A 124,478-nucleotide genomic window follows, 5' to 3' on the forward strand; every position below is an offset into this window, starting at 1 on the left:
AGAATAGACCTTTAACTCAAAGGCTCAGTCATCACTTCTCCATGAGGCTGTCAATGCGACTTTCACCCATTAAAGAACTCTATGATCGGGAGATAATCAGTGTCCACATTTCTGTGGTCATATTGTTATGGCTGATTTGTACAGGACAGAGATGCTACAAAAAGAGAGGGCCACAAAAAATGTGATTGCCTGATTTAGGGTCCATGTTGTCAAAATGTATGCCAGCATTTAGAATACTGACCAATCTGAGCATTAATACAGAAAACAATTACGTAATTGTTTTGAGTGGTTGTTTCGTATATTTTCTGTGTTTTTGTGAGGATTCATAAAGGGAGGTGGACCCAAAAGCGAGACGGGGACGGACGAGTGAGTTTGACAGAATGACCGGTTTATTGTTGGTGAGTAGAGATCCAGGGTGAAGCAGATAATCCTGAGGAAGCTAAGAGTGTAGGTGCAGTTGCTGGCAGTGTAGCGCAGGAGTTTGACAAGGAAAGCACTAGAAGAGAAGAGAAAGAAATTCTGGTGTGGTGGAGGCACGAACACGCACTGATCAAAATGCTTGAGAGCTCGAGAGAGATGGCCGAAATAACACTCAAACACTCAGGAAGACAAATGATATAACGCTGATGCCGAACCCCAGCAGGGCTTAAACCCTGTTGCAGGTCATCAGCATTGATCTGAGGCAGATGCATTGGTCCTTAAAAATCAGAGGGCCGGAGGGCAAAAGTCATCCGGAGGAGACAGGCCCATACTCAAGCACCTGGAAGCTAGGAAACACTGAAGAGCTTGCCTGAAAGCTAGAAAAAAAATGGAGAGTTAGCCAAGGAACCATTGAAGCTCCCGGCGTTTGCCTGGTGGTGGCCAGTCTGAAGCGGCTCATATCTCAACTGGATCTGGTTGGAGCTCTCCCTTGGTGCACTAATAGGGGCAGTGGAGGGGCAAGGTGGGCCAGATCTTTGCGGATTTCTGCCACAAGGTTTTGGTACTCCTTTGGAAGCCTGGAAAAGTTGGGTGGCGAAGGCCGCGACTCCTGGGACTGAGCTGCCGACTGCAAACAGAGTTAGTGACAGGTTACACTCCAGCTAAAGATGGAGGGGGTCTCCCAATCCAGATGAGGATCACCACATTTTAACCAAGGAAACCCCAGAACCACTGGAGACATAGAGGAGGGAATAACAAAGAGCTGGATGACCTCCCGATAATTACAGAAATGGTTAGCGATAGAGGAATGGTGCAATCAGGAACATGCCATCCAGCACATTTACAGTCTTCAGGGTCTCCAGCTGCTGCAGGGGAATCTGGGCCTGGGACACAAAGCACTAGTCAATGGAATTGTCATCAGCACCAGATCAATAAAAACACACAGAGGCAGGGTTTGAAAGTTCCACCTGAGTTTTGCAGGTAGAGATGTACGCACAGGAGAAAGGGAGGAGGACGAGGTTTGGCTCACCAGGACACTCTCCTTCACTGGTGAGCCTGGTGCTGATGTTAACGGGCAACTGGAGGCGTAAAATTCTGCTTGACCACAATTCAAAGACAACCTCATCTCCATGCATCTTTGACGCTCAAACTGTGTCCTATTTGCATTGGCCCTTCTGAATCAACAAGGGGCTTAAAATAAGGTGGCTGGGATCAGGGCTTGAGACTCAGTGGGAGGGGTTATCCTACGGGCCCTGAGTTAACCATATACCTAATGGTTAAGGAGCGAGGAAGGCTCACCTCAAGTTGTGAGCTTGTCTTTAAGCTCCTCGGAAAGGTTCCGTGAAAACACTGATATTAAAGCTGGCTCATCCCATCCGCTCTCAGCTGCCAAAATTCTAAAATCAATAGAGAGCTGAGCTCCCGACTGTGTGCCCTGCTTTAAGAAAAATAACTGACGACCAGCCTCTTGTCCCTTAATGGGATGATCAAAAACCTGAAATAATTTGGCTGAAAAGGCAGCAAAACAATTCAAAACTTCAGACTGTCTGTCCCATAAAGCTTACTGCCCCACTCATCCCCGTAACAAATGAATAGCGTAAGCTATCTTAGCTTTATCAGAAGGAAAACTCGATTGTCATGCTTGGGTCCATGTTTGCCTAGTTTGTTCTGTCAGGATTCGTAAACACGGAGGTGGATCCAAAACCCAAACCGAGACGGAGGAGTGAGTTTGACAGTATTAACTGTATTTATTGAATGTGAGCTGAGGTGAAGATCAAGGGTGATCCTCAGGAAGCTGCACTGTAAACCGAATAAGTTACCAGAACTAAAAAAAACAAAGACAATCAATTGTCTTAATTTTTTAAAGTTGATTAACTTCAAAGTCAAACTTTTCTAGAACCAGGTTGGATGACTGGCTACTTCTACTTTTTGATAACAGTTAAATTAAATTGCTATATGAATTAAGTTTATTTTTCAAATAATCCCTATTTGAAACAATAGGATTTATCATTCTTAGCATGTGATTACTTAAATATATTCAGTTGTACTTAAGTTGTGTTTTTAAGTTATTCTTACTTATAAACAAATATAGTTATGTAACACCAACTTGACATATTTATTTATTTATTTAAGTTGAACTTTGAGTATGAACTACTTAATCTATGTAATTACTTTTGAACGTTCGGGTTTACAGTGTGCATGGGATCGGAGGCGGACCCTCACAGATCCAGATCCTCACAGTTTTGTGTATATTTGTTGTTGTTTTCTGGGAATAAATTATATTTTGGGTATTATTGGTGTCATTTTGTGTTTATGGAGTTAGTGACTGTATTATTGTGATTACCTTAAAGCTCAGGAGAAGTTACTTATGGCTGTATCTTAACCTTGTCTCGCTGCTAAGAAGCCACAATTAAACTTAAGACACATTTAAATTGCACGCTTGTTTAAATAATAGCTGTTCATGACTCCCAACCTGCACTGGAGCGCTAATTAGTCTCCTCCAGAGATAATGAAATATTTTGAGCTTTGGTAAGTTCATACATTGCTCACAGGACTCGGGGGAGGTTAATAATTACAGCAATCGACTAAAAGGCGGCAGCAAAGTGATTTATTCTGCCAAGTGTTTTCTGGGGATTATAATTTATATAATCGTTTGCAAATATCACCGTCCTCGTGCACTGGAGATACAAACAATGCAAATATAACATGCAGTGGCAGCTGTTTGCATTATGCATACAGATTGTGCTTCTTCTCATGCTGAAAACCGGCAACTTAAACATGTATTGTGCCTCAAAAATGTTTGTTATATAATAATATTTAGGTCTATGCTAAACGGTTAGTTTGAGCTCGTTGTGCTGGTTTTCTTGCTGCGTGGAACAGATGGCTCAGTTTCTACTCACTGTTCAGTACAGCCATCCACGTCCAATGCATTTCTAAGTGAACCTTTGTTGCTTCTTTTCCTTCTTGTTTCCTCCCTTGTTGGTTGTTTTGTGCATGCTATCTACATAATGTTATTATTCTCTGTGGCCTCAGCCCCGTGCCTGATTGTGTTTTATAGGTTATCGAAGAAAAGAGCCAATAAAGGCTCCAAATGGCCTGAAAGCTGCAGGCAAAGACAAAGACATTTGCTTTGTTTCTGTGCAGCTTTGATCCTGCTTTGTCCATTTCCAATGAAAGGGGAAAAAATACTTTTTTTTAGGGCCTTACATCAGTCAGAGAACAAATTTACCTTTGGATACTGAGTGAGGCTGAAACTAGCTTTTATCAGCAATGATCTTAATGCTTTTGACACTTTTAGCTTTTAAATTATTTAATCCGCGGTGAACTTTCACTCGTACTCTCCATCTCCTGAAAACTGTTTTAGTAAACATGATCTGAGTGAGTGAGGCAGGTTGGTTGTTTAAAGGTTACTAAAGGTACATCACAGCTAGAAAACTGAGATTGGATTCCTCCAAAAATGGATTTTACAAGTAGCACATTTTAACTCGTCCCAAATCCTGACGTGCTCTTCTTCTTCTTCTTCTTCTTCTTCTTCTTCTTCTTCTTCTTCTTCTTCTTCTTCTTCTTCTTCTTCTTCTTCTTCTTCTTCTTCTTCTTCTTCTTCCCCACCACTCTTTGGCTTTGTGCTTGTGAAATCGATGGCATCAGCCCAGACACTCAGCAGGCCTGCAGTTTCCCACAATGCCCTGCTGCGACCTGCTCTCTGTCCAGTCACAGTGAGGGCTGAGCTGTCCTTTGATGAGCAGGGAGACCGCAGAGCCCGTTGCTGTTAATTACTGCCTTGACATAATATTCTATGTCACTGTTGTACTCATTATCCTCATCATTACAGGTTAATTACAGTAAGTCATCGGAGACCTTGATTTCCCATGCTCGGATTTGTAAATAGAATTTAATTAAGTCTGACTTGATTAATCAAATCAATTCAAAACAACCAAACATTTCTAAGGTTATCAAATGAGAAATATGGTTATTTTTGAAAAACATTTGTTGGAAATTAATTGCACACACCCACCTACATGTGTACTAATCTTTTCATGAACAGCAGTGAAGCACTCCCACCAAATTCATATCCTAACCAAACATCTTTCACACACAAGTGATGTGAACATACTGGATAAATGTATCATAATTGAATTTGAGAAGACACTTTTTAGGATTTTTATTATAATTATTGGTATTGAGCTATTGTTGTCTCATTGCTACACATCACTGTTCTACCGGATTATCACAAACTGGTCTGACTCTCTAAAGCACATATTGGCAACTGGCAGCCCTCACTCTTTTTTATGCAAACCCCAAAATTAATACACAAAAAGGACAACAAAAAGACACAAAATCACTCCAGAAACACACAAGACATAAGTAATAATTATACATGATATACAGAAAATGGAGAGTAGACCTATCACTAGTCACTTTTATTAACAGGAGATTATATAATAATTTAAATCCCCTTTCAACATAACAGCATTTCAGAGTCATAGTTAAACACACGAGAAAGGATTTGGTGCCGCATATATATATATATATATATATATATATATATATATATATATATATATATATATATAAATAACTGTGGAGATTGTATATCAAAAAAGAAAGAATATTATTTTAAGTTAACAGAGCACCAGGATCTGATATCCATTTATTTAACGATTGGATGGAAAAATATATTCTACTAAAACCAAAAAGGATATTATTATATCTGAGGATTATAATATAGATCTATTCAATGTGAAGAAACATGAAACAACAGAAGGATTTATAGACTTTATGTTCAACTGTTAGTGCAATTGTAAGAAAATTGAAGAAATATAAAAAAACCATCAATCGCCTGCGTCTGGAGCTCCATGTAAGGTCTAGCCTCGTGGGGCTAAGGATGAGAAGGGTAGGGATCAGACCAGAACTACACGGGAGGAGTTTTATAATGATCTCAAGGCAGCTCGGACCACCGTCACCAATAAAGCCATTGGTAACACACTACAACGTAATGAAGTGAAATCCTGCACTGCCCGCATGGTCCCTCTTCTCAAGAAGGCACATCATAGCCAATGAAAAAGCTAAATGATTCAGAGAAGGCTTGGGAGAAGGAAATGTGGTCAGATGAGACCAAAATTAAACTATTTGGCATAAACTTGAGTCGCCATGTTGGAGGGAGAGAAATGTTGAACACCATCCCCACCATCAAGCATAGAGGAGGAAACATGTTTTGTGGCTGTTTCTCTGCAAAGGGGACAGGAAAACTTCAACGCATTGAAGGGTTGATGGATGGGGCCACGTGCACTGAGGATGGGTCGTTGATGGCCATCTCGGACGGGTCTTCACACATAGCAATGACCCGAAACACACAGTCAAAGCAACAAAGGAGTGGCTAAAGAAGACGCACATTGAGGTCATGAAGTTGTCTAGCCAGTCTCTGGAGCTTAATTTGTGGAAGGAACTGAAACTTTAGCAACTTCAGGATTAGGAGAGGATCTAAATTTTAAATCTTATGTCCCTGTTTGTTTAAATACAAGTACCATAAATATCATAATGCTCACTTCTTTATTTTCGGTCAAATTTAAGAAATCAGCAGGAAAACAAATAGTTATTTCCTCCAGTGTAGTAGGATTAAAAGAGAAGAAACAATACCTGCTTTAAGAAATGACATGGCTGCTCAGAACTGGGAACTAATTCATCAACAGTCTGATGTAAACGCAGCTTAAAACTTCTTTCTGGAATCATTCACCTCATTGTACGACAAGAATTGCCCAATGCAACGGTGCAACAACAAAGAGATTAGAAAAATTTCATGGCTAACAAAAGATCTATTGAATGCAAGCAAAAAGAAAAATAAGTAAGTACAAACAAAAGAGGCACAAAATAGGTATAAACTAGAGCACTAGGAAAGTGCAGACCTCCGCCAAGTACAGCATGAGTACCAGGCCAGACATACACACAATGCACTTCACTACCACTACTACATTAACCATAAGCCACCACGCTTAAAGGTGCAGGTTCAGGCTCAGGTACAGCTCCAATTTTCCTATATTTTGGTATTTTGTCATTTTTGGTAATCCAGAACATCACCAAAATGTAATCACCTGTTTCTTGTCCCATTACCAACATTTCCTGAAAATTTCATCCAAATCCGTTCATAACCTTTCAAGTTATCTTTCTAACAGACAAAGACAGACAGACAAACAGACAGACAAACGCAGGGTAAAACATAACCTTCCGTTCTGCGCTTAGCTCTTGGCGGAGGTAAAAATGTATAAATAAATCACAGTAACCAATATTATTAGTGTATTAAACCACGCTAACATTCAAGGAATTTGTATACTATTATTGGAGTCCATTTGAGCAGTTAAAGCTGCAGTATGTACGTTTTTTTCGTCTTTGAAAATATTGTTATCCAAAGTGTTCTGAGTTCTGAGCTCCTTCTAATGGCTCTGTAAATGAAGTTTTATTGTGACGCTGGATGTCAGCCAATCTGAGATCTTACTACAAACATGTGTGCTCCATGAGCTGTTTTGGGCATTACTATTGGCTGCTTGATTGAAGTCAGGCAAGCTCACGTACCCTGGGTAGGAAAAGTACATTGGCGGACTGGTGTCAGATGGAGAGTGAGAACAGACGGGATAAATCGTGTGTAAAAGAGAAGCTTATCCAAGGTGAAATCATTTTATCGTCTGGATGCAGAGTTTTGGTTGTCACTCTGCTCTGAGCATCAGGCAGGTGAGATCACAGCCGACTCTGTGAGCTGTGTGGGCGGGACGAGCTGACGACAGCGGCCGCGGCTCAGGACAGTAACTAAAGTGATACGTGAGCAGTCAGATTATCTAAAACACCAGAAAAAAATCTCCAATAACACAAAATAAAATCCATCCATTTGTCACTGGGAAAAAAGTCACTGAAAGCGTTCATAAGGACACCGGTAAGGAAGGCTAAGTTTCAGTTTCAAAACAGAGGATTCTACATAGTGCAGCTTTAAGGCCAGCATTACATTTACGTTTTCAATTACCCATTTTCAATTGCAATTCAATTATGATTACAAAAACCAGCATTTTTTCAATTAATATTAAAATACAGATATTTTTAATCCTCAGAAAGTCAATTATAATTACGCTCTCAATTACTACAATTCAATTACAATTATTCACAATTACTGAGCCTGAAATAAATAACCCTAAAAAGTTAACCTTCCTCTTGTGTTAGCTTTCTGTGAGCATCTCTAATGATAACGGGTCTTAAATAAGCTGTAAAATACAGTAAAAACTATTGATTACCTTTTGTTTGGCTTCTTAATCAATGAAAATATAGGTATTCATATTTTTGGTGTGGGCGTCTGAAACCTTTTTGTCACTATACCCCGTAATTATTTTTTTTTCAATGGTAAAATGTAAGAAAGCTTGATAATGAAACATATTTTAACAATTGTTAACTACATATGTGTAAATGGCGAGTTTATCCCTCTTGACCTTTGACCTAATGCGGAAAAACTGAATCAGTACGAGTGTGAAAAGACTGATTACGATTGCTACAGCAACACATTTTTAAAATTACAATTTCAATTACAATTACGGCATAATTGTAATTAATTATCAATTACGCAATTGTGGCAGTTTAATCAGTTCAGCAGCAGCAACACAAGAATGAATGAAACGCGCCAACACATAATAGAGTTAAGGGCGTAAAACCACACCTCTTACCCAGGAATGACAGGCTGTGATGACTCAGGACACAGTGCAGCACGCTGAACAACAATTCTCCGGAATTTTCTTCAAACAGGAAGAAGCACAGCTGCTATTCCAGTTTTTACCAAAACGCAAGTGTAAAAAAAAGAAAATAATGCAGGAAACCATATAAATACATTCACAGCATAAAATAAACTCTGGATGGCTCATAAGGATCTAGAACTAGTGTGTGTGTGTGTGTGTGTGTGTGTGTGTGTGTGTGTGTGTGTGTGTGTGTGTGTGTGTGTGTGTGTGTGTGTGTGTGTGTGTGTGTGTGTGTGTGTAGGAACCAGACAGGCAGCCCAAAGTTGTCGCTCCGCTGAATGACTCACAACGTGTCTGTCAGAAGACAATAGTCAACCTGTTGCCAAGACAACAGCAACTTGCTCACTAACAACTTGTTATCACGTTGTGGCGACCTCCGGCTCTGAGGCATTGTGGTTGGACACACCAACGCACAGTGTGTGTGTGTGTGTTGTCTTTCATTCCTATTTCTAGTTGTACAGTTTTCTGTATCCTGACGTGGGCAGAATCAAACTCTTTCAGCATGTTTTTCAAGCTCTAACAAAGCCTTTTTTCAAATGATTTATTATTATTATTATTATTATTATTATTATTATTATTATTATTATTAGTGCAGTGCCTGTAGGAAGTATGTATCACTATAGAAAAGTGGGAGGTTCAGTAGCTTTTTCATGGATGGTTAAATGAGGTTGAGTTTGAAGGTGGGACGTCAGGGACATTAAGGTTTGTTGTGAAATGTGTAGAGTGATATATAGTGTTTTCATATATTTTGGCTTTTAGCAAAGACACTGTAGGGAGTTGAACCCTATCTATTCAAATTCCAGTTCGTTGTCCTCGCAGATCCGGATCTCCTACGACCAGAACAGACTCGGTCCGGACTCGTTTAGTGTCATTAACCCACAACAGCCAGTTTGGATGCACACAGAATTTGTAAAGCATTTATGAGATTCCTTGTTTTAATAAAGATAATTTATTAACGTATAATACCGTCCAAACAAATCCAAAATCACACACCCGTGAAACCAAGCAGCAGCCATGCGCACGTTCTGAAAGCAACAGTCACTGTTAAGGTAGTACTGATGACATCATCCCTGTAGGTAGGACCAATGTTCTAATGTTCTAATATTCCAATGTTACAATGTTCCAAAATGGGTGGGGCATAGGGGTAGGCTCTCCAGTGATTGGCTCTGCCGCACACTGCAGTGATTGGCTAGGACCAATGTTCTAATGATCTAATGTTCTAACTGATGACATCATCACTGTAGAGCTAGGACTGATGACATCATCACTGAGTCTGTCGACTCTGGAGGTGGGGCGTGGGGGTGGGGCATCCAAACAAATCTGACATTGCACACCCTTGAACCAAGCAGCAGCCATGTTGAAACTCTCAGGTCTGATCCTGGACCACAGAGATATTTGAGGAGCACACACACAGACACAGACACATAGAGATTCCTTGCTTTACAGAGACATTATTATTATTTTGTCTAGGTATTTAAAAACATTTCTGATATTTATTTGGGGAACATTTAGGCACAACAGGAAACAGAGTAAAAGTGATTAGAACATGATGCCACAACATGAACATGACGCTATATTCTTATGCAGCCTGAGACCAAAAGTGGCCGATTGTTTCTTTAAAGTAAAAGCAGATGTCAGCTGTTAAAAGTAAAACCCACAACCTGCTGGTTTTAGACAGCTTTAAACTGCCTGATCCCCTTTGGAATCTTCTTGAAGGATGAGTGGGAGGAAGTGCCGAACTGGAGCCTGCTTGTGGCTCCTGTGTATATAAGGTATATTGACTTTGAAGAGTACCGGGTATTTAACCGAAAGGAATGCCCAGACATGGAAAAATGTACCATTTTCCACTGAATATCTATGCCCATATCAACCATAAGCCATGGTAGAAAACTGAGCTTGTAAACAGTTCTTAAAGAGATCCTCCACTGTTTTTACTAATGTGGCCTAAAACCATGAAATGTCCTTATTAGAAGATCTATGCCTAACAAAATGTTATTATTATTATAATTATTTGTTTTATTAACGTTAACGTTTTTTGGGACTCCTTTTCTGTTTTCGAGTCTGTGAGCCTCCATGTTGAAATGACGTCATTGATGAGTTCTATAGGAGGTGAAGCATCCAGGATCATTTAGCAGCTTTTTCAGTCAAAATGAAGACTTGTGCTGCTTTGGGTTGCTCTAAGAATCAGTAAAAGTAAAAAAAAAGTTAATGTAAACCTTTTGTTTGCCAAAATTGGATAAATAAAGTCAGTGAGCCGAAAAAATCTGTGACCGCAAGGGGCGACAGTTCCAACTCTGCTGTTTTGTAGGCGGCATGAAGAAGAGAAGACCAGCTCTGGTTGCATGTAAATACAGGAAACCACGCTTGTGGCATGTAGTGGCACGGGGTGGGGTCACATATTTTGGCCTGTTGGGTGGGGGCCCAGCCCCTCTGTAGATGGCTGGGACACCATGTTGAGTACAAATACATCAGGGTGGTGCGGTCGGGCGTGGCGGGGTGGTAGGCTTCTGGGGGGCATTGGGGGTGTTGTGGAGTCTCTCCGAGCAGTGTCGGCCTTGCGGGACATGGAAGTGCCTCTTCCCTTTGGGTACGGTTTGCCTTGGGGGCTATCCCATGTGGTGTGTGGGCAGGGGACGGCCTGTGTGGGGGTGGACGCGCTGGAGAGGTGCTGGCGTCCGAGCCGGGGTTGGGGTGGGGATAAATTGAAATAAATTCATTAAGATAAATTAAATCAAATTAAATTGGGCTTTAAGCCTTTTATTGGTCATGTATATGTTGTTACACATATATTGAAATTTTGTCCTCTGCATTTTAACCCATCCCTGAGGAGCAGTTGGCAGCCATTTTGCGGCGCCTGTGGAGCAGTTTGGGGTTAAGGGACTTGCTCAACATCCCACAGTGATGGCACGGTTTGAACCGGATAGGTGGGTCCAGGCGTCTTTGGCTGGAGGTTGCTATACCACTCCAGGTGTGCGCTGTTGGTGTGCCTCCTTTTCGCTCGTGGCGGCCGTTGGCTGGTGGCGCACTGGTGGTAGGCGTCACCTTGTGGCTTGCGCTGTCCAGTGGCAGGCTCTGTCCTTGCGCCGTCTGGGGCTGTGCGGTCCTGCTGGATGGTGGCTGGTTCGTGGGCTGGGGTGGGGGTGCTCTCCCTGGTGGGCTTCGCCCGGAGGCACACCCTCGGAGGTTCCCGGTCCCGGAGGGGTGCCCTGCGGCTCAGTAAAGCAGTTAACCCTTTCCCACCTGTTCCATTTCCTACCCTGACTCCCTCTTCTCTGTTCCCTTCACCCTCACCCATGAAGTATTTCATACCCTTCCTTAGGGAGGGCTAGTGATGGTCACAATAATGCAATTAAATAAATTCATTTATTTAATTGCAATAACAAAACATGCATTGCTGTCTTTAAAAAATTGCACTTCTTGTAGTGTTGACCTTCGACAGCATGTGCAGACAAAGTAGAAAAAAATTATAATAATACATTTTGGTAAACAAAAGAGGTTTACATCCACCTGATTCTTAGAGCAGCACAAGTTGTCATTTTGACTGAAAAAGCTGCTAAAAGATCCTGAATGCTTCACCTCCTATAGAACTCAATGGACTAAAAGGGGAGATTGGCGTCATCAATGACGTCATTTCAACATGGCGGCGCACATGGCAAAGTAGTCCCATTTTAAAAGTTAATAAAACAAATATGGGGCAAAATAATGGGTTTTGTTAGGCATTGATCTTTTAATAAGGACATTTCAAATGTTTTAGGCCACATTTGTAAAAATTGTGGAGGATTCCTTTAAGTTGGAGTTATTTCTAATAACAAATCCATCCGAGCAGGTAATGGTTGGAGACACAGCACAGGCTGTCTCTGGTGCTTTTTTACCCATTACTTCATGGTCCTGTCAGCTCAGCTCAGACCTGCCTTAGCTTACCCTGAATCTCTTACCCCCGGTCCTTTCTGCCTGCTAACACACTAACACACGTTACACCATCATACATTTTATTACCATTTAGGTCCACATTTGATGATTTTCAGGATATTGTCTTTCGATGGGAAATGCTTTAACACAAACAGTGGCTCACAAATGCTTCTCAAAGTACCATATATAGGTTTTGAGCATTGCATTGTGGGTTTGGAAATCTTTTAGAATGTTTAAAATTACATTTCTGATAATTCCAAAGTGTTTTTACTTCATTCTTAGCGTGATTTCTTGTGTTTCTTTACAAGAAAGAAGGCTCGTTGATGCCATTTTTGTTCTGGTTTGCTTGAGGAATGTCACTCACATGTATTTGTGTGTTTCTGTGAAAGCCACAATATCAAACATCTGCCATTGTTTTGGCACAATTTCCATTAAAACACCAGAAATGTGACTTTGTTATAGATTTCACACTGGCATCAGTAGTGCATGAGAGTAGGGGTGTAACAAAATAGTCAACTCACGATACGATATGAAACACGATATAGGGCTCACGATACAAACTACTCACGATACGACATAAAAAAATAGCAAAAAAATTCCCAAATGAAGAGTAACAAGTGTGTAACAAATCTTTGTTGATAAAAAACGATTTGACTGCAAGACAATCTAACTGTTTTTTTTTTTTTTCCACGCTATTATTCCTCACTTTTCAAACATAAAAGTTTTGAAAGCTTCTGTCTGGGCCTTTATAATTTGGACTTTCTATTCATTAGCTCCTCTTTCAGTACTGCACCAAAGTTTTGGCCTGTATGATTCAAACATCGCTCGCGTTTGGAGAAAGTAGCTTTTCATTTTTAAACCATCGTCTCAATGGTTTGGGCCATAACTGTCATGTAGCACATGATGGCCAGCCGTCTGTAATTATAGCTACTCTATCAGCCCTCTCTATGGGGTCTTTTTCTTTAGAGGAGCAAGTAGAATCTTGATGAAATGCAGAGGATCTCTGTTAAAATGTGTTGCTGTGTTGGGACCCGTGTGAGGACACAGGGGGCTCAACGTAACAGAAACGTAAATCACACCTGAGAGTGAACATCAATGTTTTCTTTCCATGCTCTGTCTCAACCTCTGCTTAGAACACAGTTTAGTGCTCAGATGTGTTCCAATATGGCCGCTCCAGGGACACCTTGGTCCATTTCCAAACAAACGCACTGACCGCAGTTTGCTCGCTCACTGTTTCTGCCGGATTGTTTTCACAACCAATGTGACTTATAAATCGACAGAGCCTCCGTTATCTCCACGCTGTCCTCCATCTTGTCAACACTGCAGTGTCTAAGCAGCAACGAGATGCAAGAGAGTCAAATATCGTTGCCTATCTCCACGTCTTGAAACTTTTTAAACTTCATTTATTTTTCCGTGCACCTTTGTATTTTTATACCGTTGGTTTTTTTTTTGTTACACAAATTCTAGTTTCAGTCCTGAATGAGAATTATCATTAGGGGTGGGGGGGAAACTATATTCACATGAGAATAGCAATTCTGATCATTCACAGTTCAAAATCAATTCATCAACTTAAAAAATAAATATATTTTTAAATTATTTTTTTATTGTAAGTCAAACAATACAAAAAACACAAGAGTATTCTCTACCGCTGGAGATATTGTGACAGCACAGCGAAGTAATCTCAGTCCAGAACACGTTGATCAGCTTCTTTTTCTGCAAAAGAACCAAGATGTTCCTGAGGGACAGTAATCCCACATGGACAATTCTGGACTGTGTAATCCTCAACACCAAGACCAACATGTGTCCACCCTTGTTGTGTGATTTGTTGAGAAATCACATAAAATACCAGTGAATGTTTGCAGTGTTATTTGTACAAATTTATTTTTGAAATATCAAAGAAAACACCAGGTTCATTGTTGTGTATTTTGAAATGAGCACCTTATGAGAGAGAAAAAACCAGCCAGCTTAAGCTTTTATTTAAGCAACTTTATTTATTAACAGAAGCTTTATTTTTTGTATGCTTTAACGTATTCTTATAGTCACTGAGAATTGAGACTTAGTAAAAAAAGGTTCTATTTTGGAAAATCACACAAAACACCAATTTGTGTTATTTGTGTACAGTTTATTATTTAACTTCTGGAAGAAAGAGGCAGCTGGCCTCAGCTTTTATTTATGCAAGTTATTTCTTGTACAGTAAGTAAGTTTCTATTTGTTTAGCATGAATAAATGTTGCCTTGTGTCTTAAGTTGGCCTTTGTGTGATCATTGGAGTCAGTTTATTTAAAATTATTTTATACAAACTGAATTATTTTGTTGCCATAATTTGCCATAACACACTATGCATTGTATCAATGTATGAATGGAGAATGGGTTAAAACAAGAATTGTGACCCTAAGAATCAAATCGAATCATGAGACACCCAAAGATTCACATTCTAATTATCATTTCCAGCAGTAATGTATTCATAAACTCAATTATGAACTTTGTTTTTAATAAGTTCAAACAAAACCTGATATCCATTCAAAGACCAGCATGGTGTGAGTACAGTGCTGGCTATTTTTATAAAGTGCTGGATGAGAAATGTGGTCTGAGTGCAGTGGTTAATAAAGCCTGTTACACTGTCTGGATGCTCTGCTGCAGGACCAGAGAACAAATTAGTGATGGCACATGAGTCCCACATGATGTTTCCCATTATGGCCTTTTTGATGCATTGGTACTTATGTCTACTGAAGCTGGCAATGGGTCACCAATGGCCCTCTTTGCAGCTATTACTCTCTGTAGGGTTTTCCTGCCTGTAGCAGAGCAGAAACTGAACTGCAGTGCAACAGTGGATCATGGTGCTTTCTATTATCTAGATTATGATAGATCTTTTTGGTTAAAAAGGGTTTATTTGAGGGCTTTGGGTTGAGCTCAGGCAGAAACAGTAAATCATGCCTTTTCATCTCACATCAGTGTCTGACTTTATCAATACACTTAAAGACTAATGTTCAATAATAATATCATAAAGTTACATTGTAGGAATTGAAACTAAAGCACTTTATAATTCATTTCTACACCTGCAGTTATACTGGTGGAGGCAAGCTACATCTTGAGTCAGAAGTTCAGCTGTGTTTCAGAGCAACACTTCTTGTTCTCCATTTTTTATAACAATGCCACTGCACCACCTCATGGCTTTTAACAAAATAAAAGACATGGGAAATGCAAATATATGGATGTAGTCTCTGTCATTTTTATCCACATGTTTGCTGGAGTGATAATGAGCCAACTTCCTGTGTTGTAGAAGAAGTAGCAGTTAGAGAGTATTCATTCATTCATATTCTGTACAGACGTCTTCCTACACTCAGGGTTCCTTGAGGAAGCCAGAATACCAGGATCGAACGATATTTACTGTATTCAACAAGCTTTAGTATATCAGTAAAGAAGTGATATAGAACTACATTGTTGGCAACAGTCATTAAACTTAAAAATATTTATTAAATGGACTTGGACTTGATTTTATATAGCGCTTTATCACCACTGAAACAGTCTCAAAGCACTTTACATATCAGCTCATTCACCCAATCACTCTCACATTCACACACCAGTGGGACAGGACTGCCATGCAAGGCGCTAGTCGACCACTGGGAGCAACTTAGGGTTCAGTGTCTTGCCCAAGGACACTTCGACACATAGTCAGGTACTGGGATCGAATCCCCAACCTCTCGATCAGAAGACGACCCACTACCACCTGAGCCACGGTCGCCCCTATTAAACATGCTACAAATATTAGATGCAGGAGGACTTTGTTATTATTTGAAATGTTTTACACATGGAACTAATCTTTTGAAAGTCCACCATCTCTGCAGCACTGTTTTTTTGTCCTATTTCAGGGTCACGGGGGTCTGCCGGTGCTTATCTCCAGCTCACACTGAGAGCTAGGCGAGGGTACACCCTGGACAGGGCGCCAGTCCATTGCAGGGCAACACAGACAAACAAACACTCACACTCACATTGACTCCTACAGGCAATGTAGACGCTAATCAACCTAAAAGTGATGTTTTTGGATTGTGGGAGTAAGCCGGAGTACCCGGAGCAAACTCATGCAGCACAGGGAGAACATGCAAACTCCCCACAGAAAGGACCCAAGTGTCCACTCCAGGGCTTGAACCCACAACCTTCTTGCAGTGAGGTGGACATGCTAACTGGTAGCTTAGTTGAGGCAACTAGACTTGTAGTCAGAACCAACATGACCCAGATGACTGAGAACCTTCATAGACAAATTTAATGATAATGTAAGACTGCAGGAAAATGTGGCCCAAATCCAGTTTTTTTTTGCATTTTTTTTGCCCATTTGCGACCTGTATTTAATCTGCTGAAGACAGCTTGAACAGCACAAAACTGACATTTTCAAATCCAACCCAGGCCACATTCTTATGAAGTCTTAAATATGATATGTATTAAATATTTTGCATTTTTTTAAACTTTACAATATTGAAATGCTATGAATATTAATTAAAAATGTACGTCAGAATTCTGTGTCCCAGGAGGAGCAGTGGGGGAACAATACATCCATGGTGGAGGATGGGGGGAATGTGGACATTGGATTTTGAGAAAGATGCTGCAAATTTGGTATTTGGATTTGTTTAAAAAAAAAAAAAAAAAAAAAGATATATTTTTTTAAAATATTACAAAATTGTTATATTGTAAAACAATTCACATGTTTTATCAAAAATTAAAAGTTGAAATGTAGTGAAAATAAAACAATTGCATAAATTGAGGAAAATAAAGTTTGCGAGTTGAAACTTAAACATTCAAGTTACTTAAAGTCTTCATTATCTTTCCCTCTAATTAAATACAAGTATTTAAGAAGTGTACGTCAAACTAGCCCTTTGGATTATTCAGTACCTTTGAAATAGCTCACAGTTTCAGAGAGATTGGTGACACCTGAACTAGACTGATAGAGTCGCATTTAACGTATAATATGAATGAGCACCAAAAAAAATATGATTTTTCAAAAAAAAAAGTAAAAAATTTTGCATTACGACCTGCTGTCTGAATGTAGCTGAAGTCCTCTATTGCACTGGCCTCCACTGTATATAATAATATAAGCTCTTTTCCAGGGTTGCTGTTGTAAAAGACTAAAAACTAAGACTTATTCATCATTCTTCAACAGTACTTAAAATATTACTGGCGCTCTGTGGAACCCTGACTCAGGGAACTGTTCCTGAAATTCCTCTCAGTTCACTGTTGGCGTGACAAACATTTTTTAAATCCAGAAAATATTATATAAATACACTGTTGACGAGAAAAAAAATCCTCTTTTTTGCGTACACGAAGGTTCTTAAATGTTCTTATCGTCTAAAAAGGGGTTATTTTCTATTTGTCGTCCCTCAGCTCGATTATTAACGTTGAATCTGTTGTACTGGTTTGCTGGTGCTGGTTTGCACTTCAGCCAATGCTCAGAAACGGTTCCCTGAGATTTTGGGTGCCTTTTTTTTTGCTTTTTCCACATGATGTAGAAAAAGCAAAAAACAAGGCACCCAAAACAGGAAGTTGCACCCATATTCAGGAAGTTTGTGGCCCAAGGAACGAGGTGAAATGTACACTGCAGCATATCTTCACCCGTGGGGAGATACTAAAACCTGGAAACATCTGGAAACATTTCGGAGATATAGGCTACTAGAGACAGAGTAAATTCTGCCAGGTACAGCATTCACAGGCTGTAATATCACCAAGTTTATCATTTTACCAGTTGTTAGAGCTACTACCTTTACCAGGGGGAACATATTTATTCCTGGTTATTGTTTTCTGGAGTTTAATATGGATTTATTAAACGGCGAGGAGTTCCTACTGCATATTTACAAGTTTATAAATATCATTTTATTATTGTGCATAGTTCCTCTTATGAACATATATGTAGGCGACACTTGAATATGGTAATACCTTTAAATATTAATAGAAAATAGGGATGTCCAGATACAACTTTTTCACTTCCGATACGATATCAATATTGCAACCTTGAGTATTGGCTGATACCAATATCAGCATGAATCATACATACTTTTATTAGTTATTTTGTAGTGTGGAATGTTAGAAAAGGTTTGATCAAGTGATGTCACGCAGACAACAATAGTCAACAATAGTAGGGATGAGAAAAACTGACCCATTTATTATTAACCTATTGGTTACATACATTTTAACTTTCAACATAATATCTACAGTATTCTACAGTTGAATAAATATAATGTACGTAGTGTCTATTGATATGGATCAATGGCTCCTGGGACTAAGGGTACGTTTTTGGTCGTTTCCAACATAGGCGTAATGTGCCTGTTTTTTTCACTGTGTCAGGATGGCTGAGTGGTCGAAGGCGCCTGACTCAATAATTCTTGCTTATGCTGCCGTAGATTCGAATCCCACTGTTGTCATTTATCTTTTTTCATTTTAACATATTTAACACGGCAAATTCCACCTTTAAAAATACATATACAATAGAAATAAAGATTTTAGGGTTGCGATTAGGGATAAGGTCAGGGTTAGGGCTGAAATAAAAGGGTAGCGGGGTAGCTAAAAATAAATATGAGCTAAAAAAAAAACTGATGGAACTTTAAGTCACGTGGTGCATCTATCACATGACCTAAACTGGCCAATGAGGGGTTCTGCGTATAAATAGACAGGCAGTCTATTCATATGTTTCCGTATCAATAGCCACGGCCTATAATATATATCGGAGATTTTAGATGCAGTCTGATAAAATCCGATATTCGTTTTCTGGCTGATATTCGATATCAATATTAGATCGGGACGCCCCTAAAATAAATTAATAATAAAAATACAACTGGTTTCCATGCGTTTTTGAGCAGAATGAACTCAACCCAAATAAACTATTGAAAACAATAACCAGGAATAAATATTTGCTCCCTGGTAAAGATAATAACTGGCACAATGATAAAGTTGGTGATAATACCGCATGTACATGTATTATGGGGCAGAATTGACTCTGTGTCCTTTAGTATCTGTGTTGTGTAGTAGTATTGTGTAGTTGATGAGCAGAAACAGGATTCCACTGCAGCACGTTGCTGTCTTTGTTCCTCGTGGGTGTAGCCGTGCCGGGTGGGCGTGTGCACGCACGGGGAGCGCTGCGTGCTGACGTCATTCGTCGGGTCCTCACTGTCAACGCCAAAATAAAACGAGTCCAAACTTTGTACTCGGTGCTAATGTGTACGTGGAAGGAGCGAGGCCGCGGGGCTGAGCCGTGGATGTAATGCTCGCTCGGACTCTGCGGCGTTGGTGCAGCAGCGGAGCCCGCTTGTCTTCATTGTTCCTTCCCGGGGGAGAGAGCCGAGCTTACCCGCCTACACAGACCTATGCGACGAATAGCAGGTAACAGCCTCCACCACAATGCCTGCTGCCTCCCTCTCGGCCAACTCGGGCTGTTTTTCGGTGTGGTCTGGGCTCTGGCTGCTGCTAAAGCCCCGGGGCGGTGGGACTCGTCTGTCCTGTATTATTCAAGGAGCGTTTCTTTGCTTCTCTGACGACGTCTCGGCTCCATTGTAGCTGTATGCAAATGCCTTTTCTCATGCCTCACACTGCAGCTTGGATTCACCAACAAAACAAACCAGTCCTTCTGTTCCCTTCCTTTACTGCTGCATTACCCCCAAAAAACACTGATCTGGGGTGTTTGCAGCCTTTTACCAGCTAATTTATCCACATCCATCAACCCTACAGCCTACTTTGAATAAATATAGAGGTCAGTCTCAACCACATCAATGAATTAAACAATTGTATGGCTGCATCATTTCTTTATTTTCCATTAATATTTGGTGCATGGAGCCTAATTCAGTTTGAGGCCTTTAATGATTGAGCAATTCCCTTCGAGTTTTTATGTTCATGTAGAACTGGGCGGTATGAACCGAAATTCATTTTTCAATATTTTTACTCAAAATGGTGATATACTATATAAATCTCTATATTTAACTCATTAAAGTCTTACCAGAATAGACATTCTAGGTTAAATTTGCTGATGAAAAATGCCACACAGGCACATTTATTAACAAACAGTTGCACGGTATGTGTAAGGGACAGCATGTATGAGTGAGTTCTGTTTAGGGGAAGGTCTGGGTTAGGATGCACTCAGTAATCCATCTAACTCTGCTTTTTGAGAAGTAGTTAAAGCAGCGACAACCAAAACAAGTATTTTAATACAAAATAAGCTGTAAAATAAAATAAAAAAATATTGATATAGGAGATATTGTAATTTTTTATATCGCCAAAATTGAAAACTTGATATATCGTGAATCTCGATATATTGTTCAGGTCTATGTTCATGTATACATTAGAGGTGTCCCGATCCGATATTGATATCGGATATTGTTCCGATATCAGCCAGAAAACCAATATCGGATTTTATCGGACTGCATCTAAAATGACTGATATAAGATCTCAGATAAAATGTTTCGCTCCATAACTGATAGCCATAGGTGGCTGTGGTTCATACTCCCAACAAAGTAACGTACTGTTCCTGACTATTATTCTGTTTGAGTAACATCACTTGATCAGACCTTTTCTAACATTCCACAATACAAAATAAGTAATAAAAGTATGTATGATTTGTGCTGATATCATATCGGATCAATATCGGTATCGGCCGATATGCAAGGCTGCAATATCGGTATCGTATCGGAAGTGACTAGAGACATCCCTAGTATACAGTAGGGGTGGGAACTTCTGGGTACCTCACGATACGATACGCAATACAAAGCTCACAATAACGATTATCTCACAATATGACGATACTGCGATTATCAATATATTGGTCAGAAATCAATCTACGATAATCTATGACATAACAAGAAAAAAAAAGATTAAGTGAAAAAATACAATTTTTATTTTATTTCTCTGAAAGACAATAAACTGAAAAAGTGTCCTATGAACAGTGACACAATTTTAGTGCAATATTTCTGTAAATAAGTGTCAACATATCAATGTAAACGAATAAGTATCTCTAATAGTGCTTTATGTAAACAAAACATAGTCTTTCTTACCAGTGACATCATTATAGTGTAATATTCCAGTAAACAATATATTGGTTCCTTCAACAAATGGTGATAACTTTTCTGTGAAGACGTTCCTGCACATTTTAGTGAAAAAGCAGAAAAGGTTTGGAAAAAAAAAAAAAATCGATACTTAGCTCGAGCATATTGATAATCGATCATGTGAAAAAATATCGCGATATATAGTCTTATCGAGATATTGTCACACGCCTAGCATACAGTATATAGACTTAGACTATAGAATAATACATTGTTTATCACAGTAAATATTAGATTCATACAATTAAAATTGCTGCTTCTTCCTACCCCTTTTTAAACTCTTAAGAAATTGTTACTTGTTACATTTCTTTTTTATTATGTTTGTCCGAAATAAATAAAATTGTAATGCAGAAGCCGAGTCTAATTAATTATTCCAAATTAAAGTATTCTGCTTTGTGTTTACATGGAAATAGTAATTCCAAATTGAGGTGTAAACGGAAAACATGTGTATTTGGCTTTATTCTATTCCACTTTAGGTCTGGGGGTTAGGAAGTCTTCTGATTGGACAGGGGGCCAATGTAATTTATCATGTTTATTGGGAAAAAACACAAAACAAACCTTTTCTTTTTGGCTACAACATAGAAGACAACATAATAAGAACTAATTTCACTTTTATTTTGATTGTAGTTTTGAAGAGGCGCTCAACGATAACATACGGTTTGACTTTGGTCGGCTGAGCAGGAGAAGGAGATAGACAACCGTTAGGGATGTAACGATTAATCGTAAGGCAGTTAAAAATCAATTCAGAAGTATCACGGTTCACATCAATACTCTGAAAATTGAATCGCAGTACTTTTTTAAACAGCAGAGGGCTCTATATATTATCCTTCTCTTGTTCAGAAGTGTTGGTGGCGGGCTTAATCTGCTACTACTTTCTTTCTGGCCGCCTTCTACTCTTGAACATGTTCATAAATAATTCCTTGCCCCATTATCTGTAAAAGTCACGTTTTTTCTATTAGCTCTGTCTGCTAGCGCATAGCATCTCTTCTTCACTGCAAGAATGTCTGCATGCCAACCGACCACTGGGTTACCAGCGCCCTCTGCTGGTCCAAAGAAATATCTGACGTAAATACAGTGCAGACTGTTTTTTTATTGTTAAGGCACAAAATAAATTTTTAGTTGCACTTTTTAAAAAGAACTATTATGCAGTTTTGCATTGTTTACTATAGAACCAGAATTTATATTAATAGGCTTCTTCTTCATTTGTATTATTCCTTTATTTATTTCATTCAAGATTTATTTTTAGTTAAATTGCATTGTTTTGAATAGTTTATCAAGGGATTCTTTTGACAATGAAAAATAAAAGGAAAATAGTACAGTGTTTACTAGTTTTTTCCCAAAAAAAATAGAGGAATATTTTCATCATTTGTCTACAGTCCCATTTTGTAAAGTAAATCATGTGAGAATCGTACCGTGAACCCAGTATCGTCAATCGAATTGTATCAGGAGTTGAGTGAATCGTTACATCCCTAACAACCGTATGTTGGCCAATCAAAGCCAGCGGTTAGTGCATTGGCTGCTTGACCTTCATCTACAGCAGGGGTGACCAATGCATCCATCGGGATCTACCGGTTGATCGCAGAGGCATTTTGTGTCGATCGCGCTCGTGGGTCTTTATAAACGAATGAGAACGACAGGGTCACGTTTACCAGAAATGAAACCTAACAATTCACCTTCTGAGGAGGCATTAGTGCACTACTTTATTCATTTACAACCTTTAATAATCAGTAGAAGAAGACCCTCCTCCAGCCCAAGGGCGGTCACAGTCAGGACTTGGGGTGGCAAGGATGTTGCAATACGATACGTATCGCAATACATGGGTCACGATACGATATTATCACGATATTCTACCCAGTTAATATCAAAATTAAACGTAGAGATGAAAAATCAAGTTGCTGTATATGTTCATCAGAAGATATTGATCATTCAGAGGACAAAGTGAGTCAAAACTATTTGCTTCAAAACATCCTATTTATTATTTATTATTAGTGTTTTTGCCCATTTTCACTGAAAAAAAGTGAAAAATTAAAGCACAAGTTTCTTTTCACTGAAACTACTGCGTCGAAGTCTCAAAGTAACCATGACAACATAATGACGGCATTGTAACAACTGTGAGAACATTAAGAATAAAGCACCATGAGTTACTGACAATGCACAAAAATAACAAAATGTTTTGATCCTATTGTATCAGTTTAAACACTGATCAGATTATACGAAAATAAAATATCTGTACATACATAAATATTGCAGGCATTACACACTGCCAAATACCCCCCCCCCCCCCCCCCCCAAAAAAAAAAAAAAGTAAAAAAATTGATTTAAAATCGGCATCCCAAAAATCGCGATATATCGTGAAATCGATTACCATCAGACAATCTGTGTGGAAACCATGGAAGTTCAAAAGAACAGTGAGCTATAAATACTGAAAAGCACTGTGTGCTACTGACTGGCACTACTAAATGTGCTTTTTATTGTGGTTTAATTCCCTGCACACTCACCTGCTCTATAACTGTAATAAGACATGTAGTCCCTCCCCATCATTGGTCTGTCTTCTTCCTGGATCGTTTGATTCCTCCGTGTTTTTCATTGTTTAATCAGGCTTTTTGTGAGTTTTCCTGACTTTACTTCTTCGTTGTATGAACATCAGCCTCTCAGAAAACCTACAAGATTTGAGTTAATGCAGACGAGGTATTTACATGTTCTGATTCAGTGCAAAGATTGGATTCCTTTAACCTGGGTCTTTATGAAGTGAGCAGCTGTGTTTGGAGCTCTTGTTGATTGATATAATGTGTATATAATTCTGCTATAACAGAACTGTGAGATGATCACAGAGTTTTGGTTCTGCTATGATTAAATGTAAAAGCTACATTTTTATATTTTACAAATTGTATTTTCTAAATATTTTTATGATTGATTGTATTTACATTTTAAAAATACATTTCAATATAATTAAGTGTTTAAATGTTACTGCTTTAATATTATTATTGTATTTTAATGTTATGTTACAAATATTTAATCATTATTTAATTGTAATTTGGGCTTGAGTCCCGCTTGCTTCGGGTGGCCATCTAGTATTATGTCGTCACCAGCGTGTCATCACGACGGGACGATTATGCGCAGAAAAAACTGAATTAATTTAAAGCGGAAATAAATGTTTACAAGATCAAGGAATTATTTTATTCAGAATTAAAATCTGAATAAACAAGCCACTTAATTTGGATTTAAGTTTAATTGGGAATGGTGTTAACAAGGTTAGTTTGGATAAGATTGAACTTTTACTGTGAATTAAAGGGGAATTAAAGCTCTCATGTAAACGTGGCCATTGTGTTTGTTTTTAATCAGGGGTTTCAATCATCTGTAAATAAAATAAATATGTGGGACATCACCTTTATATGAAAATAACTTTGTGATCAAAAGAACTGTACAGTAAGATATTTTTGGAAGCAATGTACTCGCAAACAACTATGTGGTATCAGACTGGAATGTGTGGGTCCCGTCATATCTGAAGTATGAAGTTGAAGGTCATTATCAATGTACCATTCATGCCCTTATCAAACCAACAAAGAATAAAGAAGACATATACGGACTAAATCCTGTCTGCCATCATACAGTTTCTGTAACGGGTCTTTCAACAGTCACTAATTTGCAGGATTATTGGCAGTTTATTATGGGCGGCACATGTGTCCAATCCCAATTCTGGTGGTAATTGATCGGTAAACTATGGCTATAGTTATAATAATGTTTTCTGTCCTATCTTTGAGTTTTCTGCCTAAAAACAGCAAAAAATAAAATAAAATAAATAAACGAAATAATGGGAAGAATCCTCTTCCGTCAGTTTGTTGATGACAACATAAAAACGTGTTACAGTATTGTGAAGGGAAAGTAATAATTATCAGTAGGGTAAACACATTCAATGAATTAGAAAAGGTGTAAACTCAAAACAGACATTTTTTTTCCTAACTGTTGATATGCACAACAGCTGGGACATGAAGTACACTCATTTGGAGCCACATGTTACATTGACTTAGAGCAGCATTGTCCTAGAGAGAAAAGTTGTTAAAGAAAGTGATAAATTAGATGTTTCTTTTTCAGCATTTCTGACAAATTACAGCCGGCTCCTTAGGAGGAAAATGAGTTTTAAAAGTAAACTCAATGCAAATGAATACGACAGCTCAGCTGTAACCTAGGCCTGGGTAATCGAGAGTCAAGATCTATGGCAATTTATGTCTTGGTGATACAGAGGATTACAATATCACCTTTATTACGTTACTTTATCTCACTTGACTGCCCAAGCCAGCCGTTCAAGTCCGGCTCATCTGACTATTCTCCAGGATGTTTGTGTAGAATGACGCTCCGTCCCCGTCCTCCTCTTCCCCACACCACCTGGAACTTTCTTTCTGAATCAGTCCTACCTGTGGGCGTGCACTGTAGCTGTTCCCTCTTAATGTTTTTGAGGCCAAAATACGGCGCTTGGGGCGCTGCCATCTTGCAAATTTGACGTCAGAGTCTGCACAGTTGCCCTGCCCATTTAGTGTACTGCCCTGATGACTTACATTATGCAGCTAAGCTACGCCAATAACATAAGTATCTTTCCACTGGAAATTCTACCAACATTTTGTTCAGATCGTAGAAGTTAGTACTAGTAGCTCAAAAAAGACCAAAAAACTGAACAGAAAAGTTTAATGCCGTCTCGGCTTTCCTTCACTAAGTCACTGCTTATGCTATTCACAAAGAGAGCTACGCAAGACCCGAGGCTGTCAATCATCTTCATATATGATGTAAAATCCCATTTTTCAACCTCAAATAACTTATTAAAATGGCGAGTATTTTAACTTTACAGTTTGACCCACATCCCATCCGTTATCATTGATAAGAGGAGGGGTTTATGACATACACTTCAGCCAGTCAGCAGGGGAAGCTCTAAAAATAAAAGCTTCACTTCCCCGTGTGTCGTCCATTCTTTTTACAGTCTGTGATTCTACCTAAGGTCATTTCATGTCATCTGCGACGGGCCGAACTGTACAGAATGAAGGCAGAAAACTCCATAAACAAGCACAGTTTGGGACCTGCCTTTTTCCCTTTTTTTACCTCATGTTTTTTCATTTCTCATCTAAAATACGGGGTGCTGTCTTCATGGCTTGCGACCCACAGTACTTCTGCTCCTGTTCTCCCATGTTATTTGTGATTTTTATGTTTCTTGGACAGGATGTAACTGAAACTAAGGATGCACCGATTGATAGGTGCAGATTTCCCTTATTTTGGGGGATCGGCGATCGTGCGATCCCTGCATATGAAACCAATCTTTTCTGCTGATCTTTTCTACCTCAGCAAAGGTCTGTCATAAAGTCAGCCACTGTCCTCTTCTGCTGTTAGTTGACTGAAAGACCTGCCCACCAGCTCATGCGTGCATGTGCGTGCTGCGCATGCCTCTGCTACAGCACGGTTAGCTTAGCATGTCGACAGTTTAACACAAAAAAAGAGAGCAAAGGATCGCAATTTGTAATTCCTGTAACACGGAAATAAGCCTGTAGAGCAGCAAACAAAACGCTACCTCATTCACCATTTAATAAACCACCACACCGCTCACTATGCAGCATTTGAAGCTAATAATCAAGCTAATGCTAAAGCTAGCGGTAAACAGATCCAGGGGACTGCTGAGAGCACTTATCAGTGAAAAGATCAAAGCTATTATGAGGAAAATGATGGCGTTCATGGCTTTGGATATGAATAAAAACCTTCTACTAATGTATAAGCGTGAGAACAACTAACCTGTGTCTGTCATTATCCTGTGACTTGTGAAAATGTTACACATGCTGCACTTTATTATTTCTGTAGAATGTTTGACTTTTAGCTTTTGTCCTGTCAGCTGTTGTAAGTTATTTTTAGAATAATATTTTTACATTTAAATATCCACAAAGCTGCTGCATTTGGACATTTTTTATTTTTGTACCACAAGGAAACTTAAAACTCAGGACACTTTATTTGTAGTTTAAGATGTTTTGTTAGTTTGTCCTGTAGATTATTTTATCGCCTACGCCAAACCCTGTGATTTTCTTCATTTGTAAAACTAAATACTGCTGTGCACTTTATTTTAGTCAAAGAGCTCCAAACAGGTCTGCAGTGGAACCTGTTGGACACGTTTATTTAGTTTTTAAAATGTGAAAAATGAAAGACTAAAAGAAGTGATGTAATTTAGTATTTTGGAGAGTAATGTTCGAAATTTTTAATTTATATTTCAGATAACTACCTCATGTGTAGTTAAAACAACACGTTTGTATTGCTTCACAGGTATTGTTCAATGTTTTACAAAAAAATAAGAAACATAAGAACATTCAAGGTGTATGATGTCAGTTATGAAAAAAAAATCTGGATTGCCCAAAATTGGTATCGGCCCGTCATGCTTTTAAAAAAAATTGTGCACCACTAATTAGGGATGGACTGAAATGAAAATTTGAGCCGAAGCCGAGTAAAATATAAACGCTTGGCCGAATACCGAATACCAAATATTTATATTTATTAAACATTAATAGTGCATAAATAACCTAGAATATATTTTTAGACATGTGTTAAAAGAAAAAAAATGTTTATCGAATAGTATGACATTTTTTAAATATTCCAGTAGCCTTTGCTTTACAAAAAAGCACAACAAAGTTTTTTATTTTTTTTTTTATTTATATTAGCACTTCAAATAAAACTAAACATGCATCAAAAAAAAAAAAAATTGCATGAAAGTGGCGGTATGATGAAAAAAATCGCTTTATAATGGTTTTGCTACAGTAATAAACATCCTTTAGCCTCATTCAGAGGGACAAAGTGTAAAAAGTCCACATTTTGTAAAAAGTCAGCTATCAACGGGACAGTTGGATTTTACCCACGTTGGCAGATGACATCACCTAACACGCCTCCTAGAATGTGAGCTCCTCCCTCTCCAACTATCTTACAGCTTAAACAACACTACTGTTTATTATAGAATATATATTATACTTTATTGCCATATATGTAAATACAAACTGCACTACTTTTTCTGCTGCTGATCGTGTTGGGAGTCACTGCTTGGAGCCACGAACCCATTGTTTACACACATCAGCTGTTAGCACTCCGTGCTAATGCTACACCAGCCTATGCAGCTTGTAAACTGAGGAGGAAACGATGGGGATGTTTACGGATTCGTGGCTCACAGCGCTAACAACAGACTCGGTTGTGGAATTTAACGGCTTCCAACTTTTACGCGTTTACGGACGATGGAGAGTGGTAAGCGGAAAGGAGAGAGTCTGGCTGTGTTTGTGTGTGGAAAGGAGGAGCTGCTGCTGGTTGTGCAGCAACGCGAACACAGTTTTCCGACTCAAAATTACTGCACGTTGTTTGATTGCGTCACACGCCACTATTCGGCCTTGCTTTTAACTCACCAAACCAAAGGCCGAATGTTGCTTTTTTTGCAATATTTGGTCGAATATATTCAGCCACCGAATATTCGGTGCATCCCTACCCATAATCGAAATCACATTTCCCCTCAGGGATGAATAAAGTGTTCTGAATCTGAATATGAATACATTTTGGTTTTATAGCTTGTTTTTTATTAAAACACCCATTTTAGGAGTCACTGCTTTCATTACATCTTAGAACAACATGAAAAGCACAGATAGAATTCTGAGAGCATCCTAACCTAGACCTTCCCCTAAACAAGCCACAATACAGAACTCACTCACACGTGCTGTCCCTTATTGGAGAAAAAGACAAAAGTGGCACATATTGTGCAGCAGTTTATGTTATTAAATGTACTTGTGGGGCATTTTGCATCAGCAACTTTAACCCAGAATTGTCTTTCTGGTAAGACTTTGAGTTAAAAATGTACATGACCATTTAGCAGAAAAAAAAATATTGAGATGAATTTTGTTCCATATCGCCCAGACTTAATGTAATCTTTGCTAGAGAGGTGATTTAGAAGCTGCATATGCAATTGAAAAGCACTTTAAATATACGCTCATGGAGGCCGACATGTTTGACAAACTGTGACGTAGTGATTACTCAAGCACTAACACATTTAGATTGCAATGATATTTCACCAGAGACTCTCTGTGGGAGCGGAAATACAAAGATTTAGCCTGATGGGATGACAACATGAAATGTAAATGCTGATTGACTGAAATCGCAAAAATAGCGATGCCCAAATGTGAAAGGCCTATCACATTTGTTTCAGGTTAAAAGTTAATATAAATGACTCCAAAGACTTTTCTGAAATGAATTGGTAACAAAGCTTTATTATTCAGCTTTAGACTGATGATTGAAAATGTCTTTTGTACTGTCACCTCTTCTATAACATCATTGACCATGTTTACACAATGTTTTTTAATTCAAAATTAGTTATTCCAAAATAAATCATTCGTAATTAAAGTGTTCTGCTTTGTGTTTACATGGAAATAGAGGGTAGGCGATTTTCTCCAGATACACTTTTTAAGTTTTTGGTTGAAATTGTCTTCATGTCCTGACTGAAATTAAGATGTTATGTGCTCTGAAAAAGGAATAAAGAAAATCTGTCAACTGTAGCAGCTGTAAACCTGTAATAACTTTGACCAATGAAAAAAAACCAACCGTTTTTTTTTTTAACCAATCACGTCTCCCTTTCTCCCTGCTCGTTCTCAATTTCGAGACGGAGCACAGAAGGGAGGGGTGTGAGGGGGGTAAAGGTGAAGCTATCAGGGAGGCTACATTCAAATATAGCTTTTGAAAATCGCCTACCCTTCCTATAAATGGAAAACCGGTTTAGTTAATTCTGCTTTAGGTCTGGGGGTTGGGAAGTATCTGATTGGACAGTGGGCGAACGTGACGTATCACGTCTATCGGGAAAACACAACAAACCTTTTATTATCAGATGTAACACAGACGAACACACATGAGAACTGTTTTCACCTTTATTTTGATTGTAGTTTTGAAGCAGCAGCTGGACAATAACACACGGTTTCAGTTTGGACCACGAAGCGGTAGGGAGAGAGATAGGAACTAATCACTGGTAAATAAAGCCCAGTAAGACTCTGCAAAACAATAACCAGGAATAAATACTTTCTGCCCTGGTAAAGATACAGTAGTAGTTCTAGCAACAGGTAAAATGATAAACTTGGTGATATTACAGCCTGTGCAGCAGTACGGGGACGCATTTACTCCGTCTCCGGGTCTTAGTATCACCCGTCCGATGAAGCCGTTCCGTTTGCTGATCTCCATGTGTGTCCCTGTGAATGTTTATGCCTCCGTCCATCCACTCTTCTGTTTCTGGTATATCTCCGAAATGTTTCCGGGTTTTGGTATCTCCATAAAAATTGTTTGCCATGAACAGGAATTAAGCTAAATAAAGGAGACAAAATCATGAACTTAACTCGTAAACTTGCTACTTTAAAAAAGGTAAAAATAAATAAATACATTTTTTTTTAAAATTTATTTTAAAATACTGTAAACCTTTTTAAAAATTGCAAAAGGCAAGTAGAAATTTAATGTATTATGTTTTAGTTAAAAAAAGAAAATCTAGAAAATTGTAATGGGTAAATAAAATAAATATTTTATTTTGTGTAGTTTTAGTTTTTTTTTTTTTTAAATAAAAAATTGTAATTGTGAATACTAATTTATTTTATTTTATTAATTAATTAAAAACTTTAAAATTGTGACAGTAAATACATATGTATTTAAGAAGATAATCATCTTTAAAAATGTGAGAGGTAAATATAGTTGCAAATAGGGGTGTCCCAATTCAAAACTGATATCGGACATCGGTCCAATATCAGCCAGAAAACAAATATCAGATTTTATCTGACTGCATATAAAATCTCAGATATATATTATATTATATTTATTCAATTGTAGAATACTGTAGATATTATGTTGAAGGCTAAAATGTATGTAACCAATTAATTAATAATAAATGGGTCAGTTTTTCTCATCCCTACTGTTGCTGACTATTGTTCTCTGTTTGAGTAACATCACTTGATCAAATCTTTTCTAATATTTCACACTACAAAGTAAGTCATAAAAGTATGTACGATTCGTGCTGATATTGTATCGGAAACGATATCGGCATCGGCCAATACTCAAGGCTCCAATATTGGTAATGCATCGGAAGTGAAAAAGTTGTATTGGGAAATCCCTAGTTGCAAAGATGACCAACGTTTTAGGTGTCTTATATTCCTCAAGAGTTTTTTTCCACATGACATTTGAAGTTTGAGTCAAAATACTTTACAGTGCTGCACATGTCAGAGGCGTCATTTGCTACAGAGGTTAGTTACACCACAACATTTTTTTTTCTCTATCGGGGAATGTTCTGGAAAGTAGTTTAATGAAATGTTAAAGCTGGATCAGCAGTGTTTGTGTGAATGAGTTGGCTATTACGTGTTTTAATCAGTATTATGTTGCACAGGGCAAAGTGCAGATGCATGTTGAAATAGCGGATGTTAGCACAGAGGAAATCATGTGAACGCACTCGAGTGGATGCTGCACACTATAGCTCCAAATGTAGTTTGGTCAAGAAGAAGCTAAACAAAGATTTAACATGTAGTTTTGTGAAAAACCAAACACTACAGCGGCAACACTAGGATGTCTTTGTACAAGGTAATCTTATCGTGGTCAGGATGCTCTCAGTGCATGGCAGATAATTAGTGCATAAGCCATGTAATATAAAGATGGGATAGTTTATCATGAAGGCAACTTTTGAACCTTCAATGCTTTGAAACAGCCTCGAATAATTGGTTTAACATTTGATCAATCAATAAAGCACATTGATTATATTGCTGTTATGAAAAGTTCAATGTTTCTCTAACACACAATGTCATTCATTTTTAGGGGAATAAATCAGCAAAGCAGTAATGTCACACAGGTGGAGTATAATGTAGTGTTTTGTAAGAACAAGATAGAATGTATTTTCTAAGGTTGCTAAGGAGCGGACAAAAATACGGTAAAATTACGGTAAATTGGGAATAATTCTAAACAACTCTGTCATACCCAAACAGAAATATTAGCATCCATTCAAAAAAATTCAACGAGGGTTGCAAGATGGAAACTTTCCATGGGAATTACCTGGACTTTAAGGGACATTTTCAAAATTGTAGTTTGGCCTTTAACAAGAATGTTAAATATCGTTGGAAAAATATATTTTAGCATCAGTTTTAAAAGTTAGTCCTATTATCCGCATCTGGTCTTTTGTGTGGTGTTTGCATGTCCGCCCATAGATTATGCAGTAATATTGTGACTAACCCACAGTTTGAATACATGCATGTTAGTTTTGCGAAAATGTGAAAATGCACTGTTGAAGTGAATCAGGACGGGAATCAGAATGTATACTCATGATGTTGACTCTTTGGGAGATGTTAACCACAGCTAAATATGTAATTCATAGTTTAGCTGTAGACTCCAGGTGTTTGGACTGTCAGCTCAATGGATAGGTGGGTTATTCATACAGGAGAGGGAGGAGAGCACACACTGCTCCTGTCAATAAAACTCTGCTCCTGTATCACAACACAACACAAAATGACGAAAGCCACAAGGAGAAACAACACAGAAGCAGTCCGGTAAAAATCCATTAAGAAGAGTGAGGAAAAGATCAGGACCATGAAAGGATTGGGCACTGAACCTTAACATCACTCTTCTTCTTGGATTTAAGAGTCTAAGCTCACTGCACATTACTCACTTGAAACAAACCAACATGACAACCGAACTCCACAGCTGCTGAATGATTGGCTGTTTGCCTGTTACTGGTGATGTCCGGATATATGATAGGCTGTTTCCGCACGCTGGGTCCGCCCTTCTGTTAGCTGATTGGCTGTTCGTGTTTACTACATCGGCAAGAACCAACTCCATGAAGACAGCTCCGCTTCGACAGAAACTCGCTTCAAAACAAACACCAAGCTAAAGTTCTGTCTCGTCGGGACGCGTTCACGGCTACAGTCACAAACACGACGTCATCAGTGGCATCACTAATTTTGCTCAAAAAACCAAACTCCAAAAGTCCCATTTGGAACTATTTTGTCTTTAAACGAGGCAGAGACGGTAAAGCAATAGATCTACTGTGCAGGCGCTGTCACCATCTATAGGGGTTGAAGGAGGGAACACCTTTTTTTGTTCTTTTTTTCCGCACTGACTCAGAGCGATCTTTTTTCTATTTTTTATTTTATTTTATTATTTACAGATATATTTACAATGTACAATCAATATTTACAAATTATATACATACAAAAGAGGGATCACATCCAATCTCATAAAACACCAGTGACATCATCCAGAAAATACATACAAATATAGTTTTCTCCGGGAATCAGTTCTGTTTATTGTATTTTATCCTCTATGGTTTATGTTGGACAAGAAGCATTATTGTCAAATAGTTTATTTTATTTTTTTTTAAGGCAGTGGATTTGTTATCCTAAGTTGATTATTTATATTAGTTAAACTTAAATTTAATGTGCAAAGGAATTATTACTTTTTTAATTTCAACCATAAATTCTAACTTCATTTATTAGTTTTTTTATTGCTTATATGTTTTTGTTGGTGTACTTTTATCATCCACCAAACAACACTATAAGTAATTAATAAGTATTTCTAACTTGTACAAATACATTGCAGTTCGTGAAAGTAATAATAATTACCCGGAACCGTGATACTCTGTTTGGTAGTATTGTGGTTACTTATTTTGGTATTGTGACAACTCTATATTTATATCATATGAATGTTTTAATTGTCTTTCATAATCAATGTGCTTTAAAAAAAAAAGTATATCGGCCATCAGCTGAATTTTTCTTTTAAAAATCGGTATCGGACTTTGAAAATCCCATATCGGTCGACCTCTAACTAAAGGACTTGAGATTTGTTTCTGTTTTTGCCGTCAGTGATCACTTCTGATTCACAAAATAACCGTTTTGGTTTGTTTACTTAAGTCAAATCAAACAGCTCTGCTTAGCATGTGTGCACACATTGTACAAGCGTGTGTTTGCATGGTGTCGGTGTGAGGTCTGATTTGTTGAGTGTTGCTTTGCACTGCTTCGTCTTCCTCTACAGGCCCAGTAACACTCATATGATTGGTTTAATAATGCAGGAATAATAACCAGCATTGTTGGGTTACACAGCCGTCTACTGAGCTGAACCTGTTGCTCCATCTTTGAAATCCTCTTTAGTCGCTCGCTCTGCCTGCCTTTGTTTACTTCTCAGGGATTTTTACTGTGTCATCAACAATTCACTGTAATCTAGTTGCAAATATGCATGAAGGGGTCCTTTTATTCCAGATTTAAATGCTCCGCTCCCACAGTGGATCATTTAGTTATTTCCCTCTGGTGACCTCAACTACTACCTCTGTCATGCCTTTCATACCCTCATCTTCTGCTTGTGTTAATTTCCCTCATCATTCACTTTGGACGGGCTGTGGCTCCTTCACCATATTATTTTTTTTCTTTCCCATGTGAACTGGATGAACCAAACAGCCTCTCTCCATGTCTCCTCTCACAATCAGTCATTGATTGAACGGGTCCACACGTATCACTCTTTCCTAGAGCCTTTCTGCTCTTGTTGTGTTTCAGGTGAGTGATGGAGACGAGAGAGTTGGCTGTGGTAGCTGGCAGCTTTGCAGGTTTCCAGCTCCTCTTCTCTTTGGCCAGCCCGCGGCTCTCCTCCGCCATCACACCTGGTTATGAGCGTCTGCCTCAAACTAAACACACGGAGTGGAACTCCAGGTATGGTAGGACAAGAACACTTTATGTTTGAGTATTTTAGCATCATTGATCATCGCTGATCTCCGCTAAACTGACGGCATGCAGTGAGTTGGGTTCTTTTAGTTTTTAGCGGTCTGAGCATCGAAAGCTTCAAACGGCTAATTTATTTGTATTCACAACATATTAACATTGTTATAACGGGGTTCTCAACAGGAGTTTTTCACAGCATGGGGGAACACGTGGTGTGTGAATTGGTGAAGGGTCGTGATGATGAATGTAGTTATATAGTTACTCATGCTAGATATAGGTCCTCCACTAATAAATACTCACACCGTATAGACAAATTGAATCAAAAATTTGATTAAAAAAAGAGTTAAAACAATTCGTGCACACCTGGAAATCCCTACTGTGTGCAACAATTATTACGACAGTACCGATTAGAAAAAGGAAAAAAAAACAGAAAATTGAACGTAGGGGGTGGCATTCACCGTAGGGGAGCAAATTACAATGTTGGGGGCCCCTACGCTCAACAGTGCTGGCGAGAACCCTGTATTACCCTGTCATTATCCCCGCCACAAAGTGTGAAGGGGGATATAGGTTTGAGCTCTGTCTGTCCGTCTGAGTTAAAGGGGACAGCTTTTCTCAGAAACTGTTTAAGATAAGATAACCAAATTCGGTGTGTTGCATAATTATTTTTTCCGGAGTTATTGCCCTTTTTCCATTTTTTTTTTCCTTTTGTCCAAGGTATCTTCAAAGGGGACAGCTTTAGAAGCTTAGAAAACATTTAAGATAGTTAGTAATTTTATATTCTGATGTGATCATATTTTCTTATGTATTTATCTAAGTTTTTAGATTTAGGACATTTAGAAAAAGTTGTGAGTTGTAATGACAACCAGTCTGGCAGGGGATGTTGATGATTGTGAATGACTGCTTTATAATGCTGCTTTGAACATTTAAAAACACGTATCCCTATAGTAGGGAGTGAACCGTGTGTGCGTGTCCGTGTCATCCCCTTGCTGGTGTAAAGTTTCATGTAGAAACCTCCAGGGGGAAGTTCAGAGGGCAATGTATCGGTTGCATAACATGTTTAGCAGTCACTTGTTGTATGTTTTCCTGTGTCCTAAAGAAGACGGAACAAATATAGTTCTCTTTGGTCAGTTGTCCACTCTTCCAAAAATGGAGTCGTCTGACTGAAGAGGCGAGAACAAGTTAAATACAAAGCTGATGGTTCCCTTTGAAGTGACCGACTGTTGCATAACAGCCAACTCTTAGTGTGTCACTGTTATTTATGTAACTACAATTGAAGTGCATTAGGAAAGTGCAGGAGATAGAAGCTTCAGTGAAGAGATGTCAATCTGAAAAAAAAGGAAGGAAAAAAATAGTCTTTTATTCTGGGCTCCTCGTGTCTTCAGGAAGACACAGTACATGTTTTGGGACAATATCACATATTCACAATTCACAATTCTTATCCTCCGTGAAATGGATGACTCAATGTGTAGTATGTGTAGCAAACAGATGGACAAGTGAAGTAGGGCTGGGCGGTATGACCAAAAATGTATATCATGGTATTTTTCAAAATTTTGACAATTTCACAGTATATGACAGTTTTTTTATCCATGAATAATCAGGTGTTCACAGTATTTTAATAATAATAATAATATAGACTTAATTTATCATGCACTTTTCATTCCAAGGAATTCTAAAAGTGCTACATTTAAAAACACAATACAATTATGCAAGATTTAACACTTAAAAGCTTTCCTAAATAAATATGTCTTTAGTTCAGCTTTAAATGTGTCCAGACTCCTCTGAGCTCCACTCCATTTTCTACTGGTTGAGAGGAATTACTGCAGTAGATTGACTTGCAACAGCAGCCCAATGGCTCTTTGCCACGCTAGCTTAGCTTTAGCATTAGCTTGATTTCTTATGGTGAATAAGGTAGCGTTTTGTTTGCACCTCCACCAGGACTTATTTCTGCGTTATAGGAATTATAAATTGCGATCCTTTGCTCTCTTTTTTTGTGTATTACTGCCGATATGCTATAACAAAAATATATACTGATATTCAGTATGAACTTGTATACCGCCCAGCCCTAAAGTGACGCATAGATAAATTAAATTATTACCTCAGCATGATTTTTGGGAAGTTTAGTATGCCAGTGATGACATCATAATCAAGGAAATTAAACAAAATTGGGGAAGATTTGAAGAGTAAAATCCGATGCCGTACTTTTGTTTTAAGGGGTTCTATTTGTGATTTTGTTTTCCTTAATATATATCTGTTGATTATTCTCCAGTGTCCATTTAATCAAGTAGCAGGAGTCTGTCTATTAAAGGAGCCAGTTTATGAGAGTTTTTTTTGTTTTGTTTTCTAAGTACAAGTTTTATGAACTGTGTGACTCGTGTATGTTCGGCCAACATCGTAAAATATCAGTCCGTTTTTAAACCTTCTAATTATAACTTATGACTCATTTATCTGTTTTAGAAGTATTAGTTACAGAAGCCTTCAATCCAAATGACTTAAAACTAAAGGGTTTATTTGATGCTCTCACCATTGCTACTTGTTGGCATGTGTTCATCTTTGAGAGGTGCACTGCTTACGATAAACTACAGAAACATAAAAAGAGGTCACAGATCAGAGTTTAGATATAATTAAATACACATAATCATCACGTACTTTTTAAAAGTGAGTTTGTTTAGGTTGCAGTTAATAAGTTTGAATGATGAATAGCAAAGTGTTGTCGTATTTATAGCACAATTATTAAGAAGAAAGGGAAAGAATATTCTAAGTAGTCAAACCTTCTCCTGGGGATTTATTACACTGGCGTGCACTTTTTTATTCCACTTTAAAGCTGAAAAATTAGGCCCTTGTTTCTATCCTAGTTATTCTGTAATTTCATTTTAAATGCTTTTTTAAAACAGGTTTGCTTAAATTATTTTCCACTTGATATAATGTCTCTCGAGGGCTTCATTTTTTTCAAGTAAACAATCTCAAGAACCAGCTGAAACAAAGAGCTACGCTGATTTCTTCTACTTTACGCCTCAAGTGCCCCGTTATTAGAGCAATAAATGACCCTTAGCTTCCAGCTTAGTTAGATTTTGGGCTGTGGACTGAGACTGAAGTCCACTAGAAACTGCACCGTACTGGCAGAGAGGAGATAAGAGCCACTGGACCTCTAGAGTGTATCTTCAGTGTTTAAGATAACCACTCCATAGGTCAGGGGTGATGCTGTCCCCAACCTGATAAAACCTCCACCTGTTGACAACGTGAACACTTTATCAAAACATGTGCCTACACCAAAAAACTAACTCCTGTCACAGTTTCATGTGTTTTATTAAATGTGGCATTCTTCATTTCATTGTATGAAGAATGTCATTTTTGTGCTTTTGGCTAGAATTTGAATCAGTCCCTTATTCATATTGCATGGTATGCAGTATGCACACAAGATGGGCAACTTTCATCACAGTGGGAACCTGATGTGAGGGCCACATTATCAACAAGAGGAAATTATTATTAAACTCTACAATGTAAAAATGTAATAAAACGAGCTGAAATAAAAAATTCCCTCCTCCTTATCTGCCTCACAATTGTTTGCACTAAGAGTGGGACAATGTGCTGAGTTTATGATACAGTACACGATAATGGGCTTACAATAATGTTAATATCCATATTTTTATTATCCCCGCCGCAAAGTGTGTGCCTTCAGGGTATCAATATTTTGATGGAGTTCGAAAATGAGAAGCACGCAATTATTTTTTCCGGAGTTATTGCCCTTGTTTTGTTTTGTTTTTTTACTCTCTTCGAGGTATCTTTAAAGGGGACAGCTTTTCTTAGAAATCGTTTCAGATTGTTAGTAATTTTATATTCTGATGTGATAATATTTTCTTATGTATACATCTATGTTCTTAGATTTAGGACATTTAGGAAAAGGTGAGTTATAATAAGAACCAATCTAGCGGGGGATGTTGATGACTGTCTTTTTGTTTGATTTTAACTCAGGGCATACTTACATTTACTTACTCTGGGTATCACCTTGTTAACTCAATAGGAATATTGAAAAATAGAATAAACCGTAACATAAAATATACCAATCTTCCTAAAGTGCAAAAAATGCCACTCTACAAATTGAGTGTACAGACTGAAAATTCATGCCAGTCTAGAATTAGAACCAAATCATGTCACATCATGACATTCTTCAAGAAAATACTCCAAGTTTTGTTCGTGTTAGTTTTCAGCAACATTAGCATGTCTACATTTTCTGGCTGCAATTGAGACCTTTGGACATTGACTAATTCTCCTGCAGTGTGAACGAGACGGATGTAGCAGAGATGGAAAGGTTTGCTTATTTTTATGCTTCAACACAAAACAAATAAGTGCGACGCAGGGCATACTCTCTATAAAAGCAAGGAACTTCTGTTTGTGTATGTGTGGCGCATATCTCCTTGACACAGTGTCTGTTCGACTTTAAACTGTTTTTAAAGCTGAGTGTGTGCATTCATTTTTTTGGACTTATTTGGTGACATTATTTTATTTTGAAATCAACCCGATCAATGCGGCCTCACGTACACAAAGCTGTTTAGAGAGACTGAAATAGTTCCCGGAAGTTATTGGTGAGTGACAAACAAGCTCTCAAATACTTTCTACAGTATACAGTATAAATGTAGGGTACATGTCCGAAAAGGAGTGGGAAGAAGTATAAACTTAAAACCTAATGCGCACCTTGGATGTACATTACATGTTTGTGTGTAATTAATTTTCCCACTGGGTTTTTGTAGTTTTTCCTTGCCGAAGGTGGGTCTAAGGACAGGGGATGACATTTTCTCAAACTCAAATTACCTGGGGCAGTAGGCAGAGTCTGGGTGAGGCTGGGCCGCATCAGGTATTCCACAAAAAAACTTTGGTAAAAAAAATCAAATCTTCATAAACGTCATTACTAACAGTTCTTTAAAGGTAGTGTAAGTGATTTTCGAAAGCTAGCATGATTTCGAATGTAGCCTCCCCGACATCTCCGCCTTTACCCCCCTCGCCCCTCCCCTCTGTGCGCCGTCTCACTCACATGCATGCGCACAGCTGCTGCAGAAGAGGAGCTCAGCTCATTGCTTGTATTGGGTAGAAACTACGTTGTCTCATGTCTCATTCAGCAGTAAGTAAACAAGAAACTTTACCATATATATGTTAAAAATGTGACCAAAACTCTGTTTTGACTCTGTCAGCGGTGACGCGCTTTCATTGTTGGCTTGTGCATGCAAGGGGTCGAGAACGAGTAGGGAGACAGGGAGACGTGATTGGTTAAAAAAAGAAACGGTTTGTTTTTTTTCCATTGGTTGAAGTTATTACAGATTTACAGCTGCTACAGATGACAGATTTTCTTCATTCCTTTTTCAGAGCACACAACATCTTAATTTCTGTCAGGACATGAAGACAATTTCAACCAAAAACTTAAAAAGTGTATCTGGAGACAATTCTTTAATTTCAATGTGTTCTTCTGAACATTAACTGCACTGAACATGAATGCAACGTTGACGAACATGAACATTTCTTCTGAACATAGCTTCTCTTGCGTACTTCCTGCTGCCAGAGACCTGGCAGCACTTCCTCACACATACTGTAGCTGAGCTACATTTGGCTCGAGGGAAGAAATAGTCTGTGCTCATCACCAACCTTTCTCTTCACTGCAGGCTTTGAAAATGACATGATGTCAGCTAATTGCTGTCGCTCTCCTAATATAGTTTTTTTTTCCCAAGTAATAAAGTTCATGTCACGTGTTTAGCCTACCAGACAAATGGAGAACGTCATTTCCGCTTTTTCTTCCGGCAACAACAAGTCTGATAATGAACCACTCTACAGCATTCGCCTTTCTTTTTGCGCTCAATGTTCATGTATTTTGTGATGACCTGAACATCATGACATTTGTAGACGGTAGAAAGTACCAAGATAGAGAGCGGAAAAAAGGCGATCGCCAGTGGAGCGTTTACTTAAGTGGATCCCCTATGAGCCCCCAGCCTCGGAAGCGGGACGGCGGGTGCGAGCTGGCTGGGTGGGTGACTCCATCGGAGGTGTGCTTCCCTTGGTGACATTGTCAACGCACAATGCTGTAAAGTGCCATTCATACTGTAACAAACTGGGTCCTATGAGTTATGTTCCACGTCTAGTTTATTTAATGTTTAACAGGTTGTGGTTTCTCATGGCATTTGAAGCATCGTTACGTGCAGCTTTCTCTGCCAATGTTCAATGGCTGGAGAAGGGCGGGCGTAAGCGGAGAATGAGGGGTACATAATGTTTTAAAGGCTGATAAACCTTTGATAACGGCTCGAGTCACGTCATTACAATACAGTATAAAACACACAGGCCGCACTTACATTACATTTTCATATCGGCCTGCGGGCTACAAATTATCGTCCCGCGGGCCGCGAGAATGAAACGCCTGCACTATATGAATACTTACTTCCGACGGGCACTGTACTAGTTCCTATAATTTGCTTAAAGCACCTCATTTGGCTAATCTCAGTGCAGAGTAACAGCAGCTCTACTTTGAACTCCTCAGGAAGCTGATCCAACTAGACGCACTCATTTCCATCTCCGCAGTCAGTCCCATGAGGGGAAATGGGAGCTCCAAGTAAAAGCCCACGCATGCTCAAAGTGAAAAATACAAGTTTTACCAAGACGATCCATAATCCATTACCCTCTGCCCTGGATAGTCTGGACTTTTTTTCAGTTATTATATCTTCCAATTACCTCCACAGATTAAAAACGCAGTATTATTTATGTCGGTTTCGCTTTTTCACTGAAATGCTAAAATGTTTATTATTCATACCATCGTAACATCCTCTGTTTCCTTTGTGAATTTAAACTTGGGCCTTTGTTTCTATTTATTCTCTTTTTTTGTCTCAGGTTGGTGTCGACCGTGCACGCTTTGATCGTGGGCTTATTCTGCTTGTACATCCTGTGGTTTGATGACGAAGTCAACGCCAACCCTGTCTGGTAAGAAGAGGTGAAATAAGAGTCAACTTGACTTTGTAGTTTTGACCATAAATTATTGTGATAAAGCAATAATGTTCCTGGTCAAATGTGATTCTGTTGACCCTTGATGGATGGTGGGATTTCTGTGGGGGCTTTCACAGCTGCCTCACACATGAAGGCTAGGAACATTAACAGGAGTGATGCTCGGGGGTGGGAAGGGTTTCCTAAGTCAGGGCAAAGAGACTCAACACCAGGGTTGGGGTCAATTAATATTGTGATTTTGTTAATTGATAATTCATTACAATTATAGTATAATCATAACTGTAATTGTTATTTTAAAAATCTGTTGCTGTCGTAATCGTAATTACATTGTAATTGAGTTTAGATAACTGGCATTTGTAATTGTAATTGTAATTGCCTTGAAAATTTTCAATTATAATTAAACGCAAAACTGGGGAACCATGTTACAGTTCTAGATACAGTTTTTAATTATTAAAATATGTCTCATATCGAGCTTTCCCACATTTTACTATTTAAAAAAAAATAAATAAAAAATTGAAATGGAGGCGCATACTGACAGAAAAGAAACTCAGACGTCCACACCAAAAAGATTAAAACCTATATTTTCATTGATTAGGAAGCCTATTAAATGATAGATTTTTGTTTTTAGTGTATTTTACAGCTGATTTACATTAAGGCCTATTACCATAAGAGATGCTAACAGAAAGCCAACACAAGAGGAAGGTTAACTTTTATTTTGGGTTTTTATTTCAGGCTCAGTAATTGAGAATGTCATTTTCATTGACTTTCTGAGAATAAAAAACATTTTAGATTTAATTATAATTGGAAAAATGCTGGTCACTGTAATCGTAATTGAAAATTTGTAATTGAAAACATAATTGTGCCTGAAAATTGTAAATGACCCCAACCCTGCTCAAAACACATACAAGGAGTTTTTGTCGTAAATATTGAACAAGTTTGATACTTACAATTGTTGGCCCCGACCCATTTCAGAGCCAGTTATTTGAATAAATTCACTTATCACATCTCAGACCACAGGATAATCTAATGAGACATAAAATAATCTGGCGTTGTTTTTGGTTGGGGAGGGAGAAAAGTGGAACAAAAACTGGAGCCGATACTACTTTTGCTTCCTCAGTTTACATCATAAAAATGACACGATGATAACAAATGTTAAAAAGAGTGTATTGAAATTAACAAAGGTGAGGTAGAACGACACCAAGTAAAAAATATTTAACAAATAATAAAAACAGGGGATGTAGAACAAGAAAAAGTAAAAAATAGAGTGAGACTTTTCATGAAATCAGGGCCGGTCCTATGAAATTCTGGGGCGGGGAGCAAAACCATTGAGTAGGGCACCAACCTCCCCACAGAGTTTTCTGTTTCTGTCCCGTCTGAAATGACATATAAACTGTGTTTGATTTTCCCCTGCTTACAATAAGCGTGCAGTGTGATGGTAACCAGTTGTTTTGAGTCCTGTTTATTGGGAATGTGCGATATTTTATCGTTTATGATTTATCGTAAAAAATATTCTCTCTTGAAAGGAACCTGTTTACACTTTAAGTTGGGAATTGTTTTATTTATTTATAGTTTTTATTTATCGTGATGTTTATCGTTATCGTAATAAATACTAGAAATTATCGGGATAATGTTTTTAGTCTATATCGCCCATCCCTGCTGTTTATAACGTTATCAACCCGCAGAGACCTCGGATCTCTACAGCGCACGCACGCACACACACACAGACAGATACATAAAAAATAAAAATAACCAATAACAACCTATAATCAACTTCATTCGACTCTGTCTTAATATTGTCGCTGTGGCTGCTGAAGTGAGTGAGTGAAGGAGGAGGGGTTTGGTAAATGTGTGTGTGCATCCACAGTGTCTTCTTATTCTGCAGCTGCCCGAACGTTAAACCATGAACCATAAACCTTTTTTTAGCATTTTCTGTCTCCTTTTTTGTACTTTCTACTTTACAATTTACCTCTCCATTTCTGGCAACCCAATTTTAATCTATTTACCGACGTGTTGGCAAGTCACGGTCTGAATGTCAAGCGTTGACTCAAGTCTCTCTTGCGCATGCGGCATGGGCAATACTAACTAAAGGTGGGGGGAGGGGCGTGACGACACATTTTTTAAAATAACTCGTTATGGAGGGAACAAAACGGAAGGAGCAACATAAAGGGCCTCTTGTACTGAGTGACAAAAAATACATTAATTAATTAATAATTAATTAAATCGGCCTGCTGATTAAATCGGCCGATCACTAGTCATCTGCATCGCATTTTGAAAAGCAGAGCATTACTTTCATGCGCTTTCTATCAGCTGTGCTTGCTGAACTCGCAGCTACTCACGTCATTACGCTCTTCTGCATGCAATGCTGTGTTCATGTCCGGCATGGAAAATCCCCTACTCGTCCACACAAGTAGGCGTTTAGAAACCGAAACATGGTACAGTTTGATTTTTGGTGAACCAGTACTCATTAATACTGACTGAATGAGTACCTGAAAAGTACTGAATTTGGTAACCATTAGGGCTGGGCGATATGGACCAAAGTCTGACCACAAAGACAATTCTGAGATACATTTGCTGACATAATATGCCAAACAAGCTCATTCATTAACAAGCAGTTGCACAATATGTGCCACTTTAGTCTTTTTCTCCTGTAAGGGACAGCATGTGTGAGTGAGTTCTGTGGTGTGGCTTGTTTAGGGGGAGGTCTGGGTTAGGACACACTCAGAAATATTCTTCTTTTTCTTCTTTCTTGGTTATTTTTGTACTCAACTTGAATAGGTTCATATCGCCAGCTACTGTACATGTTTTATTTCATTACTTTTCCATTCCATTCAGGATACACACTCAATGGCCACGTCTATATGGGAGCTTTAATTCCTCTTTAAAGTGGAATAAAAGTTTATTCCTCTTTAACCTGACCTTGTAAACACAAAATTCATAATGCTAATTTAATTCCGAATAAAAGTTAATTCCGAATTATGTAGCTGGTTTATTTGGTTTTTAATTCCGGATTAGATAATTTCTCTTTCTTGTAAACACTTAACTTGGTTAGAGCCACTTTAAGTTAATTCGTATTGTATTGCGCATGTGCGACTTGCGTGATGACGCACTGATGACGACACAATCCAAGATGGCGGTGGCCTGGACTCCAGCCTAGACTATTTAATAAGAGCCTTAAAAGAAATGGATATAATGAAAAGAGTGGATGGACGGAGGTATAAACATGCGTACATTCACACGGACACACACAGACTTATTAAACACACACGGACCTCGATAAACACGATAAACAGAACAGGCTTCACTGGACGGCTGGCAGTAGGACCCGGAGGCGGAGTAAATGTGTCCCCGTACTGCATGTACAGGCTGTAATATCACCAGTTTATCATTTTACCAGTTGTTAGAGCTACTGTCTTTACTAAGGAGCAAATATTTATTCCTGGTGATTGTTTCCAGAGTTTTACTGGGCTTTTTACCAGTGATTAGTTCCTATCTCCCTTCCACTCCGTGGTCCAAACTGAAACCGCGTGTTATTGTTGAGCTGCTGCTTCAAAACTACAATCAAAATAAAGGTGAAAACACTTCTCATGTGTGGTGTTCTGTGTTACAACCGACAATTAAAGGTTTGTTGTGTTTTTCCTGATAGACGTGATACATCACGTTCTTCCCCTGTCCGATCAGACCCTTCGGGAATTACCATTTCCATGTAAACGCAAAGCAGAACATATTAATTCCAAATGAATTCAGAATTAAAAAAACATCATGTAACCGTGGCCAATGTGCCTATACTATATATATAGTACTTAATGTGCTGCTGGGTCCTTTTCCACTCAAATCGATCAAACTGTTTTTTTAATGCTGTTCTGAGAAGTAGTGAAAGCAGCAACTCATAAAACAGGTATTTTGATACAAAATAAGCTATAAAAAATATGTATATCAATATAGGGGATATTGTAATTTTCTATATCACCAAAATAGAAAACTTAATCTTGAATTCAGATACATCGCCCAGCCCTAGTACCCATTCCTATGTCTTGATAGATAAGAATGATTGGATTTAGCTTCTGATGTCTCTTGGACCTTTTCCCACATGCTGATGGTGGTTTATACCTCAGACAGTGATCTCTGTCCTAATCAACCCGGATCACACTATCACTTCCTTCTCTCGCTCTATTTCTCCTTTTTCCTCCTCCTTCCGTTTCTTCTCTGGCTGTCTAAAAGACTAGCTTGAATCCTACAAACTTACTTTCTTTTCACTGCAAACAGAAGCCACTATACTGCCCAACCCCCTCCTCACTCTCTCATCTCCCCGTTACTCGCCCCCCAACTCACACTTCCCGCTGCTTCCCCCTCACATCTCATAGCATCTCATCAAGGCAGCACACCTCCCTCTCACACACTTGCCCTTATTGTCTTGGCAAGAGATCGATGAGCAAGCAAAAATAGAAGAAGGTGGGGGAGAAAAGAGAAAGTGGTGAGGGGGGTGGGAGTCGGCTCAAGCGTGTCCTGACCATGAAAAGAATAAATTAGTAGAAGATGGCTGAATGTGTCAGTAACTAACATACCGAGCTTTTAGTCTCCCCCATCACGATCCACGATCCACTGGGATCTTTGTTGTGCGTTGTTTTTCAGTCTTGTTTGTATTTTGTTGTTTTGTGTAATTTATTATGTAATTTTGTGTGTGTGTGCGTTGGTTATTTATGTAGTCGCCTGTGTGTTTTTGGAGTGCATCGCTGTATTTTTGCTGTTTTCTGTTTTTCTGTATATTTGGGTGGTTTTAGAGACTTAATCTGGCCACTAGTTGCCTATGACCCTGTGTACACGCGAATGTCTTCTAGTGAAAACGCGTTTTGTTGCATTTTGGCGGTCCATTTAAACGGCAACGGCTTTTGGAGCTTGAAAACAGAACTTTTTCAAAACCAGAGTGGAAGTTTTTTTAAACGCTTCCCCCCTTCTCCGTGTAAACGGTTAAATGATACATTCTGTGTCATGGACATGTGCACTGAGGTTGCAGAGCCTCAGACACTAGTTTTAATCAAAACTATAAAGTTAGACCCGACCCAACCAGTAGCCATCAGAATACGGGCCGAACCAGAATAAAGGCGATCTCTCTTTAATCCTGAACCCATTGCTGTCTGATAGTATTGAAATCCGTGCATGGCACGCACACGTAGGTGAGTTTCTTTAATAACTCAGTTTTATTTAAAGGTTCTATATCATGCAAATCAACATTTTTGAGCTTTTAACCTTGTTACGATGTTAGTTCCTAATCAAAGTATTGTTGGGATTCCTTCCTGCGTCTCTGAGAAATCCTCAATAATCCTGTTCTCTGAACTGCTTCTCTGCCCTCTTCTGAAAAACGAGCGGTTCCAATTCTAGTGACATCACTAGAATTATGAACCGCCACCTCCAGGAGGTGCCGCGCCACCACAGTGAACATACACACCCATTCTCTCTGGTGCATGGCATGCAAAGAACATCTGTTTGGATGGTCATTGTCCTTTTTTATCCAGTCTGCACAGGGAAAAGAAACAGTCTTTGTTTTTGTACCAAAAGATAATGTCTGGTAACTGAAAATGCGTGTTTGACTGCGAAAGTCCTCGGAATTTGTTCAAACTTCCTAAAGAAAAGTCTATTCGCCAGAAGTGGCTGTAATTTATCCCTGGGAGCACGCGACACACCATCCAGCATCCGTTGGTACTTTGTGCACTTCAAATTCAATATCGGAATCTGGGTCTAAAACATAATGCTCCACAGAACGCTCCTCCATCTCTGGAACTTTTTGCAAAGTTTTGTGGGCGTGCCTGTTGCCCATGCTGCCGGGGCTCTAGGGCTACGTCATGAAATGGGAGGCACTCACCCAGGGAGAGGCGGAGCTCCAAGAAATCGTGCGTCTCAAAGAAAGAAAATAAGTCATATTTCTTAATAAATTTGTATTTTATTTTGCAAAATGTTAAATATTACCCATATGTGGCTGTAGTTGATTTTGGAAGGTCTTAATATAGCATGATATAGGACCTTTAATAGCCACTCATTCTGCATACAACTGTAAACAGATTTACTGCTGTAACACCCACAGCTCAGAGAGCTGCTTCTACATATGTGACACACACAGCAACACAACGAGTCAAGAACGAGTCATTTATGCATTTTTTTTTTTTACATTATTTATTCATTTACCAGAGGACAGCCTCCATTCACCTCCTCAGCAAACATTTGTGCGTCATCTCGCATTTATTGAAACATCACCTGACGTTCATTTGTTCATTCACTGCGCAGAGCCGAGTCCAACCAGAGTCCGTGTTAAAAAGACAGAAATTAAGCCCGACCCTGGGTGTGGTCTAACAGCTCTCAGTAGGAGTGCAGCACAGTGATTGTGGTCAGAATCTGATGTAGGTATGAAATACGTCTTCGCTGATCCAAGTGATGGTGAAATGAATCAACAGAAGTTCAGTTTAATTCCAAACTGGACGTGGACACTTGTGTTTGGCTTATTTTGGTTCATTGCAAAAATCATACCTCCATCTATTGGCCTGACATGTACATGTATACTATATTGTTTTTATGCTTCCAGCGGTCTCATGTAAACAGATTGTTTTGAAAAAGTTTCCGTGTGAACAGGGCCTATGTCTGCCCTATTCCAGTCGGGTAGCCATCACTGATAGTAGTGAATCATTATTGTTCCACAGCACCATGGTTCCCACTCTCTGCAGCTGGTTGGCCTTCTTTCAGAGAGGAGACCCTCATGATTTAGGCTGCTGGCAGCGTGGCCTCCACCATTATCATAATCCTTTCAGCTAATAAGCATCACGCCTGATGGCCTCGCCTCCAACGCATTCCTCCTTTGGCTTATCTATACTCAACGTTTGCAGACATTAAGTTCTGAATTTTGAAGGGTCGTTTAAAGGTGAGATCTATCTAGTAGAAGCCTCGGAGGTGTGACCTTTAAGCTGTATTTGTTTAGTAAAATAAACATTTAAACCACTGGTAAATGTCCTCAACATACAGACGGCAAAACTCTTGGGTGGTGCTGATATCTCTCCCAGCTCACTGTAGGAGTACCAGCAGCAGCTAGCAGGTTCATCACAGGACTAACTCAGCCACAAGATTATCAGAAACACACACATGCACATGTGAATGTGAAAAGCAGAAGGATCCTTGCTGATATCAGATTGCTTTTAGTTCTTATTTGCATACTGCGTGAAGAAAGCATTAGTTTGAAAACAAAGACATGAAACAAACAACATATTTTTGGGGTAAATACAAGTTACCTCATGTGAACTTGATCTGGATTTAAACCCTCTACATTCTCACTGACAGGCAAGTGTTCTTTTTAAACAAGTAGCCCTTTATTAGTATTTAGAGTGATTAGTAACCCTCTCATTCATAACTTCCACCTGACAAACAGCTCAACGCATCACTTCACAGCCTTTGACCAAACTTGAACTGTTTTTGTTGAGTCGGCAGAGCGTGCGTGTGTGAGAGGAAGGCCTCTTCATCACCGTGTGTCATCGGTCTGTGCGTCAGCAAGTTTTCCCACCAACTCAACTTGTCTGTGTTTGTGGGTTGTGCTGTTGCTCTGTAAGTCTGATAAAAAGTGATCTACGACGAGAAAAGCAGATTCCCTCTTCAGTCCTCAAGCTGCTTATCAGCAGATCTGCAGAGGTTATCGTAATTCTTCTTACTTTAAAAGGCTTTATGTCTTTTAACGACCAAATCCCACTCAGTGGATCTTACATGGGGAAAGCTGCATGGGTTTACTGTACACTTAATCAGCTGAAGAGGGATCACATTGATGTGATTACCAGGCAGGTCTTAGACTCTGTGACTGCTGCCTGCAAGTGCTCCCACTATCAGCCTATCACGTAATCCCCTGCCTCATATTTGGAAAGGAGAATTTAAAACTTAAGTGCAATTGTAAAGTGATACAGCTGATCAGAGAACACGTAACAAGAGAAGGCAAAGGAATCAATAAAAATATGACTTGGAAAGAGATCAGAAGAGTCCAGGCCTGATGTGTTTGCTTCACAAGCAGGAGAGTTGGTTCACATGTTTAACCCTCGGAGCATCTTTGTGGCCAAAAGTGACATTTTATTTGTTTGAAAGTTCTAATACATTTTATATCTATGGATAGGTCTGAAGTAGTTTAACAGATCTGATGCAATGGAAGTAAAAAAAAAAAAGGAATACGTTTTATTGCACTTTTAACTCATTCAGTGCCAGCTATTTTCAGATTTTCTACCCTCCTCAGTGCCAGCTGTTTTTGAGCATTTTGACTGATTTTAAAGACCCACAGAATATTTTCTACTATGACTATCTGAAATATGACACCAGATTCTGAAAGATTGAAGTCTCTACTTTCATCATGCTCGTTTCGTTCTTTTGTGATCAGCTGTTGAATAGAGCAAGTTTTACACAAATCTTCAGTTTCAGAGCAAAGAGCTGAGAAAAAAGCCTTTTTCTAATCAACCCTGTCAGTGACTTTAAATCTTTTTTTTTGCTTTAATGACAACTCTTAACATCTGAAAATTGTTTCCTTATATAAAACATAAAAAAAAAAACACTGAGACTGGGCTTTTGATGGCAAAATTATTATTATTTATCTATCTGGGTCAGAGTTGAATGGATTTCTTACTGTATTTTGGCGTTCCTCCAACTTTCTCTCCCGTCAGTCTGTACACACGTAACTTCCTCTTCCTCCCGGACATACAGTGTCACTGTGTTCCCCGTTTTTTTATGGTTTTATCTCACCATTGCCACACTATCCATGAGTTCCACACATGCTCTGGTTGAGTGTGCGCTGCTGGGAACGTCAACTCACGTACGTAGCGCCATTATCTGTCTCGTAAACGCCTTTCCTCCTCTCCCTCTTAGCTCTCTCACCCAAAGGTGCGCTGCTACCTCCTACGTGTCACCTATTATTTTGCTATCTGGCTCACAGGCTGGGGGTTTTTTGTACCCACCCTCCCGACACGCACCGATGACCCATTTAGCCCTGTTAGTTGATGGTTTTATCTCACCATCTCGACATTATCAATAATCGACTCAGGTCCACACATGTTCTGTGTTAGTATGTGGAGCTGTGAGCTGTTGGATACGTCACAATATCATTCTGTAGCGCCATAATCTCACTCGTTCCTGCTTCTTCCTCCTTTGCTGGGTAGCATCTGTGGCTAATCACTCGAAGGTGTACTGCTGCCATCTTCAGGGCACAGTTGGTCACTACAACACCCCACAGCTTAGATGTTGATGAGGGACCTCCGCCAGGGTGTTTTTTAGTAATCACTGTGAAAAAACGCAAATGACGAGTTATCTTGTCAATGTATTTGTACAAGATCAACTAACCCTACTCTCTATTTCAGATGCTGTAAAGGTTAGGGATGTATTTTTCATCATAAATTTATTTTGAAACTGAATTCTCCACTTAGTCAATATTATGTCACTTTATGGACTCACGATTTTGACTATTGTGTCAAACCCACACAGTGTACTGCACAGTAAACCTCCTGTCTATGTGCAGTGATACTAAAAGAACATGACCAAGAAGACTTCAATGTCAAGGAGAAATGTTCCGTTATATGCATAATTTGTACAGTAAAACAATGGAAATTACTTCTTACTTTTAGTTTTAAAACAATCACGGAGAAGCGGAATGAAAAGTCTTCTTGCCTAAATGGAAGGACTGGTTCTGTGAAGCCTAAAGCTGGAAATGAATGAACCCAACCAAACGTTAGTGGCCCAGCTAAAGGTTCATCAAAAGTAGAGGTGGGTTTTGTGTTTTTAAGTCATTTTGTAGACTTTTGTCATTCTGTTTATATATATATTTTTAATTTAACTAGTGCAGTGCCTGTAGGAAGTATGTATTTATGTAGAAAAGTGGGCGGTTCATTAGCTTTTTCATGGATGGTTGAATGAGGTTGAGTTTGAAGGTGGGACGTCAGGGACATTTAGGTTTGTTCTGAAATGTGTAGAGTGATAAATAGTGTTTTCATATATTTTGACTTTTAGCAAAGACACTGTAGGGAGTTGAACCCCATCTATTCCCATTTCAGTTTGTTGTCCTCGTGGATCCGGATCTCTTCAGACCGGAACAGGCTCGGTCCGGTTTAGATGGGTTAGCATTTATGAAATTCCTTGTTTTTATAGAGACGATTTATTAACGTATCATTGCAGTCCAAACAAATCCGACGTTGCACACCATTGAATCAAGCAGCAGCCATGTGCACGTTCTGCAAGCTGACATCATCACTGTAGAGGTAGGACCAATGTTCCAATAGTCTAATGTTCTAGGAATGATGACATCATCAAGCTAGGATTGATGACATCATCAAGCTAGGATTGATGACATCATCACTGAGTCAGTCGTGGGGTAGGGCGTTTAAACAAATCTGATGTTGCACACCCGTGAACCAAGCAGCAGCCATGTTGAAACTCTCAGGTCAGACTCATTCTGATCCGCAGAGATATTTGAGGAACACACACACACACAGAGATTCCTTGCTTTATAAAAAGATGAGTAATTTTGTGTGTTTTTGGTCATTTTGTGTTTTTTTTTTGTCACTTATTTCTAGTCCTCTTGTGTGTTTTTAAGTTTGTATTTTGTTGTCCTTGTTGTGTTTTTTTTTCTGTATCCTTGTATGTTTCTTGGCACTATAGATGTAGACTGTGGGCCAATGAGCAAAAACCCATTGATGACCAGTACATTTGCTACTATTTCACATTGAGCACAGCACTCGTAGCGAGTGGATGTTTTGTTGAAGCGTGCCTGAAGCACGCAGTTCTTAAGACACACACTGTGTTACCTGCCGTGCAGAAGCATGAACATTTCCAACACATTTCACACGCTGGCTTGCATGTGTGATGGTGAACATCTAAGTCATGTCCTCAAATAACTGAGAAGTTTTGCTTTTTCCTGCAAACCAGTTCCTCCTTGTCCAACACTCTCCGTCGTCATGTTGCTTCTGCACTAGTGAGAGAGTAAGTGTGTTTGCATTAGAGACAAAGACAATTAGTGAAAGCACTGACTCTTAAAACTATTATTTTAATGCAAAATAGGATTTAAAATAAAGCTATGTCGCGATGAACAATATTGTCTTTTTCTATATCGCCTAAGCTAGAAATCACAAACTCCTTTTGTATCCTTTGAAAAAAAAATTAATTTATGAAAAACAAATTGTATGTAATGTGGTTTTGTTTACTTTTTTATGTATGTATACATTTGTAGTTGAGGACATTATGTATCTTTGCTTTTTCTGTATTTTGTTGCGATGTGTGATTTCTAAAGTCATTTCGTGTGTATTTGGTGTTGTTTTTTTTTATTGCTTTTGTGGATTTTTGTTTCCTTTTAATTATTCATGTGCATTTTTGGTCTAGTTTTCTGTATTTTTAAGTTTTTCTTTTGTATATTTGTGGTCGTCCGGTGGGTTTTTGGAGTAAATTTGTCTATTTTTGCAGCTTTTCTTTTAATATTCTTTTGTCATTCTGTTTGTTCTTGGAGTCATTTTGTGCATTTTATTAAAGTTAGCACAAAATTAGACCGAGGGCCACATGTGTCATGTCTGCTTTCATTCTTGCAGCATGGCTTCCAGGGGTGGAAAGAGTACAGAAAAAATCTACTTAAATAAAAGTACAGTTACCTTGATTACATTTTACTTAAAGTAAAAGTAAAGTTACTGGTGTAATAATCTACTCGAGTAAAAGTAAAAAGTAGCTCACTTAAAATGTACTCTGAGTAAACGTTTCGAAAAGACGTGTATACAGATCAAACTAGGTTCTTTTCTTAAATTATTATAAATTCTTAAATTTATGAGAACATGGTGTGGCTAACCTGGATAAATAAAATAAAATAAATGTCAATTTGATGAGGTAAGTGTTTGTGTCAATACATCCAATGTGTCAGAGCATCTGATTCGTACAGTATGTTATATAAAGTCTATAAAACATTCTAGGTGGAATGAGCCGAAGGAGGAAAAAGTTACCCCCAGGGTGACGTGCGTGCGCCTACAAATACAGTTTTATATTAATAATAATAATTGTAATTAAATTCACATGATCATTGCGCAAAACTGCTGATCAATTGGCTACAACACCTGTAGCTGTTATAAAAAGAAACGCGCACACAATGCGCAAAGACGCACAGTGGCTTATCAGGCACTGCTGGAGGACGAGGCACATGGGCGACCAGAGTCGGTGCCAGGCAGTATTAAAATGGGGGGCATTAAGAAAACTTCGGGGGGCACAAAAACTTTCAGTTCTGAGTCGCACACAACCTATATGCTATATAAACACAGCCACAAAAACAAAGTTCATTCGCTAACAAACCTCTGACAAAGTAATCGCTGCAGACACAGGCATCAGCAGACTCTGCTCCTCCCGACCGCAGACGTAGGTTTAAAATCCACTTTTTACAATGTTGTTCTGTGAGATTTTTACATTTCTCACCTTTGTGTACGACAACCTTTGGTACTCTATAAAATCTCTTTTCCTTTTCTCGATTAGAACGATTGGAGCATCCGTAAACTACACAAAATATGATATGGACATTTTGATGATTTCAGACGTCAGATTCTCAAGTTTCCTGCTCTCCATCTGAATTTAGCGCTCTAGCTTTGTCGTGATGCAGCAATGTGAGTGATGTCACGTGAATCAACAAAGCAGGCCATAGACATTCTATTGGCTGATCCTTACAACAGCTCCAGGGTACATTCAATAGCACAAATGTAGCAGACTCCCATCCGCGTGCAGGATTAATTTTACTCTGTAACGGAATCTGTTTCAAATGTAGCAAAGTACTGTTACTTGAAACAAAATTTACTTAAGTAAAAGTAAAATTACAGATTTTAAAAAGTACTCAAAAAAGTTACTCAATTACAGTAACAAGAGTAAATGTAATTGGTTACTTTCCACCTCTGATGTGTGACACTAAACACCTTGTTTTTGTTTTTTTTGTTTTTTTTGGCCTTGTCTGCACATGCTGTGGAAGGTCAACACTACAAGAAGTGCAATCTTTTTACTACAGCAATGCATGTTTTGTTATTTCAATTAAATAAATGAATTACTTTTATTGCATAATTGTGACCATCACCAGAAAGGAAGGGTAAGAAACACTTTATTAACCCTTGTGCACTCCTTTAAATTTAAATACACTTGCACACCTTGTGTACCCAAACGGTCCGTCTCATAAAAGTGCAATACAAAAGTACTCTATTAATTATATTATTCCCCGCCACAAAGTGTGAAGGGGGATATAGGTTTGAGCTCCGTCCATCTGTGTTCTCAGAAACTGTTTAAGATAGCAGAACCAAATTCAGTGTGTGGCTTCAGGGTATCAATACCTTGATGGAGTTTGAAAATGAGAAGCGCACAATTTATTCTTCTGGAGTTATTGCCCTTGTTCCGTTTTCTTTACTCTGTTCTCAGTATCTTCAAAGGGGACAGCTCTTCTTAGAAAACATTTAAGATAGTTAGTAATTTTATATTCTGATGTGATATTATCTTCTTATGTAAACATCTAAGTTCTTAGATTTAGGACATTTAAGAAAAGGTTTTGAGTTATAATGACAACTAATCTGGCGGGGGATGTTGATGACTGTTTTATTGATTTGTTTTTTTTTTACTTCCACTGCTTCAGATCTTTTCAACTACTTCAGACCTACCCATAGATATAAAATGTATTATAACTTTCAAACCCTTTTCATGTTTGTATGGACATTTTATAACAAGAACCTCTCATTTTTTCAGCAGGAAAAACACTAAATATGCAATATTTCCAAAAAACAGTCATTGTTTGTAATTGTCATTAATTGATAGCAGAATTTAATTTAATGCATTATTATTTTTGGCACATCGTTTTCAAGTTGTACACCTTGTATATTTTGCAAGATTAGAAATCCAGGCATTCACTGAAATGTCCCTAAAACGTTATACAATGGTCTCTGGTTGGTAGGGGGTCATTACACCTAAAACATTTTTTCCCTTTATTCTGAAGGTAGAGGCTTCAATCTGTTGGGTATTAATTGAAAAAGCATTATGATATGTCATGATTACAGTATATGAAAAATGTGTTTACAATGGGAGTCAATGGGGCAAATATGGTCATGAGTTTACTAAGTGTCGGTATGATGCATATGTCATATTCTATACACTTGAAATACACCGGACTTTGGAATCAAGCAAATAAACATGAAAAAACAATAGTGGCAACGTTTTATATAACTAGCCTTAAAAATGACCAGGATATTGAGGCAAACACATGAAAACACCCAAAATGTCACTTTTGGCCACAAAGATGCTTTGAAGGTTTAAGAGAGGATATAAAAAGAGAGGGCAGTGTTACACTGAGGTGAGGGGGAAGGGAACAGAGAAGAAGGAGTCAGGGTAGGACAATAGAAGGGGTGGGTGGACTGTTTTAAGGTGAGTGAGATGTGATGTTATGGTTGTGTTTATTGTGTTGTATAATCAGTTCAGTCTGGTGACAAGTGTGGAGAAACTGAAGCAGGTGATGTTTGACACTTGAAACCAAAGGGAAGCAACACGAGCTAAAGTCATGTGTCCTTGTCATCTGGTTGCTGATTGGTGCTTGAACTCATTTCCATGTTTCTGTCAGTTCATGGCACATGTCGGCATTAGAATGCGACGGTGGTTAGTTCAGGGTCATGTGGCGTGGTAAGGTGAGCTGCTGTGTGTGGAGCGCCTGTTTACCCGCTGTGTGCACTCAGAGGTCCGGTTACACAGGCAGTCGGCCACTCGGTGGTCATGTGATCTTGGTTGCTGATGGCAGGATCGGGTGTCCACTGAAGTCAAGACAACTTCTTTATCATTTTAAACTGATGGCATTTTGAAAGGACACCCCGCCATCACATACAAGCCTAGAAGTCACCAGAGGACTAGTTATTCATAGACAAGTGTGACCTCTCCCCACCATGTTCCCACAGTGCTACAGCCATCTAGTTGTTTAATCAGCTCTCTGCACCATGCAAGGTCAACACTTTCACACATTAATTACTACATGTCGTCGTGCTTTGCTCCCATACCAAGAATATTGATCTAAAACTGTGGTTCTCAAACTGTTTTTGGCTCAAGTACCCCATTTGACTTATTTCTGAATCAGAGTACCCCCTTTTCTGCAACTACAAAATTTTGCTTAGAAAACTCTTCAAAAACAACTATAGAGCATAATGATGGAATGAACGAGTGATAAAACACATTTTAAAGAATCTTATTGTGTAAATAAGTGTAAATAAACCAGTTTATTTTTTGGATTGTGACTTTATTTTGACATCAAGAATTTCTGGCAACCCCAAAGACAATTTATGTTTTAGGATTAGTTTTTGATCATGTTTGAGCTCAGATATTTTATTATTTACTTGTTTTTTTTTTTTACTGCATTTTAGTTTAACTATATTTATATTTCACAAAGTAAATGTATAAATGTCATTTATTTTTTCTATATATAAAAAATTGAGAATACAATCAGGAGCAATGACTACACATTGGTACAATTTGAAGTGTTTGAAATTGTTTTACATAAATGTTAACCTCCAGTGTCTCAATATTAATACATACAACAGCACTTTGCATTAAGGCTGCATGATTTTGACTAAAAGCCTAATTGAGATTTTCTTGGACCAATATTGCGATTGTGATTCGATTTGAAATTTTGATATTTGATACATTTAAATGCATAAACTGCTAAAATGACGAGTGAACGAAGTCATGTTTCTTGTAGACTGTCAAACAACACATTCTTGCTCAAATTGCACCACATTAGAACACAACACATTAATCTACTTTCAAAAATATTTGGTTTTATGTGGACAGCGCCCTCTTCTGGAGGAATCACAGAGCGTCTGTATAAACACTTTAGGATCTGCTTCATGGAAACTCAGACCTTTTATTTGTTCCAGCTGAACCTGAGACCGCAAAGTTCCACCATTCACTCAAACGCCAGAGACAGAAGAAAAAACCTCAGCATCTTGAGGTTACATTAATAGTCGTAATCAAAACCTTGATCACGATTCGATATCGATAAACCTTGCAACCCTACTATGCATAGAAATGTTTGGAATTTTGGAATATTGTTCGGCTCCTAAGTAAGGAAGTAAGTTTCTTAAAAGTGTCCACACAGTTGAGCTCCCTGAGAGACTGGTGCAGGTTATTCCAGAGTCTGGGGGCTACAGCCTGGAACGCCAGGTCTCCTCGGGTTTTAAATTTAGTTTTCGGGGTCTTTAGGAGACCCTGATCTGAGGACTGAAGGCTTCCCCCTGAAGTGTAGGGGTACAACAAGTCTGTGATATATTTAGGGGCCTGACCATGTAACGCTCGGAACATATGAACTAAGATTTTATATTCTATTGGAAACTTAACTGGAAGCCAGTGCAGAGTAGAAAGAATGGGGGTGATGTGGGATGTTCTAGAAGCACCAGTTAAAAGTCTGGCAGCAGCGTTCTGAACGATCTGGAGTCTGTTTAGGGTCGACTTATTAAAACATGTAAAAACAGAATTACAATAGTCAATACGAGATAATTTAAATGCATGTATGACCAGTTCCAGATCTGATTTTGATAACAGATGCCTCACTTTAGAGATATTTCTCAGGTGATAAAAACAAATTTTAGTCAGTAGATGACAGTGACCCTCCAAAGACATTAACTGATCAAAAACAACCCCAAGGTTTCTGAGGCTGGTTTTAACAGATGAGCCCAGATCACCAAGATCTAAAACCAGATTGATATTTGTCATAAATATCATGCTGTTCCATGTATGAGGTTAGCTGCTTAGCAACCACTTTCTCTATGATTTTAGACATGAAGGGAAGCTTAGATATGAGCTGGTAGTTTATAGGCTCCCCCGGATCAAGATTGGGTTTTTTAAGAATGGGGTTTAATACAGCCTGTTTAATGAACCTGGGGACCAAGCCAGATAACAGAGAGAGGTTTATCAGTTTTACCACCCAAAGACCGACAACATCAAAAACATTTAAAAGCAGAGAAGTAGGAACAATGTCTACAGGCTCGATGAGGGTTTCATCTTTCCTACTAAAACCTGAACATCCCGTAGGCTGACAGGAGTGAAAGAGGACCATGAGCTCACAGGGGCTGATGCAGTGCACAAGCTAACCAAGGGAGGAGTGATGCTAGCCCTGATGTTTTGTACTTTGTTTACAAAAAAGTAAAAAAAACAGTCATCCTGTGTGTACAGGCACATGGGACGGTGAGGGTGCAACAAGATTTTCAATAGTATTGAACAAGATCTTGGGGTTTCTCTTATTTTGCAAAACAAGATTAGTGAAATAAGCGGGCGCGCTTTATTATTTCATTGAACTCCATTATCTTTTCTTTAAGTTGGAGTCTAAGCACCTCTAGTTTTGTGGTTTTCCACAACTGTTCCACTCTCCGGCAGCTTCTCCTAAAGCTAAAAAATAGATGAATTTATCCATGGACAAGGCTTCTTATTAGAGCCTGAAGCATATTTAGCTGGTGCTACTGTGTCCAAAACAGAGAGACAATGGCTATTAAAGTTTGTCATAAAAGTGTCAACATCATCACAACAAGCAAATGTAGTTGGGTCAAAAGAGGTAAAAGACCCACTGATTGCTGCTTCATTAAGAATACGTCTCCGCTTTTTCACATTGGAAGTAGTCCGTACCATTGTGATTGACATATTAAATATGATACAGCAGTGGTCGCTTATTTGCAAATTTTCAATACCTAGATGGTCAATCATTAAATCAAAAGAAAAGACCAAATCTAAAGTATGACCTTTTGTGTGCGTTGGACCTGACACATGTTGCACAAAGTGAAAAGAGTCCATAGGAGACATCAGCTCAGCTGCCATAGGACAGGAGGAATTATCAACATGTAGATTAAAATCACCAAGGATTAATGCACTCTCCAGTTTAACAATAGATGACATAAACTCAGAGAATTCATCAAGAAATAAACGAGCAGGAACAGGAGGTCAGTAGATTAAAACACAGTAAAAAGAGTGTTCATTTCCAACCTTACACATCTGGAGCTCGAAGGAGTTGAACGTGTTCATGTCCAACAGTCTGCAGTTGAAGGCGTTGCGGTTTACAAGCGCTAATCGTCCTCTGCGTCGCGTGAGCCGTGGAGTTCCAAGCACAGAGCAGTCCGGAGGGCACAGCTCATTAAGATGAATGTACTCATCCTCCCGTTGCCATGTTTCCGTAAGGTACGTCAGATCCAACCCGCGGGACATAAAAAGGTCCTTCAGGAGGTTAGATTTGTTGGCTAGCGATCAAGCATTCTTCAAGCCGAGGCGTAGAGTCACTTCCTTGTCGGCCTGTGGAGAGCTGCGGCGAAGCCACCCGTGATATACACCACGGTGCCGGGAAAGGCGTCTGCGGAGCAGCGCTTCGAGCGGCAGGTGCCGTAAGCCGGAGACCAGACGCATGGGAGCCACGGGCTGAATCCATCGAAATCCATGTGATAACTGGCATCCAGGATTAGTCCCAGGATTTGACCTCCAGAACGCCTTTATCCTCAACAGGAGTCCACCACGTTTACCCCGTTTTTTGGCACGATTCCACTGGGTAGCAAGTGAGCGCAGCAGGTAGTCAGGTACTGACGCCAAATCAGGAGGAAGTCTGGATGTTTGATCCTCAGAGTTGAAGCCCTGATGTACCTCATGTTAACGATTTAGGTCAATAAGTGCCTGACAGTCATACGCTATCAGCGCAGTGATGTTTTGGCACAGAATACCGATCAGTGCGGCTACAAACAAAAGTTCCAGCAGAGCGGGCCAACGGCAGCTGGTACATGCTGGCGCCATCTTGTCTTGTGAATGAATCCTAATGTAAATATTCTGTGCAAAATCAATAAAAATACAGATGTTTAAAAAAAACAAATATGAGATTGTGTTTTAATTATTGAAAATTTTTTTTTAAAACATTTCAAAAATCTATAGTAATTTTTCCAAAATATCAGGCGATCCAATTTAAACTCCAGGCGACCCCACACAGGGTCCTCACCTCAAGGTCGAAAAACACTGATTTAATGGTGCCAGAATAGTTTTATTTCTGTAGTTTTTATCACTTCCGGTCACTTTATTTGTTAATTTTTCCTCTCTCTCTCTAAAGTACCTACTGTAGTGCCATCACGTACCCCTAGGGGTACGCATAATAGCCATTTCTGAAACACTGCTCTAAAACACTGAGATCTGTTGTGCTTCTTTTCTCTTCCCTGAACACTCTGATTGTGTCTGTTTCACAGGGGTGACCCCAGTCTGGTCAAACTCAACGTAGCCATAACCTGTGGTTACCTTCTCTACGGTGAGTCCTTCTTTCATCCCTCAGTGTTTAACTCATCCTAATGCTTTGTGCTCACAGACAAACTGGGTAGGATTTGGGTTTATCGAGGTAAGTACAGGGTTAACTCACTTTCCAGCGTAACAAAGGCGATTAACACTATGCCTTAAGTTGCCATGGTAACATACTAGACACCTAGCATCGTCTGTTGCAGCGTTGTATACAGGCATGGGACTAATGGGACTGAGCCCATTCTTTAAGCAGCTCAAAGCAAATTATCCGTAAGTAACTTGGGCAGTTATTCATCATGCAAAACACACACTTCTGTTAAAGCTGGGGTTTTGATTGGGTGGATTTTTCATGCCTGTATTGGTTTATAAGCGCTTTCTACAGTCGACAACATTGTCTCACAACATTTCCCCAGAATAAATTGAATGAGTGGCACACAGTGCAGTCTGCATCACATCACTGCTGTCATTAGGAGCAGACGGTGCATATAAAACCTGTCACTTGGAGGGAGGCATATGTAGAGAAAAGTGTTTAATCTTCCACAATGAGCCTTTTCATCTCAGGACCTCGAGGACTGCAGGCCTGCCTGTTTTTGTGGCTTCAACTGTGAAACCCAACTGATAGTAATCAATCAATTTTTATTTATTTAGCGCAGATTACAACAAATGTCATCTCATAGCGCTATCAAAATATAAAATTCATAACAATAAGGAAAAAACCCAACAAGATCCACATGAACAAGCATTTAGTGACAGTGAGAAAAAACTTCCTTTTAACAGGAAGAAATCTCTGTTAGAAAAAGGTTCAGAGGTGGCAGCCATCTGCGTCGACTGGTTGGGGTTAGTGGACAGAAGGACCAACAGAACAGGATAGAGAGATAGAACATCAGAGTGTTGAGCCGTGAACCACAGATCAGGAAGTGACATCATCAGCTTCACGACACCTGAAACAGAGCAGAGAGAGGACGAGGAGAAGACACTGACTGCAGAAAAACATCATACATTATTATCAACTCAGCCTGTCTTGGCCTTGGGCCTCACTCCCAGTGCCTAGTCAACACTTATTATAAAGGTGACAAATCTCCTTCTGTTTATTGATAAGCTAACAGCGACTCCAAGGTCTGTAAATACGACCGTTCACAGACGAGCCCATGTCCGCTCTAGTGGTTAGATTATATTATGATTCAGCCTGAGGGTAGAGCAGGCCTCAGCCATGCAGGATTGCATCCCTTTAGAACCACAGTTAAATACTGATATAAATACAGTTAACATGTGTTAGATTGTACATTTAATGTTGTTTAAAAAATTAATTTGATCCTTTTTCTCCTATTTTTAAAGCTTCAATTTTTGAAATCAGTCAGAAAAGCTTTGAAACCTGGCAGCATAGGAAACTATGAAAGGTGTTCACAACTAGTAAATGGTAAATATGAGCATATAATAATAGGGCCTCTATCTCGTTTTCATTGAGCTTCCATTTTGTTTTTGGTTGTATGTTTTTCTCAGCACCTAAATATGTTAATCTCAAAGACGCCAACAAGGGGAAAACACACTGTCAGGGTAGTTTATGAGGACGAAGAGAACATTATGAGTCTGAACATCATGTCTATGTTTTGTTTTGTCTGCACTTGGACGATTTAAAAAAAACTGAAGGTTACACACACCAGGATGCTCATTACCGTAAAACTCAACCTTTCTGGATCTTGATTCCACCTTGGTTGCCTTTTTATTGGTCTCAGGCGTTCTGCCAGCTCTGACCGGGCTCTCCTCTTGTGTCCGCAGACCTTGTGCTTCTTGCATGTAACTGGAGCACAATGGGGGACGGCTTCTTCGTCTGCCACCACTTGGCGGCGCTCTACGCCTATGGTTACGTTTTGGTAAGTGTGGGAGCGTTGCTACTCTATTGTGTTGTTGAGCTGTGTGTTTTCATCTTGGTGTTTGTGTTTGATCCTTGTAGACACGTGGCGTGCTTCCCTATTTTGCCAATTTTCGTCTCATTTCAGAGTTGTCTACACCATTTGTGAACCAAAGGTGAGTCCGTGCGTTTAAAAGTAGCACAAACTTTCAGTGTTACTACCACTCACGACATCAGGATTTCACTGAACAATAAACAACTAAGTACTGAGTTCACAAAAGAATAGTCCAACTTATCTATCACATGACTGTTTGTGTCTGCATATTAACTGTTGACCCCCTTAATTATAATCATAATAATACATTTGACACTCAAAGTGATTGGGAGGTTAAACATTAAAAGCTGAGTGAAACAGGTGAGTTTTGTGAAGTGATTTGAAAGATGGGAGGTCGGTGCAGTTGTGGATGTGACTTAGGAGGGAGTTCCAGAGGGTGGGGGCAGTAACAGAGAAGGCTCTGTCCCCCAAAGTTTTGTGCTTGAACCTGGGGACAGTGAGGAGGTTTTCATCTGAAGGAGGGAGTGTAGGGGTGGAGCAAGTCTGTGAGGTGGGGGGAGGGGCCTGAATATGAAGGGCTTTGTGGGTGAGAAGGAGGAGTTTGAATTTGATGCACTGAGGAATGGGGAGCCAGTCGAGGTTTTGGAGGACAGGGGTGATGTGGTCACGGGAGCGGGTGTGGGTGGATGTATTGGAGTTTATTTAGGAGTGTGGAGGTTGTACCAAAGAGGATGCTGTTACAGTAGTGGAGGCGGGATGTGATAAACGCATGAATGAGAGTTTCCCTTGAGTTGGCTTAGGTTAGTCATAAGCATCACATGCGATGTGACCCCAGAGTAAACGAGCAACATGACTCCAAAAATACACAAAATTATTTACAAAATCTGAATACAGATTTATAGAAAATCACACAAAAAATACACAAAATGACACCAGACGTGTTCAGAAAATCACAGTTTTGTGTAATAAATGTTGCCCATCTCTGACATAGAGAATGTTCTAATCCTTTTCCTCAAATGACACACACACTCAGCACAAGCTTTTCTCTCTCTATCTCCACTGATATCAAAGATGATTGACTCTTTCTTTTGAAATCAATAATGTAGTAAAATGAAAGTGAAAGTTGCAAAAATACTACAGCTTTATAAGATACAAATATATTGCATACACACAAATGGTGTATTCAGTAATGGTGTAGTTGGTGTTTTCTGTTTTACTCTTCGAGCATTTGAAGCTCTGAGATCTTCTCTTTAGGAAGAAAAGCGACACCTGGTGGCAGAATAGAGTTAAAGACTGATTAAACAAACGCCAACCTCTGCAATTAAATAGAATTGAGACTGAAACTAAGACAAGGAGAGACATTGAGAGACCAACACACGTGTTACCTCTCCATGTCACTTTTGAGAATCTAATAAACCTCAAATGATCAACGTTTTAGTCTGAGGTGCCGTTTGTTGCATTTTTATTTACTAAGCTCCTGCAACATTTCACGGTGAAAAGGAAAAATTGCATTTTTGACACACTTGTCGCACCAAATATCGGACGTCATTGGTAGCAAGTAATGTGGGATAAGCAGATATTTGATGAGAGTTTTGGGTTAATTTCCCTCCTTGTAGTTTTTTACAGATACTGTAAACGAGCTGAGAGCAGAACAGCTGCTTCTCTATGGGGAACTGTAGCACAGCTGGAAACGTGAAGTCAGCAAACACTTGTCTAGACTGGATTTAAGCTAAAGCAAACGTGATTACAGAATCTCTCCTGGTCAGTTGTGGTCAGACTGCCCGAAGCAGGCCAGATACCATTGATAGCATTCACCAAGGTCTCTGCTATTGTTTTGAATACCGCCATCAGCAACATCCAAAAACCCTGAGAGCACAGAGCAACATCTGATTCATCAAGGCAGAGGCACACACACTGAAGGCCTGTTCACCTTTGAATCCCAGACCCGTCTACTTTGACAACCCTAAAACATTCATCCAAAACCACCGCAACACAAACCATAAATCAACCTGATCAAAGGAAACAAATAGCTTTCCTGTTTCTAGCGTTGTTTTGTTGTTTTTTAGGCCACTTAAGCACTATTCGTACGGGTTTAGTTTTACCTAGGGACCACTTGTAATAAATAAATGACCCCCAACGTCTGCTTTTTATGTGGGGCATTCGCCAAATTTATTATAACCAAAGATTTTGCAGAATTTTAGCGACATCTGAAAACGTGAAACTGTGTGAGTTGGTGTTAAAACAACTTTGCAGGCTTTTGACTACAGCTCGGTGCTGTTACTGCTAGCGCTAGCCAGCTGTATTAAATAGAAGGCTACAAACAAAAACAAAAAAAGGTTCTTTCCGCACAGTGCAAAGCAGGACGTGATCTAACATTTGCGTCGGAAAATGAATTTGTTAAAAAAACAAAAAAAACAATTCAGTTTTGTTTTTTTTGTTTTCAAACTGAACGGATACATGTTTTATTAATTTATTAGATTAATTAGGGTTAGAGTCAGGGTTGCATGCGCATATATGCTCATAATTGATCTCAGTAAGATTGAAATTCAGATTGTGACACTGGAAACAAAATGCGTAATCACGCATCAGATCCCGCCCATTTCTGTCCAAATCACAGAGATGCCTATTCGCATTGGATTAGTATTATCACAGGACCTCGGAGTTCAGCAAAATATAGTAGGTAATTTTCGGGGGAATTTTCACTTTACAAATTACTGGCACGTCGGAAGTATGTATTTATATAGTGGGAGCTTAAGTAGAGTTGTCAATTATGGGCATAATAACAACATACTCTCTAGCATTATAAAGGGGTATATTTGCAGGTGCAAAGTTAAATAGCGTGTGCAATTTCCCTGGTTTAATTCTTTGAGACATGCGCATGATGAATGTTGTTTTTTTTTACTCATTTTTATATTTTTTTAGTTTGGTGTATTTTTCTGTGATGTGTTTTTTGGAGTCATCATGTGTATTTTTGTATCTTTCTGTTGTCTTTTGTGCACTTTTTGTATAATTATTGTTTTTTGTTGCCATTGTAGTATTATTCTGGTTATTTTAGTTTTTTTTTTGGTGTAGGTTCGTGCATTTTTGTAGTCATTTTAGTGTATTTTTTGTATAAATATTTAGTTTAGTGTATTTTCAGTCATTTTCATATTTTTGTTGTTGTTTGGTGTATTTTTCTGTAATATATGTTTTTTGGAGTCTTTTTGTATATTTGTGTGCATTTCTGTTGTCGTTTTGTGTACTTCCTGTATAAATATTGTTTAATTTTTTGTTTTATGTTATTCATTGTTTTTTGTTGCCTTTGTAGTGTGATTCTGGAGCCATTTTGTATCTTTTTTAGTGTAGTTTTTTGCATTTCTGTTGTTTTTTGTGTATTTTTTGTATCAATATTTAGGTTTGTGTATTTTCAGTCATTTTCATATTTTTGTTGTCGTTCGGTGTGTGTGTGTGTGTGTGCGTGTGTGTGTTATCTATTGTCAGTAGTTAGATGTAGTGGCAGGTGTGACGTGAGTGAAGCTGCAGTAATCAGGTGACCTTCACTATGTAACATGTAAACTCTTAGATCTGACTCAGAGCGTAACACTACAGTCACTACCACCCTATGGACGGGTGTCGTGACACAGACTGTAACAGGACTAAATGGTGGTCCGTTACACACTCAACACTCACATACCTGTACATATGTCACGTAGACGGTGATTGATAGTGAAGCCCACCTGATCGACGTGTGTGTGTGTGTGAGACTCTCTGTCTGGGACTCTAATCTCCTCCATTGGTTCTCTCACACATGCTGTGGATAAATGAGCAGATTTCAACACAGCAGCCATTGCCGTCAATAAGTTCTGGGTGAGGTCTGTCTGGTCTAAATAGCAAACAGTCAAACTAACATGAAAATAAATAACAGTAAAAACGTATGTTTCCTCAAAAAAGAAGTCCATATCAGCTCTGGCACACACCGGAAGTGAGCTGTGTAGTGAAATATAGATGGTGCGCTAGCGCCCCCTCACACTCTGAGATCAAAGGTCATAAGTTTCACTTCTGGGTCGTCCTTAAATGTTTAGAAATGACCAAATTACTCCAAAATAACAGATACACACACTTGGGGTATTTGGAAGCCGTTGACAAAGTTTTAGGTCAAACAGGCACCACGTCTGGAGATATTTGTTCCACGCACACACACACACACACACAAACCTTTCTTACATTATAGATACATGGCCGATTCGCACGGGATTGACATCACAGACATTCTTTGCAATTATTACAAATGTGGACCCTAGGTAAAACTAATCTCGTGTGAACAGGGCTTTAGACAAATGTCTTTGTGTCTTTGTGTTTTTCTCTCTGAATCCTCCTCCTCGTCCTCCCAGGTGGTTCTTCGAAGCGCTGAAATACCCACGCTCACACCGGATGGTTGTGTCCAACGGCGTGGCCATGGCCGTGGTGTTCTTCCTGGTGCGCATCGCCGTAATGCCGTCCTACTGGGCCAGCGTGTTCGCCACCTTTGGCACTCTGGAGTTTGAGCGACTAGGCTTGGGTGCGCAGGTGGCGTGGATCACTTCCTGTATCGCCCTGGACATCCTGAACTCTGTGTGGATGTACAAGATCACTCGTGGCTGCTATAAGGTCATCACTGGGAGGGGAGGGGGGCGGAAAGCTAAGGAGGGGACGGAGGAGAAGAAACTGGACGCTAACAACCACACAGACTAAGCAAACGTTGACTGAAGCTTGCATCAGCGTGGGAACGAGAAACCTCAGAGTTTCTGTTTCTGCTACAAACTAAACCACTCGGTCCAGGAATGAGCTTTTCAGGTTGGTGGACACCGAACAAGCAGATCTCCCTATGAGCCCCCGAACACCAGCAGCCCCCGTGTTTCTCACTGAGGGATGAGCATCCTGCTGTGTGGTAGCTTCAGACAGCTGACAAGCACACCCACACCACCACCACCATTCTGCTGTCATCTCCAGCTCGACTGCAGCCAAAGCCTCGTCCTCCTCCTGAAGTGCCTGTTCAAAAGAAACACAGGAAAGCAATAATCACAGAGGAGCAACATCACACACTGAGCTTCAGCCCCTAAACGAGATGGTTTTCCTGCTCAGTCTGACCTGGCCTAAAGAGCCCAGACCTCCAACATTTGAGAACATACAGGGCTCATCAACTTCTCTCTGAAAGAGACAGAAGAACACCAAAATGCCTCTGGGACAGTTTCACCTGCTGTGGCCTCCTCCAAACAAGTGGCTCCTACCTGTGTATCACCAGCCATGTCCCTCCAGAGAACGTCCATGTTTGGACTGAATGTGCATGCAAGAGTAGAACACGCTCTTCTCTGAGGAGAAATTGGTCTCATTAGTATTCTTTGTGTTTGCGACACTGCAGGTTCCTACCTCTCCCTCAAACTCACATGTCAATCAGCTGATCTCTGGAACATCACGTTTTCCTGAGCTGATCCAGATGGACAGAAAGTCACACAGAAGTTCCCCTGCATAGATCTCCACTTTTCATGTTCATCCCTGAGTCTCTGTCGGACAGGGATGGAGAGATTATTGATCCACATTTACTCCAACCTTCCTGGTGTCTGCATCTCCACAGCATGGGTCTGTACACTGGACCTGCTGCCCTCTGAAAGACCTCCATGGGGTGTATGACTTGTCGTCTCAATTCTTTTACCAGTTTCTGACAATAAGCAACGTTTTTTCCTGCATGTTTATTTATTTAATGTTGTTAATCATCAAATATAGAGCATGACACGGTCAACATTTCTGTGATGCTTCGGCCAACAGTCAAAACGCCTCAATATTAGTGGGATTGATCTGATGCTCAGAGAGCAAGAGGTTCGTCTTCCAAACGTGTCCCTGTGGCAGAAAATGAACGCATGTTTCAGCATATTTGGGATTATTTCCTCTCCTCTGCATGTCTGTACAGTATTTACTAAAAGCTTTGCAGGTGCAATTGCTCTCTAATGAACTGTCACCACCCTGTGTGTGTGTGTGTGTGTGTGTGTGTGTGTGCACGCCAGATGCCACTAATTGGTTTTACGGAGTCATTAATTGTTCTCCGTCTGCAGACTGTAATGATTACACAGCTGATAATGGACGGACAGGAACACAAGGACGAGCCTCAGGTTAGGCTTCTTCATGTCACACACAAACAGAAAACAAAGGTGCAGGTTTCCACTCCACGTGCACGGTTTGTTGCGTTACGCTTGAAGGAGAACTCCACTTGGCCTAAACCGCAGACTTGAGTTTTTCACTCACTGTTGTGTTAAATATTGACTATTCTTGGTTTAAACCTGTCCCACAGACACGATAATGATGTTAAGATGGTGTGAACCCATTGAAAATGTGCCCGTGAAATTAAAAACACTTTTCCAATATATTGTGCAGTAAAAAGTATTTCAGCATTAACAAGTCAAAATAGTTTGCTGAGTCATGCTGGTGATGCAGTTTAGTTTCTCTCTTATTACAGTTGCTAAAATGTTTAAAATGTTTATACTTTCTTTTATTTTTATTTTTTGGCTTGAGAATTATTACTATTTAATTTTTTTGTAATACCAAATTATTTTCTTGCCATTATAAAATGGCATTTTGTGTTTGTTGTTTTTTTAATATATAGGCAAAATCTAGGGGGCGGGGGGGGGGGGGGGGGGGGGGGGGGTTCTCAGCAGCAACCATTTTTTTTTCTTGTAGAATAATGATTATTATTTTTTATTAAGTTTGTGGTTTCTAAAATACTATGACATAAAAATGTTCATCCAACAACTTGTAAAAACCAAATGTTCTCTTTTAAAGACTGAAAATGCAAAGAAACAATTAACAAGTTGTTCATTAGTTTTATTTTGGGAACTAAAAGCCTTTTTCTGAGCTTTGAGCATTTTGGTTCAGATTCATGTTTGGATCTGGAATCGACCTTTTCCTTTGTTGTTCTTGGCTGATCCTAACTCAGGTTGCATCTCTTTTTTCACCACATCTCAACCCAATCCCACTTTAATGCCTTGGTATGGTGGAGTTCTCCTTTAGCTGTCAGTATTTGTAGCAGGGAAAGCCTGAGCGTGTCTGGTGGGTGGTGGTTTCACAGTGGAAACAAAGCACACTTTCCTCACGGAGCCATTACTCTGTCATCTCTTTTATTTCTGCCTGTCGCCACCAAAGGAGGGGCTACAGTATCTTGTGCCTTTTACTCAAACCGTGGATGTGATGCAGTCAGATCTGGATTAGCATGAAATTTGTAATGATATAACGATTATCTCTGTATACCTTCCGTATATTCTGTATATACTGTATTTTTATAAATTACCTGCACAATGATTAATCCGGCCAAGTATTATAATCCAAAGCTGATCCCTTCAGGGGGAGCCTGTTGATGTTTGAATGAATAGAGGAGTCTCTGAATGTGGGGACGGGTTCTAGTGGCATGTGAATGATCTCACAAAGGTCTCAGTTGGCAGGAATCAAAATGCGATTGTATTTTTTGGGACTTTTTACGATGTACGGGGACTCGACATCTCATCTCTGAAGCTTCCTGGATTCAAAGCTGTGAATGTTTGTTGGATGATGGGAGGATAACTGGGATTCGGAGCGCCACCCAGTGCTTTGCAGGTGTCATTACGGCTTGGATAGAGCTCTGGAATCAGCACAAAATATAAAGTACATGTTGAAGGGGTAGTTTACCTGGTACATTGAAGGTTTTTGTACCTGTCAGGGTTTTCTACACAATATATTTGAAGACCTGATGTTTCTGCTCCTCGTCACCCCTGAGCTGTTCGACAATGACTTGTTTTAATCAGGCTGCTACTGAGAGGCAGCGAGCTGTGATCTGCACTTGGTGTATCAGGTTAGAATGGCCTCTCATTGTGTTCTATGATTAATTTATTTAAGTGTATATCAAATGGTATATAATAACCTGCTCGAAATCTGCGCTACGATCAAAGCCTTGGTCTCTAAGGTACAAGCTGGAGTCTGTGTTCACATGGCAGGAGCCATCGACTGCTGTACTTAAGGTCACACATGGTGCGAAGAAGCATTTGTTTTTCTTTGGTCTGTTTCTTCCAGTTTCTGATTAGTCATGTGATCTCACGCGTTCAAAGAAACAAACAGAATCTCAAGGATGTTCAGGAATGATTGTAAACCGGGATAATCAAATGACTTTTTGCTTTTTTCTTTTTATTCTTTATGATGATGATGTGCCAGTGTAACTTCTCTCTTTTTTTCTCTTCTAATTTTGTCTTTTAATGCAATGCAAATATCATGTTACGATCCGTTCTCTGGAGATTTTAATGTGAAGCAGCCTACACTACACAAAGGCCATGGGGGTCCTTGTCCATCCGAGCGACTCGACCACTACTAACGCTCACCTACTTGTAGTGTTGAATGCTGAGACTTACTTGAAAGTTTGTTCTTCAATAAAGTTGGAGACAAGATTTGAAAAAAGATGGACTCGTATTTTGACTTGAACTACTCTATTTCCTGTTTTATTCCCACCTTTGTCACCGTATTCTTATAAAAACCAGCCTATTTATGTCGCAGACGTTAGTTTTTGGTCTGTTTTTTTTTTTAATTCATTTATACCAATGTTACTTTATTTCTGATAGGCTTTATTTTAAATAGACTTTCACTGACACATGAGATAATGATATATTTGTTTTCAAGGCGAATACAGCAAAAAAAAATCATGTCAGAAAAAGAAACAGTCAAACTTTGATCAAATGTAGTTTTTATCCTTTTGGTAATTATGTTTTTAATTTGTGACAAAACAAACTTGTGGCAGAGGGAATCTAAACTTTAGATTATGTAAGATAAAACAGTTTAACAAATAAAAGAATTTCAATGAGTTGGTTTATTTAAAACAACATTTTATCTTATCCTTTTTTATGTATGAACAAGTGAACTTTACTTTATTTAAATGACACTGGTTTCATACTAAACATATTTGTATAATGACAGAAATGTGTTACAAACAAAGAGGACCGGTTTGAAATCACATACATAAGCATAAACACACAGGAGGTTGGTATGATTTGGTCGTAGATAATCACATAAACAACACGACCTCGAGTGAGATATTCCTTTTATACAACAGTTCTACAAGTGTTTTATTAGTCAACAGTAGAAAGCAGCATGAGTTTATGATTTGTTTAATTAAACAAATAGGTCCACATCTGGAAGAGAGATGAGGCTGTTGCCAGGCAACACATTAACTGACAGTTAACTAATGGTTATTAGAAAGTCAGAACAGCCGAGTGATCATGTCTGTAAAATGTCCCAGTGCTGTTGTTGCTTTATATCAAATAAATATGACACAAGAATAATTATGCATGTTCTCACACCATCCAACAACATGTATTTTTATTAGGTGAATGGGAGTGTGAGTGTGTCCCTGTGATGGACTGGCGCCTTGTCGAGGGTGACCATATACTGTGAACAGGAATGAGCAGGTTGGAAAATGAATGAATAAATGTTTGAACTTCAAAGAGGCAAGAAATCTTTTTTTTTCCCCATAGTTTTTATATTTGTCTAGATTGATTCATCCATACATCTATTTTCAGAGCTGCTTTGTCCTTTCTCAGGCTCACAGGGTTCTGCCACTGCCCATCTCCGGCTCACACTGGGCACTAGGCGGGGGTACACCCTGGACAGAGTGCCAGTCCATCATAGGGCAACACACAGACAAACAACCACTCACACTCACATTCACTCCTACGGGCAATTTAGAGACTCCAAGCAACCTAACAGTCATGTTTTTGGATTGTGGGAGAAAAGCCACGCAGCACGGGGAGAACATGCAAACTCCACAGAGTTTCGTGCTAACCACTAAACCACCGTGCTCCTCAGAGTGAACCAGAGAAAAACTAAAGTTATTTTATGCTGAAACAATGATAGTGTTTCATATTTCAGTTTTTCTAGTGGTCTCCCAACATACTACTCATTTAGCCCTAACCTCGCTGCTCTTGTTGGGAGCTGAAAAACCAGCAGCTACGACAATGACAGCTGGAAAATGGGCCTTTTGAAGGTAGTGATGCATCACACAGGAGTCGTCCAGTCGTAAGCTGGTAATATGGCAGCTCTGCAAAGCGAGAGCAGCTTCTGACACTGCAAACTGATTTTATGTGTGAGGGATGGAGATAAACAGATTGAGCATGAAAAGGAAAAGCTGAGCGGAGAGAAGGAAAAGATGAAAGAGTAAAACCCAAGAAGTGCCTGAAATAGAAATGAAAGAGAATTAAGTGAAAGATTTGGATGAAGGCCTGAGCCACAGTAAGTCTGTGATTGAAACCATCTCCTGTGTGTGTGTGTGTGTGTGTGTGTGTGTGTGTGTGTGTGTGTGTGTGTGTGTGTGAGAGAGAGAGAGAGAGAAAGCAGTCGGTCAAGGGGCTCGGTCAGAGTCTGGCTCTCAGAAGCTTTACCAAACATGGTCACATAACTCAATGAAAATTCCCTCCTTCTCTGCCACGGCACACATCACGGTCGTAGACCCGCTGTGGGCTTCTATCACGCTCTGGGCTGAATACCATCGCCTGTGTGTTTTGTACTCGGGGAACACACCTGTGTGTTACAAAAATACAGCCTCTATCGTCACCCGATTCAACACCGTGCACACATTCCTCTGTTTTCATAGGCTGGCTGTGAAACAGCCACTGGCTCTTCTGGGTGTTTACCTTGTTTCAGCTGCATGTTTGCAAGAATTCTCATCTATAAACGTCAAATCTCTCGCTATTTTCCTACAATCAGTTTGCCCTGATAGGCCTATTTGTCTTAGAATTTAGACGGCAGCTCTTTTCCAGACTTAGGATTGGAAAAGATTTCCAATGAGAAGAAAAGCATCATTCCAACTGTTGGAGAAGTACGAAACAGAGGATTTGAAAGCGTTTGGCGAGGGTTGACTGCATCACTTTACTACCTTCCTCAGCCAAGATTAGGATGTTACAACTGAAAGCAGAGTCCTGTTTAGTTCTGTGGCCTTTTCTCAGCTTCATGAGGAATGTTGAGACGACATCATCAGGTGTCATCGTAAAAAACATCAGCTCCGGACTTCATTGGAGGAAGAAGGGATGAAAACTCCATCTGTGCTAAACCTACTCTAATACTAAACAACCTCCACATTGTGTTCACTAAACCATGACTAGATAGTATTTATGTGTGAGGACAATAACTATGGTAATATTCTTTAGAACAGATAAAGACATAGAGTAGGCCTCATAGATCAGTATATGGAAGGTGTTTCTTCCGAAATACGGTAGAATTTACCCACAAACAAATGTTGAAGGTTGAATTTGACTGGTTGACAAATGGTCATGTGACTTGAAGTTTGGAAAGGTTTTGTGCATTGCATTGTGGGTTTGGGAATCCCTTACAATGTTTGAAGTTCCATTTCTGATATTTACCTCCTCCAAAGATGTCATAACTTCACTGACATTTATTTGTTTGTAAATTTGTCTGTTTGCAGGATTTCAAGAGTAATGAGGGGATTATGTAGATGAATTAGCCAAAAATAGAAATTACACACGACTGAAGATTTCATTACATTTTAGAGGGAATCGAGATTGAAATAAATAAATCAATCTATCTCTATCCCTCATCATTGGCCAAATTTCAAAAATTCATATCTCAGTTTGTAATTGACTGATCTTTATGAAATTAGACTCAGTTATGTCAGGTTGGTTCCTCAGTTATCCCTTCTAGTTTCATCTGCATCAGATCCTGATCGCATTCCTTTGCAACTTTTTTTTAAAAAATGTTGGTGCTCATACATTTGGACCTACTGTATTGTTATTAAATGGAAAATACATTTTTTCCAAGCTATTGAAGTGTGAATAATCATGGTACCATGATCAGGACCACTGATCCAGTAAAGGACCAATATCTGGCAGAGGAGATTCGATGCTTGGCGGAGGTTTGCACTGTAAATGTGACGAGTAATAAGTAAATCCAGCTAAACTGTGAGTGAACGTGTAAGCAGCTTCATTCAAACATTCAGACGTTTGTTGAGGTTGTCAGAAGATGAGTGTTCAGAGGAGCTTCCAACACACCAATGTTGTAAAACACAAGAGCCCCAAACCAACGGGAGGCTGAATGGCTCTGAGGGGTCCAGGTTTGTTTGCAGCATCCTGCGACAGGTTAGAGTTACGATGCCTGCAGGACTCTTCTTTGTACGTTGGCTTTACAGGGGCCTTCTACCATAAATAGCCAGATAGAGTGTAGGGAGGAGAGTGGGGGTCGGTGAGCGCAGAGACCAAGTCCTTAAAGTGGAAAAGCCACTTTGAGTTTCCTCAAATTTCTACTTTCAGAGAGTTTGAACCTTAACAGGTCTACACATTTACAAACAGTCCACATGCTGTCAGATTGTTGCTATTGACAACACGTTGGACCAACCAGGAGTCTCCACGGATATCAGGGATGTATCTATGTATCACGTGCTGATTATACTTTTACCTTAAAAAACCTTTGCCATGTGTGCTGGTATGTTTCAGCTGCACAGGACATAAGGAACAGTAAATCAGAGGACAGTTAAATTGCATTGCATTTGCAAATTGTTATTAATAATCTCTGAACATGTATCCTGAACTGTTGCCTCGTAAAATGCAGATGTAAAGTAAACAAATGACTGAGTATAAAAGGTATGTAAAGGCTCCACAGTCACAGCTAAAGCATTACAGTTGGCTGGGTTTGCTATGATTTGACAAGCATCAGGTTGAGCTGGTCAGAACATTTATAAAACGTTGTCCCTCATGGAGCACAGGCGCAGAAGATGGTTTGTTAAGATGTTGGACCAAAACGCAGAGACCGCAATGGAGGTAAAGCAGAGTGATCAGTAATATCATTTCCTTCAAAAAGATATAAATAACGAACCAGTGACACAGCATGCAGACGAGACCATTTACTGTTCAAACACATCTGAACAGGCACACCTGTGTGGAGACAAGAGAACACAGTCAACACTTTGAGTGTAGAGACACATCCAGGGGTCCTAAAACTCAGAGACAGAAACTGGTAATTAGCCAAAGAACTTCTACTTCCATCTTTAATGCTTTCAACAAAATAAAGGCATTAAGATTCAATTAAAACAGTGAATATATGACTTCAGGATTAGTGATCCAGCAACTGAAAGATACATCTAGCCGTGTAGAGCCGATACCGCTAATGGAAACGGACGGAGACACGGGGCCGATACTGTTTTTCCAGAGCGTTTCCATTGAGCACCAATCTGACATGTGAAACTACCAGACAACACTTTCTTTGCTAACATCCTCACAAGATCGCCAACAAAAATCATCGGTGGCCAAATGCTTCCTCTCTGTGCGTGAGTTGACGACTCTACACTGTGAACCAATCAGTGTTTGCTTTGTACTAACGTCACATTTTCAGACCAGTGCTGCTTTTTTTAGAACCTTAACGAAGGAGGCACTAAATAAAAACAGCACAAGGGAACACCAAGAGGGAACACTCAAATAGAGAGTAGAGTAGAGCTCATAGTGGAAACGTGCCATAAGCAAGAGCCCTCAAACAGTGCAAACCTCCACCAAGGGCCAGTTATTGGGATCAGTGATCCTGATCATGGTACCATGATCATTTACACTACTGAATAGAAGTCCAAATGTGTTGTCCTATAGAGCCGCTATTTCTCTGTGCGCCAACGCACCTAGATCTAATGATGGTTTCCTAATGCAGCTCTATAGAAAGCCTGAAAACAAGCTAACTTTTACAATCAGCTGTGGTGATTCAGATTAACATCTAAAACATGCAGGACAGAGGCTCTCTTGGACCAGACTTGGGAAAACGTACACAATTTAAGCACAATGTCTTGTTTCTGTTTAAGAAACACCATGTATTTCCACACAGGTGATCGTAATGTTATGGTCTTAGAGTCACATGTATTTAGAGCTAAAGTAAACCAGGCATTTCATCAGTGATTTATTCTTTTACTTTCAGTGCTAGGAATCCTTTTCAGTCGAGACATCATTTATCCATTCCTCTCCCAGTCAGGCCCATCCCTTCTCCATTATGCCCAAATAAAGTGTCCAAATTCCATAGAGTCGTCTTCTTCTTCTTCTTCTTCTTCTTCTTCTTCTTCTTCTTCTTCTCTTTGTAATGTTTATAAGGCCCTCACTTGGTGTGTGTGTGTGCGTGTGTGTGTGCGTGTGTGTGTGTGTGCGTGTGTGTGTGTGCGTGTGTGTGCGTGTGCGTGTGTGTGTGTGTGCGTGTGTGTGTGTGTGTGTGTGTGTGTGTGTGTGTGTGTGTGTGTGTGTGTGTGTGTGTGTGTGTGTGTGTGTGTGTGTGTGTGTGTGTGTGTGTAGCTATAACTAAAGTTGTGTGTATTTCCGTCCCTATGCACAGAATGTGATATTTTCTTAACGCCCTGAAGGAATTTCTTCAAATTAGGGACACGTGTTCACACTGACTTGACAATAAACTTAATGGACTTCGGTGGCAAAAGGTCAAAGGTTTTGTGTTCACCTCGAGAGGAAAGAACATTTTCGACGAGCAACTAACCTTTAAAAGCCTCAAGGGATTTTAATAATCAGAGGAATTTTCTGTCCTCACTCTTCCTGCACTTTCTGAACATTAATGAAGTTAGACTAAAGTGCTTGGTAGGTTATGGTATTTACCGTACAGCCAACAGTTTAACTGTAATGTGAGGTTGTGTGTTTGATTCAAGGAACTCAGAAAAAAAAACTCACACAAACATTAAAATGATAAAGATTTGTTTTACTTTGTTTATTTTATTAGCGTGGGTTATTTTCAGTGGTGGATAGTATTGAAATAAATACTTTGTTAAACCCAAAACCCAATGTTAATTATTCCTGGTCAAAGTCTTAATATTTTAGTCAAAGTATAAAAATGTGGTGTATTTTGTTGTAAAATGTCAGAGTGACTGCCCTCTATGGGTTAAAACCCAGCTATTCCAATTTACTATTGGCTGAGAACGAGATTCTGTGACGTCATTGGACTGTCATACATCACAAACAAGCACAATTAGCCCCACCCCTTTTATAAAAACTTTGGACTGTGCAATCTGTGGTGAGTGGGTAGGACTGAGATAATTATGAATAGAGAGCTATAGTAAGTATTAGGTAGCTAGTTAGCATAGCATAGATTGTTCTTTTGAGATGTTATAGTATAGACTAGGATAGACATGTCCTAATTGATCCAGGGGCCCCGCCCATAATCAAGGTATTTATTTTAATTCTCCCCTAGTGCAGGTTAGCCAAAACCAGGGGGTTTAGTGACACTTTAAGTACTACCATAGTAGTATATCTGTACTTTATGTCAGTATGTTTTGGGGGGTGTATACTTCATTACATTTCTGTAGATAATCTTGTTACTGTTCAGGTTCTGTTACTCTTCATAAGGGTTGTCCCAATTCTACCAAACACCTGGCTCGTCAATGTAAGAGCCAATCAGAGAGAGGCAGGTCACATCTAACAGTGTTGTTGATTGGACAATCACTTTGGCAGAGATTGACCCTGAAAAGCATCCATGGTTTCATTTTAGACCCACTTTCAATGTTTTTGAAACCAAAAGCAGCCATTATAAAGCCTGCTTGGTTGAACCAAACACACTAAATATTGCATTTTTTTATTAGTTCTTTAGTCTTTGTTAAGAATAAAACTCATGATGCTCAAATGGTTCTTGTTTGGATTTGAAAGGTTGTGGTTTTTTTAGGTCAAATGAAACAGTTGTATTGATGAATGCAGTAATCATCAAAATCAGACTTCTTACCTTTATTTGTGTAATGTTGAGCTCTTTGTTCATTAATAACAATAATGGTGACTTGTTTTGTTTGATGTGGTTTTATGAAACATAATCCTAAATGGTTCATTAAATACTACAGCGTTGTACACAGTAGTGTTATAGTCTACATTTTAAAGGTCCTGGGTTTAGACCCACATCTACCAATCCCACTTTCTCCTCATGGTGGGGTAGGGGACTGAAATACTTAAAGGATTTCTACAAAGAGGGGGTCTTTTGCACTTTAACAGACCTGGTTACTGTGTTTAATCCTCCACCTTCCCATCTTTTCAGATATTTTCAAGTGAGGAAATGAGCAAAATCCATATTCTCCAACTTTCCTCACCTCCCACCTAAGCAGCCATGGGATTAACTTTTACAACTTAATCCTTTACAAAGGTCTTTATTTCAAAAATATATAGTTTCATTCAGTCATATGATGGGCATCTGACCACAACACAAGAGAGACTTGAAACATGAACTAAGATTGGTTTTTGATCAAGATTGGTGGGAATCCATGCTGAAGGTCATTCACAAAACCTTGACCTTGATATAGTTTAAAGTTGTATTTAGATGTCATTACTCAAAGACATGGTTGGCACGGATTTTCCCAAATACAGTGGATGTTTGAGACAGATGTGGAGGCTAACCCTCCAATCTTACTCAGACGTTCTTCTCTTGCCCAGCCTTGACAAATTTTTGGCAAATTTACGTCAACATCTTGTCCAAGGTTCTCTCAAAAACTATTACCACTTCACCACGCATTGGTAATGTTGGTCTTCCGGAAGAGAATACTTGATACTCTACTAAAGAATTGGAAATAATAGCTTTTACCTCCATAATTGCGAGACGCCACCTCCTCCTTTATTGCCCCTTCCAACACTCCATGGATTGGGGAGGTTATGTCCTTTTTAAGGGTAGAGAAAATTAGACACTCAGGAAAGGAAACTTGAAAAAATGATATAATAAATGGCAACCGTTTATTAATACCATCCCCACTTTTTCTTCTTCTTTTTTTTTTATTTGTATCTATTTATTTCAACATTATTAGTTATTTATTTAATCTACTCCTATGTTTAAATTCCCAGATTAATTATTCTGAACAGACTGTCTAAGTACTTTTTTCATTGAATTGTCTATCTGTTTTTTTTTGTAATTGTTATTTGTTCTTCAAAATATGAAAATTGAATGGTGTGTACAAACGTTTGATGCTGACACTAATGTGCCATGGTATATTTAAGTGCCTTTGATATTCTTATATACACATCAATAAAAATATGAAACAGAAAGAAAGTCTTGGTCTTGTTTCAGACTCAGATTACCCAGACTCTGGATTTTCCATCTAGAAAGGTCAAGACCAGCACTAATTTCTTCTATTTTAAAACTTTTTTAATGTGATAACAAAGAGGAGAACTGGATAAAACGATAGATATTATGGGTTATGCATGCGTTAATCCACACCGTGTAATGATTACAACCTTCCTAATGTGACGCACACACCATTACACACAGGAGAGAGAGGTGGGAGGCTGCACATTCACGTCACATAAAAATATTTCAATAATTGTGAATTTATCAGCAGTTTTAACACACACGAGTTTATTTTTTTCCCCAAGAATTCAGTTACACCATTTTTTTTGTGTAGTTGAGTTTTACATGTTCTGCTTTGATAGAGTTGCACACACCTTTTTTTCAGTCAAATGTAGTAAAAAGAAACTATAGATAAAATGTTATTTAACTGTCGAACCTTTTCATGGTTTTAAAATTATCATTCTGGTCTTGACTCGGTCTCGGGCCACAAAAGTCTTGGTCTTGTCTTGGTCTCGGTGCATTCTGGTCTCGGGCCAGTCGTGGTCTTGGATAGTGTGGTTTTGAGCAGAACACTAGTACACAGTACTATAGACCCTTGCAACAGACATCACGGCACATTGACCCAGTGCCATCTTGGAAGATGATGGTCCTATACAGATGTACCTGCATGGGTGTGTTTACTTGAATAATCGTGTTATTTTTTGACTTATTGAAAGCAGCCCATGTGATAAATGATTATTGAAGGTCGTCTCCATTTGACCTCAATATGTCGGAGGTCACGGATTAAGTTGACACTCCACCAGAAGCTGAGAGAAGTCAGTAGAAGGAGAAACTAGGTCTGATCGGTGGGAATGACCCCTACAACGTTCCTGTTGACAAATGGAATGAAGACGTCTCTTATTTCCCAGAAGTGACTCATCCTGACGTTGTGAACTACCTCGTTTTTACAAGGAAGCTTACAACCAGTTTGTTTGTGGCTGGATTTAATGGACTCCATGTGGTTACATCCAGGGTGACAAGGCTAATTTTTCACAATAAATCTGTAATATGAGTGTGCAATGCTGGTTTTTCAGAATCTGAGCTATTTTATTGATGACATAAATTTGTGTGAAAATTTGATCTGCACACTCAATGCAAATAAAACAATTTAATTTCCCAAGCTTTCAGTCAAAGGAAGGTAACAAACAACATGGCTACAATGAACAGGCTTATATAATCCAGTCATGTTAGAACAACCAAACAACCAAAACTTTACCATGGCTGTGGGCTCTCTGCTTCGCTTATATACAGTCTATGATTTCAAAACGTTTCCTGCGGTGGCATCACGTGACCTGTGAGGTCACGTGGCATGGGCCTACTGACATGTAACCGATTGTGTATCAGTGTTTTCTGATTTACAATTATGATGATGAAAATAAAGTCTTTTCTATGCAAATACTTCAGTACTTTCACATTAGTAATATTTTGACAGCTACAGTACTTGTTCTTGTATTGGAGTAGTTTTTGAACAGCAGTTTCACTGAAGTCATGAAGGTCAGTACTTTGTCCACCTCTGGTTATTTTATGACAATCCTCACAGATTCACCAGAAAACAAAGCAGACCAAGTTTTGATCACGACTGTTGATCTCAAGGATTGTGAAGCAAATTCAGAGAAAGCTGAGGTCATAATGAAGATAGAACCAGACTGTTGAGTCCAAATGAAGAAACAATGAGCAAACACAAAATAATTTAAAAGAATTCGACTGAAAAGTTTATAACCAAAAGCAATCCAACTCAAATTTCTGATGAGCGCTCTACTCCCAAAACCAAGGGCTTTTGTAGATTTTCCATGTTCTCCTCGTGTATGCATGGTTTTCATGTATGGCTCTCTAATTTCTCCAAAAACGTGGTTTATTAGGAAACCAGAGCTCACATAGGATAAATAAATGGACTACCCACATAAACGTCTAATCCAGGATTCATGATATTTACAAGACAATTATAAATAAAGGCCATAATGTAAAGTTCTAGAAGGTTTTTGAGGCATGGAAGAGAACGTTCTTTCAGTAATAAAGGAACCACAATAATGCTCCTCCATGACTCAACCTGCAGGCGTTACAGCAGCAGCACTGACCCCTGGCTATGGACGATGGACCTTCTGATACACAGACCCACTGAATCCCCAGCATTCCTGCATTCCCCTGTCATCAGCCTGCCTGGGCCCTGGGGGGAAAACCACCTCATTGTTCCCAGAGTGATGTCAGACCCTCCACAGTAGCTTCCATGAATGGTCTTCCACAGACCACAGCGCTGAATGGATATGATCATCCCATCAGACACTGTTGATTAAACAAAAGCCTGATGTGACTGATAATAAGAAGGATCTGCTCAACCTGCTGTTTCTATTACACGTTTATTTTAGTTACTCAAAGAGTGAATATGAGCACTTTTAATAGACACTGGAATAGACAAGATGCCCTTAAAAAGGAAAAGGATTCACCCCTAATTTGCACTTATCAGTTTGGAGGTGAGGGCAGCATGGTGTGGAATCATCTCAAAATGTAATGGCTACTAAAAAAGTTAGTCAATTGAATTTAAGCAACGACAAAACAATTGTAGTGACTAAATTAATATCAAAATTACAAGTATTTTAGGGCAAACGTCATGAAACAGTGTCCTGTGTCAACCTGGATGAAATCATTTCCCCCGACATTTTTCCCATGCACTTATTATAATCATATTAATTATTTTAAATCCAAATAACCTTTTTAAAAAGTAAAAATTAAAAAAAATAAATAAACACATTATATTATATTATTTATTGTGTTTATTTTTGTATAACTAGTCATAGCAATAGAAAGCTTTAAATCAACACAGTTTATATGTAACGAAGAATACAGTAAAAAAAAAAAAAAGATTGGTCTCTTCAACATAAAAAAAATAAAAATTACACAAAAAGATTAAAAAAATAATCCTTAACCTAAACACTATATTCACACTACAGTGTGGATATATTTAAATGTAGTGAATTAATTTGAAAATTCTTGCAATTTACTATTCAGAATCTATTTAGTTTCATACATTTTTATAATTTAAGCACAGTTTAAAGTGTTGGTATTAACAACTAATCGTTGTTTGTCATGTGTTTTTGCAAAGAATATTCCATGGGTGCAGATTGGATGCTCTGATGGGCCCAGTTGGGCCCACAAACCTTACATTTGAGGGTAAAGGATCCTAATGTACAATTGTGTACAATTACTGATAAACACACACATTCATTATTTGTTAAATCAAAATGTATGAAATTTAAAGATATTGTTTGTTGTAAAATAACACAGATAATGTTCAAAGCAAATATGAATACTTCTAACAACAGAATCAGCTAATACAGATCAATTTATGTTTATTTTACCAAAAGATGTCTGTCTATTCTAAGGGATAATTTGTGGAATACTGTTAATAAAAAAAGAAAAAAGTCACAATGTACTTTAGAGAGGTACTGTATGTGAAACAATAGAAATATGTTTGTGGTTTTTTGTTAAATGTTGTATATAAAAGAAAGTACATGTGTATATATAATTATATATTTATATGTACTTGTTGAATGCTTGCATTTGTTCTGTGTATTATTGGTAAAAGGTAACTTGAATTTATTAATGTTGGGCATATACGCATTTTTGCTTCTTATTATATATTTTCAAATTGTGATTTTTGCTTGAATATTTTTTTTTAGACTGAAACAAAGAAATAAACTGAAACTGAAGAAAAAAAAACAATAGAGATAAGATGATGACATCACTGTTGATAATAAAAGCATAGAAAGCAAAGTTGATCTGATGAAAAACTCCAGGTGGAAAAACTGACACTGATTACATCCAATACCCCAGCGGTGACGTCACTCTGTCCCGACGCGGATGCTGCTTCCTGATTGGCTAAGGAATCGGCCACTCAGCGCACACACATTGGAAGAGTTTTAAAAAGATTTGGAAAAGTTGATGAAGTTCGTCCGAAAACGTCCGAGTGGTTCCGAGCTCCTCCGAGTGCACAGCAGGGACAGCACTGCTCCTGGGATTCTGTCTGTTAGTGACGGACAAGGAGCTGAAACCTGCGTTAAAGCTGCTTCTGAAGCTAAACGCGGCTGTGCTTTGACTCGAGCAGAAGACATTAAAGACGACAGACAGGATGACAACGCACTTTAGGAGCGGCCCTGCCTTCGGACTGTCCGCGGAGGTCAAGAGTAAGGTAGGTTTGGAACGGATGATGCTTTTTATGGTCCGGGGATGGAAGCCGTGTTATCACCCAACACTTTAAATACTTTAAACATTAACCTAATTTAGGAACAGACGTGTCTGTCAAAATACACCTAATGGCACTTTATTAATTACACCTGTTCATCATCATCATCATCACATGGTATAGCGTCACAGCTGATTGTATGAGCTTCATAATGTGGAGTAAATATGATTTAAGTGCCTTAGAACATGTGGTGTGTGTGTGTTTGACACATAAAAATAAGAAAATTCCTTTAACCTTCAGGGACCAAAAACCTTCTGCTTATTCACTGTTTTAAACTCTTAATATCTCGTTCACTTTAAAGCCTAATTGTATGAACTTTGGCTAATTGGAGGTTTCTTATCGTCGTGTTCATAATTCATGGATCACTTTGTATAGAACAGGACTTGTATCACATTCCAATAAACTGTCACTCTATGCATACACAGCGCCCCACATTGGCCAGTTTAGGTGACGTGGTAGGTGCACCACGTGACTTTACGTTTCGCCAGTTGTATTTTAGCTCATAGCTACCACGCTAACCTTTTATTTTAGCCCAAACCCAGGAAATACCCTAAAATGTATTTTTAAAGGTGGAATTGGCCATGTTGTATATGTTATATTTAAAAAATGTATATGTCAAAAGTGGGATTTGAACCCACGGCAACAAAAGGAAGAATCCTTAAGTGCGCCGCCTTAGACCATCCTGATGCATGCATATTACGCTTATGTAGAAAAGGTCCGGCAACATCATCGACAATTTCTATAAAATATACAGGCATTCTTTGAGTTGGGGACCTATCATTGACTCCCATTATAACCACATATTATGGATATAGTTATCCTGACATATAAAAGTGGGTTTCCAAAAATACCTAATAAATCTGAGCCGCTATCTTCAAAATACCGGGAAAACCAAATAAAGCACTTTTGAGATGTGATGGAAAAACACTGACCAATCAAGAACATCTGTGTGATATTAATATGCACCTTAAAGTGGGCTAATAAATTATTTAATTTAGTTAACTAATAAATACCCAATTATTGATTGAATGGTTTGAACAATAGGACACCCCTTTCATAAAGAATTAAATAATTGTGTGATTTGATGATTTTGAAACTCTCCAGAGGCTGGATAATGAACGTTTGGTGGGCCAGTAGTAGCTATGTTTAAAGTTTACACAAACATTTCGCCTTGGTGAAATTATTTTAATCAATTGTCTGTATCAGTCCTTTATAGATTTATTTTGCCTGAAAGACAAGCCAGATTTAAATGGCTCCTCATGCTGAGTTTGTCCCTCACTCTACCTCTGACCTCTGTCTAAAATATGATCCTCTGTGTACACGTGTGGAGCTTGGCAGGTGGATACATTATAATGATTAATTAGGAATAATTACAACACTGAACCAATACCGTAGGAAAGCTTGTTACAGCAAAGATGGGCAACTTCTATCAGAGTGGAAAACAGTGTGTTTGCTGTGCCCGTAGGAAGGTTATCTTTAAGCTTAAGTAGCTTTTTCATGGATGGTTGACATGGGAGCTTTAATTCCTCCTTAATTCAGAATAAAAGTTAAATCCTCTTTAAACTGACCTTGTAAACGCTGAATTCACAAAGCAAATTTAATTCTTAATTACACACGGAGTTACCATGACTACCTGTCAACATTGAGCTGTTCTGCAAAGCTGCATTGAAGACAATTTTATGAAATAAATCATTAACGGTATCATTGCAGTCCAAACAAATCTGACGTTGAACATCATTGAACCAGCAGCCATGTTGAAAGTCTCTGAGCTAATTGAGGAACAGACACACACACACAGACAGAGATACCTTGCTTTTATAGATAGATAAGAAGATAGATGGGACCAATCTGAGCATTAACACAAGACACAACAAAGGCTTTGTGTCTCTTTTGTTGACCTGTTGTCGGCATTGAGAAACGGCGCTCTGGGGGACTCGGTCAGTGTGCTTGGGGGCCGGCGGGGTGACTTGCAACGTCCCCTTGGTAACCTATGGGCGTGGTCGTCGTCCCTGGGGGGGCTGCTCCCGGTGCTGCTTCTGTTCCGGGTCCTTCTGGCCTGGGGTCCGGTCCCTGCTGGCTTTGGTGGCTGGTTTATTCCGATTTTAATTCCAAATTAAATTATTCCTCTTTTTTGTAAACACTTCATTCCGTTTAAGGTCATTCTGCGCTTGCTGCGATGACTCGCTGATGACAACATAATCCAGGATGGCCGCCTGGACTCCAGCCGAGACCATTTAATAAGAGCCTTAAAAGACATGGATATAAGGAAAAGATTGATGGACAGAAGAATAAACATGCGGAAATTCACACAGACTTATTACACACGCAGACGTCGGCAAACGGGCATAAAGCACTAGAGCTTCACTAATGATGCGTGGATCATTATAAAGTTATTTTTTCACTAGATGTCCTGTTTGGTGGAACAGCTGTAGCATTAACTGCTGGTTTTGATTTACCAAAGTACAGACTTCTATCTCTCTTCTACGCAGCGGTCCAAAGTGAAACTGTGTTGTTGTTGAGCTGCTGCTTCAAAACTACAATAAAAGTAAAAACAGTTCTCATGTGGTCTTCTGTGTTACAGCCAAAAATATAAGGTTTGTTGTTTTTTCCATCTCGTTCTCCCCCTGTCCAATCACAACCCTTCCCAACCCGTAGACATAAAGTGGAATTGAGTAAAGCTGAATAAGCTGGTTTTTCATGTAAACCTCAATTTGGGAATTACAATTTCCATGTAAACATGAAGCAGAACACTTTAATTCGCAATTAGTTATTCCGAATTAAAAAACATAATGTAACCGTGGGGGAGGGGAATATTACACTAAAGAAAATGATTCTATATATACAACTTTAATATGAACATACCCATGTTGAATGCATTTTTACTCAACTATATTAGAGCTGGCTAACTCCAACACTGACCACCAACTAAGAATGTGTAATTTAATTTTTTTTAAATTTTATATACTTGATTTTTTTTAGAAAATTAATTTTAAGTGAGGAAATGCATGAATTACATTCAATAACACTAATAGTGATCCACGTGCACTAATATAATCCATAAAATATCAGCTCATGAGCTCTTTGAGTCAGCAGTTACTACATGTTTACACTTTAAGTTGGAATTGTTTTATTTATTGATGTTGATTCATTATCGTGATATATACCAGAAATTATTGGGTCTATTGCCCAGCCCTACCACCAACCCAATGCCAGATAAAAAAAAAAAATACAAATCAGTCCAATAGGAATCTAAACATGTTAGAGCTGCTCGATTATAGAAAAAATAATGATCACGATTTCTTTAGTCATAATTGAAATCACAATTACTCAAACAATTATTTGTCAACCAAAAAGTTACTTATTTTTTTGTACAAAAAACACAAAATATATTCTTTAAACATAAATAAAATCCTTCAAACACTAAAATCAAGTATTCACTTTTGCACAAAACACTTCTTGCACGTGATGTGGCTTTGCTCTAAGTCTTCATCATCAAACCTAAAGTGTTCCCATAGAAGAGAATTTGACTTTCCACTTGTTTACCAGTGTTTTTGCAGCGTTCCTGCCATGTTTTAAGACCACTAGCAACAACTTTCCTCACGTTAGCCTGCAGGCTAGCTTTAGCTTTGAGAGGGGCGGGGCGGAGGGGAGGAGCTTGCATGTGTGTGGATTAAACATTTGTAGAAGTCATGTTTTTATTTAGGGAATAAAACTGTGTATTAAGCAAATTGCTTCTCGTCTCCTTTTTCGGCATGTACAAAAAAAAAAAAAAAAAAAAATGAATGTAACCATGTCGGAAATAAACTGAATGAATAAATAAAAAAAAAATAAAATAAATTTTTTTATAATCGTTTTTTCTGGATTGTTGAATTTGTAATCGTTGGGTGTAATAATCAAAATCATAATCGAATTTTGATTAATTGAGCAGCCCTACAACATGGTGTCTTGTTCATTGATTTATTGACTATCAGCCAGATAAGATATGTATGAATAAAATAATGGACTTTTGTAGAAGTCACTGATATTTTTATGCTGAAAAATACTTACAAAATAAAAGCTGAGATAATTTTTTGTAACTTTTACTTGAGAAAGTGTTTTAATAATTCTGGAGATTAAATTGTAACTCTTAAGTATTCACAAATTCTACAGATGACTACCATGAAATTGTGAATATAGGCAGTTTGTTTCTAATAAACTTAGATCAGCGTGTATTGGTCCTTTGGGAGATATTGTATCAGTGCTTGTTGGATAACTGTGAGTCGGCTGGTTTTCTCTGTACTTCCTGTCTCTGACGTGATGGTAATGACGTCTGTTTGGATGAGTCACAGCTTTAGACGTTCAGCATTGAAAAGGTCAGCTTGTGTCCATTCCAACACCATAATCATTATCATCATCATCATCATCATCATCCGGCAGGGGTCTGGCCTTTTATCGGAATGCTCTCCAAGCTGTAAGTTAGTCAAAGGTGTACCGCACTTTGGGAAACTCACCCATCGTTTGCAGGCTTTGAGAGTGACCACAGGCGTCGGGCGTATATAGCAGGCATAAGCTAAGATGAAAGATGGGGAAACAAAGGGAGAACTGGCCATCATAGGATGGTGCATTCCTGCAGAGCGATATTAGAGATGACGAGAACATCAGCGTCTTCTAATGGCCTTTTAAGGAGTGGTCAGGCTCTAACATGGAACCTGAGAAAGTGTCCTTTCCCCAAACAGTTTATTCCTACGTCGACTGTGACAAAACACTGGTCTGACGGAAAACAGGTGGAGCGGAGCGGCGCAGAGGAAGGGTTTAGACGGAGCTCTGCCACGCACGCACACACACTGAGTCAGGGCTGGATTAGCTGAAAAATTAGGGACATCTTTATGTTCATTCAGCTGTATGTATGTTAGTTCTGTTCTGTTCTGACGTCAACAAACAGAAGCTTAACAGAAGTTTTTTTTTTTTTTTTTTTTTTTAAGGTTCAAATGGATGGAAAGAGACTTATATATATATATATAACTTATATAATCAATTATATCAATTTTTAAAACAGTTTTTCACCATGATACCATTCAAAAGTTATTAAACACCACATTGTAGCTTAATGAAGCATCTGACTTAAAAGCAAGGCTGTGTAATGAGACATGAACTACATTTATTAAAAAAAACATTATTGAAATCAGTGTTTCTCAAAAAAGGGGAACGTGATGTCACTACAGGGGGTACTTGAGATAGAGTGGAAAATAACAAATAGTGACCAGAAGTGATTAAAAACTATAGAAATAAATCTATTCAGGCACCACTAAATCAGTGTTTTTCAACCTTGGGATCAGGACCCCATGTAGGGTCTCCTGAATTTTTGGAAATATTAAAATAGATTTTTGAGTTTTTTAATCTATTTTTCTTTTTCATTAAAACAACACACAATCTCGTTATAGTAAATCTAGTTAAATTAAAATGGAGTTAATATTTATATATACAGTGGTGTGATACAGTTTGCCCTCTTCCTGATCTCTTAGATTTTTACATGTTTTTTTTCCACATTTAAATGTGTCAGATCAAACAAATGTAAACATTAGTCAAAGATAACACAAGTAAACACAAAATGCAGTTTTTATTAATGAGGAAGAAAAATATCCAAAGCTTCATGGCCCTGTGTGAACGAGTGTTTGCCCCTAAAGCTAATAACTGGGTGGGCCACCCTTAGCAGCAACTACTGCAATCAAACGTTTTCAATAACTTGCAATGAGTCTTTTACAACAATGTGGAGGAATTTCATCATTATGCTCTATAACTGTTTTTAAATAGTTTTCTAAGCACAATGATGTAGTCGGACAAAGGGGATACTTGGATTCAGAAATAGTTGAGCCTAAAAAGTTTGAGAACCACTGGTCTAGATGATAATGCATCAGATCTATTTATCTTTTTCTATCTTAAAGGTATTGTTTGGTAAACACTGTGTACAGGCAGTGGCTTTGAGTTCAACAATAATGTAAAAAGGACTGACATCCACATGTCAGGAGCTAGTCCCTCATGACTAGAAGCAGGAGCTTTCCATCTTGGTCTGTCTCCATCAGATCTGGTTTGTCTGAATAATAAAGCCACTGTAAAAGGGCAGAGTCTGGAAACACAAGAGGCTGAGATGAGAAGAGGGGGAGAGAGCTCAGCCAATCAGAGGCGAGGAGCGAGAAGGTCAGAGAGAGAGAATCCGTTTCTCCCTAGTTTGGTGTGATGATGGACTAGGGGCCACACTATCCCTGCTGCTTTGAAATGCTTGTTTGTGTTTGCTGCTGATTCCAGACTGTGAGGACTTGTCTGCAGAAAGTTGAGGGAGAAGAAGGGGGCGAGGATGTCCATGTGTGTCTCCCTGTGTGTACATGCACAAAGTATTAGAGCTAAGGGTTGGGGCCAATAAGGAAAAGAGAGAATGCCCTAAGGCAAAGTGTTTTTATTACAAAATAAGACTTTTAGCCAATGTGGGCCCTGTGCTTATATGAGAAGAATGCAACACAAAACAAACCTAATAATGACATCATAACAGAAGTATTGGCGGGAACAGAGCCCTAGTGTGCGTACATATTAAGACTTGAATGTGTGCTGAATCTCATAATCTCAATCCAAAAGGTTGGAAGTTGTTTGTAGGTTGTGAATATAATCAGAAATGAAGAAGGGGAAGAATGCTTTTGAATTGGGCTTCTTTAGTTGTAAAATAATTTATGGATAAACAAATCTCTCATAGTGGGTTTAAGTTGGTGCTTTTGTATATTTTTAAGAGACATATTTAATTTTAAACTATTAGATTTATGTAAAATAATAGCAGAGCTTCCTGTTATATCCTAGTTTCAAGGCTGCTAATCAGATAGCATAACAGTGTGTGTGTGCGCGCACAGTGAAACGTGCGCACACACAGATTTAAGCTTTTATGTCGGTTTAGCCATGATTTCAAAACTCACCTCGACCTTAATCGCTATGTTTTACGTGATGAACTAATTTCAGAGTCTCTACAGTGATGAAATTCCTGGAAAAGTTATGAAATTTGAAAAAATGATTTTCCAGTCTTGGGATAATTGAACTGTTTTGGAAATATAGCCTATTTTATTTTAATGTTTAAAATCCAGCCTTGGCTGTTACTGTGGGACATTAAGCAAGTCCCTTAACCCGAACACCTTGTTTTATTTGGATAAAAGTGTCTGCAAATTGAAATTATAATCCTATAATTAAACATGGTAGCACCTAGCTAACTGTTGTTTAATGTTCAATAGCTGATGCATTGTTATTTAAGAAATATTGCAAAATGGGTGTCAAAGGCAGTCGCGCCATTATACGATGCTATATGATAAGTTATGAACACAACTTGCATTCCCTGTGCCACATTTTTGCTAACCATGACACACTGTCAGACCTCTGTTACACTCGTGCACTGGAAAGATCTGCTCATTTTTGGTAGAATAGATCTTAGCGGTTCAGAACTAAATCATGGAAATTTGGTAAAACATTTTGGAAAAGATTTGAAGTCATTGTTAAAGTGTGGGAACCTTGTTTGTAATTTTGATCCTTTGTATCTATCTTTGCAAATGCTTAGCAAGCGTTGTCTAATGCAGTGGTTCTCAAACTGAGGTTGGAGGACCCTCAGGTGTCGACTAACTTTTTAGTGACAACTTTAAAAACTATATCACAATATATTTATATGTATTATAATAGGCTTTACACAATCAGGATTTTTGGGCTGATCAGTGAGTTTAAAAAAAAAAAAAACAATCACTGATCTGGTCATGTGAAATAAGGTTGTTTTTTTTTTGGTACTATCTACAGATTCAGGGAAAATCAAGCCGTACTATGTTTTGGGACCTAAACGCAGTCGTGTTACTGTGTGAATGGAAGAGTTGGCTATTTCCATGCAGGACCTGAACATAACGTTGCATGCACTAGAGTGTCATGGCAGGTGTAAATGTGAGTTAAACTGTTTAATTTGGTCCCTGAACAGCAGCCGTGTCGACTATAAGAGAGTTGGAGATGAAGTTGTGGAGGCAGCAGACCACACTGGAACTACATGAAGCCCCCATTAGCATTAGGTCACAGACATATTTCCCCGTGTGCTGATCTGTTCTGTTAACATTAACAGCTGTTTATTAATAAAAGCAGGCTTACCACTAAAACAAATGTAAATATGTCATTTGTATGAGGAAAAAATAGGTTTTAACTGTCGGTTTCAGGGCGGGCACGGATATAGATACCTAATGTCTGTCAGACCTGTAGGTTTTAGTTTTCTTAGGTTTGGGTCAAAGCTTGAATAAGGTTCATATCATCAATGGTCTGTGTTTAAAAGCAAAACGGCATCACAAAAATCCAAAACAAAATGTCTCTCTATGTCCTCCTCTGCACCTGATCATTCATTCTCTGGCTCCACAAAAACTTTGACATGAGCTGCAAACCGTCCACACTGGTAAATGGTAACATGAACGGACAAACAGAAAAATCAGAATTGAGCATTAATGCTAGCAGTGTGAACGTAGCCTGAGTTGATTCAAACTGAAACAGTCCTGATGACGAAATTTTGAGTAAAACGAAGTTGCATTTTAATCAAAAGACTTTGACGAAATAAAAAGTTATCTAAAAATGAACACTGCATGGGGGTCCATGAAATCATTACAAAAAAATTATGTAATTTCATTCAAAGTCTAACACGGACCAAAAATTGTGCAAAAAAGTTATTTATTGGTAATAAATGAAACACTCAGAAATAAAAAACCGTAGAGGTCCTATTTAACTTCATAACTACAGAGCTTAAATATTGAAGTTGAAACAATAAAAAAAACAGATAATTGTTATTGCATTTAGGGATACAAATGGCAGTACATTGGGTTTTATTGATGTAAGGATTGTGAGCGGGTCCTGAAACGTTTATCTTCAGAATCCAAAAAGGTGAGAAGCTTTAGGACTGGGCTGGAGTAGATGGACATTTCATCCATGTTTTCCAAAGATGGTTATTTCTCTTTGACAAAGATTATGTAAAAGTTCATCTCTGTGAAACTTTATAGTTTTGTTTTAATAACACTACTAGTACACCCCATTATTACATATTTAAGTGTTTATGCTATAGTGATATTATGCCACAAAATGTCAGCATTTTTTAAGTAACATGGAATAATATATTGATTTTTTTAAAAAAAATGGTGACTAAATTTTCACATGGTCTCACTCCTTTATCATTTAGCGCTTTAGTTTCCTCGTGTCCTATTATGAAAATTGATTTACACACAAACTCTCATTAAACCAGAACATTTAGGGCTTTTTTTAAAGGGTCTGACTTCTACAGTTTGAAACAAAACCCCAACTGAGTAGCTTTGAATTAACAGTTCATTGTACATCATGTAGTGCAGTGGTTTTTATACGTCTTTCTCTTATTTCTGAATCCAAGTCCCTCCTTTGTCTGACTACAACATTTTGCTTAGAAAACTATTTAAAAACAACTATAGATGACAGTGCTGACACATTTAAATAAATTTTTAAAAATAAACAGTATTTAGTGCAGTGGTTCTCAACCTTTTTTGGATCGTGACCCCATTTTGATATCCAGAATTTCTGGTGACCCCAGACATTTTTTTTTTTTTTTCTAAAATTAGTTTATGATCATGTTTGAGCTCAAATATTACATTATTTTTACTTGAAATTTAAAAAAAAACAATCTACATGCTATTAGTCTCTGCTTAATTCAAAGCTCTAAACTCGAGCAGTCATTAGGCAGAAGAACTTGTTTGTTTAAAATACGTGACAGAATATTGCAAACTCCCCTCGATAAATCTGCTCTCCCTGGGCACTCCCAAACCATATGTAGAAAAGTACCAACAGATTTGTCAAGGCATACACTGCCATTTGGAGATGGTCAGGCTTTCATTTTATAGAGGGTGCGAGGTGTATATGTGTGATGGGTAAAATTTAAATAACATTTTTGAAAAAATTAAATAGTTTTTGAAACTATTTTTTTATTTGCAGCCTCGTAGTAATAGTTAATGGTATTAAATGCTTAACACACTTTGTTGTTGAAATCATTTCCCTAACTCAGGAATGCTTCTAAAACCATTGTCTGTGAACACTGTTTGTTGCTGCAGTGAGATTAGAAGGTCCTGACGTGCCTGATACAAGGAAAATACAAGGAAGCATATTCTTGCCCTGGCTCTGATCTCTGGACGAGCTAAAAATGAGTCTAAAAATATCCTGTTTCTCTTTAGTTATAGCTACTGTGTCGGCCCACAGTTGAAAAAGCAGCATCCGTCACAGATTAGGTATGCCTCAGCGCACATTTCTGAGAGCTTCATGAATGCATTATATTGTGCATCCACATCTTTATCAAAGGAAGGCTTTTTTCCCCAGGCAGACGATACCAAAACCACATTTTGCCCAATTTAAAACAGCATGATGCCTTATTAAAAGTGATTCTACCTGTAGCTCGACACCACAAACCTGTCAACCACTGAGTTAATGCTTACACAAGGCACAGGGAATTTACATGTTTGACTGTTTAAAATGGTGCTGTGTATATTTTTTATTCTTTGATCCAGCCTTACTTTAAAGCTAAACATTATTTATTCAATTGGTGAAGATGATGATGCATGTAGTTTATACTCACACAATGTATAGACAAGAAATAACATTTAGTTCAAAAGATGCACTTTTCAAATTTAAATGAGTTATGAGGGACCAGCAGTAAAATTGGAACACACACGGAGCTTTAATTGGGTCGAAAAAGAAGACCTGACCTGAGAGGACACGGCTCGAAGCTGTCCGACCAGAATGAAGTCGATGTCACGTTTCAATCAGACGTATTCATATCTGAGCATGCGCATGTAGAATTATCCATTGTAGTTATAAATATGATGAGCAGCTTCATGTGACGCTTTTGTGTCCAAGTTTGCAACAATTATTACTACAGTACCAATTAAAAAAAGAAAAAACAAACTCGCTCCGTAGGGGAGCAAAATTACGTCAGGGGCCCCTTCACTCAACGGCGGTGGCGAGAACCTTCTACTCGTTCATTCTTCTACATCTAGCTATCCTGGTCTAGGGCCGGGGACACCATAGACTGGTTTTCCAGTCCATTAGCCGACAAAGCTTTGGTTTGGTGTGTTTTTGTGGCTGACCTCAGGTGTTCCTTTCCTCAGCTGGCTGGGAAATATGACCCACAGAAGGAAGAGGAGCTGAGGCTTTGGATTGAGGACGTGACCGGCCAACAAATTGGCGACCACTTCATGGACAGTCTGAAGAACGGCATCTTGCTGTGCGAGTGAGTGACCTTGTTTCCTAGTAGCTGGTGATGGATAATCAGTGATGACTCTTCCTGAACCATCCATCTTTCTCTTTACAGGCTCATAAATGTTCTTCAGCCAGGCTCAGTTAGAAAGATCAATCACTCCAGCCAAAACTGGCACCAGGTAATGCATTACCACAAAGCGGGTCTGAAACAGCACGTCTTAAAGTCGAGCCTTTCTTTTCATTCCATGTCAACAGGGCTTTTTACAAGCTTTTTATGGGGATGAAGGAGTAAAGTGAGCTTTCCTAAGGGTTGATTTTCCAGGTAAATCTTACTGTGATGATTAATGATACTGATGCTTCTAATGGGAGTGTTCAGAGTGGCAACCCAACGATCCCTAAAAAGGAGAGAAGTTCTATTTTAGCTCAATCTATGGTCTGCACAGGACATGACGGTCTGTTGGTTCAGAAAACCAGTAAACTTCCACTACTGAAGTCTCACCATCTGTTATCCTCAGCTAGAAAACATTGGCAATTTTGTCCGAGCCATCACAGAGTATGGGCTGAAGCCGCACGACCTTTTTGAAGCCAACGATCTGTTTGAGAATGTGAACCACACCCAAGTCCAGTCTACGCTCATTGCTCTAGCTGGGATGGTAAGCAGCTTTTACACTCATTGTATGATTGTAAAACTCACAGGTATACAAACAAAGCATCATCTTAATGTGTTATTTCCTTTACTTTTACCATGTGTCGCTTTCAGGCCAAGTCCAAAGGTTTTCACTCCAACTATGATCTAGGAGTCAAGTACGCTGAAAAGCAGCAGCGACGCTTTGCCCCGGAGAAGCTCCGGGAGGGACGCAACGTCATCGGCCTGCAGGTCAGAGTGGCTTAAATTAGATAAATGTCATAATGGATTTCTGGCCAGAGATGTTCTCTTTCATGGTTCATGCTTGTCATACAAAGGAAGAACTGGTTCTGATGTTTACAACCTTCCTTTGTGGCCTGATTCTAGATGGGCACCAACAAGCTGGCGAGCCAAAAAGGCATGACGTCTTACGGCACAAGACGCCATTTGTACGACTCCAAGATCGGCATGGACGCCCCATTGGACCAGTCCACCATCAGCTTACAGATGGGCACCAACAAAGGAGCGAGCCAGGTGAGTGAGTCTCAAACTGTTCCAATAGGAACATGGCTCTCTAATTTTTTCTCAGGGCCCAAATACGAACCAGTTTGGTCTCAAGTGGGCTGCAGATTTAAGGCAACAAAACAAGCAATTTCCAAATGATTGTGGCCTAGTTTGGACTTTTACATTTGAAATGTTGTGTCAAGTGTTTAAGGCACAATGTCCAAGCAATAAGTGACATATATCAGTCTCTTAAATCTCCTGGAGATTGTGATTTTATTTAATGTGAGGAAATGATAAATAAAGTTGGTAAAATTATTTTACATAAAGCACTTTAAAACTTTACAGTTGGCCAATGTGCCATACACAAATCATAAAACAATACACAAGATACATATACAGCCATAAATGTGTGTGGTATGTAAATATTTTATGGGAAAAATGCAGCATTTGGGAAAAATTTAGTTCTTTCAACAATTAAAAGTTAAAAATGACTGCAGTCATGTGATATAAGCACATCAAAACTGTGAGCTCTGCAAATATTTCATTGAATTTGTGTATTTTAAGGGGCTGAGAAGATGCGCCCAGACATATCCATTTACTTCTATTGAAGAGTAGTTGCTGCACGAGTACAACTTTTAATGAGTAAATAATAAAGATCAGTGCGCCCCAGGGTGGAAACAGACACAAATGAACCAAACAACTTTACTCATAATCATTATCTATACTATATTTATTCTGATTATCTAAATACAGATATACATTTGTTTTGTAGTATTTATTTTCATCTTCCTTAAAGCAGAACTAAGTAACTTGTGCTTAGCGCTCCCCCTAAGGTTCATTTTGGTTATGTCACTGTTGTAAACTCTCCACACCCCCGAGGCAGCAGCTCCTCCCTCCCACTTCAGTGAGAGGGGCAGCGGAGGCTTCCTAAACGTACCGAGGCAAGATTAGAGCGGTTAATCTTGAATAAGCCTACATTCTGAGTCAACTCATCTTTTAGTAACTCAGTAAGTTGATCATTTATAGCGTAAAAACGACACTGTTTATGATAGTTGTCACCCTGTTGCACGCGCACACACACGTTCCCTGGTAATGATGTCACTGGAGCAATGAAGTGATGGAATGAAAAGAACCACTGTGTTCAAGCGACTCATCACGAGCGATTTAAGTGACAGCAGTCGCTATAGTGTTGGTGTGAACGCACCTTTAGTGTGTATTGGGCTGTCGTAAAGCAGTACGTGTTGACAGAGGCAGGGAAAGTTGCAAGTGCTGTTTTCTGGCCAGAGATAGTGGGGGGGATAAAAGATCCCCATTCACCCCATAAACACTTGTATTACCCCCAGAGGGACTATGAGAAGGATTTATTAAGGTGAAAATGTTACTCAGTTCTGCCTTAAACTAACATGGTGATTAATGGGGCGGTGCCCTGTATTGGCCAGCCACCACTGGTCCTAAAGGCCACCGTCCTGAATGTCTAAATGTCTCCCTGCATAATAATGCTTAATTTGTCTCTATAGATGATAACAGATTTTGCCGTCTGGCCAATAATAGGATTTTCCTTTGCACTAAAAGTTAGTCTAAATTGAAGGGGTGCCTTTCTATTCTTCTTCTTCCAGGCTGGTATGACAGCTCCAGGAACCAGGAGGCACATCTTCGACAAGAAGCTGGAGTTGGAGAACTGCGACACCACCACTATCTCTCTGCAAATGGGCACCAACAAAGTGGCGTCACAGCAGGGCATGACCACCTACGGCCTCCCCCGCCAGGTCTACGACAACAAGTACTGCACTAACCCCACCGAGATCTACGACAACGGGAGTGAGGCGGAGTTTGATGGTTACAACCAGTACTCTGACTAGGAAAGCTGCCTTCAGAACCTTCTGAGCGTTATTTAACACCAACTGACGTCACCGCTTCCTTCATCTTTCTAAACATGTCACCCTTTGGAATTCATTGTTTGATTTTCCATGAGTAAAACCTCACGTTTACACTGAGTTTAGGACAAAACATTTTACACAACGGCCAACTTTTGTTATTCCTCCTAAAAATACCACAACCCTCAGATGGTTTGATTCATTGGCCTTTGCCATTTATAGGTTTCTTTTCTCCAGCTTCAGAGGCTTTAACCGTCCGTGCCTCTCACCTCACTGCCTCCAGTTTGAACACTAATCAGTTTCATGTTTCTCCAGAGGACACTGCTGGTGCTAATGGACTTTAGGAACTCCTGAATCCACGTTGGAGCTCCAGAGGCTGCATGACGGCTCTCAGGATGATGAGGAACCATGAGGTTCACTAAATGACCAAATCAAAGGACATAATACAGCACAGAGGGAATTGTATGTTGGAGGGTTGACTTTTCCAAGCGAGTGAGCGTAGGTGTGGTAATGCTAAATTTGATAGCTGTGGTGCTTTCAGTGCTGAACCCAAAGTTCTGCTTTCTTGCCTCCTACGAGACATTTTCACTTTTTTTGCCGAGCTTTGCTCCTCATGCACTTTTGTGTCCTTCACCTGTTTGTGTGTTCTGTTCCATTAGTTCACATATGAAACACTAAGATTGCTCTAACCGGTCCAGATTCAGTTCTTTAATCTCACCATTAAGAAGAACTCCATCAGCTGCATCATGTAACCACGATTCATCCTCATGAGCTGCTTAGTCCAGAATGGTCCATTTGGTGTCCCCGTCTGATCCGACAAGCATCCAACTGAGGTGGGACACTTAAATCCCACAGGAGTAAAATTGGCAGCCACTTTTCAAAGTAATTGATCTTATTCGGCACTGCAAAACCTTAGGGAAACCGTCTGGTATTTGTTCCGCTGTGTGTGCCAGGATACAGAACAAATACCCACACTATTCCCAGCTGCCAGTGACCCCATCCCCTGTTTATCAGGAGGGTTGTTTTTTTTGTCAGGACAGTCAAATCTTGATTGTGACACTGGGAAAGGTCCAGATCTGCCCATTAATTCCATCGTCACACTAAACACTCAACCATTGTCACGTTAACTTTGCATGACTAGATTATCTTCTTCCACTGACAGGAGATGCTGAACGACGTCACGTGTTTTGTGCCTGTTGGATTATATAGCTCTTATGATTTATGTTTCATGTAGGATTTAACAGAAGAGTATCCAGCTTGTGTTAGCTTTGTAGCATTTATTGCCTGAATCATGATAGTGTTTGATATAATCAGGCTTTTAATGAAAGGGTGAAGTTCTCTGAGGCCAAACTAAGACTAATAACTTCATACGGTGGTTTCTACTTGGTGTTAATTTACTGTCATTTATTCAGCCCTGGCAGCGTTGGAGTCAAAGCTAAACCTAGGGCTTGTGCACACTCGCTGCTGTGAATGTTACCAAATAAGGAAATGAGTCTCTAACATTTTCTGTGCTTTAAACCCACCAGTATTCTTGAATGTAATATTTAAAGTTTAGGTGCACAATAATCATTGTACACTCCAAAGGGCCAAACCAGCACTTTTCAGGGACATGTTTAGGTTAAATGAATGAATTACCCTCACATTGTGCTACTGTGGAAGTGCTGTAGCAGTGTGCCATCTAGTGATGGAAAGCCATGTTTTTAAAACCATGCCAAACTTTTTAATTCTCCTTTTTCAACATCACCTTTTCAGTAATGAAGGTTTTAATTATAAATTACATTTTATTTTTTTAAGTAGTTTAACCTTGTCTGTAGGAACTTTTCAGACGTGTAGACTTTGTTTCAACACTTCTCACTAAATACGGCATTTGTGCAATAAAAACACATGAAAAACAGAGCTGTGATGACTTATTTATTAGTGAACATGATTAACTCTAAAGTTTGTTTTTTTAAAAACAAGCTTGCTACTTTAAAAAGAAGTCAAATCGTTATCGTCTTCAAAACAGAACAAGTAAGTATTTCAGTGCGTTATTGAATATGTAGAGATTCATCATGAGTCCAGTGGAAAATGTATTAGGTTTGGTCCAGAAAAGACTTATTTATGGAGATGAAATACTGCTAAAACATCAGAGCAACTCTCTGGCCCAGCCAGAGGAATAGTTTCAAAGGAATGTGTGCCTACAGTGGGTTAGTTCCACAGGAACTAATCCACTACTGGTTGGCTGATTCACACGCATCGATCCAGTCGCTGTAAACGTCCACTGGCTCAGACAGATCTGTGGAAAGGTGAGGTTAAGGTGTCATCCAAGAACTTAGAAAACAGAAAAAAGAACATGTAAAGGCCAAAGCTACTGAATGTTATCAGAAAACGTGTACATCTTGTATTAAGGAACGGGACAGAACGTCTAAGGCAGATGTACACATGTTGGTCTCAAAGGATACAAGTTATAGGTGTCTGGAACTCCTCCAAGCAAACACTGCACGATATGATTCCCGTGTTCCGAGTGCGTTCCCTAAAAGAACAGTTGGCATGGTGATGACTGTTGGTAACATTTGAACAAGGCAGTGATTGAACTGCTTACATTTTAACGTCGCAGGATTTCTCGTGGTTACAAAAAGGGCAAGTAAACTGAGTGTCCAGGTTCCCCGTCATTTTCTTCTTGGGAGGTGGCTTTCTTTTTGACTTTCTGCGCCCCATCGTATCAACTGCAGGGATACAACAAACAGAAAAAAAGACATTTGAACCCATCTCAGGAGAACTTACTGAATATATGAGAAAACAACAAACATGAATCAAACAGACAAAACAAAAATATAATTTTAAACACAATACATACTAGTAGTTATGAGTTGTAAACACTAATATGTATGATAGGGCTGAGCAATATATTGAGATTTCTATTTTGGAAATACAGAAAATTACTATATCTGTATTAGGGCTGCACGATTATGGCCAAAATGATAATCACAATTATTGATAATATTAGGTAAAAAAAAGTCTTTTAAACAATGTGTGTACAGTTTACAGTGCAAAATGAAGCTTTAAATAAGAATTATACTAAAAAAAATCATTTAAAAAAAATTAATCCAATAATTTTAAATGTACCAGAGGTTAACTAAATGAATACATTTTTAAAGAGTGCAGAGCCCATATTTTACAGTAAATGTAAATATTGCTGATAAGATTAATCGAATTGGATTAATTGTGCAGCCCTAATCGATGTCTTTGTGTGTGTATATATATCTTATAGCTTATTTTGTATTAAAATACTCGTTTTGGGAGACGCTGCTTTCACTACTTCTCAGAACATCATGGAAAACTCAGTTGAATGGATTACTGAGTGAATTCTCCTAAACAAGCCACACTACAGAACTCACTCACACGTGCTGTCCCTTAGAGGAGAAAAAGCCAAAAGTGGCACATATTGTGCAGCTGTTTATTAATAAATGAGCCTGTGTGGTATTTTTCATCACCAAATAAAACACAATGTTTTTGTGGTCTGACTTTATTTCAATTAAAAATATCAAGATTTTTCTCGTATATTGCGATTATGAGAGATAGGAGTTTTGGTCCATATCGCCCAGCCCTAGTCTGTTATACATGAAGTCCCTTCTCCACCATCATATGCCCTCTTCAGTACTTAATTAAAAGTATTTATAGATACTTGAATTAAAAATAACTGGTAAAAGTATTGAAGTTGCTCCTTTACTTGAGTAAAAGTGAAAAAGTAAAATAAATGTCCCTTCAATAATAAGACAGGGTTTTTAAATTATATATACACATATAAACTTGTAGAAAACTGGTACATGGAAATAAATGATATCTGTTATCCTTAATGAACACCTGGAGAATGTATCACTCATTGTAAATAAAATGTTAAGACAAAAATAAATTAAACCCAGAGCAGCTTGGCGTTTAACATTTTTAAAAACTTAAAAAATATAAAACTTAAGGACCTGTCTAACAGAACAAAGCTCAAACTACCAAAATGTGTTTTTATTTGGTGACGTCATCTTCGATGGTCTTGAAAGTAACGCGCTCATTTTCTAAAAGTACACATATTTGTACAGATATTTGTTTAAAAACGTATGGAGTAAAAGTAAAAAAAAATATAAACACTCAAGTAAAGTACAGATACCAGAAAAAAAAAAAAAAACTACTTAAGTACAGTAACAAAGTATTTGTACTTAGTTACTTCAGGCTTCAACCCGCTTAAAATAATATATTGAATAGAAAAAGGCTGAAGCTAGCTGCAACTATTATATATAATATATATTCTTGTTATTTTGACCAACCCTCACAGAGTTAGGGTTGTTCACTTTCATCTGTAACATCTAAATACTCTTTATCATGCACTGTAAACACATGTTTGTTTTCTACTTGTCTGCACATGCTATCAAAGTTCAACACTACAAGAAGTGCAATCATTATGAGACATCAATGCATGTTTTGTTATTGCAATAAAATAAATTAATTTATTTTATTTATTGTCAATGTCCTAAAAGTTTTAATATAAATTAGTATCTGAGGTTAAAACACAAGCAAAACTCCAGTGTTTACAGCTTTAGTTGTTGTTGCTGCACCTACAGTTTATAATTTATAATCACTTCTTTATTAATAATAATATTAACATTAAACCCCGTTATTGCATGGTTATGAGGGTGTTTGTTGTTGTGCTTCCTGTAAATAATTCACCAAATCGTCCAAAACACAAAAGAACATCGCAGTAGTAACAAAGCGTTCCTTAGAGCTAGCAGCTAACTAGCTAACACACGGCTAATGTGGACGATTCAAAAACGGGATTGTTGCGGATTTGAAGTAAAATATGCACCCGGTAACAGTACCAAGCCTCTCTTTGTGCGAAAAGTGTATTATATTACGTTGTAAAAGTGTTCTGTGTTTTGTTTTTTTACCTCAGATGTGCTTCGCTGGAAGATGCTCTGCTTCTTCGAATAATCTTCAAAGCGTCTGACGTCAGCGCCTCTGATTGGCTGCGTCTCTGTCTAAGCCCCGCCTTTAGAAAAAAAAAAGTGTATTTTTATTTATTTTATTATTATTTACTTCTTTAAATAACGACTATTTGGACTAAATTCACAGTGATCCCATCCAATAGTACAATACTAATATATCAAAGACAAAAGGAAAATAGAGTAACTTTTTTATTTAACACAAGTTAAATGAAAAAGTGTAAAAACTCATTAAACAAATAATAAAGTGGAATTGAAGTACCAACAACAATAAACCAAACAAAACATATTTAAATTAAGTAAAAAGCATATTTACATCATCTAAAAATCTACATATATAGATAACAGAAGTATAATATTTTGACATCTGTATTCAAAATACAGGTTATAGTTAGAGCTATATTTTCTTTTTTCTTCTAATGCATTCATTTGAGAAAAACACCTTGAACTAGCTGCATAATATAAATTACAGATTAGCAGGTGCTGTGGTAATGTATTATTCACTGGTCATAATGGTATAGCTCAGAGATGGGATACTTTTATCACAGTGGGGGCCACAAGACAAAAATGTAAATTATTGATTTCGAGGGCCATATTATCAACTTCCATGTCAGTAGAATAATGACCAATATGAGCATTAATACATGAAAGAACAAAGGGTTTAATGTGTGTGTGTGGTTTTTTTTTTAGGAATTTGTGTTTTTGTATGTTTTTCAGCTATTTTCTGTGTTTTTGGAGTCATTTTGCCTATTTTTGATATTGTAATGTATATATTTTTCTTATATTTTTAAAAACATTTTTGTTGTTTTGTGCATTGCCGATTTGTATTTTTTATTTGAAACCATCTTGTATATTTTTAGAGTAATTTTGTGTATGTTTGTTGTCCTTTTTGCGTGTGTGCATTATTTTAAATTTATTTATTTTTATCATTTTGTGCATTTACTTTGGGGGCTGCACAAAATTAGACCGAGGGCCGCATGTGGCCCCCGGACCGTCAGTTGCCCACCTCTGTAGCCGTTGTGTGTCTTAACAGCAGCGAAAATGTGACTGTAACGTTTAGACCAATGAGGAAGGAGGAAATGTTTTTGAGGAAAATGATTGGCTCACACAATCACCAGTGCCCACAAAGGGGCGGGGCTTCTGGATAAAATTATGCGTCAAGGGAAGCGATTGAAGTTTGTTCTCATTTAACGCAGAATTACCGTATTTGAGTCGTTTTAACGTTAAAGAAGCAGCACTAAGGTAAGCTCCTGGCTGTTTACATTTCTGATAGTTTGATTCCTGTTGAAGTAGAGTTTACAGAGAAGGCAGAACCGCTGTTTGGTAGAAAGAAAACCCTTCGAAGCTAAAACTGTAGCTAAACAAACGAAGCCAAAGGTCGGAACACAGCGTTATTTATTTATTTATTTATTTATTTATTTATCTACACTGTTACACTTTACTGTGAGATAAAGTTACACATTCAGGGCGTTGTAACCAATCATGCTTCTAGTTTTTTAGTTTGTTAGCTGTATGGACTTTTCATTTACTGTTTTTGCTCACTCAGCACTTACTACTTATTTATAACGGTATATATTTTTTTTAAACTATTTTAACTTGATAAAGACATTGTGTTATATGAATGAAATTAACTCAGAATTCGATGTATTAATCCTAACAACAATAATAACAATCTTTAATATTTTTATGCTATGATAGAATAATATAATATAGCATTTAGGGTAGAAGAACTGACCTCTAACTTTAATCATCTAAAAAATAAATAACTTAAATTTGCATAACAGGGATCTTTTGTAAAATAATAATAATAATAATAATAATAATAATAATAATAATAATAATAATAATGATGCAGAGTAGGAGAAAAACATCCATTGAAGCCACTTGGTGATTGTAATTTTGTAGTTAAAAGAACAGGAGAGAAAATAATAGAAAATGTTTTTTTCAATAGGTTTGAGGTCATGTGACCCAACGACCTCAATCCATTATGAAAAAAAACATGGATTTTCTAGCATTTTCCCACATTATGATTTTTCACAAATGTCAACACCTTAAAACAGGGAAAGAAAAATGTGTGTGTGATATTCTGGGACAAGGACTACTATTATAAATTAGTTTGAGGGCGTTGGGTCACATGTCTCCAAAGGTATTGAAAAATATGAAAAAAACAATTGTCATAAAATACAATAAAAGCTCAAATGTTGTATAAAATATACCTGCACATTACTTTTCAGTCTACCTCAATTTATTAGAAGTGTTTTTGCATTATGCTATAGATTAAAACATTTTTTAAGAAAGTGTCTAGAGCTCCGTTAAACGTAGCCATAGCCACCGGGACTATTGACATATATTTTTTTCATTTTAACATATTCAACACAGCAAATTCCACCTTTAAAAATACATAAATGACAAAAATTAACATTTTAGGGTTAGGGATGTAAAAAAAAAAAATCGATTTCCTGATATTTTGCGATTCATTTTTTTTGGGTGCCGATTTGAAATCGATTTCTTTATTTCTTTATTTTTTCTTTTTTTTATATTTAATCAATAATTTTGTGTATTTGTGCAATATTTCAGTGGTGGTTACAATACTTTCAATGTGTTGCAATGGTTATTTGATGCACTTGATTTTATGATGGCTGTGTGTAACACTGCAATATTTATGTGTGCACAGACATTTTATTTTCATATAATCTGTTCAGATCAGTGTTTAAACTGATACAATAGGATAAATGATTTTTTCTTATTTTTGTGCATTGTCAGTAACTCATGGTGCTTTATTGTTAATGTTCTCACTTACAGTTGTTACAATGCCGTCATTATGTTGTCATGGTTACTTTGAGACTTCTACGCAGTAGTTTCAGTGAAAAGAAACTTGTTTCATATTTTCATATCAGTGAGGGAACCAACACCAATGTCAACCGATTTCATATTTAACGGCAAATATCTTCCAATAATATCGCCCATCACTAGTAAATAATTGATCTCACATGCCCTGTAACCTTATTAGTCCCAGGGAGTGACTGTGGTATCTGCCACCAGGATTGGGCTCAATTATAATTGTCAATTCCTAATTAGTAATTAATTACAATTATGACACAATCAAGAGACGAAAAACAAATTGGATGATAGATCATATATGTTTGTGTAATTTTAAGATTTAAGACATGGGTCAAAACCCACTTGTTATCATCAGAGATGCTAACAGAAAGCTAACAGAAGAGCAAGGTTAAGTTTTATCTATTAAAGGCTCAGTAATTGTTATTATTTGTGTTTTAACTTTTGTAATTGAGAATGTAATAAAAATTTAAAATATATATAAAAATAATTATAATTTTAATTGAAATTGGAAAAAAATGCCAGTAATTGTAATTGAAGAAAAATGTAATTGGCCTCAACCCTGCCTGCCACTGCTGAAAAGAAACCCACCCATATTTGGCGGCCCTGTTTATCTGCTCTGCTGCACATGTGGTGAACACCACCCCAACATTTATCTGTGAAGCCCCAACCTTCTGATTCGCCCAAAACAAGTTCAACTGAGCTCATTGTTGGTTGTAAAACAGACAGCAATTGGCAGAAGCAACTATTAATACCATTAACCAACAACTCTATAAGGTAAAGCATTTATGGCAATGAAAAGGAGACATTCATTGTCACACCTAAACATCAGAATTGTTTCTATAAGCTGCACAAATCATTTTGCTGAGTCAGTTTGATGAAGGAAAAGTGTGCTGATGAGAAAGTGTTGCAATAGGAAGTGTAATGATTGTTTAAAAAAGAAAAAAAAAACAAGTTTAACATCATAACTTTAGGAAAGTTCCATGAGTAACACATTATTGTTCTAAGCCAGAAATGGGCAGAGTTTTTCATAAAAAAAGTGTGTGTCTGATCTGAGGGCCACGTTATCATTCATGTATTTATTTGTTGTGTCAGCAATTAGAATAATGACCAACCTTAACACAGTAAACAACAAAAGGCTTGTGTCTATTTTTATGGTCCATTTGTGTGTAGTTTTGTTTGTGTTTGGAGAAAATTTAGTAGTTGTTTTGTAATGTATTGTATGTATATCGTCTTGTGTGTCTTTCTGAATCACATTGTGTACTTTAGTTGGGTTTTATGTTATTTTTGAGTAATGTGGGTATTGTTGGGCTTTTTTGCATTTTTGTTGCCATATTTTCTTTTGTCTTTGGTGTATTTTTTATTGTCATTATGTGTATTTCTGTTGCCATATTGTGTGTGTTTTTGTTGCTGTGTTGTACTTTTATGAGCAATCCAAAAAGTAAAGCAGCAGGAGTGCTTTGCTTATTATGGGATGTGAGGAAAGCATGAGCTGTTTAGTCCTTGTACCCTGCGCGATGTCTGTGGTGGAACAGATGATTAGAACGTTTCCTGGTCCAGCAGATGCAGGACGTGAGTGTGTCCATCACCATCCAGGGGGGCATTTCATTAAACCCAGATCAGGGTTGATTCTAGGTTTAACCTGAGAGTCTGGCCCAGTTAAGCCTGGTCCTAACTGGAACATCTGTTTCATCAAAGAGAAAACACCTTAGTTGCCATAGTAACACAGTCCGTGGGTGAAACCAGAGCCGTTTATAGAGAGAGTTGCGACAACTCCGTTCACTCCAATGGTCCTTTTTTTTTTACAGCAATGGCGGCTCATGGAGCCCCACATTTGTTCCTGGAAGTGATCAGTTTACTATTGTAGCCAATGGAGATAGAGCGGATTAGATGGTTTGTAGTTCACTTTTGAACGGTAACTTATTATTATTATTATTATTATTATTATTATTAGCAGCATATCTAAACCCATTAACGTGTGGTGTTTTTTAATGACCCCTTTTTTTTTTTCAAAGAAAATTCAAAGCAATACATACTGTATACAATACATTTTAACAATTTTTTTTTTAACCATATTAATGTTGGCCTTAACTATGTCAAAAAAGCAGATAAGCTAGCTTCTATAGTGGGGAATACAGATATTAAATATTAAAAAAACACAAAATTGAGAACAGATACAAAAGAAAGGTGCATTTCAGTTCAGGGTCTCTGTATATGGAACAATCTAAATGATGACATCACTTATTAAGCTCCCTTAAATACACAGACAACTTGACTCAAAGAAATTCACAAAATAACAACAAAAACAGAAAATGACTCCAAAAACACACAAAATAAGGAAATAGCACATAAACAGACAAAATGAATCATAATTAAAAGAAAATCCAAAGCAATACATACTGTATGTAATACATATTAACACATTTTTTAAACCAAATTAATGTTGGCCTTAACAATGTCAAAAAAGCAGGTAAGCTCTTTTCACTTATCATTAATACAAATTTACGTTAGGGAAAAAACTATTTATGGAACTACATAAACATATATTGTATATACACATACATATGACAGTGTACTGTATAAATATTGTGAATCAATGCAGTTATTGATCCCAGTTATGTCACTAGGAATCAATGGATTTGAATGGCCCGCCACTAACTTGTGTGAACAAATTCAGTCTGACATTTTGGACTTCCATTGTCACATCTTTCTCTCTATACGACTCTGGGTCAAACCTGCTCTGACCAGGTTTAAGCAGCAGTCTTGGTTTACCTGCTACAGACGCACTCATATGAAACCACGTCATCATTTTAAAAGAAGTCATTTAGTGTTGCAAAGATCTAGGAAAAAGTAAATTAAACAGAATAACATGGGAAATGTTTAAGTATGGTTTTAAATCTGTACAGAATGATGATAGAATCCTGGCCTTATTACATGTTTAATGTGTACCGTACGTTTTAATGAGATGATCACAGTCTCTATGTGTTTAAACCATCAGTAATAATATGTCTATATAAGGATACATGTGTTCACTGCATGGTATAATATATGTTCATTCATTGATCCAGAGATTGATGATGAGAAAGCTCTGAGTATACAGAGAGGGAGGGGCTTCAGGGACAGTCACAGGGCAGAGCACTAAGCACTAATGCTCCCTGCTTCTCGCTGCTCAGTAACAGATGATGTCACATCCTGTCTGTCTCAGCATAGCTTTCTATTGGCTGCTTATTCAGAGTAAAAGCTGGGGGTGTCCCAATCCGATATTGATATCGGATATTGGTTTGATATCAGCCAGAAAATTAATATAGGTTTTATCGGACTGCATCTACGATCTCTGATATATATTATATAATATTTATTCAACTGTACAATACTGTAGATATTATGTTGAAGGTTAAAATGTATGTAACCAATAGGTTAATAATAAATGGGTCAGTTTTTCTCATCCCTACTGTTGCTGATTATTGTTCTCTGTTTGAGTGACATCACTTGATCAAACCATTTCTAATATTCCACACTACAAAATAAGTCATAAAAGTATGTATGATTCGTGCTGATATCGCATCAATATTGATATCGGGACATTCGTATTAAAAGCTGCAGCTCATGTGCTTTCACGTCTCTAATCATTAAATCTGTGATTGATTAGGGGTGAGTATTGGCAAGGATGTTGCAATACGATAGATATCACGATACTTGGGTCACGATATATTATCGTGATACATTGCAGTATTCTACCCAGTTAATATCAAAATTAAACATAGAGATGAAAAATCAAGTTGCTGTATATGTTCATCAGAAGATATTGATCATTCAGAGGATAAATATGAGTCAAACCTGTTTCAAAACATCGTATTTATTATTTACTAGTACAGTGCCCGTCGGAAGTATGTATTCATATAGTGGGAGCTTAAGTAGAGTTGTCAATTATGGGCTAGGGTTAGGGTTAGGGTTAACCCTAGCCCTAATACTTTTAAAAACTCTAACTAATAATTAAACATCGTATCCTTAAGCATATGTCTTCTGACAATGTCTAAGGAAAGTGTCATGATAAGTACAATGAAACAGTTTTAGTATTGTATACTGTGTGCAGTGTTGGGAGTAACTAGTTATTTTTGTAATATATTACAGTAATTTATTCCTTTTTGAAGTAACTCAGTAGTGTTACTCATTACAAAAGTGAAAGGTGGTAATATATTACTAGTTACAATTAAAGTAACTCAAGTTACATGTATATTTGATTTAAGTGCATATTTGCTTGGTTTTCTCACTGTTTGCAATTATTTGAGGAAAAAATGATCATCATTATAGTTAAATATAACTTATGGGAAACTAAAAAGACATACAATTATAATTGTATGTACAAGTAATTTATATATCTCATCTGACTTAACATATGGCCACTGACTGTTTATAAAATCAGGGTAAAGTAAGAAAACATTTATTTATTGCTACTTTGTATGTAACGACAAGAGATTTGATATATTTTAAATTAAAGTAAATGTATAAACGTATGTTTAGACCTTTTGAAAGGCTATTTCCATTTATGTCACTAGATGGCAGCAATGACAGCTTCACATAGCCTACATTTATTACCACAGAGGAGTCTATTATATTATACAGTATAGGGATGTAACGATTCACGATACTGGATTCACGATACGATTCTCTCACGATTTATTTTACAAAATGGGACTGTAGACAAATGACGACTGAAAAATATTCCTTTATTTTTTGGGGAAAAAAAACTACATTGTTTTTATTTTATTTTTCATTCTCAAAAGAATTCCTTGATAAACTATTCAAAACAATGCAATTTAACTAAAAATAAATCTTGAATGAAATAAATAAAGGAATAATACAAATGAAGAAAAGCCTATTAATTGAAATTCTGGTTCTATAGTAAACAATGCAAAACTGCATAATAGTTCTTTTTAAAAGTGCAACTGAAAATGTATTTTGTGCCCTAACAATTGGACTTAAAAAACAAACAGTCATTTCATTGTATTTAGGTCAGATATTTGTTTGAAACAGCAGAGGGCGCTGGTACCCCAGTGGTCGGTTGGCATGCAGATATCTTGCAGTGAAGAAGAGATGCTATGCTAGCAGACAGAGCTAATAGAAAAACGTGACTTTTACAGACATTCACGTAATATTACAGATATTTTTTCGGTGCTAAAGGGGTAAGGAATCATTTATGAATATGTTTAAAAGTAGAAGGCGGCCAGAAAGAAAGTATTAGTAGATTCCGCCCGCCGCCACCACTTCTGGATAGCGCCCTCTGCTGGTTAAAAAAAGTACTGCGATTCAATTTTCACAGTATCGATGTGAATCGTGATACCTATGAATCGATTTTTAACTTCCTTACGATTAATCGTTACATCCCTAATATTATATATTGTAACTGCAGTTAAATCATATATTTAATGGACGGATAATTTAGTAAACATCTTGTAATTGGCTAATCGAGCAGAATATTTGGCAAAAGCTTTAGACTACATTTTGTAGTGTTGAGGGTCTGTGGATCATTCTGATTAGTGATCGTTCTGATTAGTGATCATTCTGATCAGTGATCATTCTTAGTGGCCTGCATTTGGAAGGTGGAGCTTGTGGGATTTATTACCATAGTTGGTCGACACGTTGACATCACGTTACGCAACACACGCTTTTTACGTTTGAACGCGTCGAAATCAAATTAATGGGCGTATTACACGTGCGCAATTTGTGACATGACTCATGTTTTTTACGTGCCGACGCGTTGAATTGTGGGTTTAAACGCGTGCTTTTTACGTGTCAACGCGTCAAAATCAATGCGATTTTTGGCCATTTTTGCTTGCCGTGTGTGTGAGACTCTCTACCTGGGACTCTAATCTCCTCTGTTGGTTCTCTCTCACACACGCTGCGGAGAACACAGCAGCCATTGCACACACCGGAAGTGAGCTGTGCAGTGAAATAGATATAGATGGTGCGCTAGCGCCCCCTCACACTGAGGTCAAAAGCTGAATAGGTTTCACATCTGGGCCGTTCAGAAGTGAAATAAAATTAAAATAAACATTTAGAAATGACCAAATTACTCCAAAATAACAGATACACACACTCGGGGTATTTGGAACCCGTTGACAAAGTTTCAGGTGGAACAGGCACCGCGTCGGGGAGATATTTGCTCCACGCACACACACACACCATACCTGTCAAGTTTTGGATTTGAAAATAAGGGAAATATAAAGGCTAAACAGAAGAGGTCCAAGAACAGATCCCTGAGGAACCCCACAGGACATTAATACTCTGTCAGATTCAAAATTTCCAATGCTTACAAAATAGCTTTGCTCCTCCAAGTAGAACTTAAACCATTGCATTACTTTAACATTTAGTCCAACCCATGTTTACAATCTGTGCAACAAAATTGTATGATCTACAGTGTCAAATGCAGACTTAGATCCAATAGAATGAGAAAAGATACTTTTCCTGAATCAGTGTTCAACCTTATGTCATTGATCACTTTGATCAGATCAGTTTCAGTGCTGTGATGAGAACCAAAACCTGACTGAAATTTATCAAATATTTTGTTGAATGTTAAGAATTGACTCAGTTGGGTGAAGACCACCTTCTCAATGATCTTGGCCATGAACGGAAGGTTCTGATTGGTCTATAGTTAGCCAGTATAGAGGCATCCAGTGTTCTCTTTTTTAACAGAGGTTTAACAGCAGCTACTTTCAGGGATTTTGGTACCGTGCCTGATTGGAATGATCAGTTAATTATCTGACACTAATCAGTGATAATTGACTTTACAGCAGTTTTAAAGAAGTTTGAGGGTATTGTGTCAAGGCAACATGTTGATGGATTCAGCTGCTGAACAGTTTCCTCTATTGTTTTTGGGTTCACTGTAATAAACTCTAACATTGTAGTTGACTCATCCCTCAGTGGTTGAAGCTGTTCAAGCATTTTGTTATTTTTGCTGGTTTGTTCTGATGTTTGACCTTATTGATTGTATTTTTTTATTGAAATATACAGAAAATTCATTGCATTTTCCAGCTGACAGTAATTCAGGGGCTATCTGATCTGGGGGGTTGTGAGCTTTTCAATTACAGAAAACAACGTGCGAGAGTTGTTGACATTTTTGGCAATAATTTCAGAAAAGTATTGCTGCCTTGCTTTGAACAAGCCATCATTGAATTTTCGTAGACTTTTTTTGTATAGTTCTAGATGAATTTGGAGTTTTGTTGATCTCCATTTACGCTCAGCTCTTCTACAGTCAGATTTTAAATTCTGCATTATCTCAGTCCTCCTCCAAGGTGTTTTCTGTGTTTGGTTTTCTCTTAGTTTTGTTTGGAGCCACCATATCTATGACATTACAGTAGGGATGTAACGATTCACTAAACTCCCGATACGATTCGATTCACGATACTGGGTTCACGATACGATTTTCTCACGATTTATTTTACAAAATGGGACTGTTGACAAATGACTGAAAAATATTCCTTTATTTTTTTGGGGAAAATACTGTACTATTTTCCTTTTATTTTTCATTGTCAAAAGAATCCCTTGATAAACTATTCAAAATGATGCAATTTAACTAAAAATAAATCTTGAATGAAATAAATAAAGGAATAATACAAATGAAGAAGCCTATTAATTTAAATTCTGTTTCTATAATAAACAATTCAAAACAGCGCAATAGTTCTTTTTCTTTTTAAAAGTGCAACTGAAAATGTATTTTGTGCCTTAACAATTGGACTTTAAAAAATTTTTTTTACTGTATTTACGTCAGATATTTGTTTAGACCAGCAGAGGGCGCTGGTAACCCAGTGGTCGGTTGGCATGCAGTTATTCCACCAGTGAAGAAGAGAAGCTATGCTAGCAGACAGAGTTAATAGAAAAACGTGACTTTTACAGATATTCACGTAATATTTCAGATATTCTTTCGGTGCTAAAGGAGTAAAGAATCATTTATGAGCATGTTTAACAGTAAATGGCGGCCAGAAAGAAAATAGTAGCAGATTCCGCCCGTCACGTCCGCTTCTGGAAGGATTAATATATAGCGCCCTCTGCTGGTTAAAAAAAGTACTGCGATTCAATTTTCAGAGCATCGATGTGAACCGTGGTACCTATGAATCGATTTTTAACTGCCTTACGATTAATCGTTGCATCTCTACATTACAGACTTTTGTCTGAAACACACAGACACAGACAAACCATCCTTGAATTATAGTATAGATTATTAGTGTTTTTGCACATTTTCTCTGAAAAAAAGAAAATACAGTGTTACACACTGTCATCATAAAATAAAGTGCAACAAGTTTTTTTTCACTAAAACTGCTGTGTAGAAGTCTCAAAGTAACCATGACAACATAATGACGGCTTTGTAACAACTGTAAGTGAGAACATTAAGGATAAATCACCCTGAGTTACTGGTAATGCACAAAAATAAGAAAAAATAATTTATCCTATTGTATCAGTTTAAACACTGATCTGAACAGATTATATGAAAATAAAATATACATAAATATTGCAGGCATTACACACAGCCATCATAAAATCAAGTGCATTAAGTAACCATTGCAACACATTGAAAGTATTGTAATCACTACTGAAATATTGCACAAATACACAAAAACATTGAATAAATATATTTTTTAAATCAAAATAATCAGTTTAAAATTTACACCCAAAAAATCGCGATATATCGTGAAATCGATTTTTTTTTCTTTTTCACACTCCTATGATCGAGGTTGTTGGTCTGTCACTCTCACATGGCTTGGTTAGGACCTTCAAAAATGTCAAACTGAGTGACATCATGTATGTTGCTGCTGACATATGAGACAGAGGGAGAACCAATGGTTTATTTATCAGTCAGTTATCTGCTGTAGCATGTTTGCTATGGGTATGTGTTTTATTCAATGTTCTATATTAATTAGTCAGCTTAGAAACTGATGACGTGCTTTGTAAAGATCACAAACACAGTTGAAATATTAAAGGAGAAAGTGTTGGTGTAACCTTAGATGTGTTTCTATTGAAAGCGTCACCATGACAACCGAAGGGGATCCAGCCAGCATGATCAAAGTGCTGCACCTCCTTGTGCTCTCCTTCTCCTTCGGTATGCAGGTCTGGGTGTCTTTCATCGCAGGTTTGTAACAAGCGTTTGAAACGCGTCTTCCACACGTTGCTGCAGTGGTCATGTCTCTGTGTCACGTTCCCTGTGTGCGTGTGCGCGTGCATGTGTTCAGGGTTCGCTCTGGTCCGAATGGTCACCCGTCACACCTTTGGCCTGGTGCAGAGCAAACTGCTGCCCTTGTACTTCTACAGCGTGCTGGGTTGCAGCTTCATCAACCTGGCTGTGTATGCAGTGTATCACCCCAGAGAGCTGCTGGACTGGCACGAGAGCTTGCAGGTAATAACCACCATAACCTCCTCATCCTGAAAAGGTCAGTCACTCAGTTTATAAGCTCCGCCCTCTCCTTCTGCAGATGGCTCTATACTTCACGGCGTTGATTACGGCGGCGCTAAACGCTCAGTGGTTCGGCCCCGGGACCACGGAGGTGATGTTCCAGATGAGGGCGATCGAGGAGGAGCACGTTCTGGGGAACCAGGTGGGCTTAAGCAGCCAGGTGGAAGGATACGCCAAGCTGAGGGAGCGTGACCCAAAGTACCGTGCCTTCAGAAGCTCCTTCATGCGCTACCATGGCCTGTCCGCCCTCTGCAACCTGATGGGCTTTATCTGCACCTGCACCAACCTGGTCTACGTCGCCCTGAACCTGTCCACCATCTAATATAGATACACCTAGTTATATACAGCACAACTTTATCATGATGAGAGATGATCAATATAGACAGTTAATCACAATTAATCACAAATCTGATGATCTGATCAACATTCATGTCATACAGTAATAATGACCAATCTGAGCCTTAACTCAGCACAGAACAAAGGGGTGTGTGTTTGTGCGTGTGTGTGTGTGTGCGTGTGTGCGCGCGTGTGTGTGTGTGCGTGTGTGCGTGCTTAGTTGTTGTGCTATGTGTCTTTGTTTTTACTTTATGTGTTCTTGGGACCTGTACTATGAAGCTGGATTTCCTCTTATCGCGCTAACTTCCAGGATTTATTCGGTGTGTCCTATACTACGACTCTGGCTAACTTCTTACCGGGCTCAATCACCATGGTAACTGAGGCTGAACACTTTACCTGGTTAGGACCAGGTTATGAAGTGGATAAGATCTGAGCGAGTACTAAAACCCCGCCTCCTGTCCAATCAGTTATCTTGTAAAATGAGCTGCCCATTGTTATTAGATCCTGGTTGGTGCAGATCTGACGGCTGTGTTTTCTTCCATTGTGACGTAAATTGCTCTCGACAGTTTCTACGTGATTGTGGTTGGTTTGACGCTGCAATCTCTGCCCCTATCACTGGAGTGTGCACTTAGCCCGGCTGAAATCACTTGTCTTAACTGAACCTGTTTATATCCTGCTTCATAGCACAGGGGCTCTCTGACAGAAAATGTTTGGTTAGATATATCAGCATACCCTTATCCAGCTTTGTAGTACAGGCCCCTGGAGTCTTTTTGTTGTTACACATGTCTTTATTTAATTCTGTGTTTTTTTCTGTTGTCATTTTTGTGTATTTTTGGACTCATTTTGTGTGTTTTTGTAGTCCCTTTTTTTCTCTTGTTTCTTTGTCATTTGTGGGTTTTTCTTTTTGTTGCATGTGTCTTGTTGGTTTTTATGTGTCTATTTTTCTAAAAGTTTTGTGTGTTTTCTGAGGTCTTTTATTGTGTATTCTAGTTGGTTTTTTATTCCTTCCAACTTCTTGATTTACAATTTTTAAGGGTTTTGTTTTAAGGGTCACGCAAAATAAGGCTGAGGGCCAGTGGCCCTTCTATGACATAGACTGTTTCAGAAACGTTCTATCTTTGCATTCAGTCATCTTAGAACACTATGATGTTGTTGTAGTTCTCAGAAATATAGACAGCAGTCCAATAAGAGGAGGAAAATATATCTGACTAAATTACTGGAGTCAACATGAGCTGGAAGAAAGAGAACCTTCAAAATAAGACTGAGAAAATGTTTTCTTTTCAGGAAACGCTAAAAAAAGAGAAAGAGAGAGAAAGACAACAGGGAAATTTTTTTTAATTTGATGGATCATTTTTAAAAGGTTTTTGTTTTTTAAATGTATTTTTGGCTTTTGTTCAATCTTTTTTCTTGTCATATTTTTGGCTTTTACCCACCAAATATAAATTTTCCTTTTAACGATTATCTGTTTTTCTTAATTATTTTTTGCTCTTTATTTTGTCAGAAGTAGGTTTTCATAAGTCTTGGTGCCCCCGCCTCCTATAGAAGCTCGCTAACAATAATTGTTTTGATTATGATACTTCCCATTAAGGCTGGAATATAACAGCTCTGTGTGCACTGATTTATGTAAATATGAGTTTATTTCACTGTCGGAACAAAAAAGTGTAATCAATGTTTTGTTTTGTTTTTTGCACTGAAATGAAAAGTTCGACACATTACAGCTTTTATCCTAAGTGTCCTTTATTTCTCATGCTAAAATTTCATCATCAATTTTAATGTTATTGTATTATTTTTGATATGCTAGCTAGTTTTATTGTACTTTTTATTATTGGATAAAAAAATTTGATTCCATTCGAGGGCGTTAGTTTACATTATTATCGCCTTGTTTCTAAAAGCACTGTGAAAATAAAACTGTGAACTGCAAATCAAAGAGAGGATAATTTAATTTTCTTCATAGTCCATCCACACAAAAAACACTGTCAGCCATAACTTTATGACCAAGAGCTGAAGACTGTTAGTGGAAGGTTAAAGCTCTCTGGTATTTGTACTGTATTTAATTTACTCCTTTTATAAACTCAGTGGTTGGTCATAAAACTGGATGGAGGTCGTTATTTATAAAAATACATATATGAAAAAAAGAAACATTTTAGGGTATTTCCTGGGTTAGGTTTAGGGATAGGGGCTATGGTTAGGTTTAGGGTTAAAATAAAAGTGACAGAACTATAGCTAGAAGGACGCGGGTGTCGGCACTGACGGAACTACCGGCATTCAGCTTAATGCGCATGCGGTCACATGCGCACTGGAAGTGGCGGAACTATAGTCAGGTGTGTCCGGACCAATAGCAACAGCCTATAAAATATTGCTGACCAGCTTTGCAACACTTTAGCGGCATGGACACAACACCTGTCTCAGCCGCCATTACCCTTGCCTACAGTAGGCTTCCCTCTACATTATGTATGAGTAGGATGTACTTGATAATTACGTCTTATCTATGGAGGCTCTACTTTACAGCCAGATCTGCTGCTAGTGTCTCTACATGCACCCTGTGTTTTTTTCTAAGCTCCTCCTTACATTTTCTTTAAAAATCCAAGATTTTTTTTTTATTCCTCAGGTGATGAATGATGATGACACATCCCACTCAGTTAACATCATTTACTTTCCACTGACACCAACTTCCGTCAGTTTATCTAACAGAAGGCCAACAAGGGAGGTTCTCATATTCAGGGTAATTATGTGTATCACCTAGTCCGGTTTCAGACTCGCCCAAAACATCCTGCTGAGCACATGAGCAGTTTTACATTTTCTCATGATTTCTAATGAATCATTGGTGATGAGTGAATCCAGGCTGCCATGTGGTTGCAGCTTTTTATTTCATTTCTAATGACGTACATCAGGGTTAGAGAGGATCAGCCTCAACAGATGACTGAGCTTGATGTCTCCATTCCAGTTTCTATACCTGCTCTAATGGATTAAATCAGTGTTTCTCAAATGGGGGTATGCCATGGCACTGCATGGGGTACTTGAGAGAGAGTGGACAATTGTATGGAGTTTTATTTTATTTTTATTTTTAGTTAGAAATGATCTTAATTAGAACATGAACTGAAAGTACAAGGGTTAGTCTTGTTCCCACGCCAAGCGGGAGATGGTTAAAAAAAAAAAAAAGAAATATATCTATTCAGGCGGCACTAAATATCATTTCATTCCATTTATTCACAAAGTGACATTCTTTAAAAAATTGTACTATGTTCATGTTATTAATTCCATCATTATGCTCTATAGTTGTTTTTTTTTTTTTTTTTTTTGTTTTTTAAAAAAAATAGTATTCTGAGCATAATGTTGTAGTCAAACAAAAAGGGGTACTCAGAAAAAGGGGTACTTAAACCAAAAAAGTTTGAGAACCACAGGAGGAAATTACAGGAAGTTGCTTTGAGTGTTGAGTGTAAAGGAAGTGTTGCAGCACTGTGGAGGTTTAGTAGCTCTGGCATCAGGAAATATAACAAGTTTATGCACTGATGCAAAGATTCAGTTTGTCACACCCAACATGCACAACTGAATCACAATAGAAAAGCACTAAAGCAGTGTTGATCATAAAGAAACAATCGAGTGCTTTACAAATGACCATTGCAGCAAAAGGAAAGGGAAACATTACTGAATTTCACCATCCTTCCCTCATTCATTCCTGAACCAAAACAAGGAAATGGATCAGTGGCTGCAGCAGAGCAGACTGGAGGCTGGAGCTGGTGCTGGAGAGAGGCCACCAGCTTTGTCTGGTGCCATCAATTCATTATGAGGCCAGGGAGAAAACTCAAAGTACAGGCAGTTTATCACAGGATAAAAACAGTATACCATAATATTTGGTATGTTGTCATTTTCCAACTAATCTGATACCTGATTCCAATATAGTGGAACAAACATACAGTATTATTTAGCATACTCTATCATGTTGGCCAAAGCTAAAAATGATGTAACATCACATCATTAATCATCAGTCAACTTCGTTATAAAACATGTCAAAATGTAGGGTCATTATTGGACCAGTAGCGGCCGATCCGGACCCGACCCTACCCTATACCCTATCCTACCGACCCAGAGCGACCCGACCCGACCACGAGCCGAGCCGAGCGGACCCGAGCTCGACCCGACCCGAGCCGACCCGGACCCGACCCGAGCCGACCCAGAGCCGAACCCGAGCCGAGCGAGCGGACCCGACCCGACCCGACCCGACCCGAGCCGAGCCGCGCCGAGCCGAGCCGACCCGACCCGAGCCGACCCGACCTGACCCGACCCGACCCGACCCGACCCGACCCGACCCGAGCCGAGCCGAGCCGACCGAGCCGAGCGGACCGACCGAGACCGACCCGACCCGACCCGACCCGACCCGACCCGACTCCGGACCCGAGCCGTAGACCCTACGCCGCGCGGACCCGACCCGAGCCGCGATCCCGACCCGACCCGAGAACAGACTCCTACCCGACCCGGACCCGACCCGAGCCGAGCCGACCCGGCCGAGCCGAGCGGACCGACCCGAGCCGGACCGACCCACCCGAGCCGAGCCGAGCGGACCGACCCGAGCCGACCCGACCGACCCCGACCCGAGCCGAGCCAGAGCGGACCCGACCCAGAGCCGACCCGACCCGACCGACCCGACCCGACCCGACCCGACCCAGCCGGAGCCGAGCGGACCCGACCCGAGTAGCGACCGACCCGAGCCGACCGACCCGACCCGACCCGAGCGGACCCGGACCGAGCCCCGACCGACCCGACCCGACCCGACCCGAGCGGACCCGACCCGAGCCGACCCGACCGACCCGACCCGACCCGAGCCGACCGAGCGGACCCGACCCGAGCCGAGCCGACCCGACCCGAGCCGACCCGACCCGAACCCGACCCGACCGACCCGACCCGAGCCGAGCCGAGCGACCGACCCGAGCCGAGCCGGACCCTACCCGACCCGACCCGACCCTATCCGATCCTAGCCTATCCTATCCGTACCCTACCCTATCCTATCTATACCCTACCCTCTCCTACCCTACCCTACCCTACCCTAACCTATCCTATATCCTATCCTATATCCTACCCTACCCTACCCTACCCTATCCTATCCTATCCTATCCTATCCTACCCTACCCTATCCTATCCTACCCTACCCTACCCTATCCTACCCTACCCTACCCTACCCTACCCTATCCTAACCTACCCTATCCTATCCTATCCTATCCTACCCTACCCTACCCTACCCTACCCTATCCTATCCTATCCTATCCTATCCTATCCTATCCTATCCTATCCTATCCTATCCTACCCTACCCTACCCTACCCTATCCTATTCTACCCTACCCTATCCTATCCTATCCATAACACAGATTGTTGAGTGCCTCATACTCCTGCAGTGACAGCACACACATGTTTCAGGTGGAACTTGTACCGCGTAGCGGAGATATTCGCTCCACACACACACACACACACACACACACACACACACACACACACACACACACACACACACACACAAACAGACCATCCTGAAATTATAGTATAGATAATACTGTATAAACTGGACTTCTAACTGGTTTTTCCTTTTAGTCGAGACCAGTCTTGGTCTCGAGACCAAATTTTAAAGGTCTCGGACTCTGAAGCATTTTGACTCGGTCTTGTCTCGGACTCGGGATTTCCTCTAAAGACCGTTCTAGACCAGCACTAACTCCTGCTATTTTTAAACTTTTTTATAATGTGATAATAACGGAGAAGAACGAGATAAAACACTATTTTATTCATTCTTTAATCCACCCTGTATAATGACCACAACCTTCCTCTGTGTGTGTGTGTGTGCGTGTGTGTGTGCGTGTGTGGACCACGGAGCACGAGGGAGAAATGAACTAATCATCGGTAAAAATCCCAGTAAAACTCCAGAAAACAATCACCAATAATAAATATCATCTCCCTGGTAAAGACAGTAGCTCTATAATAACAGGTAAAATGATAAACTGGTGATATTACAGCCTGTACATGTAGGATAGGGGACGCACTTACTCCGCCTCTGGGTCCTAGTGCCTGCCGGTCGGTGCAGCCTGTTCCGTTTACCGAGGTCTGTGTGTGTTTAATAAGTCTGTGTGTGTTTAATAAGTCTGTGGTTGTTTAATAAGTCTGTGTGTGTTTAATAAGTCTGTGTGTGTTTAATAAGTCAGTGTGTGTTTAATAAGTCTGTGTGTCCATGTGAAAGTCTACATGTTTATGCCTCTGTCCATCCACTCTTTTCATTATATCCATGTCTTTTAAGACTTTTATTACATAATATCGGCTGTAGTCCGGGCCGCCGCCATCTTGGATTATGTCGTCACCAGCGCGTCATTGCCGCAAATCGCACAAGCCCAGAATGACTCAAATAACTGTAAAGAGGTTTAATATTATGTATATAATATGTTCCCTACAATATAAACAGGTTCACAATATAATTATTTTTTATAGTTTCTGTTTCCACTGTATCCAGAATAATAATAATAATTCTCAACAATTATTTAGTTTCACATCTACCTGTAGATCTATGTTTTTTACACTGATGACAACTTGTTTGTAGTTTTATTTCAGAAAGTTTCACTTTTACAGTTACAGTTGGAAACCTTTGTTAATTGAATATCCTAGTTACATTACAGTAACCAAATTAAACTATATCAACTAAGTGAATTAATAAAATAACCTGTTTAAAGGCTTTTTCAAACTAAAAAATTATCGTGTGAAATCTGTGACCTGTTGACCTGCACAACTCAAAGAATCAGAATCAAGAATCATTATTTCTTGGCAGAAATACTTTTAAACACTTGCTGTACATTCAGCTGACATAAAAATATTGTTTTCAAATATGTAGAATAATTGTGAATTTATCAGTAGCAGTAGTAGTTTTAATATTTTGGTTAATTTTTTGCAGGCACCTTTTTTGTCCGTCAAATGTATTTAAAATAAACTAAAATTAAAGAGAGAATGTTATTTAACTGTTGAACCTTGTCATAATTTTATTTATTTATATATTTTTTTAAATTGAAAAAAAAAAAAATGTTTATGGTCTTGGTCTTGTCTTGGTCTCGGTGCATTCTGGTCTCGGATAGTGTGGTCTTCAACACAACACTACTAACGTTACTGGATAAAGTTAGCAACACACAGCCTTAACCATAAGGTTCAATTTTAGAAAGTGCCTATTTGTATGGTTGCCATACAGGCAACCCCCGGTGCTATTGGTGCGTTTACTGAAGTACACGTACTTAGGGTTAGGATTATGCTATAACCCAATATCGCAACAAATTTTAAGGTTAGGGTTAGGTTTATTCTTACTCACATGACCTAAATTGGCCAATGAGGGGCGCTGCCTATGAATACACTGTCGGTATATCGATACGGCAACCGTATGGTTGGCCACTGCCTCAATTTTATGAATGTTATTTCATTCAACGATGTGGAATTAAAGAAAATACTTTTAAACGGGATTTATTTTGCTGTAGTAAATGTAATCAATCAATTAATTCTTTGGTCATTTCTAAATGTTTATTTTAATTTTATTTCACTTCTGGACGGCACGGCAAGTAAAACCTATTCAGCTTTTGACCTCAGAGTGTGAGGGGGCGCTAGCGCAGCATCTATATCTATTTCACTACACTGCTCACTTCCGGTGTGTGCCAGAGCTGATGTGAACTTCTTTTTTCTCTTTTGAGGAAACATACGTTTTCACTGTTCTTTATTTGGTGATGACGTTTCAAAACATTTATTTTTATGTTAGTTTGACTGTTTGCTATTTAGACCAGACAGACCTCACCCTGAACTTATTGACGGCAATGGCTGCTGTCAGTGATGTACCGTGACCACTAGGGTTGGGTAGGCACAATGCAAATCGAGACCACCAATGACAATTTCATATGTTTCTGCTGTCAAGTGTTAATTCAATTCAAATCAATTTTATTTGTATAAAGCAATTTCCAACAAAGTCATCTCAATGCGCTTATCAAAATATAAAATTCATAATAAGAAAGAAAAAACCCAATAAGATCCACATGAACAAGTGTTTAGCCATCTAACAAAATCAACATCATAAACACCATTAAAAAAACATGAACAATTATTTAATATAGCCTCCATACTCTCCAACGAGATATACTGTATCTCATGACACGACAGCACATCTGTTGTTTGTGTTGGAAACACAGAAACATGGAGAAAATGACAACTTAGAACATCCTCAGTGAGGAGCATCCACAAAGTCAATCCTTCCTTTTGTTTCATTCACTGTGAAAAGTATGAAACATGTTCTGACTTTACCTTTGCTGAAGGTCTGGTATCTCAGGTGTT

General features: G+C 38.6%; 4 protein-coding genes across 7 annotated transcripts; 3 read left to right on the plus strand and 1 right to left on the minus strand.

Moving 5' to 3' along the window:
• The first annotated feature begins 19,229 nt into the window (after positions 1-19,229).
• tlcd4b (TLC domain containing 4b) lies at positions 19,230-69,604 on the plus strand. Of its 4 annotated transcripts, XM_028456040.1 has the most exons (7): positions 19,320-19,456; positions 34,707-34,859; positions 41,730-41,819; positions 61,070-61,128; positions 62,892-62,986; positions 63,067-63,140; positions 67,390-69,603. In XM_028456040.1, the coding sequence occupies exons 2-7, from the start codon at positions 34,714-34,716 to the stop codon at positions 67,727-67,729; spliced, it is 804 nt and encodes a 267-aa protein (XP_028311841.1). In that variant the 5' UTR covers positions 19,320-19,456; positions 34,707-34,713; the 3' UTR covers positions 67,730-69,603. The 4 variants fall into 4 exon arrangements, with proteins under 4 accessions (XP_028311842.1, XP_028311841.1, XP_028311845.1 ...); XM_028456041.1 differs by lacking the exon at positions 34,707-34,859 and having other exon boundaries at positions 19,230-19,456; positions 67,390-69,604; XM_028456044.1 differs by lacking the exon at positions 34,707-34,859 and having other exon boundaries at positions 19,438-19,456; positions 41,730-41,829; positions 67,390-69,601.
• Positions 69,605-83,990: 14,386 nt separating this feature from the next.
• cnn1b (calponin 1, basic, smooth muscle, b) lies at positions 83,991-100,460 on the plus strand. The gene is made up of 7 exons (XM_028455934.1): positions 83,991-84,275; positions 95,471-95,592; positions 95,674-95,740; positions 96,077-96,214; positions 96,322-96,438; positions 96,574-96,720; positions 98,307-100,460. Exons 1-7 carry the CDS (start codon positions 84,216-84,218, stop codon positions 98,547-98,549), a joined length of 894 nt encoding a protein of 297 aa, XP_028311735.1. The 5' UTR covers positions 83,991-84,215; the 3' UTR covers positions 98,550-100,460.
• Positions 100,461-100,462: 2 nt separating this feature from the next.
• On the minus strand, positions 100,463-103,573 carry elof1 (elongation factor 1). The gene is made up of 4 exons (XM_028455935.1): positions 103,478-103,573; positions 101,146-101,269; positions 101,006-101,076; positions 100,463-100,839 (listed from the first exon to the last, which is right to left on the minus strand). Exons 2-4 carry the CDS (start codon positions 101,259-101,261, stop codon positions 100,775-100,777), a joined length of 252 nt encoding a protein of 83 aa, XP_028311736.1. The 5' UTR covers positions 101,262-101,269; positions 103,478-103,573; the 3' UTR covers positions 100,463-100,774.
• Positions 103,574-104,655: 1,082 nt separating this feature from the next.
• tmem205 (transmembrane protein 205) lies at positions 104,656-117,002 on the plus strand. Its single transcript, XM_028455384.1, has 4 exons — positions 104,656-104,773; positions 115,387-115,493; positions 115,594-115,757; positions 115,834-117,002. Exons 2-4 carry the CDS (start codon positions 115,394-115,396, stop codon positions 116,134-116,136), a joined length of 567 nt encoding a protein of 188 aa, XP_028311185.1. The 5' UTR covers positions 104,656-104,773; positions 115,387-115,393; the 3' UTR covers positions 116,137-117,002.
• Positions 117,003-124,478: the final 7,476 nt, after the last annotated feature.

Source organism: Gouania willdenowi, chromosome 8, assembly GCF_900634775.1.
Source record: "Gouania willdenowi chromosome 8, fGouWil2.1, whole genome shotgun sequence".
Classification (NCBI taxonomy): domain Eukaryota; kingdom Metazoa; phylum Chordata; class Actinopteri; order Blenniiformes; family Gobiesocidae; genus Gouania; species Gouania willdenowi.

Excerpts from the sequence above, each read along its gene's own strand:
- tlcd4b (XM_028456040.1), top strand. The coding sequence starts at position 34,714 with ATGGAGACGAGAGAGTTGGCTGTGGTAGCTGGCAGCTTTGCAGGTTTC. Across the intron at positions 34,860-41,729 it reads CACACGGAGTGGAACTCCAG|GTTGGTGTCGACCGTGCACG; the intron begins GTATGGTAGGAC and ends TTTTTGTCTCAG. Across the intron at positions 63,141-67,389 it reads ACACCATTTGTGAACCAAAG|GTGGTTCTTCGAAGCGCTGA; the intron begins GTGAGTCCGTGC and ends TCGTCCTCCCAG.
- cnn1b (XM_028455934.1), top strand. The coding sequence starts at position 84,216 with ATGACAACGCACTTTAGGAGCGGCCCTGCCTTCGGACTGTCCGCGGAG. Across the intron at positions 95,741-96,076 it reads CCAGCCAAAACTGGCACCAG|CTAGAAAACATTGGCAATTT; the intron begins GTAATGCATTAC and ends TGTTATCCTCAG. Across the intron at positions 96,721-98,306 it reads CCAACAAAGGAGCGAGCCAG|GCTGGTATGACAGCTCCAGG; the intron begins GTGAGTGAGTCT and ends TTCTTCTTCCAG.
- elof1 (XM_028455935.1), bottom strand. The coding sequence starts at position 101,261 with ATGGGGCGCAGAAAGTCAAAAAGAAAGCCACCTCCCAAGAAGAAAATG. Across the intron at positions 101,077-101,145 it reads AAATCCTGCGACGTTAAAAT|GGAACGCACTCGGAACACGG; the intron begins GTAAGCAGTTCA and ends CTGTTCTTTTAG. Across the intron at positions 100,840-101,005 it reads GTTCCAGACACCTATAACTT|ATCTGTCTGAGCCAGTGGAC; the intron begins GTATCCTTTGAG and ends ACCTTTCCACAG.
- tmem205 (XM_028455384.1), top strand. The coding sequence starts at position 115,394 with ATGACAACCGAAGGGGATCCAGCCAGCATGATCAAAGTGCTGCACCTC. Across the intron at positions 115,494-115,593 it reads CTGGGTGTCTTTCATCGCAG|GGTTCGCTCTGGTCCGAATG; the intron begins GTTTGTAACAAG and ends GCATGTGTTCAG. Across the intron at positions 115,758-115,833 it reads ACTGGCACGAGAGCTTGCAG|ATGGCTCTATACTTCACGGC; the intron begins GTAATAACCACC and ends CTCCTTCTGCAG.